Below are 144,179 nucleotides of genomic sequence, written 5' to 3'. Positions count from 1 at the left end.
GGAGGAACTTCTTCACTCAAAGGGTGGTGAATCTCTGGAATTCTCTGCCCGTTGAAGTGGTGGAGGCTGCCTCGCTAAATATAGTTAAGACGTGGGTTGATGGGTTTTTGATGAGAGAGGGGATTAAGGATTATGGGGAGAGGGCGGGAATGTGGAACTGAGCCACGACAGATCAGCCATGATCTTATTGAATGGCGGGGCAGGCTCGAAGGGCTAGATGGCCTACTCCTGCTCCTATTTCTTATGTTCTTATGTTCATATGTTCTAAGTCACGTCTGACATGCAGTGTGGGGCTGGGGACATCCTAACTGTGAGGTATCCAAAGATGTCCCTACAACAGGCCAGAGGTCCTTTAGTCAGGGTTGTACGACATTGCCCGAGAAGTTCAATTCTGAGGGTTCTCACCACCTTTCCTGTGATAATACTGACACTCCCTCTGGTAGATCTGTTCTCTCACGGGACAGACATTGAGTGATTCCATTCCAAAAAATGGAACCAGCAGACAAAGCTAATTACCAAGTATTGAGGCTAATTAGCTGCTATATTCCTGATCACATCTCAGGCTGTGAACAAAACATAGCGCAGATAACCAACTGGAGACTAGTCTGAGACATTCTCCTCATTAATCTACTGATGCTGGGAGAATTATCGATGATGGAAAACACACAAGTTCAGGGCAGTAGAATAGAATAGAAGCCTGGGTACCGAGATTAATGCATCAACAATATCAATAAATTACATTTACACAGATAGAATTGTAGCAAAATAAAGTGAAATTCTAGTGATTGAAAATGAAGATATTTTAACGGTAAATCTCAGTGTTTCCTATCCTCTGGTGTCTGAACCCAATAAAGCAACAATGTTTGAGTTTTGAACTTTGCTATGTTTGAAAGCTGATATTCCAATAATAAAGACATTATACAATACGTAATACAAAGAGAAAAAAAAACATCACAGCCAGTAAATGGAGACTGTTTTTCTGTGTTTCTAAAAGAGCAGGGGGAAATGTAATCACTATCAACAGGCAACAAAATGAACATCCTTGTCAAAATTGGTCAGCAACTAATCAGAACAATTCAATTAAAATTATATGTCGTTTAATCCGGATGCAGCTCTAAATAAAAGTACAATGTGTTAATGGTTTGTGCTGATCAGGGTGAAGGTCTTGTTTATGACCCTGATGTGTAGTTATTCTTTACCCAGGGTGTGTTCGATAATCTGCTGTAAGCTCTACACTAATTTATCAGGACTCTCTGGAACCAGAATCAAGAACCACAGCACAAGGTAAGAACCGAGAATATACTAACAACTATTCCAGTGATTTAAGAAAGGAAACATGAGCCTTTGTTGCATTTTACAGGGTGGCCCAGTAGATTTATTGAATGGTTAACAGCACTGAGGAACGTCAGCGAGTCTGTGCCAGACATTGCAAGGTCAATCCTTCTAGCCCAAATATCCCACCTCCCTTATCACCCTGTTTCCTTCAAATCGATTGGTTTTCTTTGGAAGAGATCGGTGAAATTGAGACAAATATATTCAATTTTTCCAGCAATAGTTACAGTTTCTCTGCACTTCGTCTAAACCGCTCAGAACTTTAAACATCTATTGAAAATACTTCTCAATGCTGTTCTCCATGTTGCTAATGTATCTGAATGTTATCAGTGTAACTGAACGTAATGTTACCAATGTCATTTCTGGCACCATTTTTATCAACATTTTCTTCACCTCTCTGAACAGGTTATGTTCTTGTTTAAGTACATGTCCAATGTTCAACTCATTATTCCTGCTTAAGGCTGAACTAATGTTTTAGGTTATATTCAATTTGGGCTCATACTTTTCACACTCTGAGACATCCTAATTGGGCATACCCAAAAAAGATGCTGGGGACACCCACACCACACCCCAGAATCCCCCGGTAAATCTTGTGTGACAATTACCCGAGAAGTTCAATCTTTAACTGAGCCCATCGTCCTGTAATGGATCCACCAGATATTGTGATGTAAATTACAAACTTCCGATTGTTCAGACTGACTGACAATAGTCATCACTTAGACCAATTTAGAAGAATTAAATCTACTTCAAATTTAGATCTCACTAGATTACTGAGGTATCTGTTGATAATATGGTGATCGATAGATCTTTAGATCCATAGACCACCCACCAGTGGCTAATAATCCAATAAGAACAATAGACTGCCATGACACTCCATGTTATTCCACATTTAACTTTCTAACATCCTGACCGTCCCCTCGATCCCCTCTGGCCAAATCCATAGAACATCTGTTCCCCTCCCCGTGTCCCGACTTCACCACCTCCACATTCCACTGGATCCCACGGAAAACCACCTGATCTACAGAACACTTCTGTCTGTGTCTTCCGTGTGAACCCACCAGACCATGCCTGCCTACCAGACACTGCCACGTGAGTTATTATGAGCCCCTTGGGGAAACCCCACCTCCCTTCCTCAGGACTACAAATTTAATTACCCCCCAGTCAACTCGTCGCTGACTAAATGCCACTGAGCACCATTCACTACTGACCCCTATACCCACTGATCATCCAGACCATCTGAACATCCCCCTGCAGCCCACCCTCCCCACTGAGCACCATTCACTACTGACCCCTATACCCACTGATCATCCAGACCATCTGAACATCCCCCTGCAGCCCACCCTCCCCACTGAGCACCATTCACTACTGACCCCTATACCCACTGATCATCCAGACCATCTGAACATCCCCCTGCAGCCCACCCTCCCCACTGAGCACCATTCACTACTGACCCCTATACCCACTGATCATCCAGACCATCTGAACATCCCCCTGCAGCCCACCCTCCCCACTGAGCACCATCCAAAGACTTGACCATTCATGGAGTTGGGGGTAGGGTGTTAGCGTGGATAGAGGATTGGTTGTCAAATAGGAGGCAGAGAGTGGGGGTTAATGGGTGCTATTCGGATTGGCGGTTGGTGACTAGTGGAGTGCCCCAGGGGTCGGTGCTAGGGCCTCAGCTATTTACCATTTATATAGATGATCTGGAGGAGGGAACCGAGTGTAGGGTGTCGAAATTTGCTGATGACACCAAGATTGGGGGAAAGGCAAATTGTGCGGAGGGTGTGGAGAGTCTGCAGAAGGATCTAGATAGGCTGGGCGAATGGGCCAGGAAATGGCAAATGGAATTTAATGTTGGCAAGTGTGAGGTGGTCCACTTTGGTAGGAAGAATGGTAGGAAGGACTATTACTTACGTGGCGAAAAACTGCAGCAGGTGACGGTGCAGAGGGACCTCGGGGTCCTTGTGCATGAGTCGCAAAAACCCAGCCTGCAGGTGCAGCAGGTGGTCAGGAAGGCGAATGGGATGCTGGCCTTCATAGCGAGGGGGATTGAATATAAAAGTAGGGAGGTCTTGCTGCAGCTGTATAGGGCATTGGTGAGGCCGCAGCTGGAGTACTGTGTGCAGTTTTGGGCGCCGCACCTGCGCAAGGATATTTTGGCCTTGGAGGGAGTGCAGAGGAGGTTTACTAGGCTGATACCGGAGTTGAGGGGGTTGAGCTACGAGGAGAGGCTGAATAAACTAGGCTTGTACTCGTTAGAGTTTAGAAGAATGAGGGGAGATCTCATTGAGACGTATAAGATGATGAATGGGATGGATAGGATAGAGGTGGAAAGACTCTTCCCGCTCAAAAAAGACAGTAGGACTAGGGGGCACAGCCTCAAGATAAAAGGGGGGCAGTTCAGAACGGAGTTGAGGAGGAACTTCTTCACTCAAAGGGTGGTGAATCTCTGGAATTCTCTGCCCGTTGAAGTGGTGGAGGCTGCCTCGCTAAATATTTTTAAGAAGCGGGTTGATGGGTTTTTGATAAGAGAGGGGATTAAGGGTTATGGGGAGAGGGCGGGAAAGTGGAACTGAGCCACGACAGATCAGCCATGATCTTATTGAATGGCGGGGCAGGCTCGAAGGGCCAGATGGCCTACTCCTGCTCCTATTTCTTATGTTCTTATGTTCTTAATGACTGACCCGGCTGACAATCTGACCGATCTCCACCAAGTAACGACGTCATTGAAAATATGACACCCCAGAGGAACTTCATTCACCGTTTGCCAACACCACACTGAACATGTCCTGTCCAAGCCTTTCACTGATCATCCCCCTGGCCACCTGTCCCTCTGGCAACTTCCTTGACCACCCAAAGGCCTAACATTGCCCACAGGTCCCACACTACATCCAAAACCCACTGCCATCACGTGACCTGCCTACAAACCTCCCAGAGATCCATGGGACAAAATGGTTTCACTTCACCACAAGATTAGCCCCTCCATCCTGAATAGGGCAACATAACTGTCCCCCCACCAGCTGATGGATACAACACTGCCTCACTTGCAGCTCAGTGCACCCATCGAGAACCACCCAACATAGCACAGAATTCCAGCCCATCTTCCACAGCCAGGCCAACACCCCACTGACTAATCTGATAATGATTTTCCAATCATCACTAGATATAGAGGAGATAACTGAGGGCTGCAGAAAGGCAAACTTTCTTCAATTGTTTTAAAAAAAGGTGTCAAGGGAAATGCCAAACAATTATAGGCCAGTTAGCCTTAAATTGGTGGTGGGCAAATGAATGGAAATAATCCTGAGTGAGTGGATTAATTGTCAAGTAGAAAGGCACAGATTTATCAGGAATGGTCAATGTGTATTTGTTAAAGGAAGATCTTGCCTCACAAATTTGATTGAATTCTTTGAGGATGTGATGAGAAAGGATGCTGGAGGTAGTGCTGTGTATGTTGTGTACATGGAACTTAGCCAGGTCTTTGGCAAGGTCCCATATGGCAGATTGGTGAAAAGTGTAAAAACCCACGGGGTAGAGTGTAATGTGGCAAACTGGATAAAATGTTCCACAGTGCTCGCTTTTGCAGCTCCTTACACTTTGTGTTACAGATTAACATTGTGGAAATGAATGGGGCAGCACGATTTGGAAATTACAGAATCCCAGCCATAGAGATTTACAGCATGGAAACAGGCCCTTCGGCCCAACTTGTCCATGCTGCCCTTATTTTTTTAAACCCCTAAGCTAATCCCAATTGCCCGCATTTGGCCCTTATCCCTCTACACCCATCCTACCCATGTAACTATCTAAATGTTTTTTTAAAGATAAAATTGTACCCGCCTCTACTGCTACCTCTGGCAGCTTGTTCCAGACACTCACCACCCTCTGTATGAAAAAAGATGCCCCTCTGGACACTTTTGTATCTCTCCCCTCTCACCTTAAACCTCCAGTTTTAGACTCATCCACCTTTGGGTCGGGGAGTCTAAAATTTGCAGATGGAAAAACATTGGCCGAGTAGTGAACAGTGTAGAGGGTAGCTATAATTTTGAAATAATATAAATGGGTTGGTGGAGTAGGTGATGAAGAGGCAGATGCATTTTAACACAGAAGAGTGTGAAGTCATGTCATTAGGGAGGTAAAGCAGTTATAGAGATTACACGATAAATGGAAATATATTAAGAGGAATAGATAAGGTGAATGATCATGGTGTACAACTACACTGGTGCCTAAATGCAGCAGTTCAAGTAGATAAGGTTGTAATGAAGGCACAGGGAATGTTCTCCTTCACTGCCAGAGGTATAGAATATAAAACTAGGGATGTAGTGTTGGAATTGGACAAAATACTGATGAGGCCACAGCTGAAATGTAGTGTGCAGTTCTTGTCCCCATATTACAGTAAGAATGGAATTGTTCTGGAATGAATGTAGAGGAGGTTTACAAGAATGGTGCCAGGGCTAGAATACTGTTGCTATGAGGAGAGATTAAATAGGTTGTGGTTATTTTCCTTGGAAAATAGTTAACTTAACCCAAAAATTACTTGAGCCCGGGCACATTATTGGAATCTGGAGCTTTTTCCTTCACAAGTGATGAACACTGCACTATGGTTTTGTGACCGAGATATCCCACACTTTGTGCCTAGAAAATGCATTTGGTACAGTTCTGATGCAATGCTGTTTCTGAAGACTCTAACACTTGATTCAGGGTTGCTGAGGTGCTCCTCCTCAGTTTTCCCTGTAATTAGATGTAATAAAAATGAACTCCTCCAGGAGGAAAACCTTGTCACAGATTATCCATTGTTCCCAGCACGGTTTGAAAACAGAAACTCCAGGTAATCACATACACACAGTATCATCATTTTTAATAACAGGGATATTTGATGCTCGCCAACTGAATGGACTCATCGAGTGGCTGCAAAGAATCAAACTCCTCCTCCTCCACTTTACCTTTCATGGTGAAGGACACTGTCCAGTACTTGAAAAAGTGAGGAGGATAATCTGTGGATCAACAAACAACTTCACTATGGTGCCACGCAATGTGTCCAGTTCACCTGAATATTTCTGACTGGAATCCTCTGTCACCTTTGTGTGCTTTATTTCATCCCAGTTCTACAGAACTTCACTGAGCAGCCGTGTCCTATGGATAAGGCTCCTTTCCTTTTACCACAAGGACACATAGAACATAGAACATAGAACATTACAGTGCGGAACAGGCCCTTCGGCCCACAATGTTGCGCCTTTGTTCTCTTTTTGTCCTCCCTTTGTGTGCAATGTCCATTTCTAACACTGGAAGCAATGGTCTGGGCTTTCTGGTGTACATCTGAAGTTTGATCCCTGTCTGAGTAAGGGCTGGTGCCTGGTTAGAGTCCCAAGTTGTCTTGCTGGTCCTTTCACTGATTACAGAGGCAGAGACTCCCGTGTCCACCACCACCTTGGTTTGTTTTCCACCGACCTTCACTGTTTCATAGATAGGTTTCACACACCCTGACTCACATTAAACATGTTGTAAGAGTGCTCCTAGAGCAAAGAAAAGTACAACACAAGAACACAACCTTCGGCCCTCCAAACCTGTGCTGATTATGATGTGCTAACTGAAATAAAAAGCCCTTCTGCCCTTACTCGGCCTGTATCCCTCTATTCCTTATTCATATACCCATCTAGGGTGGCACAGTAACACAGTGGTTAGCACTGCTGCTTCACAGCTCCAGGGACCTGGGTTTGATTCCCAGCTCGGGTCACTGTCTGTGTGGAGTTTGCACATTCTCCTCGTGTCTGTGTGGGTTTCCTCCAGGTGCTCCAGTTTCCTCCCACAGATGTGCGGTTTAGTTGATTGGCCACGCTAAAATTGCCCCTTAGTGTTCTGAGATGTGTAGTTTAGAGGGATTAGTGGGTAAATATGATGGGTTGTGAGGATAGGGAATGGGTGGGATTGTGGTCGGTGCAGACTCAATGGGCCAAATGGCCTCATTCTGCACTATAGGGTTTCTATGATTCTATGATGGCCTTAAATGTTGCGAATGTGCCTGTGTCAACCACCACCTCTGGCAGCATGTTCCAGGCTCCAACCATTCTCTGTGTGAAAAACATCCCCTGCACATCTGTCTCAAACTTGCCCCCTCTTTCACCTTGAACCCTTTTACTGACACTTACACCCTGGGGAAAAAGCTTCTGAATCTGCACCATGTCTATGCATCTCATAAGTTTCTAAACCTCTATCAGGTCTCCACTCAGCCTCTGGCTGTCCAGTGAAAACAATCCTTGTTTATTCAACCTCTCACCATAGCCAACACCCTTCAGACCAGGCAACACCCTGGTGAACCTTATTTGTGTTCTGCAAAGCTTCCACATCCTTCTGGTAGTGTGGTGACCAGAACTGCAGGCAATACTCCAAATGTGGCCGAACCAACGTTATATATAGGTGCAACATGATTTACCAAAGCTTGTAATCAATACCCTGGCCATATGTCTTCTCAATAACTATGGCCACCTATGTTGCCATGTTTAGGGAACTGTGGACCTGCACACCCAGATCCCTCTGTGTCTTAATGTTCCAAAGGTTTCTGCCGTTTACTGTACAATTCACACATAAACTTGATCCTCCAAAATGCAGCACCTCACATTTATCCAGATTACATTTCATTTGCCATTTCTGTGCCCAAGTTTCCAATCTATCTACATCCTGTTGTAAACTGAACACTATTGCCCTCTCCACCAATCTTCGTGTCACCCGTAAACTTACTAATCAGCCCATCCAGTTTTCTCCTAATGAAATAGGTCCCAGCACTGGTCTCTGCAGAACATTACTAACTATAGATCACCATTCTGAAAAAAAAAACCCTTGCCCTGCTGCTTTCTGGGGCGAATTTTCCTCTTCTGCCCACCATGGGAATCGGAAAGCCGAGGTAAGGTTTGTTGACCTCGGGTTGGCTTTTACGGTTTTGGGACGAGCACAGCCGTAACATCCTGCCCTCTGTCTTCTATCATCGAGCCAGTTCTGTTTCCGTCTAGCCAGCCCATCCGATTCCTTGTGATTTCAGTTGTTGTGCAAGTCTGCCAGGTGGGATCCTGTCAAACGCCTTAGTACAGTCCATATAAACTACATCCACAGACCTTCCCTCATCAGATATCTTTATCACCTCTTCGAAAACCTCAATCAAGTTGGTGAGACATGAATTTCCCTTATAAAAACCACGCTGCCTGACACAAGCTTGTCAGTTTCTTCCAAATGTGCACATATCCTCACCAGAAGCTTCTCCACCACAGACGTTAGGCTCACTAACCCTTGATTTCCTGGATTATGCCTGCTTTCTTTCTGAATCAAGGGATCGCCAATGGTTATTCTCCAGTCACCTGGAACCTCACCTGTGGTTAAAGAGGATGTGAAGATATCTTTTTTATTCCCCTATTTCTTTTCTCCCACAGTAAACTGGGGTCAATCCCATCTGGCCCCAAGGACTTGTCTACCTTCATTTAATTTAGACACCTATCACTTTCTCCTTCGATGTATTGACATTCTCTCGAGTGTTCACACACCTATCCTTGGCCTCAACATCCTTCACACCCATCTCCTTGATGAATACAGATACAAACGACTCATTAAGGATCTCACCACCTTCCTGTGACTCCACACGTAACTTCCCTCCATTGGCCGTGAGTGGGCCTACTCTTTCTCGAGCTACCCTCTTGCTCAGAATACAGGCATAAAAGACCTGGGATTCTCCTTCGCCCTGTTTGCTGAAAACATTTCAGCCTTCGTAATTTGACGATGAAATTCCTTCCTATTTTCTCTCTACTCCTCAGGGGCTTTGTCAGTTTTTTAGTAGCCGAGACCTATTTTATGTTTCCTTTTTGACTAAGCTTACAATTTTCCTGGTCATCCATGGTTTCCGAATTCTGGTATTTCTGTCCTTCATTTTTCCGGGTCAGGCATTTCCTGCATTTCAATCAATTGGCCTTTAAAAGCTTCCCACATGCCAGGCATAGATCTGTCCTCAAAGAGCCGCTCCCAATCCACATTCCCCTGTTTCCTGTCTAATTTGGATGTATTTGGCCCTTGTCCAATTGAACCGAGAGTCACTCTTGTCCTTATCCATTACTATCCAAAGTCTTTTGGAATGATATGGATTCCTTTGCTCCGGTATCTGCTCTGAGCTTTCCAGGTGGTGTGTAGCTGACTGAATCTTTTTCAGATTTGAATTCCCATGCTCCACCATAGAATAGTGGAACTATAGAACACTACAGCACAGAAACAGGCCTTTTGGCCCTTCTTGGCTTTGCTGATCCATTGTTCTGCCTAGTCCCACTCACCTGCACTTGGACCATATCACTCCACTCCCATCTCATCTATGTACCTGAAGAAGGTTTTCTTAAATGTTGAAAGTGAGCCCACTCTCACCACTTCATCTGGCAGCTCATTCCACACTCCCACCACTCAATATTTTCCTGAACTTCTTCACTCAAAGGGTGGTGAATCTCTGGAATTCTCTGCCCGTTGAGGTGGTGGAGGCTGCCTCGCTAAATATATTTAAGACGCGGGTTGATGGGTTTTTGATAAGAGAGGGGATTAAGGGTTATGGGGAGGGGGCGGGAAAGTGGAACTGAGACACGACAGATCAGCCATGATCTTATTGAATGGCGGGGCAGGCTCGAAGGGCTAGATGGCCTACTCCTGCTCCTATTTCTTATGTTCTTATGGTAACCTCCTCGAAAAACTTTAACAGGTCGCTTAAACATGATCTACCACGCACATAGCCATGTTGACTCTCTCTAATAAGTCCCTGTCCATCCAAGTATTTGGAGATCCTATCCCTTAGTACTCCTTCCAGTAACTTACCTACTACTCTATTCCCTTTAAACTTTTCCCCCTTCAGAGTCGGATAGGATAGTATTTGTGATTTTTAACAGCAGTGACAGGGCACAAACTTGACTGTATGGAACTTCTGCAAAAATGGTCCTGGATCTGGGAGGTAACAACACGTTCAGTGACTTTGGAGAGGGAAATGGAAACTGGGAATGGGACAGAGGATCGCAAGGGTGAAGGGTGGATTTTTCAGGGGACCTGATGAGGGTGACTGGTATTTTGTGAAACAGCTGCCACTAATATCGCGGTAACATGTGTAATTGTAATATTCTGAAATATCTCTTACATCACAGTGAAGATCTTAATGCTCTGCTTCTGATTTTCATATTTACATCTGACCCTGACCCTGATATTATCCTTATTACAGAGTCTCAGAATCAGGGAACGTCTGTCAATATCATGGCTGAAGGTTCAAACAGGGGAGAATGTTCAACATCTCGAAAAAGAATGAGTTTGGACACAGGTAGGATCACAAAAAATACAGATATAATTTCTGTCTTGTCTGCTGCTCTCACAGGAAGAGGGAACAGGACAGGGACTGAGTAGAAATTGGGAGTGAGGCACCATCTAGAGCGGGTTTATCCAAAGTTCAGCCCAGGGGCCGGGTGTGATTTGTGAATCTCCTCTGTGTCCCCGGAGGCAGTTTTCAAATTGTTGTCAAACAGCTGAGTTCACATTCAAATTTGGGCATTGTAAGGTTGACAAAGGGTGACTCAAACAGAGTGTTCCTGAGTAACAGTGAGAGACGTGGGCCACAGAAATAGGAGTGATAGTGGCTGGAGATTCTGTTGTCAGGGGAATAGACAGATTCTTCTACAGCCCTGGCACATCACACATGGTAAGTTACCCCCTCGTACCAGAGGAAAGAATATCCTGGAACTGGTGGGATCGTCTTTGAGAAGGAGGAAAGACCAAAAAGATCCATGTTTTGAAGTAGTGACACAGATGGAAAGATGTTCATAGAGGAGCTGTTAAAACTGAAGCACTGGAATGAAAAACAAAGCATGAGTTAGTGATATCGGGATCATTCTGTGCTGGGTCAGGTCAGGAGGGAAATAAGAGGCTGGGTCAATGTGAAACTGCAAGGCTGGAACAGGAGTGGGGTTTCTCATTCTCGGTTTCAGAAGGAAGGGCCCCAGCGTCTGGACCATGAACCCATCAAGGACAATGGAAAGATAAGTGGAAAAGGGAGAACAAACAATTCATACAAACATCTGAAATAGGAGCAGAAGGAGGCCGTTCAGCCCCTTCATCACTTCTGCTGTTCAACGGGATCATCGCTGATCTGTTTGTGTTTCAAAATCAACAGCCTCTGAAAGAGGGAAACTCATCATCTCTGACCTAAAAAGACAACTTTGTTTTAAATAGTGTCCTGGACGTACCCACAAGGGGAAACATCCTTTCCATGTCCTCAGTGTCAATGCTGGATTTTAGAGGCTTCAGTCAAGTCACTGCTCACTTTTCTGGAATCTGAAGGAAACCAGCCCAGTCTGTCTCGTGTTTCCTCATAAGATAACCCGCTTCTTCTGGGATATCAATCCAGTTAACTTCCTTTCAGTAGCATCTAATGCACGAATTGTTAAATAATGAGCTCGTTAACTAGGCACAATATTCATAAAGTCATTTAGTCAGAGGTTTACAGCAGGGAAACAGGCCCTTCGGCCCAGCTTCTCCATGCCAGCCTTTTTTTTAACCAGTAAGCTGGTCCCAGTTGTCTGTGTTTACCCCATATCCCAATACCCATCTTACCCATGTAACTTCTAAATGCTTTTTAAAAGACAACATTGTATCTGACTCTATTAACACCTCTGGCAGCTTGTTCCAGACACTCACCACCCCCTGTGGAAAATACTGCCCCTCTGGTCTGTTTTGTATCTCTCCCCTCTCACCCTAAGCCCTATGCCCTCTAGTTTTAGACTCCCCCACCCCCTACATTTGGGAAATGTTGTTGACTGTCTACCTTACCTATGCCTCTCATTAATTTACACTCTGTATAATATGTCCCCTCAGCCTCCTACACTCCAGGGGAAAAAGTCCCAGCTTATCCAGCCTCTCCTTATAACTCAAACCATCAAGTCCCAGGAGCATCCTAGTAAATCTTTTCTGCACCCTTTCTTGTTTAACACTGTCATTTCTAGAATAGAGTGACCAGAACTGTACACAGTATTCCAAGTGTGGCCTCAACAATGTCTTGTACAACTTCAACAAGACGTCCCAACTCCTGTATTCAGTGTTCTGACCAATGAAACCAAACATGTGGAATGCCTTCTTCATCACTCTGTGACTTCACTTCTGAGGAGCTGTGAGCCTGTTCCCCAAGATCTCTTTGTTCTGTAACTCTCCCCAACACCCTACCATTAACTGAGTAAGTCCTGCCCTAGTTCAGTCTATCAAAACACATCAACTCGCATTTATCTAAATTAAACTCCATCTGCTGTTCATCAGCCGTTTGAGATGTGGCCTTCCCAATTCCCTGTAAAACTGAAGCATAATATCCTTTAATCTTCAAGTCCCCTCAAAATAAAGGACGATATTCCATTAACCTTCTTAATTACTTGCTGTACCTGGAAATTATTATTTTCTGACTCATGCACTAGAACACCCAAATCCAAATGCATCAGGATTCTGCAGCCATTTTCCTGTTTTGTAATTCTGCTTATTTTATTCTCCCTGCTAAAGCAAACAGATTCACATTCTCCCACAGAATACTCCATCTGTCAGTTTTACTCACCCATGCACAACCTCCTTGTATCCCCTTCACAAGAACTTTTTCTACCGATGTTTGTATCATCTGTAAATTTAACCTTGGTGCCATTGCTTCTCTCAACTATTTCATTCATTTAAAAAAAAATAACAAGTTGGTGTCACAGCATAGATGCTTGCAGCATTCCACTTGTCCCAGCCTGCCAATCAGATAAAGCACCCATTCATAATTACTGTTTTCTCCCAGCCAGCCAATCTTCAATCAATACTATTATGTTAATCCCTGCACTGTCATCTTTCATTTCCCACAAAACTTGTCCCTGGAATCCATGTGCAGCATGTCTACAGACTCCTCTTTATCCTTCAAAGAACAGCAAGAAGTCTCACAACACCAGGTTAAAGTCCAACAGATTTATTTGGTAGCAAAATCCACTAACTTTCAGAGCACCGCTCCCTCATCAGGCAACTGGGATTTCAGTTCACAAACAGGGCATCTAAAGACACAAACTCAATTTACAAAATAATGGCTGGAATGTGAGTCCCCACAGGCAATCAAGTCTCAAAGGTACAGACAGTGTGAGTGGAGAGAGGGTTAAGCACGGATTAAAGAGAAATGTATTGTCTCCAGACAGGACAGTTAGTGAGATTTTGCAAGTCCAGGCAAGTCATGGGGTTACAGAGAGTGCGACATGGACCCAGTATCCTGGTTGAGGCCATTCTCGTGTGTGGAACTTGGCTATCAGTCTCTGCCCAGTGACTCTGCGTTGTTGTGTGTCATGAAGGCCGCCTTGGAGAACACTTATCCGAAGATCAGAGACTGAATGCCCGTGACCGCTGAAGTGCTCACCAACAGGAAGAGAACAGTCTCGCCTGGTGATTGTTGAGAGATGTTTATTCATCCTTTATTGTAGCATCTGCATGGTCTCCCCAGTGTACCATGCCTCGGGACATCCTTTCCTACAGCGTATCAGGTAGACAATGTTGGCCGAGTTACAGGAGTATGTACCGTGTATCTGGTGGATGGTATTCTCACGTGTGATGATGGTATCCGTGTCAGTGATCCGGCATGTCTTACAGAGGTTGCTGTGGCAGGGTTGTGTGGTATTGTGGTCACTGTTCTCCTGAAGGCTGGGTAGTTTGCTGAGGACAGTGGTTTGTTTGAAGGCAGGAAGTGGGGGTGTGGCTACTTTCAAAGAAGACCAATGAATTAATTAAGCACGATTTCCCTTTCCATGCTGACTCTCCCAGATTTCCTTGAGTTTCTCTGTGTCCAGGTATAACCTTCTTAATGATCGATTTGAGTGCTTTATCTGTGACAGAACTCAAAGTAACTGGCCGAGAGTATCTTTTTTTAACCTCCATCCCTATTGAATACACGGGTTAAATTTATCAGGTTTTCAGCCTGATGGAACCATTTCACAAACTAGGGAATTTTAGAAAATTAACACCAATGTATCCAGTACCTCATTACCCATCTCTTTGTGATCCAAGGATGAATGCCATCTCAATCTGGAGATCTGTCAGCCTCAGCTCTAGCAGTTTGCTCAGTACCATCCTTCTCGTGATTGCAATTTCATCAAATTTCTTTCCTAATCACTGTCCTACAGATATTACTGAATGTTTCTGTATCCTCTAGAGTGTAGACAGCAACAAATTGTGTTTTCATTTCATCCACCAGTTCATTATTATCTGCTAGTCTGTCCCCATTGTCACTCTCCACAGGGCCAGCACCAACTGTACTGACTCCCTCTTCCTGTTTGAATACTTGTAAAAACTCCTACTATCAACTTTCACCATTTTTACCTGCTACCTGTTTATTTAAGTGGAGAACACAAGTCTTAGACCCACTCTTCAGCCTCAACCTGGTTCTTGTCAGGCAACATTTTTTACACTCTTGCTGTTTACTGCAGTGAACAGTGTCATTCCCCCTCACTAAATTCTTTTGGAACAAAGTGTCCGGCTATTTCTCTCCCTGCCTGATATTACACAGTGTCTTCAGTTCAGCTTCCAGATCAGTAATCCTGATACAAATTTCCTCCAGCTGCTTATACTTTTCCTGACAAATACATCAGCAAATCGCCTTCTAATCCAAAAGCTCCCACATTTCCACAGCTGCAACATAGCACCAGTGGTGCCTTTGCTATTTATGTTATTTACTTAAATTGATTGCTCATTTAATTAACTTAGAATAATTCCTATATCTCCCACACCTCTCTCCCATGCACTGAAATCCCACTTGAAGCTAATTTGCTGCTCTCGGTCACCGTCTTACTCCGGTGTAGTTATGTATCCCTTACACCCCTTTTACACAATACAAAATTAATATAGATACTGTTACCTGGAAAGAACAGCAACGAGTGAAAAAAACATATTTCGAGAGCATGAATTGAAACTTGCAGTGGTATTAAATCAACACTTATTTTTGGTTACATTTGGGAACAGACGGTGGTCAGTAATAATGTAGACCCTGTGAAAACTGATAATAATGATATTGTCGGTGAAAATATGGAAATGGCGATATGTCAAATGTCAAATTTGCATCAGAATTTACAGTGAATTAGGGAATAACATGCCAGACATCTCCAGGAATCTAATGATGAATCAGAGATAAGGTTCATTCCAGTGTTTTAAACAAAGTCGGTGAGGCATTTTTCTCAGATTCATTATAGAGGTTTGAGCCTTGTTGGTGAAGCCAGTATTTATTACCCATCTTATCTTCCCTTGAAAGGTGGTGATGAGCTGCTGCTGACTTGAACCTTTGCAGTCCATGTGGTGCAGGTAGACCCACAGTATATTAGGAAGGGAGTCCGGGATTTTGAAACAAGTGGGATATCAGTCCAAGTCAGGAACTTTCATGTGGTCATGTTCCCATACATATGCCACCCTGCTGGGGGTAAAGGTCATGGGCTTGGAAGTTGCAATAGTTTGCCAATCAAGCATGTTGTTTTGTCGTGAATAATGTTGAGCTTATTGCATGTGAATGGAGCTGGTTTCTTCTGGGCAAGAGATGAATATTCCATCACTTTACTGATTGTGCATTTTAAACAGTGAACGGGCTTTGGGAAATTGGGAAATGAGAAATATCTGCTGCAGAATTCCCAGCCTCTTACCTGCCCTTATAGCCACAGAATTTATATTGTTTGTCAAGTTCAGTTTTGTCTCAATGGTAACCCAGGGAATATGGTCAGTGGAAGATTCAGTGATGGTAATTCTGTTGAATGCCATGGGGAGATGATTAGAGTCTCTGCTGTTGGCAATGCTCATTGTGTGGCAGTTGTCTGATGTTAATGTTACCTGCTATTTATCTGCCCATGCCTGGTTACAGTCTGGTTCGTGTTGTGTAGGAACATGGACTGCTTCAGTATTTAAACAGTCATGAATAGAACTGAACATCGTGCAATCATCAGCCCAAATCCTCCCTTCTGACCTTATGATGGAAAGGAGATCATTGATGAAGCAAATGAAGATGATTGGGCCTAGCCCCTATCTACAGAACTCTGGCAAAGACCTGGAGTGAAGATGATTCCCCTCCAACCTTCACAACAACCTTCCTATTTGTTCGGTTTGACTCCAGCCAATGGAAAGATTTCACCAGTGCAATGATTCTCATTAGTTTGAATTCTATCAGGACATCCGAATGCCACAAGCAGTCAAATATTCCCTTGATGTCAAAGGCAACTACCCTGTCCCCTCCCTTACAGCTCTCATCATTTACAGATGAGAGTCCTTGTGTACAAAGCTTTCTTCTGATTTCACTCCTGAAAGGTGGAATTCTGAATTTTTAATTAAGCCACCTCATCCTAGAGGTGATGCAGTGGCCCACAGTCCCCCACTCAGGCTGAAAATTTACGTGTCTAATTTCACGTGACAAGGAATGTTCTGAACAAAATAAGGGCCATAGGCACATTCCACAAGGAGGTGTGCAACTGTCTCATCAGCCCCGCAGCCGCTTCGAGGGCAGCGTGTTGTGATGCTGAGACTTCGAGTGTGCACAAAGGATCTGACGGGGAATGCCCTTCTCACCACCAGCCAAGCCAGGTCTTGAGTTCTGGTGATGAGGCGTTCTGCCAGATGATACTGACAGTCTGCTGAGGGAACCATCCGACAGGATCCGCCATCTCCTTTTCTCTCAGGGCCCCAAGGACGTTACGTGCTGACCACTGCTTAATCGCCATGTGGTCAAAGGTGTGTTTGCGGAGAAATTCCTCCACGAAGGACAGGTGCTGCGGTACGGTCCAACTACTCGGAGCGTTCCACGGCAGTGTGGCCAGACCCATCCTTCACAACACTGGGGACAGGTAGAACCTCAAAACAAAGTGGCACTTGCTGTTGGTGTACCGAGGGTCTACGCACAGCTTGATGCAGCTGCACACAAAGGTAGCCATCAGGATGAGGGCGGCGTTGGGAACGTTTTTCCCTCCGTTCTCTGGAGATTTGTACATCGCTTCCCTCCGGACGCGATTCATCTTTGATCTCCAGATGAACTTGAAGATGGCCCGTGTCACTGCTGCAGCACAGGATTTGGGGATGGGCCACACCTGCGCCACGTACAATAACCTGGACAGCATCTCACACCGGATCACCAGGTTTTTCCCTATCATGGAGAGCGAGCGTTGCTCCCACAAGCCCAGTTTCTGCCTGGCTTTGGTGATGCGCTCATCCCAGTTTTTGATGCAAGCCCCTGCCGCTCCGAACCATATCCCCAGCACCTTCAGGTAATCTGCTTGTGGAATGTGCCTTTGCAAAGAAGGTCTGGAGTGAGATGCAGTGGTATTTGTCGAGGTTCGTCCCGAGCAGCTCGGTGACGCAGGACTCTGTGTTCTACGGGCTGTTTCCGGGGACGCACACCGAGACAAATATCAACTGCTGCTGGAAGGTCATCAACTCGGTGAAGGACACACTTTGGTCCGCCCGAAACTTGCTGATCTTCCAGCTGAAAGAACTGTCCTCGACCGAGTGTTGCAGACTGGCACATTCCAAGGTCCAGGTCTACGTGCTGAGGGACGGGCTGAAGCTTGGGGCAGCTGCCGCAAAGGCACAATGGGGAAAGGCCACACTGTAAGGCCTTTTAACGGAGGCAGACCGAGGGCCCGGGAACTGCAGAATACCCTCGACCTGCGGAGCTGTGTGCCAATCTGAGCAATAACGGCAGTAATTTATTGAGACATGGATATAGTCTTAAGTTTTGAAATGCCTATAACTTTGTGTAAATAAGACTGTATAGGTCTGTAAAAATGACTTTTTTTTGCACTGTTTGTAATTTTTAGATGTTGGTTTGCAATGTTTTGAGGTTTTTTTATGAATAAAGTATATTTTTGGAAAAAAAACAAGGGCCATATGACAGAACAGCAAGACTTAAACTGCCATCAGGAAGGACCTCCTGCCTCTGCCAGGCCAGCTGACCAAATGGCAAGGAATGATGATCTCAAAGAATGAGGCTCTGACTTGTCTCCTGCTGGGACGCATGTTGTCCTGCAATTTTGTGTTTCAAATTTTGCATATGCCCTGTGTGTATTATCTGGAAGCGACCCTCCCCACACTCTCTCCCAGCCCTCTACCCCTGTCCCAGCACTTAGAGGATTGGCAGCCCCTCCCCAACCCATTCTGATACCAAATGTATGTCATTGCCTTACCTTATAGATAGTAACAGTGACTTTAACCAGAAACAGACCTCGATCAGCCATATACACACAGCAGCAACAACAACAGGTCAGATATGGGGCATTCTGTGGAGAGTAAGTCACCACCTGTCTCCCCAAAGCCCATAATCTGCAAGGCACAACTGGAAAATTTGCAACTTGCTCCATGAACACTCGAAGCTCTGTACTACCCAGGAGAAGACTGAAGGGGCCAGACAGGGTAGAGGTAGAGAGATTCTTTCCATTTAGAAAGGAAAACAGAACTGGAGGGCACAGCCTCAAAATAAGGAAGGGGGGGTGCAGTTTAGAACAGAGTTGAGGAGGAACTTCTTCACTCAAGAGTGGTGAATCTCTGGAATTCTCTGCCCATTGGAGGCTACCTCGTTCAATATATTTAAGTCACGGGTAGATAGGTTTCTGATAGACAGGGGTATTAAGGGTTATGGGGAGAGGGCGGGAAAGTGGAACTGATCCACTTCAGATCAGCCATGATCTTATTCAATGGCGGGGCAGGCTCGAAGGGCTAGATGGCCTACTCCTGCTCCTATTTCTTATGTCCTTAAGACAACCAAGTTGAGCAGCACCTCACTCCCTTAGCCACCAATGCACAGTGATAGTAATATGTATCATTTACAGGAACTGCAGCAACCCACCAAAGCTCCTTCAACGTTTCTCAATCCACAACCTCTCGCCCTTGAGGGACAAGGGCAGCAGATATATGGGAAGACCACTATCTGCAAGTTTCCTTCCAACAGTAAATTAAGAAAAGAAAACAAATTCAGGCCTTACCAACAACCCCCACATCCAGTGAACAATTAAAAAAATGTTGGTTTTATTTGAAATTCGTAGCCTCTTTTAACAATGGATGTTCATGGATTTGGGACTAAGTTCATTACAGGGGTACGGTCAAATATGCTTTCACCGAATGTTTCTCTGTTAAACACAGTAAGAAGTCTCAACATCAGGTTAGAGTTTGACTTTAACCTGGTGTTGTAAGACTTCTTACTGTGTTTCCCCCAGTCCAACACTGGCATCTCCACATGTTTCTGTGTTCCCAGAAGGTGTTGTAAAGTGTAACAACATGGATAGAAACTCATTGAAATGTTTAATTTTCTCCATTTGTGTTCACAGATCCAAACTCCACAATCCCTGAGTTCCTGACAAACTGTGATGAATACCAACTGTTCAAATTGACAAAATTCTACCGGGACAGACTCCTGCAGGCGATGGAAGGAGGAGTGGATGGAATCAGCTCATCGTTAAAAGACAAGGGGATTTTCACTGAACAAGAACATCGGGTAACTGAGAGGAACACAGTGAATTATTTCAGTCAGTGCAAATCTTTCAGGATATATTGACAAATGATGGTAAAAGAACAGGTTCTGTTCAAATGATCTTCTGGCATACACGGAATCACAAGCTGCACTGATAATGAAGTTATTGACTAATAATATTCCTGTTTGTAAGTCTACACCAGACCCAGGTATGAGGAGAGGGAAACCTCTGAGATTGGGAATTTTGGGATCTGGAGATCCTTTTGGATACTCAGTAGCTCGGCTGAGCTCGCCCCGCCCGGGGACAGCGGCTCAGCTCTGCTCGCCCCGTAACTTATTGCGATATAACTGGATACGCAAATTGGAGATCTGGTCTCAAAATCCCGAAATCCACTCGTGTGCTTGTTGTTGTGCCTGCCCCACAGTCTGTTTTAATCTTTATACGGGGGATAGAGAACTGTGAGTAGACGTCTTGTTAGTAGAACCAATATTTATTAAACCCCTGTAATCAATAAGTATTTTCTTGTAGGAAAATACTAAAGCTCAAGTCCAATACGAGACCTTGACTGAGCTTTGCGTAACTGGCAAGTACCCAGGCAGATATTGGCCTTGATCTGTGCACTGGTCTCGGTCATCGTCTGCGTAGTCTGGTCTTTTGGCCTGGTTTGGCACTCTGGCTCTGGTCTTCCTTCCTTCTCGGGTGTGGTGGCTCTCCTCCTGCTGGTTGTCACTGGCGATATCCACCACTGTTCATAGAATCCTACAGTGCAGAAAGAGACCTCTTCGGCCCATCGAGTCTGTACCAAACACAATCCCACCCAGGCCCTACCCTCATATCCCTACATATTATACCCACTAATCCCTCTAACCTACACATCCCTGGACACTAAGGGGCAATTTCTTAGCACGGCCAATCAACCTAACCCACACATCTTTGGACTGTGGGAGGAAACTGGAGCACCCGGAGGAAACCCACGCAGACACAAGGAGAATGTGCAAACTCCACACAGACAGTGACCCAAGCCAGGAATCAAACCCTGGAGCTGTGAAGCAGCAGTGCTCAGCACTGTGCTACTGTGCTGTGTTGTAGCCCGTTTGTGGGGTCAGAGAGAGAGATATTCCTGATTGCGCAGCACCCTTTATACCCCGTTGGGTTTCGCGTCCCTTTTGGCCATTGCCAATCAATTGATCAGAACTTGATCACCCTGATCGATAACAGTGCAGTCACTCGCTTCCACACCGGTCTCTGGGTGTGTTCCCAATGGCCATGCCTGTAGGTGCTGGAGGCACATAGAGTTCACACATTCTCCCCAAACAAGGGGCTACAGCGTCCTCATGTCTGGTAAACAATCCAGTGTGACCAGAAAATCTCTCTCACCCTGGAGATGACCGATATCCTGTTTATTCACTCGTCAGGGTTGCAGCCTGTTTGTCTCTGTCTTTTAAACTGCAGCCTGTCGGTTTAGTTCTTGCCCAGTTGTCCCAGAATGTTTTACAAATCACCATTTTAGATGGCCTGTTTGGCCACATTGTGTAAACCAGTGTTAAAGGAGCCCTTGCGAGATCGGAGCTTTAAAACACCATGAAACGTGCTTTGATCTCACTGCGGCAGTTTGTATATTTTGTCAAAACCAATTTGTTTTGCGAAGTCCCTTTATAGAGTCATAGAGATTTACAGTGTGCAAACAGGCCCTTCGGCCCAACTTGGCCATGCAGCCCCATTTTTTTTAACCCCCTAAGCTAGTCTCAGTTGCGCCCTTTTGTCCCATATCCCTCTATACACATCTCATGTAACTCTCTAAATGCTTTTTAAAACACAAGATTTCTACCCTCCTCTACTACTATACCTGGCAGCTTGTTCCAGGCATGCACCATCCTCTGTGTGAAAAAAAATGACCCCTCTGGACCCTTTTGTATCTTTCCTGTCTCACCTTAAACCTATGCGCTCTAGTTTAGCCTCCTCTACCTTTGAGAAAAGATATTGATTATCTAAATGATCTGTGCACCTCTATTTTATAGACCTTCATAAGATCACCCCTCAGGCTTCTACGCTCCAGAGAAAAAAAGTTCCAGTCTATCCACCCTCTCCTTACAACTCAAACCATCATGTCCCGGTAACATCCTAGTAAATCTTTTCTGCATTCTTTCTAGTTTTAATATACTTTCTATAATAGGGTGACTAGATCTGGACACAATATTCCAAATGTGGCCTTACCAATGTCTTGTACAACTTGAAGACATCCGAACTCCTGTATTCAATGTTCTGACTAATGAAACCAAGCATGCCAAGTCTTCTTCACCACCACTCTGTCCACTTTCAAGGAGCTATGAACACATGCCCCTAGATCTCTTTGTTCTGTAACTCTCACCAACACCCGACCATTAACTGACTAAGTCCTGCCCTGGTTCGATCTACCAGAACGCGTCACCTTGCATTTACTTAAATTAAACTCCATCTGCTATTCGTCAGCCTACTGAGCCAATTGATCAAGATCCTGTTGCAATGCTAGGTAACTGTCTTCACTATCCGTTATGTCACCAATCTTGGTGTCATCTGCAAACTTACTAACCGTGCCTACTAAATTCTCATCCAAATCATTAATATGAATGACAAAGCACCGATCCCTGAGGCACATCACTAGTCACAGGCTTCCAGTTTGTAAAACAACACTATCCTAACCCTAACCCTCTGTCTTCTGTTATCAAGCCAGTTGTGTCTCCATTTGGATACCTCATCAGATCCCGTGAGATTTAACCTTATGCAGCAACCTACCATGTGGTACCTTGTCAAAGACCTTGCTAAAGTCCATATTGACAACATCAACTGCACTCCCCTCATCTACCCTCCCCTTCGAAAAACTCAATCAACTTTGAGAGACATGATTTTCCACTCTCAAAACCATGCTGACTGTCCCCTATCAGTCATTGTGTCTCTAAATGCCTGTAGATCCTGTCTCTCAAAATACCTTCTAATAACTTATTCACTGCAGATGTGAGGCTCACCGGCCTCTAGTTCCCAGGCTTTTCCCTGCAACCCTTCTTAAACAAATGCACATTTGCCATCCTTCAATCTTTAGACATCTTACCTGTGAGTTTAGCTGAGGAAACCTGGTGTCCTGACTCAAGCTGGCCTGTATGTGGATCCAGACACGCAGAAATATGGTTGACTACTCACTGCCCTTTGAAATGGTCGAGAAAAAGAGGTTTGCCTAATTTCTCCAATCAAGGATGTCTTGGCAGCACGATTACTGACTGAACTATCCAGGCTGAACTTGTGGCAGATTCACTTGTTCACAACTCAGCGCACAGTCTGTGTTGGAGATGAAGCACCTTCTTTAAACTGAGGAGTGGGTGTGGTGTTGTGCGATGCTATGTCCCTGTGAAATGTGATAGATTATCAGGTGCAGCATTGCTGATCACCTCAATCTATTCAAAAATAGCATCACACATCCATCACTCCACCATTATAATCAAACCAGAGGCCTGTTCCTGGTTCAGTGAGTTGTGTAGATGAGTGTTATGATGGCCAGAAAGGACACGGGAGATGGTCATTAAATCTCCTGTCAGCTTTTTGAAATACCGAATCCCTCTGTTATACTCCAGGGGTACCACTTCAACGTGGCTGAGAAACCTGTCGGGAACCTGTCACCCAATTCCTGTCTGGATGATGAAAATTAGCAGAACATTTGTGAGATCTTGCTGCCTGGAGATGAATTGTGGTGATATAGATTGGTCTGCAGCATCAATAATCTAACTAGACAAAAAGAAGCTGTTGGTATAACTCAGTCTGGATTTACAACAAATAATTCCAATAACCTAATGTGAGAATAAAGCAGACGAGGTGCTCAGGAACTACAAGGGGCATCAGGCAGCAAAGTCATCCAACTGGGGAGATTGTCATTGTGTAAACAGTCTTTAATAGAGAGGGCTTGTGTAAACCAGGTGTTAAAGGACCCTTTGTGAGATCGGAACTTTAAAAGACCATCAACGAAAGGCAGTGATGACCCGAAGAGTGTTAGAGAATATATGCCAGAGATTTTTGGACACCAGACAAATTATTGTACTGCCAAAGGGCACAGCCAAGGTGAAATTACAGGAATCGGTAAAACGTGTGCTGCCTAGTGAAGAAACCATGGCCAATACCTGACCGTACCATGCTGCTATTCCTTCTTCCAGAGTCAGAGATATACAAGGGAATCACATCACCACAACAAAGGCTGCCCTCATCATTACAGATTGCCAATACACTGAGTCGCCTGTCTCCTTTACCAGCATTGCATCAGATCGTGTTGCAATCATTTGGAGAGTTTACCAGTCTCCGCAAGACGGATCAGGGCCTGGACATAGAAAGATCAATCTACAGTATTTGATCCTACATGGAGGATTCCAATGATGACCCTGTGAAGAAATGTAACCTTACCTAGCTAAGAGAGACTAGCAGTGTTGGGGATGGGATCACTGAGGGTCTCGAGTGTTGTTCCGCCCCCCACGGTGACATCCAATATTAATGGAACTACATAATGGCCACCTTGGAGTATCAGAGATGAAAATGTTGGCCAGGAGCTACGTCTGCTGGCCTGGCTTGGACTCAGTCATTACAGACTTGGAGAAGCAGTGTGACCTGTGCTGAGAAAATCAAAAGCCGCCACCACCACCAGCCGCACCCCCCTTACCCTCACCCTCACTCTTAGCCTCTCTATACCCATGGGAATGGTCTGGCAGGCCATGAGTACATGTACATGTGGACTTTGCAGGACCCTTTATGTGTTCCACGTTTTTAATCATGGTACACACACTTCAAATGGTAACCTCTCCAAAGCCTCCACGTCCTCCTGGTAGTGTGATGACCAGAATTGAACACTATATTCCAAGTGCAGCCTAACTAGTGTTGCTGGGAGCTTGCTAAGTGATTTGGTTTGGTTAGTAAGTTTGCGGATGACACAAAGGTTTGCAGATAGCGATGAGAACAATTAGAGGACACAGCAGGATATAGATCGGTTGGAGACTTGAGTGGAGAGGTGGCAGAGTTTAATCGGGACAAATGTGAGGTAATTCATTTTGGAGGTCTAATACAGAAAGGAAATATACAGTAAATGGCAGAACCCTTAACAGTATTAATAGGCAAAGGGATCTGGGTGTACAGGTATACAGGTCACTGAAAGTGACAATGCAGGTGGAGAAGGGAGTAAAGAAGGCATACGGCATGCTTGCCTTCATCGGCTGGGGCACTGAATTTAAAACTGAGAGAGCCGACATTCTGAAAATCACTGCTGGTAATGGCCATACCATTATTAGAAACCAGGGCTTCTGCTGTCCCATGCATACAACAGCTTTATCACAATTTATTGACCATAGCCACAACTGACACAACATAAAGCTTTTCTACCCTGCCATGCCAGGCATATGGTTTTGGATAATTAAACAGCAAACGTGTGGAGGGGATTTCTGAAAGTTTCACATCCAGCTCATGAGTACAAAAGACCATTCAGTCAGACATGTTACTGAGTTATTTATTTCAGCCTCTTCATGGGATCTCCATCATCACAGAAAAAACAATTCAATTCCCCCCACATGATCTAAAAGGAATAACTTAGTGCTTGGTGCGCAGGAACACTGACAACATCCCGGCTTGAATACTGAAGTTTTGTGCTTCAGCATTCCCATTCCCAGCCGCTGACTGAGACCTGGACAGATTATCTGTGACTTCAGTATTCAGAATCAAGCTGAACTCCATTTCCCGATTAATTGTCAGTGCAGGAATATCCTTATTCCCTGAATGTAACACTACACATTTCTCCTCCCACCTCAGCACAGCTCCTGCTGAACCCAAATCTATATTTTTGTTACCCCAGATTTGTCTGTTCCAGTGTTCTCCTGTTGGGCCTCCCACATTGTCCTTTATCTTCAGCTACTCAGATTCTGCTCCAGATATCACTTTGTACTCAGGATGGTCCCCCAGTCCTCTGATGTCTTTGATTTAACATTCCCATTTTTCTAGTTTGAGTCAATGAGTTTCAACCATTCCTGTAAACTCCAGTCTGAAATTCTCCATTAAATGTCTCTGACATCTTGCCCAGCCCCTCCTTCACAGCCCACTTGTACCTGTGTTACTATCTCTCAAATCCTATCTAACTCACCTCTCCTCTTTACTGAGATTTCATACCAGTAATTTGAAAATGAAACATGTTTTGTTTCTGTAATTTGAGTTACTGAGCGGTAAAGATTACATTAGATTTTTCACCATTGTCAATGGCTCATTCTCCTGTCCTAAATTAGCAGTCGGTATTTGGATTAGTCAGTGCCAATTTGTCAGTCAAATTTCATTTTAACATTGCTTCCATTTCAATAACTGAAGGATCAGACTCATTATTTCCCTCCGTCTGAGTTCTGATTTGCTGCTGTTTAGTTTACTTACACATGGAGAACAGGAATCCCTACAGTCCATAAGGAGGCCCATCATTCTGCACCAACTCTTTGAAAGAGCAGCTTACCCAGGCCCAGCTTTAGACAATGGAAACAGGAGCAGCTGCAGGAAACCCACACAGACATGGGAAGAATGTGCAAACTCCACACAGCCAGTCACGCAAGGCTGGGATCAAACCTGTGAGTCAGCAATGGTAACCACTGTGTGGCTAGGAGTAGGCCGTTCAGCCCCTCGAGTCTGTCCCACTCTTTAATAGCATCATGTCTGATTTGATTGTAGCCTCCAATCTGCAGACTGTCTATCCAACGATACCCATAACTCCTTGCTTACCAAGACGCCATCCACCTCCCCGTTCCTACCACCATTTCAGGAAGAGTGTTTCAAAGACGCACTGCCATTTTGGAAAAAAAAACATAGTCACATCACATCAGGATTTCCTGGTAAATCACAACATGATTTAAGTGATTGGAGTGGATCATGTTGTCAATCAGTAATCAAATGTCTTAGAATCATAGAAACCCTACAGGGCAGAAAGAGGCCATCTGGCCCATTGAGTCTGCATTGACCACAATCCCACCAAGGCCCCACTGCCCTATCCCGACACATTTACCCTATAATCCCTCGAATCTATGCATCTCAGGGCACTAGGGCAATTTTAGCATGGCCAATTAATTGAACCCATTCATCTTTAGACTGTGGGAGGAAACCGGAACACGAGGAGGAAACCCGTTCAGACACAAGGAGAATGTACAGACTCCACACACAGAGTGACCCAAGCTGAGAATCAAACCCAGGCTCCTGGAGCTGTGAGGCAGCAGTACCAACCACTGTGCCAATGTGCCGCCCCATGATGTTGGACACTGAAGGACAGACAACTAATCACATGAAAATATTGCAGATTCTTATTGATTCCTCACACTAGCTGAAATGTGTTTTTGATTTCTAGTTTAGTTTATTCACATTTGTTTATTGTTAATAATTGCAATGAGATTTCAGGAGAATTTTCAGCCCATGTTTATTATGAATCAGGACTTGGCCCAGTGACTGATTTCTGAGCTGAAAACAACTGGGAAATCCCATCACTGAGCAGATCCTTTCCTTCTCATTCTCAGTGTTTATCTTTCACTCTGTGTCTCATTATTCTTCATTATTATTCTTCATAGAAAGTCACTGATCTCGTGGATAAGGGAAACCAGGCAGACAGTTCCAAACTTCTCCTCAGTCTGGTGATGGGAAAAGGATCTCAGGCTCGAAGGGTGATGTGGGAATCCTTTGTGAGAATGCGTCACGGAGTCCCAAAGCTGGATAAAATACTGAAAGAAATACAGGAACCTGGTACGGTAAAATCACAGTGAATTCAATTTCCCATTTAAACACTGCCGATATCACTGTAATATTACACAGAGCTGTTTTCATGGAAGTTCATTTATTTAAACAGGTGCTGATTCGTTTGATTATATGGACATCGCACATGGTTTATCTGAATTACCCAGTAACCTGAAAGGTAAGAGAGGAAATGGAGATTATAAACCATTTCACTTCTGAGAATCTGATTGGAGCCTTTTTTAAGAGATTGTGAAAATCTGTGATAGTGAAAATTAAAGACTGTGGAAATTGGGTAGAGCATGATTCAGTTTTATCATTAATACTCAACCATACACAGTTTCAAATTACAATTCATATCATCTCTCGTTTTTTTTTCCCAAACATGTGTGACCATTGCATCTTTTGACTGAACCCAGCTGTTAATTGCTATTAATTCTGAAGTCTTGTACACACCTGGTTGAAACCCGGTACTGTGTGAATCTCAGTACAGAGTTCCTGTGTGTCTGGATGTTCTAACTAACAGAAAGCAAAGAGTGGGGTAAATGGGTGTTTATCTGGTTGGCGATCAGTGACTAGCGGTATGACTCAGGGGTCAGTGTTGGAACCACAATTGGTTACGATTTACATCGATGATTTTGGAGTTGGGGACCAAGTGTAGTGTGTCAAAATTGGCAGATGACACTAAGATGAGTGGCAGAGCAAAGTGAGCAGAGGATGCTGAAAGTCTGCAAAGGGATATAGACAGTCTAAGTGACTGGGCGAGGCTCTGGTAGATGGAGTACAATGTTGGTAAATGTGAGGTCATCCATTTTGGAATGAGTAACAGCAAAATGGACTATTATTCAAATGGTAAAAAATTGCAGCATGCTGCTGTGCAGAGGGACCTGGGTGTCCTTGTGCAGGAATCTCAAGGAGTTGGTTTGCAGGTGCAGCAGGGAATTAAGGCAGCAAATGGAATTTTGTCTTTCATTGCTAGACGGATGGAGTTTAAAAACAGTGAGGTTATGTTACAGCTGTATAAGGTGCTGGTGAGGCCACACCTGGAGTACTGTGTACAGTTTCGGTCTCCTTACTTGAGAAAGGATATACTGGCACTGGAGGGGGTGCAGAGGAGATTCACTAGGCTGATTCCAGAGTTGAGAAACCGAGTGGACTGGGGCTATAGTCATTGGCATTCAGAAGAAATAGGAGAGGTCTAATAGAAACATATAAGATTATGAAGGGAATACATAAGATAGAAGCAGGAAAGTTGGTTCCACTGGCAGGTGAAACTAGAACTAGGGGCATAGCCTCAAAATAAGAGGGATCAGATTTAGGACTAAGTTGAGGAGGAACTTCTTCACCCAAAGGGTTGTGAATCTGTTGAATTCCCTGCCCAGTGAAGCAGTTGAGGATAGCACATTAAATGTTTTTTTAAGGCAAGGACAGATACATTTTTGAACAGTAAAGGAATTAAGTGTTAAGGCGAGCAGGCAGGTAAGTCGAGCTGAGTCCACAAAAAGATCAGCCGTGATCTTATTAAATGACGGAGCAGGTTTGAGCAGCCAATTGGCCTATTTCTGCCCCGAGTTCTTATATTCTGGACTCACAGTAGAGTCGGGCCTTGAGTCAGATGTAAAGGATTTGTTGCACCTGAGAAATCATTCCCACTGTAACCATATCAAATTAGTGAGTAGCAAAATCCCAGATGGCCCATTAAGCCAAACCCAGAGCACCAGGGCTCAGTGTTCATAAACAGAGATGTCGACTGATGACTGTACAATGTTCTGTAACATTGATAACTCCTCAGATACTGAAGCAATTCATGTCCAAATGCAGCAAGTTCTGGACAAAATCTAGGTCTGACAAGGTTGCACGTAAATCTCACGTCACGCATTAAGCTCCCGCAGTCCAAAGATATGTGGGTTAGGTTGGTTGGCCATGCTAAAAATTGCCCCTTAGAGAGCTGAGATGTGTAGGTTAGGGGTATTAGTGGGTAAATATGTAGGGATATGGGGGTAGGGCCAGTGTGGGATTGTGAGTGCAGGCTCAATGGTCTCCTTTTGCACTGTAAGGTTGGAGATAGTTATCATAGAAATCATAGAAACAAGAGTGGATTTAACCATTGCCCCTTGACAATCGATGACATTACTGTTTGCTGTATCCCCCACTATCAACAACCTGAGGGTTACCATTAACCAGAAACTGAACTGGATTAGATATATAAATAGTGTGACTACAAGAACAGATCAGCTGCTAAAGATTTCTACACCGTGAAAATCACCTCTTACTCCCCGTAAACTTTCCACCATCCACAAGGTACAAGTCAGAAGTGTGATGGGATTCTCTGCCCTCTCCCTGGGTAAGTGCAGCTCAACGACACACATGGAATTCCTCACATACCAGTTTAAAGTAGACTGTTTGATTAATACCCACCCACAAAAATTATCCCCCCACCACCGACAAAAATGGCAGCAGGTTTTACCATCTATAAGATGCACTGCCGAACACAGCAAGGCTGCTGAGATAGCACTTTCCAAACTCATGGCTGCTGCCATCCAGAAGATCAGGGACAGCAGTCACAGGGGGACACCAGTATGTTTTCCTGCAAGTCACTCACCACCCTGACTTGGAAATATCTCTGTCCATTCAAAATCCAGCACAGGAACAGGCCCTATAGCACTCACAGCCTGCGCCGATCATGATGCCTGTCTAAACTAAAACCGTATGCACATAGGGAGTCCGTATCCTCCATTCCCATCCTATTCATGTATTTGTCTAGTTACCTCTTAAATGCTGCTGTCGTATCTGTTCCCACCACCTCCCCAGACAGCACGTCCCAGACATTCAACATCCTCTGTGTAAAAAAACTTAGCTCACACATCTGTTCTAAACTTCTCCCCACACACCTTAAAACTGTGTCCCCTCGTATGTGACTTTTCTCCCTAGGAAAAAGCTTCTGACCGTGCACTCTGTCCATGCCACTCATTATCTTGTCGACCTCTATCAGGCCACTGCTCAACCTCTGTCGTTCCACTGAGAACAAATCGAGTTTATCCGACCTCTGCTCATAACTAATACCCTCCTGACCAGTGGACATCCTGGTCAACCTCTTCTGTTCCCTCTCCAAAGCATCCACATGCTTCTGGTAGTGTGGTGACAAGATTGTAAATGAGGCCTAAGTTGCTGTACAGCTGCAGCATAACCTGCCAATTTGTATACTCAATGTCTCGATAAATAAAGACAAACATGCCGTATGCTTTATTGACTATCTTATCCCTCTGCTTTGCCACTTTCAGTGATTGGTGGACATCTACACTTAGACCTCTCTGCCTGTCAGTATTCCAAAGGTTCTACCATTTTCTGTATAATTCTGACATGCATTGGACTTTCCAAAATGCATTATCTATTATTTATCCAGATTAAACTCCATCTGCCATTTCTCCACCCAAGTCTTCAATAGGACTATGTTTTGCTGTATCGTCTGAAAATCCTCTTCACTCTCCACAACTCCACCAATTTTTGTGTCATCTGTGAACTTACTAATCAGGCAAGTTACATTTTCTTCCAAATCATTAATATATACTATGAATAACAAAGGTCCCAGATCTGATCCCTGTGGAATATTGCTAGTCCCAGACTTCCATTCAGAAAAGCACTTCTGGACTGCTATTGTCTGTCTTCTATGGCAAAGCCAGTTCTGTACCCATGTAGCCAGCTCTCCTCTGATCCCATACCTTGTCACTGGATCAAAATCCTGGAACACTATCAGTATTGTGGGTGTAACTACACCACGTGGACTGCAGCGGGTCCAGAAGGCAGCTGACGAGCGCATTTTCAGGGGAATTAGGGATGGACAATAAATGCTGGCTGAATGGAATGACTCAGGAAGCCAGATCGGAAAGGAACTTACTTTATTACAGAATGCAAAGTAAAACAACTGCCCGATGTGTGCAAACATTAGTCCATGGCCAATCAACCATCTTTAGACTGTGGGGGGAAACCAAAGTACCCTGAGGAAGCCCACGCAGACATGGGGAGAATGTGCAGTCTCCACAAAGAGTCACCCGAGCACCAGAATTGAACCCAGGTCCCTGGCGCTGTGAGACAGAATTGCTAATCACTGTGCTGCCCCCAGTAACACCAAGCTCTTTTCTCTCACTTTGTCTCTGTATTATTCCTGATAAATGATGACCCTATTCAACATTGCCTCAACAACTACATTTGAGACACATTTATCTTAATGGAACACTGTTTGCCCATGTGTTCTCACTGCACTCACTCATATACATATTTTTATATGATTGTTTCAGTGTTAATCATCCTATTAATATTTTCATTGGCAAACTTACTGTACACCTAATACTCTATTACTGCTCCGAGCTTGTTCAATCTTGTTCACCTCATGAATGTGGACTGTTAAGAGTAATGTGTGTTGGACTAATTCTCAGGGAAGCTCGTTTGTAACATGTCTTCAAACTGAACCACATTTTTTAATCAGTTAAGTTTTAATCATGACATTGAAGACCATTCCAAATCCAGACTTTCTCATTTCCACTGAAACAATAACACTGTCTCACAGTGACCTTGTGTGAGGGATCTTATCAGCCTAGAATGACAATGTCCACCGGATTCCCAAATCCACTGGTAGACTCAATTTCTCAATAAATCCCAGTACAATCTATTTATTGTAAAATGTGATTTGTGAATGTCTACTTGTCTCTCCCTTTTCCCAATGATCATAAAGAATATCTTATATTTTCCCTTGTGTCATCCAGTGGACAATATACACCAGGCTGATAAGTGTGTAGGTTGCTGGCTCCGATTTACCCCATCTCATTTCATGGAACAGAATTTGCCGTCAGAAAATATTTAATAAATAAGACTGACTGCTGATGTTCACACAATTGGACATTGATCTGAAGCAGAAATCTGAGGAACAGGGAATACCTGAGGAACAGGGAATACCTGAGGAACAGGGAATATCTGAGGAACAGGGAATATCTGAGGAACAGGGAATATCTGGGCTTGATGCAGAATTACTGGTTGTTTCTGAATAGCAGTGAAAGAGAGCACACTGGTCTACTCAGCAATCCTTTAATTCAGAGGTTATGTTTGAAGTCAGTGTAAGAACAAAGAAAGTGACATTTTTGCATTACAAAGAAACAAGAGACAGAATTAGTCAAAACATTATCAATATTGGTAAATAGTTCAAATAAACTTTGAATGTTTAGTGCTTTCATATTACACTTCGTAAAGTGGCTTGTTGTTCTATTTCTTGTTACTGTCATGGCACAACTGTTATCAAAAGTAGAATTGTTAAATCTGTGTGTACAATCCCTGAAATATAATTAGTGATTACTGACACACTATAAAACGGGAAGGTTTTTTTGAGTTCTCTGTCTAAAGGCAGGTTATATCTCCACCATGGGCAGGGCAACGAACGAGGTTCTGAATTCACCTTAGAAAGAACAGGGATCGGTCGCCAGGCTGTTGTTCGAACAGAAACCACATCAAGTGTCCACCCAACTGAGCCAAACGACTCCCCAATAACTCACTTAATGCGGTAACAGCCTGATAGAATAGCAGAACTTCACATGTTCAAAACTGTTGCTTTTCCAACACACACAATATGACAGGGAACCTATTGAAGTTTAAATACAGTAACAGTGAGACTCCTGAACAGTTACACTCTCTCCCGCTCCCACACAGTCTCTAATATCCCACTTACCATTTCTGCAGCAGGTTGGGAGCTCTGACTAGTTCACAAACTATGTTGACTGTTATATAAAGATCTACCAATGAGATGTCTATAATAAGGGCAGGGAGGAAAGTATTAACCATCAGAGTTAAAACATCACCTTTGTAAAATCAATGGGGGTGATTCTCCCAGCTCGCTGTGCTGGTTTTATAGGGCAGGAGACCGGTGCAGAGCCGTTTCACAGGCTCCCCACTGGAGGCCATCGCCTGCATGTGTCTCCGGCAGCTGGATTTCGGGCACAGTCAGCTCTGTGCCAGAGAGATCGGTGTGGAGCTGTATAAATTATTACAATGTACATTTGGATCTGCTTAAGAGTCCTTAGCGGGAGCAGGACTGAAATTTCCAGGCCCTCGAGCCTCTCGCCCCACCACTTCCTCACATCAGGAGGGGTTTTGTATAACTTCCTATTTGCAGGGAGCTGGCGACCAGACCCCGCTGGAGTGAAGGGGATGACATTGAGGTCTCCAGAGGGTTGGAGGTGGCTGGAGTACGGTGGGCATTGCCAGCCTGGTCCCCTGGCCGTTCCAAATGGGCAATTTGCTAATGTCCAGGGCACCTTGGCACTGCCAACCGGGCAGTGAGCAATGTCAAGGGTTCAGGCCTAATGGGGATTGGGCCTGTGGGATTGAGGGTGGGGTGTCCGATTTCCACTCTGCATTCAGGCTGAGTGATGGAGGGAGGGAGGGACAGTGATTGGGGCTGGCCATCAGGGTGGGGAGAGGGGACCAGCCTGTGGGGGGTGCTGAGATTACGGTGGGGTCAGTCTGCTGGGTTGAGGGGGGAAGAGGGTGTTGGGATTGTGTAGGAAATGCCGGCATTGTGAAGCCAGTAGGTATGTGCCAATCTCTGCGCTGACTGATCATCGCACGCACAGTGGCCACTCAGCGTGATGCTGCCGGTCTCTCAGCCGGAATAGGGTCCGTCCACTGAGTTTCCATCTGATTCACACTCGTCCACTCTGCTGTGCACAGATTGTGGGAGATTCATTCTGAAACTCCCGCTGAAAAGTCCAGCATGATTTACTCCAGTTTTTACACACATTCGACATTTAGATTCCTGTTTGGGAGAATCACCCCCGGCATGTTAGAGAAATATTGGAATTAAATGATGATGTGAAACTTTGTGGAAATTAATCATTGTCAAATGAGATCTTCAACAACTCAATTTTATATCCTACTCAAACCTTGACTGACAGTGTAAAATAAATCCCTCAAATCAGCAAAGACAGTGTCTTAATGTAACTAACATTTTCTCTCTGTTCTGATTGAAGATCTCCAACAGAAACACAAGGAGACACTCCGGGTACAAACTGAAACTCTGAGAGTGAACACTATCCTCATAAAGGAGAAGGTTAAGATTTTCCAGCTGGTTGATCGATACGCTGAGCTAACGGTTATTTCCAATGTTCGAGATCGGACACTTGTCGAACATGAACTGCTGGCAAGAGGCCGAGACCATGAAGAATGGAGAGAGAAACATCTCCGGAAAGAACTGGAAAAAATACGAACTGATCAATTGTTCCAGAGCAGCTTTTCCCAGGGAAAATCCAAATCTGGGAATTCAGCAGCAGTGAGCGGAGTCCCGGGAATCGGAAAAACAACAATGGTACAAAAGATTGTTTATGACTGGGCCACTGGGAAAATATACCCACACTTTCAATTTGTCTTCAGTTTTAAATTCCGGGATTTGAACACTATTAACTGTCGAATAAACCTGAGGAATCTGATACTGTTTTTCTATCCTTACTTTGGGAATATTCTGGGAGAGCTCTGGAAGAACCCAAAGGGATTGCTGTTTATATTCGATGGTTTGGATGAATTCAAGGACAGGATTGATTTTGCCGACAATCGGAGAAATACAGAACCTCAGTCCATGTGCATAGATCCTGAATGCTGGTGTGAAGTGTCTGACATTGTGTACAGTTTAATACAGCACAAGCTGCTCCCAGGATGTTCAGTGCTAGTGACCAGCCGCCCCACTGCATTACATTTATTAGAAAAGGCTGAGATCAGTGTCTGGGCTGAAATCCTGGGATTTGTTGGTGATGAACGGAAGGAATACTTCAACAAGTTTTTTGAAGATCAGACGGTGGCAGCAGCTGTTTTCAAACACGTGGAGGAGAACGAGATCCTGTACACCATGTGTTACAACCCTTCCTACTGCTGGATCCTCGCTCTGTCACTGGGTCCCTTCTTTACACAAAGAGACAGGGAACGGCAGCAAGTTCCCAAGACCATCACCCAACTATATTCCTACTATATTTACAACATTCTGAAAAACCATGGCCGAGAGATTGAAAACCCCCGTGATGTGTTACTGAAGCTTGGTGAGATGGCCTACACAGGAGTCTCCAAGAAGAAGATTGTGTTTAGAAATGGAGATTTGATTGAGTACAGTCTACAACCTTCCCAGTTCCTGTCTGGGTTCCTGATGGAACTTTTAGAGAGAGATGATTCTGTCCAGAGTGTGGTTTACACATTCCCACATCTCACCATCCAAGAGTTTGTAGCTGCACTCACACAATTCCTGACTCCAGATCCCGGGGAGATCGGGAAACTCCTCAGTGAAGCTCACAGCGAGGAAGATGGGCGATTTGAGATATTTCTCCGTTTTGTTGCTGGTCTCTCCTCCCCACAGTCAGCTCGACCCCTGGAGGAGTTTCTGGGTAAATTTCCTCATCAAACAACCTGCCGAGTGATTGACTGGGTGAAGGAGAAGGTTGAAGGGCAGATTGGAGACACACAGACTGAAACTGGGAAAAGGAAGCTCCTGAACACATTCCACTACCTGTTTGAGTCTCAGAATAAAGCACTGGCTGAGAACACAGTGGGATCTGTGAAAACACTTTCATTTAGGGGATTGCGACTGACCCCGATTGACTGTGCAGTCCTGTCTCATGTCATTGGACTCTGTGATACAATAAAACACCTCGATCTACAGCAATGCCACATTCAGTGTGAAGGGATCCAGCGGCTGGGACCCGTTCTGCACAAGTGTCAGGAGTTGAGGTAACTGTTTGTTTGGTCTCATAGCAAATATTTTCATTGTTGAAAAACCATTTCCTTTGTTCTAATAAAACAGAGGCATGTTCAGTTAAGGAAGTCGAGAGAGAAACAATGTCCAGTGGTCACAGAGAAAGTGTGGGAGAATGGTGTAAAGTAATAATGTTCATTTCAGAGCAGCTGCAGATATGATGGGCCGATTGGCCTCATTCTGAACCTGTAATAAATCGATGATTCTCTGATAAAACTACATCGTTTCCAGAATGCGGATTCTCGTGGATAAATAGGCATGGGCAGTAAATGTTGGCAAAACCAGTGATGATCACATTCCTTGAGTGAATGAAAGCATTATTGGGATACATTTTAAATAATTAGAGGTGTAAAGGCCTCACTACAAAATTTAAAAATAAATATTTCACTCTCCCAACAAAAACCATCTGATTCTGTATGATGCTAGAAAAATAATTGTTTCTGTGTTCAGTACAGCTTACAGTTTGTGGCTAATAATAATCAGGATTATTTTCCTGTACTCTGCCTCTCATATATTATAGAACATAGAACATAGAACATAGAACACTACAGCACAAACAGGCCCTTCGGCCCACAAGTTGCGCCGATCACATCACCTACCAACCTACAGACCTATCTATAACCCTCAATCTCATAAAACCCCATATACTCATCCAGAAGTCTTTTAAAAGACCCCAGCGAGTTCGCCTCCACCACCACTGACGGCAGCCGATTCCATTCACTCACCACCCTCTGAGTGAAAAACTTACCCCTAACATCACTTCTGAACCTCCCTCCCCGCACCTTAAATCTGTGTCCTCTCGTAGCGACCATTTCAAACCGGGGAAATAGCCTCTGAGAGTCCACCCTATCTATTCCTCTCAACATTTTGTAAACTTCTATCAGGTCGCCTCTCAACCTTCGTCTCTCCAGGGAAAAGAGTCCCAGCTCCCTCAACCTAACTTCATAAGGCATGCCTCCCAGTCCCGGCAACATCCTTGTAAATCTCCTCTGCACCCTTTCAATAGCTTCTACATCTTTCCTATAGTGAGGCGACCAGAACTGCGCACAATACTCCAAATGAGGCCTGACAAGGGTCTTATAAAGTTCCAGCATTACCTCCCGACTCCTAAACTCAATCCCTCGATTAATGAAGGCCAGTACACCATACGCCTTCTTGACCACCTCCTCCACCTGCGAGGCCGATTTAAGAGTCCTGTGGACCCGGACCCCAAGATCCTTCTGCTCCTCAACACTACTCAGACTTCTGCCCTTAATAGTGTACTCGTTCATCCCGTTGGTTCTGCCAAAATGGACGACAACACATTTATCCGCGTTGAAGTCCATCTGCCACTTCTCCGCCCAGTCCTGCATCCTATCTATGTCCTGCTGCAACTTTTGCCATCCTTCCAGATCATCCACAACACCACCGACCTTCGTGTCATCAGCGAACTTACTTACCCATCCCTCCACTTCCTCATCCAGGTCATTTATGAAAATGACAAACAACAAGGGTCCCAGAACAGATCCTTGAGGCACTCCGCTGGTGACTGACCTCCATTCAGAAAAAGCCCCATCCACAACCACTCTCTGCCTTCTGCAGGCAAGCCAGTTCTGGATCCACAAGGCCAAAGGCCCTTGGATCCCATGCCCTCTCACCTTCTCAAGAAGTCTTGCATGGGGGACCTTATCAAACGCCTTGCTGAAGTCCATGTACACTACGTCCACGGCACTTCCTTCGTCAATGTGTTCAGTCACATTATCGAAGAACTCAACTAGGCTTGTAAGGCACGACCTGCCCTTGACAAATCCATGCTGACTATTCCTGATCATGTCAAACCTCTCCAAATGTTCGTAAATCTTGTCCCTCAGAAGCCTCTCCATCAGCTTACCAACCACTGAGGTCAGACTCACCGGTCGGTAATTTCCCGGGCTATCTCTGTTCCCTTTCTTAAAAATAGGAACTACATCCGCAATCCTCCAATCCTCTGGAACCTCTCCCGTCTCCATTGACGACGCAAAGATCATCGCCAGGGGCTCTGCGATCTCTTCCCTCGCCTCCCACAGTATCCTGGGGTACATCCCATCTGGTCCCGGCGACTTATCTACCTTGATAGAATTCAAAAGTTCCAACACATCCTCCTCCTTAATATTCACGTACTCAATCCTTTCCATCTGCTGCAAATCCATAACAAAATCTCCCAGATCGGCTTCCACCATGAATACTGAGGCGAAGTACTCGTTAAGCACCTCCGCCATTTCTTCTGGTTCCACACAAACCTTTCCCCCCTCACCTTTTATCGGTCCTATCCCTTCTCTTCTTATCCTTTTACCTTTCACATATTTATAGAAGGCCTTGGGATTCTCCTTAATCTTACTCGCCAAGGTCTTCTCATGACCCCTTCTGGCTCTCCTAATTTCCCTTTTAAGTTCCCTCCTACAGTCCTTATACTCCTCAAGATCTTTAACATCTCCTAATTCCCTGAACCTCTTGTACACCTTCCTTTTCTTCCTGACTAGGTTCAACACATCCTTTGTGCACCACGGTTCCCTCGACCCACCAAAACCCCCTTGTCTCATCGGAACGTTGTCATTCAGAGCTCCAGACACACATTCCTTGAATATCTGCCACCTTCCTTCGGTACTTTTCCCTAAGAACGCCTCCTTCCAGTTTATTTGTCCAAGTAACTTCCTGACTTCTTCGTATCTCCCCTTACCCCAGACAAACACCTTCCTAGCCTGCCTGATCCTATCTCGTTCCAACGCAATTGTGAAGGAGATAGAATTATGGTCACCATATCCAAGATGCTCTCCTACCGAAAGATCCATCACCTGCCCTGGTTCATTCGCCAGTACCAGGTCAAGTACAGCCTCTCCCCTCGTAGGCTTGTCCACATACTGCGTCAGGAAACCCTCCTGAACACACCTAACAAACTCCTCCCCATCCAAACCCCTTACCCTAGGGATATTCCAGTCGATGTTTGGGAAATTGAAGTCTCCCATCACGACAACTCTGTTATTAAAACATCTCTCCAGAATCTGTTTCCCTATTTGCACTTCAACTTCCCTGTCACTATTGGGCGGCCTATAGAATACACCCAGTAAAGTTTTTGACCCTTTGCTGTTCCTAACTTCCACCCACAGAGATTCTGTAGACAATCCCTCCACGACATCCTCTTTCTCTGTAGCCATGACACTGTCCCTGATCAACAGTGCCACGCCACCACCCCTTCTGCCACCCTCCCTGTCCTTCCTGAAGCACCTGAAGCCTGGCACCTGAAGTACCCAGTCCTGTCCCTGAGACATCCAAGTCTCCGTAATGGCCACCACATCACAATCCCAAACAGCTATCCACGCCCTAAGCTCATCTACCTTATTCACTATACTCCTTGCATTAAAATATATACACTTCAGCCCCTCAGTCTGGGCATTTCCCATCTCCACCACCTGTCTAACCTCCCTCGCATACTGCCTGCGGTCCTCCCCTACCTGGGAGCGAACCTCCTCCGTCCCAGTTTCCCCAACACAGTTCCCTCCCCCCATCCTTTCTAGTTTAAAGTCCCCCCGGTAGCCTTAGCCAGTCTTCCCGCCAAGATACTAGTCCCCCTGGTATTTAAGTGCCACCCGTCCCTACTATAGAGGTCCCACCTACCCCTAAAGAGGTCCCAGTGATCTAGGAACCGAAATCCCTGCCCTCTACACCAGTCCCTCAGCCACGCATTCACCCTCCACCTCATTTCATTTCTTCCCTCATTCTCCCTTGGCACAGGCAGCAATCCTGAGATTACTACCTTTGCTTTTCTCTTCCTCAGCTGCCTACCCAGTTCCCTATAGTCCTTTTTCACAAGTGCCTCCCTCTTCTTACCTACATCAGTAGTACCTATATGTACTACTACCTCTGGTTCCTCACCCTCCCCTTTCAGGATGTCTGGGACCCGCCCAGAGACATCCTGGATCCCAGCCCCAGGGAGACAAACCACCATCCGCGACTCCCTTCTACGTCCACAAAAACGCCTGTCTGCGCCCCTCACTGTGGAGTCCCCTATTAATACTACCTTTCTGCTTCCCTTTTTGATTTTTTGGCTCACTGGCTCAGCTCCAGAGAGCTGGCCACCGCTTCCTCCCTCAGATGAGCTGTCCCCCCCAGTAGTACTCAGGCCGGAGTACTTATTTTGAAGGGGGACATCCACCGGAGTGCTCCCCATCACCCGCGTTTTCCCCTTCCTAATAGTAACCCAAGTGCCCTCATCCCGTTGCCCTGGTGTGACTACCTGCTGGTAGCTCCTTTCTATAACCTCCTCACTCTCCCTAACTAGCCGAAGGTCCTCGAGCTGCATTTGCAGCTCCTTAACCTGGTTTCGTAGGGCCTGCAACTCCACACACCGAGCACAGGTGTGGATGTCTGGCAGGCCAGGAGCCTCCAAGACTTCCCACATGTTGCATTGGCAACAACATACAGGTCTCACACTCATATTTACCCCTTATAGCAACCCAAAGGAAAAAAGGAAAAAAAAACTTACAACTTACCTTATCTCTTTGGCCCTGTGAGCCAAAGCACTTACAGCACACACAAATACAAAAGCAGTCTTACCAGCTCTCAGACAGAGCCCCTCTCTCTCTCTCTCTTTTTTTAGGTTAGAGGAGGGGGGAGGGCTGGGATACTCTACCCGTGTAGAGTATCGGGAATCCCCTCCGGTCTAATTTATAGTCGGGTAAAAAAAAAACGCGACCCGAGTGCCCTCGCAACTACTTCCGGGGTCAAACCGGGGTCAAACTTAAAAAAAAACAATCAAAAAAAAAACCCACTAAAAAATAAAGTTAGTTTCTAAAAGAAAAAGTCGCTTTTACTCACCCACAGCTCTCCACTCTCAAATCGCAGCCTCTCTTCAATGCTCCCATGGAACAATGAGGCTGGACCCCCAAGGTGAGTAAACTTTTAAAGGTGAAAAAAAAAATAGTTGGTGTGTATTATATCGGACAGTGTCCCTTTATAATTCATGTGATCACCGGTGACATCAGTCAGGGTTGAAGTGGAAGTTCAGTCTTGTATTAAACTTTACAGTGGGCAGTTATGTAAAAACCTCCCTGTTCGGTTACAGCAGCCCACCAGTTTTCTCTCTCACTGCAGCCTCATAAAACCTGAACCACTCACTCTGTTTAAAAATAGTTCTTTTCACACTGTATTTGCATCTTTTGCAAATCAATTTAAATCGTGTTTTTGATCCTTGTCCAAACAGCAAATGTTGATTTGCTACCTGCTCTGTCCAGCACCATCACTATTTTGAACATTTTAAATCTCCTCTTAGCATTCTTCCTTCCAAGGAGAACAACCTCTCCAATCGATCCTCGTGACTTAAGTTTCACATCCTTGTAGCCAATCTTGTAAACATCTTCAGCACTCTCTCCAATGTGTTCTAAGCCTTCCTAAAGTATGACACTGTGCAGTGAGATCTTTTTTCAGATTTGGCACAGCCTCCTTGCTCTTGTACTCGATGCCCCTATTGACAATGTTATGATCCCAGCTGATGTCTGGACAGTCAGGTCTAAGAGCAGAACACCGGCTTAGTAAATCGTGACTTTTATTTACTATTTAGAAATGTAGATGAACAGAATAACAAGGCAGTTGATTAACTTTTAACAAAAGACTAAAACCTTTGTTAAGAAAAAACTACAGTGCCCCACTACTTCACCCATCTCACTTCACAGATGTCTGCAGATCTGTAGGGATGACACGATTTATAGAATAGATCTTATGCTTTAATGCTCTCAGTAAGTACACAGTCAGTGTAAACCAACAAGCCACCCGTGGTCAGATACACCATCTCTGAAACCAAGTGACAGATGCCGCCCAAAGTAACTGCAGTGGATTCTTCTTCAAATCCCCCCAAATGTTTGTAACAATGTGAGAAAACTCATCTCACTGGGACTCTTCCCTCCGCTCTAGAAACTCCACTCCAGGGGAAAAACAGCCTTTGGAATCCTTTCCCAATCAACACTTCCTCTCAGATGCCTTCACCAAGGACCCCCCTCCAATATTTCAATGTTTCCTTTCAGTATTCCTCCATACTCAGCCAGGCCAACAGTACACAGCTCCTCTTGGCTGTATGAAGGTGTCACCAACTTTAGGATGATATCAGATGTCTGGATACTCGTGAGCAAACTTTACCATGTCCGCATTTAGCAGCTCTGTCTGTAACTGGGAGCCTCTCTCTGCTCCTCTCTTTAACTTTGGGAGCAGTAGCTTGTTCAGATTCAGGTTTTATTGTCACTTTGACTTCTATCTTCCTGACACTCCTCTTTCCCTTCTTGGTTTCTGATGGTGATTTATCTTTTGGGTTCTGCTTTCTGAATCCCTGCGTTGCCCTGCCTCTCCTGGCAGCCTCTGTGAACACCGTCTTGCTTCTTGGGTTAACTGGCTACAAATGAAACTCAGTGTTTCTATCATTCACTGTGGGTCTCTGAATATAAGCAACCATTTTCTTAACCTCTATAACTCTTATAGTATTGTAACCCTTAAATTAAAATGCAGGAACAGTTTAAAGTGAAACCAGGCAGGCAGCTTTGTTTAACATGAAGTGAAATTAAAGTTTTGGCCCTTTCTGAGCTCACAAGCACAGAAACACAAATTATACTTAAACTCAGGGATTATTATCTGATACCCACAAACATAAACTATTTCATAACAGTAAAACCCAAGATGCTGTATTCTTTATTAACTGCTATCTACACTTACCCTGCTAACATCAATGATCGATGTACATATACGTCCAGTCCCTCTGATCCTGCAATCCGTTAACAATTCTACCGATTATTTTATATTGCTTCCTCATGTACATGTTTCCTGAAAGTCTCACCTCACACGTGTCTGCATTGAACTTAATCTGCCACCTATCTGTACACTCCACCATGGTCTGTTTTTCAGTCCCAAGCTCCCCTCCTCACAGTTTCCGATGCCTCAAAGATTTCTGTGACTAACAAACTTTGAAATTTTCCTCAAGACTGTAAACACCGAGATGATTCATATATATCAGGGAAAAGCAGGAATCCCAATACTGACCGCTAGGGTTCTCCACTACAGACATCCTCCAGCCTGGAAAATATCCATTACTCTTCATTCACCCAATTTTGTATCCACATTAATACTTTCCCATTTATTTAATGAGCTTATGTCACAAGTCTGTTGTGTCACTGCATCAGATGATTTTTGAATATCCGTGTACACCACATCAACAGCAGAACCATCATTGACCCTTTCTGTTGTTTCCTCCAATTCACAGCAATATAAAGCCAGTGGCAAACAGCATTTTTTGTTTACCGACCAATGGATTTAGTTTTCCTCTATGTCACTATTTGATTCACCATTTCCCTTTTGAACTCAGTGTGGGCCGCCTCAGAGTAGTTAAATGATTAACTGACCCTCCGACAATCAGCTAAGTTTAACAGCACTGCTCTAGGCTGGAGCCACAGACTTGACTAAATTAGATAGACCCACTCTTTTCGGTTGTGGTTATTGGCTCCTGGCCCTCCCTTCATCCACTCCAACAAACTGAGATAGATGATACAATGTCAGTAGTTAAGAGGCACTAAGAGGGATCCACTCTCACAGCTTTACCATTTAACTCTCAGTAAAATCTACAATTCTCATAAAATCCTGGATTTCTGTAACAGCAGAAATGATTTGAATTTCCAGAAATGTAGCAGGGTCAGTGAGATTCAGGAGGGTAATTCTGATGATCAGGAAATGAGACCAGAATGTGGGACATGTTTAAAATTACTTTCTTGTTCACAGGATATGGGCAGCTCCTCCTGTAGGGGCCATTAGCAGTGGGAAATAAATGCTGGTCTAGCCATCGACACCCATATCCCATGGACAATTAAACAAAATATATATTTTGAGAGATGTAGAAGTGGATTCCCCCAGTAGGCAAACCAGTGAGAGTGAATTGTTCATCATTTTTCAATGCTGACTGTTGCCTTTTCCATTCAACAGAAAGGGTTTGATATTATTTATTTATTGTCACATTTATTAGTGCCCAAGCTTACCGTACAAAGAGAAGGAAAGGAAAGAGTCCAGAATGTAGTGTTACAGTCATAGCTAGGGTGTAGAGAAAGATCAACTTGGGTGAGGTATCGTAACTTAAATCAGTTCACCATTGGTGCTAAGTTTCTGACACAAAAATAGACCCAGCTATTTCTCCTGCCGAATATTAATCTGAATTTAATGTGTTTCTCACTTTCTCCATTCAGTCTGGGTGCCAATAAAGTGGGAGATTCAGGAGTGAAACTATTGTCTGCGGCTCTGAGGAATCCAGAATGTAAAATACAGAAACTGCAGTAAGTATCAGACTGTGTGAGATTGTGTTAATAATCAGTGGATGTCTAACACTGTAAATTATTATCAGTGTCAGTAATAGTGTCATTAATAAGCATTCCACATCATTCCTGTCAGTATTTGTGTTAAACATCACGGATTCACTCTGATTCCTGAAATCTTTCTCTCTCTGATCTCCAGTTTGGAGAGTAACAGCCTCAGATATTCTCACCTCTGCTCTCAGTACAAACCAGTCAGTGATGTGTCTGAACCTGAGTTACAATAAACTGTGAGATTCAGGAGTGAAAGATTTAACTAATCATTTATAATTATTCTCAAAACCATTCATGAGAATAAAAAAGATGGACAAAACAATTAAATGTTTATAGAATTACCAGATATGGCTGGTCACATGTTTAATTTAGTTTAATTTGTCATTCAGATTATAGATGTTTCTGTCTGTCAGCTTCTCAGTTTAATTAAACAAAGAAAACTGCTGTATATTGGTAAGGCAGATTACAAACTACATGGAATTCTGATGAAGTTTATCGCGAGGGATCCACTCTCAAATTTATATTAAACGGAGCTTAAGGAGCATCTTAAAAGAGAGTGCAGAGATGGGGGTGGGGAGGGTTATGAAGAGAATTCCAGAGCTTACCGCCCAGCAGTTCAAGGCACAGCTCAGCTGGAAATGGCAATAATCACAGTGCAGAATAGTCTGAATCATGTCCCTATTAATAATGGACATTGTTTTTAATAACATAAATAGCGATACTAAATATACCATTACTATCAGTATTCCTGTTATTAAAAACACTGTCCACTATTAGTAAACACATAATAAGCTTGGGAGCAAAGTTGGAGACCCTGAAATAAAAGAGACAAAGGCAGCCTGGATATGAAGTTATCTGAGTGACAGGAAACAGGCAGGAGAGGTGAACTGTACCTTTTCATTGATAGGAAGCTGACAGTGACTTTCCCCAGCAACCAGTACTGTGTTACTACGACTAATTTTCTTGACATCTCTCAACAAATGATGCTTGGGTTTATCTAAAAATGAGATGTGAACCTGGTGAAGTTCCAGCTCTCAGCCACCAGACCACAGAGTGGATACAGCATATAGAACATTCCACCGCAGTACAGACCCTTCGGCCCTCGATGTTGCACCGACCAGTGGAACCAATCTAATGACCCTCTAACCTAAACTATTCCAATGTTATCCATATGCCTATCCACTGACCGTTTGAACACCCTTAAAGTTGGCGAGTCCACAACTGCTGCAGGCAGGGCATTCCACGCCCTTACTACCCTCTGAGTAAAGAACCTACCTCTGACATCCGTCCTATAATTACCACCCCTCAATTTAAAGCTATGTCCCCTCGTGTTAGCCATCACCATCCGAGGAAAAAGGCTCTCACTGTCCACCCTATCTAACCCTCTGATCATCTTGTTTGCCTCAATCAGGTCACCTCGTAGCGTCCTTCTCTCGAATGAAAATAACCTCAAGTCCCTCAGCCTTTCCTCATAAGACAAAAGAACAAAGTCAGCCCAGAAACAGGCCCTTCGGCCCAACGAGCCCGCGCCGCTATCCCAACACCACCAGTCCACCTCTCCACCCATGACCCCTGTCCAATGTTTTATGGCCATCCACATTGAGGGAAACTGATTTAGGGACAATTTATTCCTGCCAATCACCCTAACAGCACATCTTTGGGGTGTGGGAGGAAACCGGAGCACCCGGAGAAAACCCACGCAAGCACGGGGAGAATGCGCAAACTCCCACAGACACCGGCCCAAATCCATGTGTCTGCACAGCAATCAGCGATAGTCACTGAGCTGTCGTCTTGCCCAGTATCTTGTCCAGTTTAGGCACACACTAACGACATGAAGCACTAGGCCAATCTCGAACAACCAAGAGCAGCCCCAGTACGACCCATCGCGTGTATGCCCCTCGTTGGACACGAGGCGGACCGACTTAAAACCTGTGAATGAAAAGGAAAAAAAAACATTATTATCATACCACATCCATTTACATTACCAGGGATGCCCCAATGTTAATGACCCTTATTTAAAACAATCTCCTATATCCACCCATCTCCAACCCACTCACGTGCCTGTCTAAGTTACTCTTAAATGACTCTAGCGTTTTTGCCTCCACCACCTTACTTGGCAGAGCATTCCATACCCCCACTACCCTCTGTGTGAAAAACCTCCCTCTAATATCTGTGTTGTACCTCTCCCCCCTCACCTTAAGCCCATGGCCCCTTGTCCTATGTGTCTCTATTATAGGAAATAGCTTACCTCTGTTTATCTATACCCTTCATAATCTTATATACCTCTATTAGATCCCCCCTCAGTCGCCGTCTTTCAAGGGAAAAGAGCCCCAATTTCTTCAATCTTTCCTCATACCCCAGTCCTTCCATACCAGGCAACATCCTGGTAAACCTCCTCTGCACTCTCTCCAGGGTCTCCATGTCCTTCCGGTAGTAAGGCGGCCAGAACTGGACGCAGTACTCCAAATGCGGCCCAACCAACGTTCTGTACAACTGCAACATTAGACTCCAGCTCTTATATTCTATACCCCTTCCTATAAAGGCTAACATACCATAGGCTTTCTTCACCACACTCTGCACTTGCACTGCCACCTTCAAAGACTTGTGCACTTGCACCCCCAGGTCCCTCTGCGACTCTATACTCCTTACGGGCTTACCCTTTATCATATAACTTCCCCCTACATTATTCCGGTCAAAATGCATCACCTCACATTAATCCGGATTAAACTCCATTTGCCACGTATCTGCCCAGTATACCAGCCTATCAATGTCCCGCTGTATTGCCAGACACTGCTCCTCACTGCCCGCCAATCCAGACATCTTGGTGTCATCAGCAAACTTGCTGATCACACCACCTACTCCCTCTTCCAAATCATTTATATACACTACAAAGAGAAGAGGTCCCAGTACTGAGCCCTGCGGCACACCACTAGTGACAGACCTCCAGCTAGAAAAAGACCCCATCCACTACTACTCTCTGACTCCTCTTTGCAAGCCAGTTCTCTACCCATCTAGATACCTGACCACATATCCCATGAGCTTTAATCTTCTGTACCAACCTACCATGAGGGACCTTGTCAAATGCCTTACTGAAATCCATATAGACGACATCAATGGCTCGTCCTTCATTGACCGTTTTTGTCACCTCCTCAAAGAATTCTACCAGATTCGTAAGGCAAGACTTCCCCTTTACAAAGCCATGCTGCGTATCCTTAATCAGATCGCAACGCTCCAAGTGCTCATACATCCTATCCCTAAGAATCCTCTCCATCAACTTAACTACCACTGACGTTAAACTCACCGGCCTATAGTTACCCGGGCTATCCCTCCTACCCTTTTTAAACAACGGTACCACATTCGCTATCCTCCAGTCCTCTGGGACCTCACCTGTGTCCAAAGAAGAGACAAAGATTCGCGTCAGAGGCCCAGCAATCTCATCCCTCGCCTCTCTAAGCAGCCTCGGGTAAATGCCATCGGGCCCCAGAGATTTATCAGTTTTAATGCCAGCTAAAAACCCTAACACTTCTTCCCTCGTAATCGATAGATCTTTCAATTGGTCTACCGCTCCCTCAATGACCCTACTAGACATCAAGCCCCTCTCCTTTGTGAATACCAACGCAAAGTATTCATTCAGGATTTCCCCCATTCCCTCTGCCTCTAAGCACAATTCCCCTCGTCTGTCCCTGAGGGGACCGATTTTACCCCTAGCCACCCTTTTGTTCCTGACATAGGAGTAAAACGCCTTTGGATTCTCCTTAATCCTACCTGCCAAAGCCATCTCATGCCCACTCTTTTCTCTCCTAACTCCCTGTTTGAGATCCCTCCTACTCTCTCTGTATTCCTCCAACACTCTCTCCGTTCCCAGCTGCTTAGACCTGACATACGCCTCTCGTTTCTTCCTAACCAGGTCTTCTATATCTCTGGTAATCCACGGCTCTCTAATCCTACCTTTCCCATCCTTTCTCCTAACCAGCACATGCCTTTCCTGCACCCATTGCAGTTTTCCCTTAAACCTTCCCACCATACCAGGCAACATCCTGGTGAACCTCCTCTGCACCCTTTCCAATGCCTCCACATCTTTCTTATAATGTGGCGACCAGAACTGTACGCAATACTCCAAGTGCGGCCGCACCAGAGTTTTGTACAGTTGTAACATGACCTCACGGCTCCGAAATTCAATCCCTCTACCAATAAAACTAACACACCGTACACCTTCTTAACAACCTTATCAGCCTGGGTGCCAACTTTCAGGGATCTATGCACATGTACCCCGAGATGTCTCTGCTCGTCAACACTACTAAGAGTCCTTCCATTAGCCCTATATTCTGTACTCCTGTTATTCTTACCAAAGTGAATCACCTCACACTTTTCTGTATTAAACTCCATCTGCCACCTCTCGGCCCAGCTCTGCAGCTTATCTATGTCCCTCTGCAAACTGTAACATCCATCCTCACTGTCTACAACTCCTCCGACTTTGGTGTCATCAGCAAATTTACTAATCCATCCTTCTACACCCTCATCTAGGTCATTTATAAAAATGACAAACAGCAGTGGCCCCAAAACAGATCCCTGCGGCACACCACTTGTAACTGAACTCCAGGTTGAATATTTCCCATTAACCACCACCCTCTGTCTTCTATCAGCTAGCCAATTCCTGATCCAAACTGCTAAATCACCCTCAATCCCATGCATCTGCATTTTCTGCAGTAGCCAACCATGGGGAAACTTATCAAACGCTTTGCTAAAATCCATATACACCACGTCAACTGCCTTACCCTTATCCACCTCTTTGGTCACCTTTTCAAAAAACTCGATAAGGTTTGTGAGGCACGACCTACCCTTCACAAAACCGTGTTGACTATCCCTAATCAATTTATCCCTAATCAATATGATAGACTGAGCTCAATCACACCAAAACCAATGGATCAGATCAGAGATCTGCTGTCTTGCCAAATCCACTCATAGATAGTGTTAGACATGGAACACATGTTGGACATGCCGGTTACATTAGGCGACACAGTGGTCAGCACTGCTGCCTCACAGCGCCAGGGACCAGGGTTCAATTCCAGCCTTGGGTGACTGTACGTGTCGAGTTTGCATATTTTCCCCGTGTCTGTGTGGGTTACCTTCCACAGTCCAAAGGTGTACAGTTTCACCTGATTGGCTATGCTACGTTGTCCCTCAGTGTCTCAGGGTGTGTAGATTAGGGGGATTAATGGGCCATATATGTGGAGTTCCAGAGATAGGGGCCTGGATATGATATTCTTTCAAAGAATTGGTGAAGACTCGATGAGCCAAAGGGCCTCCTACACTCTGGGAATTGTATGATTCTATAAACATGCCACAAGAATTCCATCATTACTGATGAGGGAACCCAGAGCATCAGTGCCACCTTCAGCCAGAAGTGCTGAGTAGAATGATTAATCTCAGCCTCCTCCTGAGGTCCCCAGCATTACAGATATCAATTTGATTCGCTGTATGTGAGGTAAAGAAATGACTGAAGGCACTGTGTACTGTAAAATCTGCCAGCCTGGCAGTACCCCAGCAATGGTACTGAAGAATTGTGTTCCATAACTAACCATTCCCCGAGCCAAGCTGTTCCAGTACAGTTACAACACTGGATCTACCAGACAATGGGGAAAAAAGCAGGACAAATCCAATCTGGTGAATTACTACTCCATCAGTCTGCTCTTGATCAACAGAAAATGTGGAATCCTTCCAATGCCTCATGATCATCACTGCAGGAGTTAGAACATAGAACATAGAACATTACAGTGCAGAACAGTCCCTTCGGCCCACGATGTTGCGCCGACCAGTTAAAAAACAATGACCCTCTAACCTAAACCAAACCCTTTTTGTCCATAAACATATCCACGGATCTCTTAAATGCCCCCAAACTAGGCGCATTTACAGCGTTCCTCAGGGTGATGTCCGAAGCCCAACCACCTTCAATTGCTTTATCAATGACCTTCCTTCCATTATAAGGTCAGAGTGAGGATGCTCACTAATGATTGTACAATGCTCAGTACTGTTCACAATTCCTCAGATACTGAAGCAGTCCATGTCCATAAACAGCAAGACCTGAACAAAACAGAAAATGCTGGAAAATCCCAGCATCCTGACAGCTTCTGTGGAGAGAGAACAGTGAACCCTTCGAGTCTGGATGACTCTTCAACAGATCTAATGTCTAAAGGTCTGAAGAACATTCAGGCTTAATCTGATAAATGGCAAGTAATGTTTCACTACACAAATGCCAGGGAAGGACCATCTCCAACAGAAGACAATCTAACCACATTCCCTTTACATTGAATGGCAGCATCATCACTGAATCCTCGACCAGCAACATCCTGAGTGGTGGGGGCCGCACTGGGACCATTGAACAGACACTGAACTGTAAACACTGTGGCTCCAAGGGTAGATCACAGCCTGGGAATTCAGAGATGAGGAACTCGCCTCCTTGTCTCCCAAATTGTTGCCCAAGGCACAAGTCAGCAGTGTGATGGAATCCGCTCATCTTGCTGGATTGATGCAGCTTCAGAAACACTGAAGAATCTCATCCAGGGAAAAGGAGCCACTGGATCAGCTGGCCATTCACCAAATTAAACATTGACTGTCTCTACCACTGACACACAGTGGCAGGATTTTACCACATACAAGGTGGAATGGAGCAGCTCACCAAGGTTCCTGAGACAGCATCATCCAAACAGGCACTATCCATCACTGAGATGGGCAAGGATATCAGAAGGATGGAACACCAACCAGCTTCAGATTTCTTTCCAAACCACACACCATTCTGACTTGGAAAATATTGCTTTTCCATCACTGATGTGGGATCAGAATCCCAGATGTCCCTTCCTAACGGTTTTACAAAGAACAACACAGCACGGGAAACAGGCCCTTCGGCCCAACGAGCCCGCACTGCCACCTTAACGATGTATTTTTCCTACACCATCCTTGACCCGTGTCTATGCTTATGGTACCCCCATTGGAAACCAGATTCAGGGGAGAATAGTGTAGGGACAATTTGTTACACCAATCAGCCTAATAGCACATCTTTGGGGTGTGGGAGGAAACCGGAGCGCCCGGAGGAAACCCACGCAACCACAGGGAGAATGCGCAAACTCCCACAGACACCGGCCCAAATCCATGTATCTGCACAGCTAGCAGTGATAGTCACTGAGCTGTCATGGTGCCCATCTGCTGGTCCAGTTTGAAGCATACACAAACGATGTGAAGTACTAGGCCACTCTCGAAACATCCAAGAGCAGCCCACGCATGACCCACCGTGTGCATGCCCCTCGGTAGACAACAAGGTGGACCGACACACCTGTGGAGTAAAAGAGACAAAACATCAACACACGTAGCATTAGATTTCCAGGAACGTCCCGAGGCTCTGATCCTTATGTAAAACCATCTCCTATAACCCTCCATCCCTGTTTCACTCATGTGCCTATCTAAGTAAACCTTAAACAAGTCCAGCGTGCCTGCCTCCACCACCTTACTTGGCAGTGCATTCCATACCCCCACGACCCTCTGTGTGAAAAACCTCCCTCTAGCACCCAAATTATACTTCTCCCCCGTCACCCTAAGCTTGTGGCCCCTCGTGATATTGTCTCCAATCTGGGAAAAAGCCTGCCAGATTTTGTACCAGATGCTGTGCAGAATTTAAGAAGATGGCTCACCACCTCCTTCTCAAGGGCAATTGGGGATGGGCTGCAAGTGTTTGCATTGCCCGTGATACCATCATCCCCTGAAATCATTAATAAAGACCAGCGCTACCCACTGAAGGGATGGGTGATTGTGCCTGTGTGTAACCCAAACACCGTCACAGAGGAGAGAAAACAGCAGCTACAGGACAAATTGTGTGACCATTGCACAGGCCAGAGGAATTCTAAAGATAGATCTGGTGGAACTATTCAATATACCCAGCGAGGGTCTCAATGTCCTGGTGTTGTGCTGTGTTCTCTACAACCTGGAGTTAGAGTGGAGAAGCTTTGAACAAAGTGTGATGCAATACAATATTGACCAGATGCTTCATGATGAGGAACCCCATGGACCACAGGCCAGGGACATGGGATATGTGTCAGGGAGGATGGAGATTCAGTAATACAGACATGTTTTCCATGGACCTTAACTCACACAGCCATTCAGTGTAATAAATCTTCCACCATCTCCAGCACTGTTACTGTTTCTGTGAATGTTTTATAATTTCCCTGGAGCCGTCACTACATGAAACAAAGACATTGGAATTGTATTGAGCTCATTCAGTACTGTATTTCCCATCTCACATTCCCAGTGAACTGTTAAAGACCCAGTAATATGGTGAAGGATTTATTTAGTGGTGTTCCATCTCTGAATTTACTGAAAATACAAACATAACAAAGTGACCGGTAACAACAAAGTACAACCCTGTGAAACCCAAGGAAGCAACCCCACCATGACAACCACCCCCATCCCCACACTTTCCACTGAGCTACAGGCAGGATCTTTATCTCTCTCCTCTGGGAATTTCAATGACAGTGGCCTTTGTCCTCAGATTTCCTGAATCCTGGAAGGATCTGACCGACTGTGAATCCTCTGCACAGATACTGGAGTTGTCTCTGTCATCATAGTTTTGTAAGGTGCTTGTGTCACAGTCGGAGCAGAAGAGGACCCACTGCCCACACCCGGGGCATCCTGAGAGGAGCTCCCAAATGCTGCAGGCAGCCGCTCCTCTGTCCATTCAGGTCAAACTGGACCCTCCCTGTTCAGCTGGGAAGTCCTGACAGTGACTCCAGGTACATTTTCCCATCCCTCCCACAGCCCGTGTTCCACAGAGCTCCTGGAGGTGGTGAGAACATGCAGCTCATGTGTATTTCCTGTGGGTGATAGGCTGGATGTGACTCTCCATGAAGGTCACCAATCTCTCTGTGGAGGATGTTATTTGTGCTCATACCTGAGACATGGTAACACTGCTGGTCTGGATTGACTCCTCCATCCTTTGTGTATGGATACACACAGCCTTTGGAAACTCCACTGGATGTTAAAATACCTTACACTGCAGCTCCAGTATCTGCTGCATTGTTAAAGACTCCAGTCACATTTCACCTTCCACAAGCTGGCTCTGCCCTCTCCCCTCAAGAGTGTGAGTGAACTCAGCTATTGCTGCCCCCATCAGCTGCTCGGGTTTGTGTGTGCTGTCCTGTGCTGCCAGATTGTAACCCCTTTGCTACTCGTGTGAGACAGTATCTGCTCTGGCGGATGTTATGGGGAATAATATGACAGTCCATCCTCTGACAATCCCTCCTCATCTTCAGAGGTGCACACCCGTCTCCCGCTCACCACAGCTGTTGATTTGTGAGAGAGTGAAGATTGTTAGAGGGTAATGCACATCCCAACATGTCCTGGAGACTGTTCCTAACCCAGAGCTCCATCTGACCAATGGTGAACACACAAGCACCAGGTTTTGGACTCAGCAGCAGAGCCTCTCCTGTGCCCATCACTCACTCACTCACTCTCTCTGGATCCACAACCCATCTCACCATCAGTGATTGCCCACCCAGCCTCCAGGTCTCCCAGCTCCAGCACTTCATCTTCCATTGGCATAAGGATAACACAATCCAGACACTGTCACTCTTGGCTCCTTCTCTGACTCTCTGTGTCCTCTTCTACAAGCACATAAATTTCCATTGTTACTCACCCATCAAAGACACACACAAGCCTATGGTGCTGCCAGACTGCCCATCATGGGCCCACCAGGATGGTCACTCAGTGAGGGCAGTACAGCAGTCATCTCTGACTGACCGGAACCCTTCACAGAGAGGCTGACATGTTCCTGAAGATTGATGCTGCTGTTTGGACATTGCCAGTGTCTGGGTGGAGATGTTCTTTCCACAATTTCTCTTCCATCCTTATTCACATATCAGCCTGTAAGTTTAACGCTCACCTTGTCAGAACATATCAGGTTATTGATCCTTTTGCCTCACTGCAGCCACGTGCTGCCTGCTCTGGCCCTCGGCAGTTTCTATCCAGACTTGCTTGTGTTGATGTGACAGGTCTCCTCCTCCAGTCCTGAGGGAACAGAACCTCCCTCCAAACCGATATAGCCTTGAGAATTTCCAGGGAAGTGTCAGTGAATTGGGTTTAATCTGCCTTCTGCCATTTCAGCCCTTTGTTCATTAACCAGGGCTCCCTCACTGCTCCCTTCAGAGCCTTTAAAAGTGCTGCTGGCTGCCTTTAAATCTGGTGCCAGCTTTACCTGAATGGGATCTTCCCCTGCAGCCAGTGGTTAAGCTCTGGAATACACAGGGTTTTGGGGGAAGGTGGGGGAATAACACTTAGTGATTTGCTCATTCGGAGAGTCAGTACAGACACAATGGGCCGAATGGCCTCCTTCTGCTCTGTAACAATTCTGTGATTCTGCCTGTGTTGCCTGAGTGGACGGATTCCCCTAACCTGTCAGATATTAATGTGTCCGTTCTGGTTCTGTGTGGGGTTGGTTAGTTCAGTTGGTTTGGTGTCTGGAGTGTGATGTGGAATGATGCTAATGTTGACGGTTTGGTCCTCGTACCGGCTGTGGGATTCATGGAGTCCCAACTCCTCCCAGTGTCCCACGTTTATTAAGTTTTGTCCCTGAAGCTCCATGTAACAAATTGTCTCTCTCTCTATTGGAGAGAAATACAGATATTTCACTGAGGACTGTGGCTACGAACACTGTCCACTCAGGTTCGTTCTTACTCACATCTGAACATCACACCCCAGGCATCTTTCTCCACACCCATTTCAACATCCTGATCTTCACGTGGGGGGGGGCTACTCCTCTTACCGGTCTAAGGCTGGGTCTGTAAAGACAAATGCCTCCTTGTCCGTATATGTTCAGTTCAGACCTCTTACACACTCTCACACTCTTTCATCACAGATGAACATCTACTGCACCTACTGTACTTTGACCCATTCTTTTAAGTTTGGTGATCTATTCCGGGGCTCTGGTCGTTCCAGAGTTTAACCACTGGCTGCAGGGGAAGATCCCATTCAGGCAAAGCTGGCACCAGATTTAAAGGCAGCCAGCAGCACTTTTAAAGGCTCTGAAGGGAGCAGTGAGGGAGCCCTGGTTAATGAACAAAGGCAGAAGGCAGATTAAACCCAATTCACTGACACTTGCCTGGAAATTCTCAAGGCTATATCGGTTTGGAGGGAGGTTCTGTTCCCTCAGGACTGGAGGAGGAGACCTGTCACCCTGAAGCTCCATGTAACAAATTGTCTCTCTCTCTATTGGAGAGAAATATTAATATTTTATTGGGGACTGTGGCTACTAACACTGTCCACACGGCAACATCACCAACTCCCAGCTGAAATATCGATACATTTCCAACCATTATCTTCACAGAATTGTTACGGTTCACAATGAGGCCATTTGGCCCATTGTGTCTGTACTAGCTCACCAAATTAGCATTAGGAATGTGTGTCATTCTCCAGCCTTTTTCTCGTATCCTCGTTCAATGTTTCTATTCAAATAATTATCTAATTTCTTCGATTCAGCCTCCCTCCACCACACTTCCTGGCTGTAATTCCAGACCTGAACCACTGGCAGTGTGAAAAAGGTTTCTCTCTCATCATCTTCAACCCCACCACACACTCCATTCCTGAGCCACTGACCTTATCTCAGGATGAGGACATGGGAATCCTGGACTTTATGGTACAGGATCTGTAGTCAGAGACTCTTTTCCTCGTGTGGATGTAGCTGTTACTCAGGGGCATAACTATAAGGTTCATGGTGGGAGATACAGGAGGAATGTCTGAGGTAGATTCTTCACTCGGAGAGTGTTTGGGGTGTGGAATAGACTGCCTGCTGTGATAGTGGAGTCGGACACTTTAGGAACTTTCAAGCAGTTATTGGATAGACACACGGAGCACACCAGAATGATAGGGAGTGGGTTAGCTTGACCTTGGTCTGGACATAGTTCGGAACAACATCGGGGGCCGAAGGGCCTGTACTGTGCTGTACTATTCTCTGCTTTCTGTTTCACCATCGTCCTTTTTATCATTTAATCACTCCGACACTTCCATTTTGTTCTTTCCTTGTCACCCGCCCATCCCCAGCTCCCTGTCACTTCAAACAATTTAATTCACTGATACTTCCAAGTTCTAATTTTAACTAATTAAACTGAAACTAAATCTGTTTCTCTCTTCACAGATATTGCCTGACCTGATGAGAGTTTCCAACATATTGATTCATATTTCAGATTTACAGCATTAATATAATTTTGCCTTCTGTATGAACTGAAGTTGTGTTTCTTGAATGTCCCGCGCTGTACATTATTATTGTTAATGATCTTATTCTTAAAAACACTGTGGATTTACCCTGATTCCTGTTATTTTTCTCTCTCTGATCTCCAGTCTCTGGGGTAATGCTCTCACCGATTCTTGTGCCGAGGACCTGGTCTCTGCTCTCAGTACAAACCGCTCACTGATAGATCTGAATCTGGATCACAATAAACTGGGAGATTCAGGAGTGAAACGGCTGTCTGTGGCTCTGAGGAATCCGGACTGTAAAATACAGACACTGGGGTAAGTAGCAGACTGTGTGAGATTGTGTTTATAATAACTGAATATTCAACAATATAATTTCATCACTGGTATTTGTATAAAAACACTGCCCATTACTATTGGTGTCAGTTATGAATAAGGAAAATTGTTTTTCCTCTGACTCCTGTTGCTTCTCTCTCTGATCCCTGAGCAATGGGATGTCAGTCCCACAGATCCTTATGTTGAGGGTGTGGGGGAATAATGTTATGGTTCACCCTCTGAGGTTCTCTCCTCCTCCTCAGATGTGTACAGCTCTCCCCGGACACAGCATCCATTGATTTGTGAAAGGCGGGAGAGTGAATAGATGACAGTAAATGGAGGACAGGACATGGTGGTGGAGTCTCACTGTTAGTAACAGATGACAGTACAGCAGCGAGAGGTGAACTTAGTTCCAATGATCAAGATACAGAATCAGTTTGGGTAGAGATAAGAATTAACAACGTTAAAAGATCACTTGTGGAAATCATTTATAGACCCCTAACAATATTGAGAATCTCTGACACAGTTTACAGGAAAAATAATGGGGTCTTGTAAAAACAAACTGCAATAATCACGGGTGATTTTAATCTCCATATACAAAGAAGAATAAAGAACCACACAACACAGTAACAGGCCCTTCGGCCCACCAAGCCTGCGGTGACTCTTAATCCTTATGTAAACCCAGTATTTACTGCCCAATTTATATTCCTCTGTTTATCTCCTGTTCGTGTATCTATAAAGATGCATGTTGGACATTGGTAACATGCCTGCTTCCATCACCTCCATTGTCAGTGCATTCAAGGCACCCACCACCCTCTGTGTGAAAAGTTTTCCATAATTGTGTTCACCTCCATCAGGTCACCCCTCAGCCTCCCTTTTTGTAATGAAAACAATCCATGTTTATCCAACCTCTCCTCAAAACTTAACCCCCCCTTGACCAGGCAACATTCTGGTGAACCTTCTTTACACCCTCTCCAAAGCATCCCCATCCTTCTGGTATTGTGGCAAACAGAACTGTAAACAATATTCACATGTGGCCAACTAAAGTTTCATACAGCTGTAACATAACTTGTTAACTTTTATACTCAATGTCCCAGTCAATGCTGTCTGCCTTCTTCACCACCTCATCCACCTGTGTTACCATTTTAGGGATCTGTAGACTTGTACACACAGATCCCTCTGTAGGTCAATGTTCCTATGGGTTCTTCCACTTACTGTATAAACCGCTCAGATTGTCAGGAGTTGAATAGAAGATTAGTTCACAGAATGTATTCAAGTAATTTCTTGGAGAAGTACATTCCAGTGTCAATCACAAAACAAGCTGTTTTAGACATGGTGATGTGTAAATGTGTGGTGTTTCCAACAAAAATAGATTCCTTTCATTTGAAATATCAGCAGCAGAAGTGTTCCAACTGTTACTAATTCAAGGAGTGTATTAGATTAAGTGAAGACATGGCACTGGGATTGGCACTGCTGCCTCACAGTGTCAGGGACCCGGATTCATTCCAGTCTGTGGAGTTTTCACATTCTCCCTGTGTCTGTGTGGGTTCCACCGGCTGCTCCCACAGTCCAAAAAATGTGTAGGTTTGGTGGATTGGCCATGCTAAATTGCCTGTTAGTGTCCAAGATGTGTAGGTGGGGGGATTAGCAGCGTAAATATGCGGAGTTACAGGAAACCGGGCAACTGCAGATCTATTAGTCTGACAGTGAGAGTATGGAAGATCCTATAATAATCTATAATAAAGGAAGTGATAACAGAACACTTCAAAATTAATTTCAGGATTAGACAGGACCAACATGGATTTATGAAAGGCTGGCACGGTGACACAGTGGTTAACATTATTGTATCACAGCCACGGGCCCGGGTTCAATTCCAGCCTTGGGTGACTGTGTGGAGTTTCTACATTCTCCCAGTGTCTGTGTGTGTTTCCTCTGGGTGCTCCGGTTTCCTCCCACACTCCAAAGATATGCATGGTAGATGGATTCACCATGATAAAATTGCCCTTACTGTCCCAAGATGTGTAGGTTTGGTGGATTAGCCCCAGTAAATTGTGATGTTGTGGGGAGTGGATCTTGGTAAAATACTCCTTCCGAGTGTATCCTACACTCGGGATTCTACAGTTGGATGATTCACACATAAGAGGTTATTAAAGAAAATTGGAGCACTTGGGATTGGGAGCAATATACCAGCATGGATTGAGAACTGGTTAGTGGACAGAAACAAGGAGTTGGAATAAATGGGTTATTTTTGGGTTGACAGCCTCTAACTAGTGGAGTACGGCAGGGATCAGTGTTTGGGTCTCAGCTATTCAGAATCTATATCAATGATATGGATGTGGGGATCAAATATAATATTTCCAAATTTGTGATGAATAGAAAACCATGTGGAAATCTGAATTGTGAGGAGGATGCAGTGATGTTTGAAGGGGATGTGGAGAGGCTCAGGGAGTGGCCAAAAGTTTACCAGCTGGATGACAAGGTGGAAAAATATGAGGTTATCTAATTTTGTTAGAAAATAAAACTGACATTGAGACAACTCCAAAGATATACATGGTAGATGGATTCACCATGATAAAGATATTTTGATGTCTTTGTCCATGAGGCACTGAAAGTGAAGATGAGAGAAGTTAAGATAACAAATGGTATGTTAGACATTATTCTAAGAGGATTTGAGTTGAGGAAAAAGATGTCTTCCTGTAATTATCTGCAGCCTTGCTGAGACCAACCTGGAGTATTGTGGACAGTTTTGGTCTCCTGACTGAAGCAAAGATGTACTTGGCATGTAAAGAAGGTTCATTAAAATAGGTCCAGGGACAGATGGATTGTCCTCTGAGGAACAAAAACACTTTATTCTCAGGCCTTTAGAAGAATGATAGCTGAACTTATTCAAACCTACACTATTTTACAAAGTTCAATAGGCCAGATGCAGAAAGGATGTTTCCCCTTGCTGGAGGGTCTGAAACCTGGGACACAGTCTGAGAATAAGGGACAGTTATTTAGGCTGAGATGAGGGGTATTTGTTTCCCATTAGAATGCTGGTGAATCAAGGAATGCAGGGATAATGTTGGAAATGGTGTTGAAGCAGAGGATCAGCCATGGTCACATTGAATGATGGAGTGGATTTGAAGGACAGAATGGATGATTCCTGCTCCTGTTTCTTAACATTCTTATTGCAATAGGAATGGAAGGTAAGAGTAAGAAGGTTTTGCTGCAGTTTTACACGTCCTTCATTAGAACACAACTGGAGTAATGTGTATAGTGTTGAGCTCTTTACATAAAGGATAGAATTGTATTTGAACCAGTTCAGAGAAAGTTCACTTGGATGATTCCTGGGATGGAGAGGTTTATTTTGTGAGGAAAATTTGAGCAGATTGGAACAAAATCTGTGAAAGTTCAGAAGATTAAAAGGTGATTGTATTGAGGGGATGTGACAGGGTGGTTACTGAGAGGCTGTTTCCTCTTGTAAGAGAGACCAGAACAAGGGGACAGATTTTCAAATGTAATTGTCAGTCCCTTAAGACTGAGAGGAGGAGAATTTATTTTTTAGATGGTCACTGGTCAGTGGAATTCTGTTCCCTGGAGACTAGTGGAGGCAGAGTCATTGAATATATTCAAGGCTGAGTTAAGAATGATTTTGGGTTGAGAAGTGAATCAAGGGTTACAGAGGAGCGAGCGGGAAAATAATTGTGACGACAATGAGATCAGCCGTGATGGAGTCTGCTCTAGGGGCTGAATGGCCTTCTGCTGCTCCTAGTTATTTTGTTCTGACCCCAATACATCCTTCAGACTGCTCTCTGTGACCAGTGATGGATACACAAGCTCTATGTTTTGTCCTCACCAGACACTCTCCTGTGTCCATTCATTAGGCCACCCACTCAACCCATCTCACCAGCAGTAATGACCCACTCTGTCCCCAGGCCTTCCTGATCCAGCACTTCATCTTCCATTGGTGTAAGGATGGTAAGACCTGGATGTCTCCACTCTTCTTCACTCATTCCCTGATGATGTTTGCTCTCTTTCCAAACACACAAATTGTTCCTCACTCATCAAACACATGCACTAGCCCAGGGGTGTCCAACGTGTGGACCAAGGGGTGAATGTGACCCTCGAAGCCCCTCAATGCGACCCCCCGGAGCGAGTTTCCAGAATCTCAGTCACACAGTTCAGTTTGAATGGAAGAATCTGTATGGAGCTCCTCCAATCACAGGCCCTTTCTTTCCCATGTTTGCTGCTGATGGGTTTTTGAGCCAATCTGCAGCAAATGTGGGAGAGAAACAATTTGTGATTGATGAGGATTAAACTCTAATCATCATCTTTATTTATTCCTCATTATTGTGCTCAGCAAGTTGTTTCTTTTCATATCTCAGTTTAGTTTTTAATTGAAATTTCTGCTGTGCCAAACTTGATCATTCTGAAATTTACTCATCGGCCCCTTGAGTGAGAAAAACATTGCCATGTGTTTGCCCAGTGAATATGTTGGTGAACCCTGCTCTAGCCTATGTTGGTGCCAGCCTAACGGACATGTCTCTGACAGTCAATGCTGCTGCCTTTGCATTGCCGGTGTCTGGGTGGAGATGTTCTTTCTACAATTTCCCTCTCATCCTTATTCACATATCAGGCTGTGCTGCACTCACCGTGTCAGAACACATCAGGACATTGATCCTTTTCCACACTGTAACCACGTGTCTGAAACCTGCTCACCTCCCAGCAATCTCCATCCAGACTGGCTTGTAATGATGGGATAACCTCCTCCCATCCTGAGGGAACAGGACCTCCCTCCGAGCCTGAGCAGCCAGGAGGAGTCCCTCCAGAGAGGAATTAGTGATTGGGGGTAACCCTTGCTCTGCTTTCTGACATTTCAGCCCCTCATTCAGTAAGCAGAGCTCCCTCACTGCTCCCTCCAGAGCTGCTGTGTTTGAAAGTCCTGCTGGCTGCCTTTGGAGATGGTGCCAGTATTGCCTGAACCGGGACTGCCCCCTGCCCAGGCTGCCTCAGTGGGCAGCTCCCCCTGCCTGCCAGCCGTTAATTGTCCCCCTCTGACAATATCACCTTCATAACTCTGCCTATCCTGCCCACACAGACACACCACCCATTTCCAATCCCCATGTTGGGAATTCACAGCTTCTGGTAAAATCACAGCCATTATCTTCACCCTCACCACAAACTGCATTCCCAAACCACTGACCATCCCATGTCCCTCCCGAGCCACTCCGAGTAAGGACATGGGGATCCTGTGATTATGGTCCTGTCCCATCATCACTTTTACCATTTAATCACTCCTGTAATTCCAGTTTGTCCTTTCTTTGTTTCATCCCCAGCCACCCACCGCTGTCCCTTCAAACCTGTCAATTCACTGCCAGTTCCCAGTTCCAATGGAAGCTCAAACTTTACCCCTGTTTCTCTCTTCACAAATATTTCCCTAACCTGCTGAACATTTCCAGTTTATTTATATTTCATTTTCAGCATTGAGTATTTCCTCATTCTACAGAAATGCAAGTTGTGTTTTTGGAATGTCTCCTACAATACATTATTATTGTTATTAACAGTATTATATAAAACACTGGGGATTGAGCCTGATTCCTGTTATTTCTCTCTCTGATCTCCAGTCTGTATAAGAACGCTCTCACAGATTCTTGTGCTGAGGATCTCGTCTCCGCTCTCTGTACAAACCAGTCACTGAGGTTTCTGTACCTGGGATCAAACTCCTTCACAGATCAATCTGTCCCTGCTCTCCGCCACCTCATACTGACCTGCAGGAGTCTGGAATGGATAGAGTGAGTGTTTGTGTTAATGTTTAGTGTAATAATTAAAATATAAATGAATTTAAAATATAAATGGGCCTGAATCTTCCAAGCAGCAGCAATGGTAAGCAGATTGCCGGAATGTGTGAAAATTCCCCCAACCTGAAACTGATGCATATTTCTCCCAGAATCTTCAGCACAGTGACCCCGGGGAGATCCATCAGAGCAGAGTCGGGGAAGAGAGAGCACACACCCTATTTACAGCACAGTGACCCCGGGGAACTCCGTCAGAGCAGAGTCGGGGAAGAGAGAGCACACACCCTATTTACAGCACAGTGACCCCGGGGAGATCCATCAGAGCAGAGTCGGGGAAGAGAGAGCACACACCCTATTTACAGCACAGTGACCCCGGGGAGCTCCGTCAGAGCAGAGTCGGGGAAGAGAGAGCACACACCCTATTTACAGCACAGTGACCCCGGGGAGCTCCGTCAGAGCAGAGTCGGGGAAGAGAGAGCGCACACCCTATTTACAGCACAGTGACCCCGGGGAGCTCCGTGTTAGTTGATTGGGGGAGTGAATGGGTTGGTGTGTAGATGGATGAATGGTTAGTCAGGCAGCTGGGGAGAGGTTGGAGGATTAGTTCTGGGTGTCGGGGGAGTGGATGAGTTGTATTGTGTTGTGTTGGAGGGTTAATCGGGAGTTTGGATGGTGTCTGGGAGTTGGTCATGTTGTTGGGGTCTAAACAGATGTGGTTGTGTGGTGGGGGGTTGGGATTGGTTAATAGCTTTGAAGAAGGTAGTGGGGTGGGGTTGGTTCTGGGGGAATGAGTTTAAATCAGAGGTTTAGTCAAGAATGTATTGAAGAGGCAGCTGGATAGAGCACTTGGGGTGAACGGGATCAAAGGTTATGGGGAGAAAGCAGGATGAGGCTATTGAGTTGGACGATCAGACATGATGGTGATGGATGGTGGAGCAGGTTCGAAGGGCCAAATGGCCTCCTCCTGCTCCGATCTTCTATGTTTCTGTGTCAGGTGAGGAGAGGTTGGGTCAGGATGAGGCCAAGTTGGGAGAGTTAGTCTGATTAGTTTAAGGGCTCATGGGAGGTCACCAGGCTGGAGGGGAGGTAGGGATGAGTGGGTCTAGTCAGATTGTGGGAGGTGTAGTATGGGGGATCAGTGGGAAGTGATTGGGGGACTCGGTTGTGCTATTCAGGTATTAGCCCAGGTGGTGAGCTGTCTAACATTACCTGAGTAACTATCCAGGTCAATTTTGTGGATCTGTCCCAAGTCTCTGACTCTAACTGCAGCAGTGGACTTCCCCAATAGTAGTTACTACCTCTGGGACAATTCCCAGGTAGATCAGTGTGTCAGGACATCCACAGGGTCCCGATGCTCATCTTCAGTTGTGTGTCTGGGTCTCTGGTGATCCAGAAACCAGAAGATTTGTCCCATTAACTCCAGTCTCCTGTTATTTACCCTATTGTTCAATCTGTTTATTTCCTGTTTCATCTTTAATCTGTTTCAGGCTGGAGGGAAATCAGTTCAGTTCAAATGGAAGGAGACAGCTGGAGTCACTGCAGGGATTCAGATTGGGACTGAGAGTGACAGTGTGAACATTTCAATCTCTGAACATTGCGGCTCCACCGGTTACAGTGAAATCCTGAATTGTGAAGATCTTCGACAGCTCCTTCCAAACCCTTCATTCCTGCCCCTCTCCCTCCCTATTCCATCAGCCCCTCCAGCCTGGCAGTGATTTCCCTGCTTACCTGGTTTCCCAGCTGGAAAACTGTTGTAGTTTTAGTCTCCACATTGAAGGAAAGATTGCTGCAAACCATTGTTTAAGCAGCAATGTGTTGTCAGTGTTCTCAGCAACAGAGTCTTCACCCTCCTTTCAAAATGGAGCAGCAGAGATCATTCTCCAGAGAGAGGGAAGAGTGTGTGTGATTCTGACAGTACCCAGCAGAGGACAGATTGGTCAATCTTGTCAGAGTTTCCTCTCTGTCTCTGTGAATGAATTAAAGGCTCCACCAGCCTCTCCTCAAAACCTCTTTCACTATCTGGGGATTAAAGTCACACAATGCCACCATCTGCTGGTGGCTCACACCTACTGCAGGCGCTGCTCTTTGTGAGCCTCAGACAAGTTCAGTCAGTCCCATGTCTGCATCTGGGAACCGGTTACTGCAGTGTGAATATTGAACAATATTGACAGGGATTGGAGTTTACAGCAGGAACCTCGGCTGGTGAATTAACCCTTTTATCACCAGACACTGTACATGAACTCTGTTCCCTCATTCCCTATGGGAGATATTGTCTGGAGATTGTGGTTGGGGATGATCTCAGACTGTAATGTGTACATTTGGTGCAGTTATTAGACACTAATCCCATTCAGAATGAAAGTGGGTAAACTGTGCTGCACTCTGTAATTCCTGTTTCCAAGATAACACATCTGCACCTATTTCCAGACACACAGGCCCAAACTGACACCCACATACTCACAAACACACACAGATACTCTCAGGCACAGAGAAACACACTCTCACAAACACACACACCCAGACACTTGCACATTCTTACCCACGTACTGATACAGAGAGACTTAGAATCTATCTTAAATACACACAACACGCAGCCATACACCCCCAGAAACACACATCACAAACCCACGTGGTTAATGATTTCTCAGCACCCCATAACCAAGTAAAATTTAATATGGACAACAGTGATAACATTTCCTCTGAAACCGATATCCCTAGAACGAAAGCAACAAATGAACACTGGTGCAGGATTACACAGGATCAGAGCCTCGGAAATGCAGTTTCCTCTTTCCTTGTTCCTTATATCTCACTGAGCAGATGCAGAGCTATCGCACAGAAAGCTAGAATTCACAATTTCACTCTGTCCCTGCACACTCACCCCAGCTTTATTTAATTTCTGAATGTATGATTTATTTTGGATTGTCTCAAAGATCTCAGGACAGATGCATGATGTCAGATATGACCATTATTTATCAAACTGTTTATTTGACCATGACAGATATTACCTGGGGTTTGTCAGATTGTTGTTTTTCATCCATCTGCAGTTGCAGATGTCAGCGTTGAAAAGTGGAGAGATATTCTATACCATTAAAAACATCACATTGAATCAGGGAAATTCTTCAAAGACTATGAATTAATCACTTTCAAATTAGTATCATTTCTTCAGAACAAACTATTCACATCATCTATTATTACAATTTAAACTCACTTTATTGTGTTGTCTGGTCTGTGCTAGTTTTAACTGAATACTGCTCAGTCTGTGACATGATCTATGTTATTGAGTTTTGAAAGAGAAAGGGTTAATGCTGTTGCTCTGTAATTGTAATGGATATTCCTAATATTATCATCTGTATCACTGTAGGAATTTGAAATCAAATGCTAGTTGGTTAATTTGTCAAATTCTAATTGGGAACCATTGGAATGCTGAAACTAATACGGACACAAGCTAATAAAGAGCGGGGGACTAGTATAAATACTGTAACTAACAGTGAGAGTGAAACTAAAAAGACCGTAAGATACAGGAACAGAATTCAGCTATTCTGCTCTTGCTGATCTTCCAGCTGAAAGAACTGTCCTCGGCTGAGTGTTACACACTGGCACATTCCAAGGTCCAGGACTACGTGCTGAGGGACGGGCTGAAGCTTGGGGCAGCTGCCGCAAAGGCACAGTGGGGAAAGGCCAGACTGTAAGGCCTTTTAACGGAGGCAGACCGAGGGCCCAGGAACTGCAGAACACCCTCGACCTGCGGAGCTGTGTGCCAATCTGAGCAATAACGGCACACAGTCATTTATTGAGGCAGGGATATGACTGTAATTTGTATAGAACTGTAAAAAGGTTTTATTCTGCACTGTTTGCAATTCATAGACATAGAACATTCCAGCGTAGACAGGCCCTTCGGCCCACGATGTTGCACCGACCAGTTGAAAAACAATGACCCTCTAACCTAAACCAATCCCTTGTATGTAGATTTGCAATGGTTTGAGATTTTTATGAATAAAGTATATTTTTGAAATTAAAAGAATTCTGCTCATTGAGTCCACTCCACCATTTAATCAGGGCTGATAAGTTTCCAACCCCATTCTCCTGTCTTTTCTCCATAACATTTGATCCCCCTTCCCAATCAAGAACCTATTGATCTCAGTCTTAAATACACTCAATGAACTGGCCATGCATAGCCTTCTGTGGGAATGAATTCCACAGATTCACGACCCTCTGGCTGAAGAAAGTCCTCCTCATCTCAGTGCAAAACAGTTGTCGTTTTATTGAGGCTGTGCCCTTGGATCATAGTCTCTCCTACAAATGGAAGCATCTTCCTCATGTCCACTCTATCCAGGCCTTTCAGTATTCTGTAAGTTTCAATGAGGATCCCCTCATCTTTCTAAACTCCGAGTACAGACCCAGAGTCCTCAAACACTCCTCCAATCTCCAGCTTTTCATTTCTGGGATTATTCTTGTGACTCTCTTCTGGACCTTCTCCAGGACCAACACATTCTTTCTTTAATACAGGCCCAAATGTGCTCTCAATACTCCAAAGGTAGTCTGACCAGAGCCTTATAAAGCCTCAGCAGTGCAACCCTGGTTTTGGTGGCACAAATTATTTTAATTTCTAAATGTGGCAAAGAATTTGAGGTTAACAAATAAAACTCAGCTGATAAGGTCATTTATTACATGTCAATGTCCTAGATTGGTCTGTCATGGTTAACCTAACAACAGGAGATTCAGATACAGATTCCAGTCGTTTTCTCATCTGGGATTTTAATTGATGATTTATCTTTTGATTTGAATTATTTGTCATGTGTATTAAGATACAGTGTAAAGTATTATTTGTTGTGCACTAGACAAGCAAAGCATGCCGTTCATAAAGAAGGAAGAGAGTGCAAAATGTAGTGTTACAGTCATAGCTCGGGTGTAGCAATGCACTACGGTGTTCTAATGCAAGATCGGTTCATTCAAAACTCTGACAGCAGCTGAAAAGAAGCTGTTCCTGAATCGCGACCTCAGACGTAGAGCAGGAGCCAGACCAAACCGTGAGACAACCAGAAAGAATGTTTTCTGTGGTGAGAGTCATAGTGGGAACGCCAAATTTCCTTAGTCTGTCTGTGATCGCCTTGGATAAATCTGAAATTGGAGAGATGATAATGTTTGACTTGAATATCTGATGGTGTAAAGTATCTGGGAGCAGAGTGGATTCAATAAAGGCTGGAATACAGACTGGGGGAATGAGTGGGAAGATGTTGTGCTGAATGAATGGTTCTTGTAGGAGAGGGATGGATGGAGGGAAGGAGGGTGAGATGGACGGAGGATGAAATGGATGCAGGGAGGGTGAGGTGGACTAATGGAGAATTTGAGAAGCTGCAGTTTCCATTTGAAGAGGGTCCCAGAGCCTCTGAGCAGCTGAACTGGGGAAGCCTTTGGGCAGAGACGGCGCTGCTGCTGTTTCCCCTCCCGGCCACCAGGGGCCGCTGTAACCCTCCCGGCTGGTGCTGCAGCTGCTGCTCCTCCCAGTGTCACCTCCTGCCGCCTCCGGTCCAGCCGCTGCTCGTTGGTGGAACATCCGGGGCCTGTGGAGGGGCGGGGCCTCCGCCATGTTGCCGTGACGTCACGGTGAGGCCCCTCCCCCTCCCCCGCCGTTTGTTTTTAAATAAAAAGGAAGAAGTGAGTGTTGAGCAATGGGGAAAGTGAGAGAAATTCCGAGCCGGAAACCCCGCCAGGAACCCAATCAAAATTAAATCAAATCCATATTTATATCCAGAGGCCAGGGCGGGACCGCGCCTGCGCGCTGTGTTCTCCCAGACTGCACCGCGCGGATCAGGATTAAAAAAATCACAACTTAAAAAAAACAGTATCGATATCCCCGAACCGAGAAGGAACGACAAATTGTTCCTCTGGACACTTTTGTATCTCTCCCCTCTCACCTTAAACCTGTGCCCTCTAGTTTTAGACTCCTGTACCTTTGGGAAATAAAAAGATATTGACTATCCACTTTGTCTGTGCCCCTCATTATTTTATAGACCTCTACAAGATCGTGCCTCAGCCTCCTACACTGCAGAGAAAGAAATCCCAGTCCATGCACCTTCTCCTTATAACTCAGTCAAAGTTCAATTGGAAAATGATGTTGCTGAATCTTTTTATGATATTTGCGGGTGTATCTCGCACAGTTGACTGTGGAGAACCATGGGAAGAGTATCATTTAAACTTTTGGAAGACTTTCAACAAGGTCTCACATCGCAGACGAGTATGATCACTAATGTTGTTCAGGGAAGGAAACCTGCCATCCTGACCTGGTGTGGTCTACATGTGACTCCAGAGACACAGTCATGTGATTGACTTTCAAATGTCCTCTGAAATGGCCCAGCAAGCCACCCAGTCGTAACAATCGCTACAAAGTCTCAACAAAGAAAGAAAACTGGACAGACCAACTGGCTTTGACCTAGGCACTGGGAAAGATAACAGCAAAACAAAAAGCCCTGTCGACATTGCAAATACACCTTACGCACAAGTGGGGGCTAATGCCAAAATTGGGAGAGCTGTCTCACAGCCCAGTCAAGCAATGCCTGACATAGCCAAACTCCCGGAATCATGCCTCACCCCAGATTCCAACAGTGCCATCCCTGGATATGTCCTCTCCCAGCGGCAGGACAGACCCAGCAGACTCCTGTATACATCGGGAGGGGGTTGCCCTTAATAGTGACTCCTGGCCCCATGAATTCTCATGGCTTCATGTTAAATATGGGCAAGAAAACATCTTACTGGTTAGCTGTCCTTCTTCCATCGGTGAATCATTTATCTCTGCATTGAACAACACTTGGAGAACGTATTGAGTGAGGCAAGTGTGCAAAATATACTTTGGGTGGGGCTTTTCAATATACAGAACCAAAAGTGGCCTGGCAGCGGCACTGCTGATGGAGCTGGCTGTCTCCAGAGGATATTACTGGGAGACTGGGTCTGCTGCAGCTGGGGAAGGCACCAGTCTTCATTTCAAAGACATAAGAACATAAGAAATAGGAGCAGGAGTAGGCCATCTAGCCCCTCGAGCCTGCCCCGCCATTCAATAAGATCATGGCTGATCTGTCGTGGCTCAGTTCCACTTTCCCGCCCTCTCCCCATAACCCTTAATCCCCTCTCTTATCAAAAACCCATCAACCCGCGTCTTAAAAATATTTAGCGAGGCAGCCTCCACCACTTCAACGGGCAGAGAATTCCAGAGATTCACCACCCTTTGAGTGAAGAAGTTCCTCCTCAACTCCGTTCTAAACCGCCCCCCCTTTATCTTGAGGCTGTGCCCTCTAGTCCTACTGTCCTTTCTGAGCGGGAAGAGTCTCTCCACCTCTATCCTATCCATCCCATTCATCATCTTATACGTCTCAATGAGATCTCCCCTCATTCTTCTAAACTCTAACGAGTACAAGCCTAGTTTATTCAGCCTCTCCTCATAGCTCAACCCCCTCAACTCGGGTATCAGCCTAGTAAACCTCCTCTGCACTCCCTCCAAGGCCAAAATATCTTTGCGTAAGTGCGGCGCCCAAAACTGCACACAGTACTCCAGCTGCGGCCTCACCAATGCCCTATACAGCTGCAGCAAGACCTCCCTACTTTTATATTCAATCCCCCTCGCTATGAAGGCCAGCATCCCATTCGCCTTCCTGACCACCTGCTGCACCTGCAAGCTGGATGGGTGAATAAATATGCAGTTTGATGTTAATTACATGAGACTGTCGGCTTTGAAGATTCCCCAGTTCCATGTGCTGAGAGACAGGAATGATTAAACAATGTCTACAATTCAAAGCCTTCAGGCAAGTGAAAAAGCAGGAGAACAACTGAATCCACAAACGCTGCCACAGACAGTATTCCAAGCTTCAACTTCATGTTTGAATGTGAAATAAACCCCAGGCCACACTGGGATGCTGAACTATTTGATTCCTGTTTTTTTCCTCCCAAACTTCAAAATAAAAATCTGTGCTGAAACATTCCTTGGACAGAGCAGAGGGAATTTGACTCTGGATTTAGCCCATTCCAGGATTTGTGTTGGGAACATTTGAGGAAGGGTGCAGATTAAACATTATTCCTAACTGCTGGAATTGAAGTTGGGGGCTGATTGAATCAAACATTGAAAACAATGAGGGAAAGGGAGAGGCTGATAAAGAACAAGTTTTTTCCTGCTGGTTGGGGATTCCAGGATTTGGGAATATTTGGGGGTTAGCCTCAGTTTGGAATTTGAGAATTGTAGGAATGAAAACATTGCCAGATGTGGTGTGGGGTTAGTTTGAAACAATCTTCTGCAAATGGCTATTGATGCTCAGACACTTGTTATTATTTTCAATCTGGGGTTTGATAGATTTCCCTTAGTCCAAAGGGGTAAAGAGAAAGAGAGTTCGATCACAGATCAGCCAGGATCTTATTGAATATTGGAACAGGCTTTCAGGAAGATTGTTCCAGATTCCAAACACCCTCTCGGTGAAGTGATTTTCCACATTTCACTTCCCCATCATTTCCAATCTGGGCCCTCTAGTTCATCACCATCTCTTGAGAGGGAAGAGTTTCTCACTCTTTAACCTGTCCATAACCCTGAGGATCTTCAATCTCTCTCTCAAGCCTCACCTCGGCCTTCTTTTCCCCAAGGAAAACAGTCCCAACCTCTCCACTCTACCCTCAGAGCTACGGATCTTAATCCCTGGAATCATTCTTGTGAACCTGCTCCGCACTCTCTCCAATCTCTTCACATCCCTCCAGAACTGGTCGCAGGCTCCAGATGAGGCCTAATGAGTGTCTACCCTGATAATTGGGAAGTGATTCATTTTGGTAGGACAAACTTGAATGCAGATTACAGGGTCAGCGGGAGGGTTCTGAGGAATGTGGAGGAAAAGAAAGATCTTGGGGTTCATATCCACAGATCTCTGAAGGTTGCCACTCAAGTACATAGAGCTGTGAAGAAGCTTATAGTGTGTTAGCACTATAATGTCATTTACTGTTATTAACAGGGGGTTTGAGTTTAAGAGCCGTGGGGTTACGCTACAACTGTGCGACCACATTTGGAATATTGTGTTCAGTTCTGGTCACCTCACTATAAGAAGGATATGGAAGCATTGCAGAGAGTGCAGAGGAGATTTACCAGGATGGTTTGGAGGGTAGGTCTTATGAGGAAAGGTTGAGGGAGCTGGGGCTTTTCTCTTTAGAGCGGAGGGAGATGAGAGGCGACTTAATAGAAGTTTATAAGATGATGAGGGGGGATAGATAGAGTGGATGTTCAGAAACTATTTCCTCATGTGGATGTAGCATAACTATTCGGTTCATGGTGGGAGATATAGGAGGAATGTCCGAGGTAGATTCTTCACTCAGAGAGAGGTTGGGGTGTGGAATGCACTGCCTGCTGTGATAGTGGAGTCGGACACTTTAGGAACTTCCAAGAGGTTATTGGATAGGCACAAGGAGCACTCCAGAATGATCGGGAGTGGGATAGCTTGGTCTTGGGTTTGGACACAGCTCAGCACAACATTGAGGGCCGAAGGGCCTGTACTGTACTGTTCTATGTTCTATTTTACAAGTTCAATATGAGCTCCTTCCTCTTGTACTCAGTTCCTCCATCAATAAAAACTGGGATACCACATCCTTCGTTTACTGCTCTCTCAAAGTTCCCTCCCCACTCCCTGAATGGATGGAGATATTCCAATCCTAGAACCCCTACAGTGCAGAAGGAGGCCACTCGGCCTATCCAGTCTGTACTATCAACTATCCCACCCAGGCCCTACCACTGTAATATCACAGATTGACCCTGCTAATCCCCCTGACACTAAGGGGCAATTTGAATGGCCAATCCACCTAACCCACACTTCTTTGAACTGTGGGAGGAAACCAGAATTTCTTTAATCTGTCCTTAAAGGATTATTGACTCATCTTTAAACGTCCACATGAGCCCTGACAGAACAAGGCCAACATGGGGGAATCTAGTGTCAGGTTTGAAAATGGATTCATTAGTGTCACAAGTAGAGTTGTATTAACACTGCAATGAAGTTACTGTGAAAAGCCTGTAGTCACCAAGCTCTGGGACCTGATTGGGTTACACTGAGGGAGAATTTAGCACGGCTGATACACCGTGGGGGTAAACCAGAGGAAACCCACGCAGACACGGGGAGAATGTGCGAGCTTCACACAGACAGTGACCCCAGCACTGTCTCAGAGTAAGGGGAGGGGGTAGGATGTTTAGGACTGAGATGAGGAGGAATTTCTTCCCTCGGAGTCCTAGAGTCACACAGTGAAGAACAGGCCCTTCGGCCCATCGAGTCTGCACCAACAGGAGCTCCCACTAAAGCTGTGCTAGCCCAGTTTTCCATCTCTTGTACCATATCTTGGAATGTTGTGATGTTTTGAGTGCTCATCCAAATGTTTTTGAAAGATTGTAAGGTTTAGGAGAGAGGTTTAGGACAGAGATTACTGATACAAGGCCCAGATTGTAATAACAGAGAGTCTATTAATTGTAGTTAATAGTTTTCTTGTAATTTAAATTTCATGTATAAATAAATAACTTTTCTCGTTCCTTATTCACAATTGTTCATTGTGTCTCTTTCTGTCTCCTTGTCTGTATCTGTGTATCTCTCTGTGTCTCTGTATTTCTCTGTATCTGTGTCTCTTTCTGTCTCTTTGTCTGTACCTGTGTATCTCTCTGTGTCTCTGTATTTCTCTGTCTCTGTGTCTCTTTCTGTCTCTTTGTCTGTATCTGTGTGTCTCTCTGTGTCTCTGTATTTCTCTGTATCTGTGTCTCTTTCTGTCTCCTTGTCTGTATCTGTGTATCTCTCTGTGTCTCTGTATTTCTCTGTATCTGTGTCTCTTTCTGTCTCTTTGTCTGTATCTGTGTGTCTCTCTGTGTCTCTGTATTTCTCTGTATCTGTGTCTCTTTCTGTCTCCTTGTCTGTATCTATGTGTCTCTCTGTGTCTCTGTATTTCTCTGTATCTGTGTCTCTTTCTGTCTCTTTGTCTGTATCTGTGTCTCTCTCTGTGTCTCTGTATTTCTCTGTATCTGTGTCTCTTGTCTTCGTGTTTCTCTGTGTCTGTGTCTCTCTGTGTTTTTCTCTCTGTGTGTCTGTGTGTCTCTTGTCTCTGTGTTTCTCTGTGTCTCTGTCTCTCTGTGTTTTTCTCTCTGTGTGTCTGTGTGTCTCTTGTCTCTGTGTCTCTGTCTCTCTGTGTTTTTCTCTCTGTGTGTCTGTGTGTCTGTGTGTCTGTGTGTCTCTGTGTTTCTCTGTGTCTCTGTCTCTCTGTGTTTCTCTCTGTGTGTCTGTGTGTCTCTTGTCTCTGTGTTTCTCTGTGTCTCTGTCTCTCTGTGTTTCTCTCTGTGTGTCTGTGTGTCTCTTGTCTCTGTGTTTCTCTGTGTCTCTGTCTCTGTGTTTCTCTCTGTGTGTCTGTGTGTCTCTGTGTTTCTCTGTGTCTCTGTCTCTCTGTGTTTCTCTCTGTGTGTCTGTGTGTTTTGAAGCTAAGGGCCTAGTATTTCCAGCTCTGAGCTGAACCCACAATCTCCGGAGCGAAGATCGCTGTATTGAAGGCAGGAGGCCCAATCACTCTCTGTCTGGTTTAGTTTTGTAATGTTTAAGTTTTTAAACGTCTGTTAGCCTTGTTGGGGATCTCACTGCAGTTTGAGAAAAGCAAACACTGATCCCACACTAAAACCCCCCCAACACAGGACTGATCAGAGAGTGTGAAATGGAACTGCTGTCAGACTGGGTTATTAAACTGACTTAAGGGATTTGAAAAATCTCTCAATGTTTCACTGATTAAAATCTCTAATGTCCCACGTCATAAATATCTGATCATTGGTGTATCTCTCTTTTACAGATCAAGTGATGGGTTGAATTTTGGCCGCTGTAGATTTCCCTCAGCTGATTATGAAGATCTCTGAGTGACACAAACACAATATCTGCTCTCGGTGACTGTAACAGTCAAATTGTCTCTGTTTATCATTCTGAATCTGGAACTGAGACAATCGTGGACAGGATTGCAGTTTTCAGTGTGAAATGTATAAGGGGATTTTTGTTGTAATGTAATTGTAGTTAATAGTTTTCTTGTAGTTTAAATTTCATGTATAAATAAAGAACTTTTCTTGTTCCTTATTCACAATTGTTCATTTCCCGTGATGTTGAGCTCTGTTTTTTCTCTTTCTGGTCTCTGTTACAGTTGTACAGATACCGGGCAGCTCAGATCACATGGGTTCTGATCTCAGTGTGAAGATCAAAAGGATATATGTACTTTTGTTAACTTTAAAATCAATTTTCCTGTAAAATACTCTCTGAATTTTTTAATAAACATTGGATGCAAAATTAGATCTGACTTTGCCTAATTCTGTCTCTCTTGTATTTCTTGATTAGTGTATTTATGTGTGTGTCTCTCTATCTCTATCTTTCTGTGTATTTGTACATCTCTCTGTCTCTATTTATCTGTATCTCTCTCTCTCCCCCTCTCTGTCTCTCTGTTTATCTGTGTGTCTCTCTCTGTCTCTGTATTTCTCACTATTTGTGTCTCTCTGTATCTCTGTGTATATCTCTCTGTGTATCTGTATATGTCACTCTTTATTTGTGTCTCTCTCTGTCTCTTTGTTTCTCTCTATCTTTATTTCTCTGCGTATCTGTGTGTCTCTCTGCCTCTATATTTCTCTCTGTCTCCATCTCTCTTTAATAGAACATAGAACATTCCAGCGCAGTACAGGCCATTCGGCCCTCTGTGCATGAGTCGCAAAAACCCAGCTTGCAGGTGCAGCAGGTGGTCAGGAAGGCGAATGGGATGCTGGCCTTCATAGCGAGGGGGATTGAATATAAAAGTAGGGAGGTCTTGCTGCAGCTGTATAGGGCATTGGTGAGGCCGCAGCTGGAGTACTGTGTGCAGTTTTGGGCGCCGCACCTGCGCAAGGATATTTTGGCCCTGGAGGTAGTGCAGAGGAGGTTTACTTGGCTGATACCGGAGTTGAGGGGATTGAGCTATGAGGAGAGGCTGAATAAACTAGGCTTGTACTCGTTAGAGTTTAGAAGAATGAGGGGAGATCTCATTGAGACGTATAAGATGATGAATGGGATGGATAGGATAGAGGTGGAGAGACTCGTCCCGCTCAAAAAAGACAGTAGGACTAGGGGGCACAGCCTCAAGATAAAGGGGGGGCAGTTTAGAACGGAGTTGAGGAGGAACTTCTTCACTCAAAGGGTGGTGAATCTCTGGAATTCTCTGCCCGTTGAAGTGGTGGAGGCTGCCTCGCTAAATATATTTAAGACGCGGGTTGATGGGTTTTTGATGAGAGAGGGGATTAAGGGTTATGGGGAGAGGGCGGGAAAGTGGAACTGAGCCACGACAGATCAGCCATGATCTTATTGAATGGCGGGGCAGGCTCGAAGGGCTGGATGGCCTACTCCTGCTCCTATTTCTTATGTTCTTATGTTCTTATGTTGCGCCGACCAGTGGAACCAATCTAATGACCCTCTAACCTAAACTATTCCAGTGTTATCCATATGTGTATCCAACGACCATTTGAATGCTCTTAAAGTTGGCGAGTCCACTACTGCAGCAGGCAGGGCATTCCACGCCCTTACTATCCTCTGAGTAAAGAGCTTTGTCTCTGTGTTTCTCTGGATCTGTGTCTCTCTCTCACTCTGTTGTGTGTGTGTGTCTCTCTCTGTCTCTGTGTGTGTGTGTGTCTCTCTGTCAAGCTGTATCTGTGTCTCTCTGTATCTGTGTGTTTCTTTATATATGTGTCCCTCTCTGTATTTTTTCTCTGTCTCTATTTGTCTCTGTCTCTGTATCGCTGTGTCTCTGTATCGGTGTGTCCCTCTCTGTATTTCTCTCTGTGTCTCTCTGTTTCCACGTCTGTGTGTCTGTCACTGTATTTCTCCCTGTGTTTCTCTCTTTCTGTCTGTATATGTGTGTCACTCTGTATCTGTGTGTCTCTCTCTGTATCTTTGTGTGTGTGTGTGTCTCTCTCTGTATCTGTGTCTCTCTGTCTCTCTCTCTGTATCTTTGTGTGTGTGTCTCTCTCTGTATCTGTGTCTCTCTGTCTCTCTCTCTCTGTATCTTTGTGTGTGTTTCTCTCTCTCTCTCTATCTGCGTGTCTCTCTCTCTGTACCTGTGTGTCTCTGTATTCCGAAATTGCCCCTTAGTGTCCCAAGTGTGTTTCTGTGTGTGTGTGTGTGTGTGTGTGTGTGTGTGTGTGTGTATGTGTTTCTCTTTGTGTGTGTGTGTGTGTGTTTCTCTCTTTGTGTGTGTGTGTGTTTCGCTCTTTGTGTGTGTGTGTGTGTTTTTCTCTTTATGTGGTTGTGTGTTTCTGTGTGTGTGTTTTTCTCTCTTTGTGTGTGTGTGTTTCTGTGTGGGGGTGTGTGTGTGTTTCTCTCTGTGTGTGTGGTTTTTTCTCTGTATATGTGTGTGTTATTTTCTCTTTATATGTGTGTGTGTGTTTCTCTGTGTGCGTGTGTTTCTCTCTTTGTGTGTTTGTGTGTTTCTCACTGTGTGTGTTTCCCGTTTTGTGTGTGTGTTTCTCTCTGTGTCTTTCTGTGTGTGTGTGTGTGTGTTTCTCTCTTTATGTGTGTGTGTGTGTGTTTCTCTCTTTGTGTGTGGGTGTTTTTTTCCTCTGTGTGTTTGTGTTTCTCTTTGTGTGTGTGTGTGTATCTGTGTTTCTCTCTTTGTGTACGTGTCTGTTTCTATCTTTGTGTGTGTGTGTGCTCCTCTCTTTGTCTGTGTGTGTGTTTTTCTCACTTTGTGTGTGTGTAATTCTCTCTTTGGGTGTGTGTGTGTTTCTTCCCTTAATATGTCTGTGTTCCTCTCTTTGTGTGTGTGTGCATCTGCATTTCTCTCTTTGTGTGTGTGTCTGTTTCTATCTTTGTGTGTTTGTGTTTCTCTCTTTGTGTGTGGGTGTTTCTCTCTTTGTGTGTGGGTGTTTTTTTTTCTCTCTGTGTTTGTGTTTCTCTTTGTGTGTGTGTGTATCTGTGTTTCTCTCTTTGTGTATGTGTCTGTTTCTATCTTTGTGTGTGTGTGTGCTCCTCTCTTTGTGTATCTGTGTTTCTATCCTTGTGTGTGTGTTTCTTTCTCTTTCTGTGTGTGTGTGTGTGTTTCTTTCTCTTTGTATGTGTACATGTGTTTCTCTGTGTGTGCGTGTGTTTCTCACCGTGTGTGTGTCTCCCGCTTTGTGTGTGTGTGTTTCTCTCTGCGTTTCAGTGTGTGTGTGTCTCTCTCTTTATGGGCGTGTGTGTGTGTGGTTCTCTGTATGTGTGTGTTTCTATCTTTGTGTGTGTGTGCTTCTCTCTTTGTATGTGTGTGTGTGTTTCTCACTTTGTGTGTGTGTGTGTTTCTCGCTTTGTGTGTGTGTGTGGTTCTCTCTTAGTGCATTTGTGTTTCTCTCTTTGTGAGTGTGTGTGTTTCTCTCTTTGTGTGTTTCTCTGTGTGTGTTTCTGTGTGTGTGTATTTCTCTCTGTGTGTTTTTGTCTGTGTGTGTGTGGTTCTGTTTGTGGGTGTGTAGTTTTCTCTCTTTGTGTGCATGTGTTTCTCTGTGTGTATGTGCTTTTTTCTCTTTGTGTGTGTGTTTGTCTCTTTGTGTGTTTCTTTGTATGTTTGTGTGTGTGTGTGTTTCTACGTGTGTCTGTGTTTCTCTCTGTGTGTGTCTGTGTTTCTGTATGTGTGTTTCTGTGTGTGTGTATTTCTCTCTTTGTGTGTGTGTGTGTGTGTGTGTTTCTCTCTTTGTGTGTGTTTCTCTGTGTGTGTTTCTGTGTGTGTGTGTATTTCTCTCTGTGTGTTTTTGTCTGTGTGTGTTTCTGTGTGTGTGGTTCTGTTTGTGGGTGTGTAGTTTTCTCTCTTTGTGTGCATGTGTTTCTCTGTGTGTATGTGCTTTTTTCTCTTTATGTGTCTGTGTTTTTCTCTTTGTGTGTGTGTGCTTCTCTCTTTGTGTGTTTCTTTGTATGTGTGTGTGTGTGTGTTTCTGCATGTGTGTGTGTGTTTCTCTGTGTGTGTGTCTGTGTTTCTGTATGTGTGTGTGTCTGTGTGTGTGTGTGTTTCTCTCTTTGTGTGTGTTTCTGTCTCTGTGTGTTTCTCTCTTTGTATGTGTGTGTGTTTCTCTCTTGGTATATGCGTCTCTCTCTGTACGTGTGTGTGTGTGTGTCTCTCTCTCTGTGCGTGTGTATCTGTGTGTGTGTGTGTGTGTGTGTTACTCTCTCTCTGCGTCTCTCTCTCTGTGTGCATGTGTGTCTCTCTCTCTCTCTGTCCCTCTCTGTGCGTGTGTGTGTGTCTGTCTTTCTGCGTGTCTCTCTCTCTTTGCGTCTGTGTGTGTGTGTGTCTCTCTCTCTCTTTGTGTGTGTGTGTCTCTCTCTCTGTGCGTGTGTGTCTCTGTCTGTGTGTGTCTCTCTCTCTGTGTCTCTCTTTGTGCGTTTGTTTGTTTCTCTCTCTCTCTCTCTCTGCAACTGTGTGTGTGTCTCTCTCTCTGTCTGTGCACGTGTGTGTGTGACTCTCTCTCTGCATGTGTGTGTCTCTGTGTGCATGTGTGTGTGTGTCTCTCTCTGCGTTATCTCTCTCTCTCTCTCTGCATGTGTGTCTCTGTTTGTGTGTCTGTGTGTATCTGTCTGTGCATATGTGTATGTCTCTCTCTCTCTCTGTGTGTCTCTGTCTCTCTGCATCTGTGTGTGTGCATGTCTGTCTCTGTGCGTGTGGTGTGTGTCTCTGTGTTCTGTCTCTGTCTCTTTCTGTCTCTGTGAGTCTCTCTTTCTCTGTCTCTCTCACTTTCTCTCTGTGTGTTCTCTCTCTCTCTCTGCGTGTGTGTGTGTCTCTCTGTATACAGGTGTGTGTGTGTGTGTGTCTCTCTCTCTCTCTCTCTTTTGCCTGTGTGTGCGTCTGTCTCTGTGTGTGTGTCTCTCTCACTCTTCTTGTCTCTGTCTTTCTCTTTCTCTCTCTCTGTGCGCATCTCTCTTTCTTTCTCTGTTTGTGTGTGTCTCTCTCTCTCACTCTGTGCGTCTCTCTCTCTCTCTCTCTCTGCGTGTGTGTGTCTCTCCCTGTATACATGTCTGTGTATGTCTCTCTTTTGCCTGTGTGTCTGTCTCTCACTCACTCTGTGCGTGTCTGTCTCTCTCTGCATGTGTGTGTGTTTCTCTCTCTCTCTCACACACTCTGTTACACACACTCTGTCTCATACACATACACTCACACTCTCTCTCACACACTCTCTCCCTCACACACACTGTCTCTCTCTCTCACGGACACACTCTCTCCCTCACACACTCTCTCTCACGTACACTCTCTCTCTCTCACACACACACTCTCTCTCTCTCACGGACACTCTCTCTCTCACGTACACACGCTCTCTCTCACACACATACACACACATGCATACACATACACTCTGTCCCCCTCTCACACACACTCCCTCTCTCTATTTCTCTATCTCTCACACACACATGCACACTCTCCCTCAAACGCACACACTCTCTCACACATACTCTCAAACATAAACTCTCTCTCTCACACACACATATACTCTCTCTCACACACACATATACTCTCTCTCTCACACACACATATACTCTCTCTCTCACGTACACTCTCTCTCTCTCACACACACTCTCTCTCTCTCACACACACTCTCTCTCTCACACACACACTCTCTCTCTCTCACACACACTCTCTCTCTCACACACACACTCTCTCTCTCACACACACACTCTCTCTCTCACACACACACTCTCTCTCTCACACACACACTCTCTCTCTCACACACACACTCTCTCTCTCACACACACTCTCTCTCACACACACTCTCTCTCTCTCACACACTCTCTCTCTCTCACACTCTCTCATACACTCTCTCTCTGACGGACACACTATCTCTCACGTACACTCTCTATCTCTCACACACACACTCTCTCCCTCACACACACTCTCTCCCTCACACACACTCTCTCTCTCACACACACTCTCTCTCTCTCACACACACTCTCTCTCTCTCACACACACTCTCTCTCTCTCACACACACTCTCTCTCTCTCACACACACTCTCTCTCTCTCACACACACTCTCTCTCTCTCACACACACTCTCTCTCTCTCACACACACTCTCTCTCTCTCACACACACTCTCTCTCTCTCACACACACTCTCTCTCTCACACACACACTCTCTCTCTCACACACACACTCTCTCTCTCACACACACACTCTCACTCACACACACTCTCTCTCTCTCATACACTCTCTCTCTGACGGACACACTATCTCTCACGTACACTCTCTATCTCTCACACACACACTCTCTCCCTCACACACACACTCTCTCCCTCACACACACTCTCTCCCTCACACACACTCTCTCCCTCACACACACTCTCTCCCTCACACACACTCTCTCTCTCACACACACTCTCTCTCTCACACACACTCTCTCTCTCACACACACACACTCTCTCTCACGTACACTCTCTCTCACACACACTCTCTCTCACGGACACACTCTCTCTCTCACACGCACACACACTCTCTCTCACGTGCACTCTCTTTCTCACGGACACTCTCTCTCTCACGTACACACGCTCTCTCTCACACACATACACACACATGCAAACACATACACTCTGTCCCCCTCTCACACACACTCCCTCTCTCTATTTCTCTATCTCTCACACACACATGCACACTCTCCCTCAAACGCACACACTCTCTCACACATACTCTCAAACATAAACTCTCTCTCAAACACATTCTCTCTCTCACACACACACTCCCTCACACACACACACTCTCACATACTTTGTTACACACATCCTCCCTCTCACACACATACGTTTTGTCTCACATACTCACTCTCTCACGTATACACACTCTCTCACGTACGCACTCTCTCTATGTACGCACTCTCTCATGTACACACTCTCTCTCTCTCACGTACACACTCTCTCTCAAACACTCTCTCTGTCATGTACACACTCTCACACACATACACATACATGCATACACATACACTCTCTCCCCCTCTCACACACACTCCCTCTCTCTATTTCTCTATCTCTCACACATACATGCACACTCTCCCTCAAACACACACTCTCTCACACATACTCCCAAACATAAACACTCTCTCTCAAACACACACTCACACACACACTCTCTTACACACACACTCTGTTTCACACACACTCTCTCTCACATACTCTGTTACACACATTCTGTCTTTCACACACGTATATTCTGTCTCACATACACACTCTCCCTCTCATGTACGCACTCTCTCTCTCACGTACACACTTTCTCTCTCACATACACACTTTCTCTCTTACGTATGCGCTCTCTCTCACGTACGCACTCTCTCACGTACGCACTCTCTCTCACGTACACAATCTCTCTCTCACGTACACACTCCCTCTCTCTCACATACGCACTCTCTCACATACCACTCTCTCCTTCTCACAGACTCTCTCTCACATACTCTGTTACACACACTCTCTCTCTCTCACACACATACATTCTGTCTCACATACACACTCTCTCACGTACACACTCTCTCTCTCACGTACTCACTCTCTCAAACACACTCCCTCTCTCACACATGCATACACATATACTCTCTCCCCCCTCACACGCACTCCATCTCGTTATCTCTCTCTCACACACTCTCACTCTCTCACACACTCTCTCACACACTCACTCTCTCAGACACTCACTCTCTCTCACAAACTCACTCTGTCTCCATGTCTGTCTCTATCTGTCTCTCTCTATCTTTGTCTCTGTATGGTTATGTGTCTGTGTCTCTCTCTCTCTAGGGGTGTGTGTGTGTTTATGTCTGTGTGTGTCTCTCTCTCTCTCTGTGCCTTTCTATTTCTCTCTCTTTTTCTCTCTCTCTCTGTGCCTCTCGCGCACTCTCTCTTTCTCTCTGTGTCTCTCACTTTATTTCTCTATTTCTGTGTGTGTGTTGCTCTCGATCTGTCTTTCTCTCTCTCTATATCTGTGTGTGTCTCTCTCTCTCTTTCTCTCTCTGTATCTGTGTCTCTCTCTCTGTATCTGTGTGTCTCTCTCTGTCTCTTTCTCTCTCTCTGTATTTTTCTCTCTCTCTGTATCTGTGTGTGTCTCTCTCTATCTTCCTGTAACTGTGTGTTTCTCTCTCTCTGTATGTGTGTGCGCCTCTCTCTCTTTCTCTCTCTGTATCTGTGTCTCTCTCTCGGTATCTTTGTGTGTGTCTCTCTAACTTTCTGTCTCTGTGTGTTTCTACCTCTCTGTATCAATTTCTCTGTGACTCTGTGTTTCTGTGTGTCTCTCTGAATCGGAGTGTCTGTACCTGTGTGTCTCTGTATTGAGTCTCTCTGTATCTGTGTGTCTCTGTACCTGTGTGTCTCTGTACCTGTGTGTCTCTGTACCTGTGTGTCTCTGTATTGAGTCTCTCTGTATCTGTGTGTCTCTGTACCTGTGTGTCTCTGTATTGAGTCTCTCTGTATCTGTGTGTCTCTGTACATGTGTGTCTCTGTACCTCTGTCTCTCTCTGTATCTGTGAGTCTCTTTGTATCTGTGTGTCTCTTTGTATCTGTGTGTCTCTTTGTATCTGTGTGTCTCTGTACCTCTGTGTCTCTCTGTATCTGTGAGTATCTGTACCTGTGTCTCTCTCTATCTGTGTGTCTCTCTCTGTCTGTGTGTCTCTTTGTGTCTGTGTCTCTGTACCTGTGTCTCTCGGTACCTGTGTGTCTCTGTACCTGTGTGTCTCTCTGTACCTGTGTCTCTCTGTACCTGTGTTCCTCTGTACCTGTGTCTCTCTGTGTACCTGTGTCTCTGTGTACCTGTGTCTCTCTGTACCTGTGTCTCTCTCTGTACCTGTGTCTCTCTCTGTACCTGTGTCTCTCTCTGTACCTGTGTCTCTCTGTACCTGTGTCTCTCTGTACCTGTGTGTCTCTGTACCTGTGTGTCTCTCTGTACCTGTGTGTCTCTGTATTTCTAAATTGCTGCTTAGATGTGAAGATTGGGGGGATTGGCCATGTTAACTTGCCCCAGAGATGGAGAGACAGGGACACAGGGGAGCCCGAAACGCTACAGAAACAGGAGAAAGGTTTGAAAATGGAGGAATGTTTCTTATCCATCTATAAAAATAACCCACTCTGACAGCAGTTCCATTTCACACTCTCTGCTCAGTCCTGTGTTGGGGTGGGTTTAGTGTGGGATCAGTGTTTGCTTTTCCCAAACCGCAGTGAGATTCCCAACAAGGGCAAGAGCTTTCAGTGTTTAAAAATGTAAAGATTACAAAACCAAAGCAGACAGAGAGTGATGAGGCCTCACACCTTCAATGTAGTGATTCCCCCAATCTTTCCTTTTGTATATTGCTTCCTTCCCCTGTTTGAAGTATTGGAGACGTAGACATTACTGAAACAATTCAATCTCTCGGGACAATCCCTGTAAACAGCTTCTGGAAACAAATTGACACTTTGATCACCCAAAAAGCTGAATCTCCCTTCAAACATCTCCCTCCCCATATCCTTGTAAATGTAAAGAGAACTCCCATTTCCCCAAAGCAGGAAGATATGAAATAGAATCATCATAGCCTCTCTATCAAAGATATAAGGTTTCTTTTCCATAAAGTTTATTTATTAGTCTCACAAGTAGGCTGACATTAACACTGCAATGAAGTTACTGTGAAAATCCCCTAGTCTCCCACACTCCGGTGCCTGTTTGGGTTACACTGAGGGAGAATTTAGTAGGGCCAATGCACCCTAACCAGCATGTCTTTTAGACTATGTGAGGAAAGTGGGGGACTCAGAGGAAACCCACGCAGACACGGGGAGAATGTACAGACTCCACGCGGACAGTGATCCAAGCCGGGAATCGAACCCGGGTCCCTGGTGCTGTGTAGCAGCAGTGCTAACCCACTGTACCAGCATCCACACACACAGACACATAGATATATACAGACACACACACACACACACACACACACACACACACACACACACACACACAGATATGCTGCGTTATATACAGAGGCAGATATTCTAAGATACTCAAAAATATATAGTAGGACACACAGACAGGCACACACAAATATACAGGGAGAGACCCGGGGGACACGGTGGCACAGTGGGTTAGATTATGTGTTTATACGTGGGGATGTCAGTGCCTGTGTGAGATTGAGATTATAAAACAGAAACACAACCCATCTTTGGAATGGAATCACTTTAACCCACCTGTGCATCTGAGATGTTAACAGTTCCAGAAATAATTGAAGTAATGTTTACCGTGTGAATGGGTGTTATGAGTTAAGGAATGGTCACCCTGCTTCAACACAAACTTTCCCTAATAAATATGTGGGAACTTTTGTTGTGGTTGATAATTGGCAGGGTAAACAGGACCGGGCGAGAGTGGAAAGAGAACATTTGGATTCCAGCTGAGCTGCTCTCTATCACCGAAACCTGTGCAATTGTAAAAGCAAGAACTGCAAAAGGGGAAGAGTTTGTTTAGAAATTATTTTCTGTTCAAACACGGACAAAATGTGATTAAAGGTAGCAATTGTGTCTTAAAATGTTTGTGTTTCCAACTTTCAAAGAATCAGTTTGGAAACATTAAAAGAACCATTAGCAAGATATACTGGAAGATTAAACACTGAATGTCTGACACAGGAATTACAGAGTTCAGCACAGTTTACCCACTCCCATTCTGAATGGGATTAGTGTCTAATAACTGCACCAAATGTACACATTACAGTCTGAGATCATCCCCAATGACAATCTCCAGACAATATCTCCCATAGGGAATGAGGGAACAGAGTTCATGTACAGTGTCTGGTGATAAAAGGGTTAATTCACCAGCTGAGGTTCCTGCTGTAAACTCCAATCCCTGTCAATATTGATCAATATTCACACTGCAGTAACCGGTTCCCAGATGCAGACATGGGACTGACTGAACTTGTCTGAGGCTCACGAAGAGCAGCGCCTGCAGTAGGTGTGAGCCACCAGCAGATGGTGGCATTGTGTGACTTTAATCCCCAGATAGTGAAAGAGGTTTTGAGGAGAGGCTGGTGGAGCCTTTAATTCATTCACAGAGACAGAGAGGAAACTCTGACAAGATTGACCAATCTGTCCTCTGCTGGGTACTGTCAGAATCACACACACTGTTCCCTCTCTCTGGAGAATGATCTCTGCTGCTCCATTTTGAAAGGAGGGTGAAGACTCTGTTGCTGAGAACACTGACAACACATTGCTGCTTAAACAATGGTTTGCAGCAATCTTTCCTTCAATGTGGAGACTAAAACTACAACAGTTTTCCAGCTGGGAAACCAGGTAAGCAGGGAAATCACTGCCAGGCCGGAGGGGCTGATGGAATAGGGAGGGAGAGGGGCAGGAATGAAGGGTTTGGAAGGAGCTGTCGAAGATCTTCACAATTCAGGATTTCACTGTAACCGGTGGAGCAGCAATGTTCAGAGATTGAAATGTTCACAGTTTCACTGTCAGTCCCGATCTGACTCCCCGCAGTGACTCCAGCTGTCTCTTTCCATTTGAACTGAACCGATTTCCCCACAGCCTGAAACAGATTAAAGATGAAACAGGAAATAAACAGATTGAACAACAGGGTAAATAACAGGAGACTGGAGTTAATGGGACAAATCTTCTGGTTTCTGGATCACCAGAGACCCAGACACACAACTGAAGATGAGCATCGGGACCCTGTGGATGTCCTGACACACTGATCTACCTGGGAATTGTCCCAGAGGTAGTAACTACTATTGGGGAAGTCCCCTGCTGCAGTTAGAGTCAGAGACTTGGGACAGATCCACAAAATTTACCTGGATAGTTACTCAGGTAACGTTAGACAGCTCACCACCTGGGCTAATACCTGAATAGCACAACCGAGTCCCCCAATCACTTCCCACTGATCCCCCATACTACACCTCCCACAATCTGACTAGACCCACTCATCCCTACCTCCCCTCCAGCCTGGCCACCTCCCATAAGCCCTTAAACTAATCAGACTAACCCTCCCAACTTGGCCTCATCCTGAGCCAACCTCTCCTCACCTGACATAGAAACATAGAAGATCGGAGCAGGAGGAGGCCATTTGGCCCTTCGAACCTGCTCCACCATCCATCACCATCATGTCTGATCGTCCAACTCAATAGCCTCATCCTGCTTTCTCCCCATAACCTTTGATCCCCTTCACCCCAAGTGCTCTATCCAGCTGCCTCCTGAATACATTCTTAACTAAACCACTGATTTAAACTCATTGCCCCAGAACCAACCCCACCCCACTACCCTCTTCAAAGCTATTAACCAATCCCAACCCCCCACCACACAACCACATCTGTTTAGACCCCAACAACATGACCAACTCCCAGTCACCATCCAAACTCCCGATTAACCCTCCAACCCAACACAATACAACTCATCCACTCCCCCGACACCCAGAACTAATCCTCCAACCTCTCCCCAGCTCCCTGACTAACCATTCATCCATCTACACACCAACCCATTCACTCCCCCAATCAACTAACACGGAGCTCCCCGGGGTCACTGTGCTGTAAATAGGGTGTGTGCTCTCTCTTCCCCGACTCTGCTCTGACGGAGCTCCCCGGGGTCACTGTGCTGTAAATAGGGTGTGTGCTCTCTCTTCCCCGACTCTGCTCTGACGGAGCTCCCCGGGGTCACTGTGCTGTAAATAGGGTGTGTGCTCTCTCTTCCCCGACTCTGCTCTGACGGAGCTCCCCGGGGTCACTGTGCTGTAAATAGGGTGTGTGCTCTCTCTTCCCTGACTCTGCTCTGACGGAGCTCCCCGGGGTCACTGTGCTGTAAATAGGGTGTGTGCTCTCTCTTCCCCGACTCTGCTCTGATGGAGCTCCCCGGGGTCACTGTGCTGTAAATAGGGTGTGTGCTCTCTCTTCCCCGACTCTGACGGAGCTCCCCGGGGTCACTGTGCTGTAAATAGGGTGTGTGCTCTCTCTTCCCCGACTCTGCTCTGACGGAGCTCCCCGGGGTCACTGTGCTGTAAATAGGGTGTGTGCTCTCTCTTCCCCGACTCTGCTCTGATGGATCTCCCCGGGGTCACTGTGCTGTAAATAGGGTGTGTGCTCTCTCTTCCCCGACTCTGCTCTGACGGAGCTCCCCGGGGTCACTGTGCTGTAAATAGGGTGTGTGCTCTCTCTTCCCCGACTCTGCTCTGACGGAGCTCCCCCGGGGTCACTGTGCTGTAAATAGGGTGTGTGCTCTCTCTTCCCCGACTCTGCTCTGACGGAGCTCCCCGGGGTCACTGTGCTGTAAATAGGGTGTGTGCTCTCTCTTCCCCGACTCTGCTCTGATGGAGCTCCCCGGGGTCACTGTGCTGAAGATTCTGGGAGAAATATGCAGCAGTTTCAGGTTGGGGGAATTTTCACACATTCCGGCAATCTGCTTACCATTGCTGCTGCTTGGAAGATTCAGGCCCATTTATATTTTAAATCCATTTATATTTTAATTGTTACACTAAACATTAACACAAACACTCACTCTATCCATTCCAGACTCCTGCAGGTCAGTATGAGGCAGCGGAGAGCAGGGACAGATTGATCTGTGAAGGAGTTTAATCCCAGGTACAGAACCCTCAGTGACTGTTTTGTACAGAGAGCGGAGACGAGATCCTCAGCACAAGAATCTGTGAGAGCGTTTCTATACAGACTGGAGATCAGAGAGAGAAATAACAGGAATCAGGCTCATTCCCCAGTGTTTTATATAATACTGTTAATAACAATAATAATGTATTGTAGGAGACATTCCAAAAACACAACTTGCATTTCTGTAGAATGAGGAAATACTCAATGCTGAAAATGAAATATAAATAAACTGGAAATGTTCAGCAGGTTAGGGAAATATTTGTGAAGAGAGAAACAGGGGTAAAGTTTGAGCTTCCATTGGAACTGGGAACTGGCAGTGAATTGACAGGTTTGAAGGGACAGCGGTGGGTGGCTGGGGATGAAACAAAGAAAGGACAAACTGGAATGACAGGAGTGATTAAATGGTAAAAGTGATGATGGGACAGGACCATAATCACAGGATCCCCATGTCCTTACTCAGAGTGGCTCGGGAGGGACATGGGATGGTCAGTGGTTTGGGAATGCAGTTTGTGGTGAGGGTGAAGATAATGGCTGTGATTTTCCCAGAAGCTGTGAATTCCCAACATGGGGATTGGAAATGGGTGGTGTGTCTGTGTGGGCAGGATAGGCAGAGTTATGAAGGTGATATTGTCAGAGGCAGACAATTAACGGCTGGCAGGCAGGGGGAGCTGCCCACTGAGGCAGCCTGGGCAGGGGGCAGTCCCGGTTCAGGCAATGCTGGCACCATCTCCAAAGGCAGCCAGCAGGACTTTCAAACACAGCAGCTCTGGAGGGAGCAGTGAGGGAGCTCTGCTTACTGAATGAGGGGCTGAAATGTCAGAAAGCAGAGCAAGGGTTACCCCCCAATCACTAATTCCTCCCTGGAGGGGCTCCTCCTGGCTGCTCAGGCTCGGAGGGAGGTCCTGTTCCCTCAGGATGGGAGGAGGTTATCCCATCATTACAAGCCAGTCTGGATGGAGATTGCTGGGAGGTGAGCAGGTTTCAGACACGTGGTTACAGTGTGGAAAAGGATCAATGTCCTGATGTGTTCTGACACGGTGAGTGTAGCACAGCCTGATATGTGAATAAGGATGAGAGTGAAATTGTAGAAAGAACATCTCCACCCAGACACCGGCAATGCAAAGGCAGCAGCATTGACTGTCAGAGACATGTCCGTTAGGCTGGCACCAGCATAGGCTAGAGCAGGGTTCACCAACATGTTCACTGGGCAAACACATGGCAATGTTTTTCTCACTCAAGGGGCCAATGAGTAAATTTCAGAATGATCAAGTTTGGCACAGCAGAAATTTCAATTAAAAACTAAACTGAGATATGAAAAGAAACAACTTGCTGAGCTCAATAATGAGGAATAAATAAAGATGATGATTAGAGTTTAATCCTCATCAATCACAAATTGTTTCTCTCCCACATTTGCTGCAGATTGGCTCAAAAACCCATCAGCAGCAAACATGGGAAAGAAACGGCCTGTGATTGGAGGAGCTCCATACAGATTCTTCCATTCAAACTGAACTGTGTGACTGAGATTCTGGAAACTCACTCCGGGGGGTCGCATTGAGGGGCTTCGAGGGTCACATTCACCCCTTGGTCCACACGTTGGACAGCCCTGGGCTACAGCATGTGTTTGATGGTGATGAACAATTTATGTGTTTGGAAAGAGAGCAAACACCATCAGGGAATGAGTGAAGAAGAGTGGAGACATCCAGGTCTTACCATCCTTACACCAATGGAAGATGAAGTGCTGGATCAGGAAGGCCTGGGGACAGAGTGGGTCATTACTGCTGGTGAGATGGGTTGAGTGGGAGGCCTAATGAATGGACACAGGAGAGTGTCTGGTGAGGATAAAACATAGAGCTTGTGTATCCATCACTGGTCACAGAGAGCAGTCTGAAGGACGTATTGGGATAAGAACAAAATAACTAGGAGCAGCAGAAGGCCATTCAGCCCCTCGAGCAGACTCCATCATGGCTGATCGAATTGTAGTCACAATTATTTACCCGCTCACTCCTCTGTAACCCTTGATTCACTTCTGAATCCAAAATCATTCTTAACTCAGCCTTGAATATATTCAATGACTCTGCCTCCACTAGTCTCCAGGGAACAGAATTCCACTGACCAGTGACCATCTAAAAAATAAATTCTCCTCCTCTCAGTCTTAAGGGACTGATAATTACATTTGAAAACTGTCCCCTAGTTCTGGTCTCTCTTACAAGAGAAAACAGCCTCTCAGTAACCACCCTGTCACATCCCCTCAATACGATCACCTTTTAATCTTCTGAACTTTCACAGATTGTGCTCCAATCTGCTCAAATTTTCCTCACAAAATAAACCTCTCCATCCCAGGAATCAGCCGTGTGAACTTTCTCTGAACTGGTTCAAATACAATTCTATCCTTTAGGTAAATAGCTCAACACTATACACATTACTCCAGTTGTGTTCTAATGAAGGTCGTGTAAAACTGCAGCAAAACCTTCTTACTCTTACCTTCCATTCCTATTGCAATAAGAACGTTAAGAAACAGGAGCAGGAATCATCCATTCTGTCCTTCAAATCCACTCCATCATTCAATGTGACCATGGCTGATCCTCTGCTTCAACACCATTTCCAACATTATCCCTGCATTCCTTGATTCACCAGCATTCTAATGGGAAACAAATACCCCTCATCTCAGCCTAAATAACTGCCCCTTATTCTCAGACTGTGTCCCAGGTTTCAGACCCTCCAGCAAGGGGAAACATCCTTTCTGCATCTGGCCTATTGAACGCTATAAAATAGTGTAGGTTTGAATAAGTTCAGCTATCATTCTTCTAAAGGTCTGAGAATAAAGTGTTTTTGTTCCTCAGAGGACAATCCATCTGTCCCTGGACCTATTTTAGTGACCCTTCTTTACATGCCAAGTACATCTTTGCTTCGGTCAGGAGACTGAAACTGTCCACAATACTCCAGGTTGGTCTCAGCAAGGCTGCAGATAATTACAGGAAGACATCTTTTTCCTCAACTCAAATCCTCTTAGAATAATGACTTAACATACCATTTGTTATCTTTGCTGCTCTCATCTTCACTTTCAGTTCCTCATGAACAAGGATATCAACTATCTTTATCATGGTGAATCCACCTACCATGTATATCTTTGGAGTTGTCTCAATGTCAGTTTTATTTTCTAACAAAATTAGATAACCTCATATTTTCCCACCTTGTCATCCAGCTGGCAAACATTTGTCCACTCCCTGAGCCTCTCCACATCCCCTTCAAACATCACTGCATCCTCCTCACAATTCAGATTTCCACATGGTTTTCTATTCATCACAAATTTGGAAATATTATATTTGATCCCCACATCCATATCATTGATATAGATTCTGAATAGCTGAGACCCAAACACTGATCCCTGCCGTACTCCACTAGTTAGAGGCTGTCAATCCAAAAATAACCCATTTATTCCAACTCCTTGTTTCTGTCCACTAACCAGCTCTCAATCCATGCTGGGATATTTCACCCAATCCCATGTGCTCCAATTTTCTTTAATAACCTCTTATGTGTGAATCATCCCACTGTAGAATCCCGAGTGTAGGATACACTCGCATGGAGTATTTTACAAAGATCCACTCCCCACAACATCACAATTTACTGGGGCTTATCCACCTAACCTACACATCTTGGGACAGTAAGGGCAATTTTATCATGGTGAATCCATCTACCATGCATATCTTTGGAGTGTGGGAGGAAACCGGAGCACCCAGAGGAAACACACACAGACACTGGGAGAATGGAGAAACTCCACACAGTCACCCAAGGCTGGAACTGAACCCGGGCCTGTGGCTGTGATACAATAATGTTAACCACTGTGTCACCGTGCCAGCCTTTCATAAATCCATGTTGGCCCTGTATAATCCTGCCATAAATTTTGAAATGTTCTGTTATCACTTCCTTTATTATAGATTATTATAGGATCTTCCATACTCTCACTGTCAGACTAATAGACCTGCAGTTGCCCGGTTTCCTGTAACCTCACATATTTACGCTGCTAATCCCCCCACCTGCACATCTTGGACACTAACAGGCAATTTATCACGGCCAATCCACCAAACCTACACATTTTTTGGACTGTGGGAGCAGCCGGTGGAACCCACACAGACACGGGGAGAATGTGAAAACTCCACAGACTGGAATGAATCTGGGTCCCTGACGCTGTGAGGCAGCAGTGCCAATCCCAGTGCCACATCTTCACTTAATCTAATACAATCCTTGAATTAGTAACAGTTGGAAAACTTCTGCTGCTGTTTTTTCAAATGAAAGGGATCTATTTTTGTTGGAAACGCCACACATTTACACATCACCATGTCTAAAACAGCTTGTTTTGTGATTGGCTCTGGAACGTGTTTCTCCAGGAAATTACTTGAATTCTGTGAACTAATCTTCTTTTCAACTTTTGACAATCTGAGTGATTTATACAGTAAATGGAAGAACCCATAGGAACATTGACCTACAGAGGGATCTGTGTGTACAAGTCTACAGATCCCTAAAATGGTAACACAGGTGGATGAGGTGGTGAAGAAGGCAGACAGCATTGACTGGGGCATCGAGTATAAAAGTTAACAAGTTATGTTACAGCTGGATGAAACTTTAGTTGGCCACATGTGAATATTGTTTACAGTTCTGTTTGCCACAATACCAGAAGGATGGGGATGCTTTGGAGAGGGTGTAAAGAAGATTCACCAGAATGTTGCCTGTTCAAGTGGGGGTTAAGTTTTGAGGAGAGGTTGGATAAACACGGATTGTTTTCATTACAAAAAAGGAGGCTGAGGGATGACCTGATGGAGGTGAACACAATTATGGAAAACTTTTCACACAGAGGGTGGTGGGTGCCTTGAATGCACTGTCAATGGAGGTGATGGAAGCAGGCATGTTACCAATGTCCAACATACATCTTTATAGATACACGAACAGGAGATAAACAGAGGAATATAAATTGGGCAGTAAATACTGGGTTTGCATAAGGATTAAGAGTCACCGCAGGCTTGGTGGGCCGAAGGGCCTGTTACTGTGTTGTGTGGTTCTTTGTTTTTCTTTGTATATGGAGATTAAAATCGCCCGTGATTATTGCAGTTTGTTTTTACAAGACCCCAGTATTTTTCCTCTGGACTGTGTCAGAGATTCTGAATATTGTTCGGGGCCTATAAATGCTTCCCACAAGTGACCTTTTAACTTTGTTAATTCTTATCTCTACCCAAACTGATTCTGCATCTTGATCATTGGAACTAAGTTCACCTCTCGCTGCTGTACTGTCATCTGTTACTAACAGTGAGACTCCACCACCATGTCCTGTCCTCCATTTACTGTCATCTATTCACTCTCCCCCCTTTCACAAATCAATGGATGCTGTGTCCGGGGAGAGCTGTACACATCTGAGGAGGAGGAGAGAACCTCAGAGGGTGAACCATAACATTATTCCCCCACACCCTCAACATAAGGATCTGTGGGACTGACATCCCATTGCTCAGGGATCAGAGAGAGAAGCAACAGGAGTCAGAGGAAAAACAATTTTCCTTATTCATAACTGACACCAATAGTAATGGGCAGTGTTTTTATACAAATACCAGTGGTGAAATTATATTGTTGAATATTCAGTTATTATAAACAATCTCACACAGTCTGCTACTTACTGCAGTTCCTGTATTTTACAGTCCGGATTCCTCAGAGCCACAGACAGCCGTTTCACTCCTGAATCTCCCAGTTTATTGTAACCCAGATTCAGATCTATCAGTGAGTGGTTTGTACTGAGAGCAGAGACCAGGTCCTCGGCACAAGAATCGGTGAGAGCATTACCATTCAGACTGGAGATCAGAGAGAGAAAAATAACAGGAATCAGGGTAAATCCACAGTGTTTTTAAGAATAAGATCATTAACAATAATAATGTACAGTGCGGGACATTCAAGAAACACAACTTCAGTTCATACAGAAGGCAAAATTATATTAATGCTGTAAATCTGAAATATGAATAAATATGTTGGAAACTCTCATCAGGTCAGGCAATATCTGTGAAGAGAGAAACAGATTTAGTTTCAGTTCAATCAGCTTAAATTAGAACTTGGAAGTGTCAGTGAATTAAATTGTTTGAAGTGACAGGGAGCTGGGGATGGGCGGGTGACAAGGAAAGAATAAAATGGAAGTGTCGGAGTGATTAAATGATAAAAAGGATGATGGTGAAAGGGAAGAACACAGGATTCCCATGTCCTTACCCTGAGTCACAGGGAGGGACATGGGATGGTCAGTGGCTCAGGAATGGAGTGTGTGGTGGGGTTGAAGATGATGAGAGAGAAACCTTTTTCACACTGCCAGTGGTTCGGGTCTGGAATTACAGCCGGGAAGTGTGGTGGAGGGAGGCTGATTTGAGGCATCACAGAGGGCAGTCGATGAACATTCGAATGAAACAATGTGTAAAGATACGAGGAGAAGGCAGGAGAATGAGACAAATTCCTAATACTAGTTTGGTGAGCCGGGGCAGACACGTTTCACCTCGTGGTGCTCGGTAATAATTCTGTGAAGATAATGTTTGGAAATGTATCGATATTTTAACTGGAAGCTGGTGATGTTGCAGTGTTAACAGGGTTAGATAATTTAACCAGTGTCCACTAAGGGCCATTGGTATCTCTCTCAGGTAGAATCTCAGAATTGTTACAGAGCAGAAGGAGACCATTCGGCCCACACTGTCTGTACTGACTCTCTGAATCAGCAATTTACTGAGCCGTTGATGTCGTCTATATGGATTTCAGTAAAGCGTTTGACAAAGTCCCTCATGGTAGGTTGGTTGAAAAGTTTGAGGCTCATGGGATACAAGGCCAGATATCTAGATGGGTCGAGAACTGGCTTGCAAAGAGGAGACAGAGAGTAGTAATGGAAGGGTCCTTTTCTAGCTGGAGGTCTGTCACTAGTGGTGTGCCGCAGGGCTCAGTACTGGGACCTCTTCTCTTTGTAGTGTATATAAATGATTTGGAAGAGGGAGTAGGTGGTGTGATCAGCAAATTTGTTGATGACACCAAGATGTCTGGATTGGTGGGCAGTGAGGAGCAGTGTCTGGCAATACAGCGGGATATTGATAGGCTGGTATATTGGGCAGATACGTGGCAAATGGAGTTTAATCCGGATAAATGTGAGGTGATGCATTTTGGCCGGAATAATGTAGTGGGGAGTTATATGATAAAGGGTAAGCCCGTAAGGAGTATAGAGTCACAGCGAGAACTGGGGGTGCAAGTGCACAAGTCTTTGAAGGTGGCAGTACAAGTGGAGAGTGTGGTGAAGAAAGCCTATGGTATGTTAGACTTTATAGGAAGGGGTATAGAATATAAGAGCTGGAGTCTAATGTTGCAGTTGTACAGAACGTTGGTTAGGCTGCATTTTGAGGACTGCGTCCAGTTCTGGTCGCCTTACTACCGGAAGGACGTGGAGACTCTGGAGAGAGTGCAGAGGAGGTTTACCAGGACGTTGCCTGGTATGGAAGGACTGGGGTATGAGGAAAGATTGAAGAAATTGGGGCTCATTTCCCTTGAAAGACGCCGACTGAGGGGGGATCTAATAGAGGTATATAAGATTATGAAGGGTATAGATAGAGTAAACAGAGGTAAGCTATTTCCTATGTTAGAGACACACAGTACGAGGGGCCATGGGCTTAAGGTGAGGGGGGAGAGGTACAACACAGATATTAGAGGGAGGTTTTTCACACAGAGGGTAGTGGGGGTATGGAATGCTCTGCCAAGTAAGGTGGTGGAGGCAGGCACGCTGGAGTTGTTTAAGAGTAACTTAGACAGGCACATGAGTGGGTTGAAGATGGGAGGATATAGGAGATTGTTTTAAATAAGGTTCATTAGCATTGGGACGTCCCTGGTAATGTGTAAGGATGTGGAATGATAATAATGTTTTTCTCTTTTAATTCACAGGTTTTAAGTCGGTCCACCTCGTGTCCAACGAGGGGCATACACGCGATGGGTCGTACTGGGGCTGCTCTTGGTTGTTTGAGATTGGCCTAGTGCTTCATGTCGTTAGTGTGTGCCTAAACTGGACCAGATACTGGGCAAGACGACAGCTCAGTGACTATCACTGATTGCTGTGCAGACACATGGATTTGGGCCGGTGTCTGTGGGAGTTTGCGCATTCTCCCCGTGCTTGCGTGGGTTTTCTCCGGGTGCTCCGGTTTCCTCCCACACCCCAAAGATGTGCTACTAGGCTGATTGGAGGTAATAAATTGTCCCTAAATTAGTTTCCCTCAGTGTGGAATGCCATAAACAACAGGGGGGGGGGACTGGTAATGTTAAAATGGCAGCGCGGGCTTGTTGGGCCGAAGAGCCTGTTTCCCGGGCTGTTTTTGTTCTTTGTCATTCCCCCACATTCTCCCCGTATCCCTGCACATTCTTCCTTTTCAGATAATAATCCAATTCCCGGTGGAAATTTTCAACTGAACGTGTCTCCACCACACTCTCGGACAGTGAATTCCAGCCGTTAACCACTCGCTGCAGGGGATGTCCCGGTTCAGGCAATGCTGGCACCAGCAGCAATTTCATAGGCAGCAGCTCTGGAGAGAGCAGTGAGGAAGGCCTGGTTACTGAACACAGGGCTGAAATAGGAGGAGGAAGGTTAAACTCAATTCAATGATGTACTTGGCAACACTTGGTCGTGTTCCCCAAGGCTACGTGAGTTTGGAGCAAATTTCTGTTCTCTCAGGACTGGAGAGTATCTGTCACATCAATCCAAGTATAACGGGATGGAGATTGCTGGAGACCTGAGCAGGTGTGGGTTATACGGTTGCAGTGAGGCAAAAGGATGAAGAACCTGCTATGTTCTGACAAGGTGGTGAAGCATCCTATAACATGTAAGCAGAGGGATATGGGGTCAAATGAGGATGAAAGTGAAATGGTAGAAAGGTCATCTCCACACAGACACAGGAAATGCCCGGACAGCAGCATCGACTGTCAGAGACATGTCAGTCTCTCTCTGCAGCGTTCTGGTTAGTCAGATAACTCTTACACTGTGAGATGGTCACAGGCTTTCCCTGTGTAGACACGATGGTCGGTCAGGTTGTCACCAGCACAGACTTGTGTCTTTGATGGGATAATGTGATAGGGTACAAATGAAGCAGTGGCCTGATGAGAAAAATGGTCAAGTATTTAAAATGATAGAGTAAGGACCAACTCAACATGCCAGACCCCTGTAAAACTGACTGACTCTGAACAAAGAAATGACTACAGCCAGTGAAGGCCAAATGCTTGGCCTCAGTCGGCCTTTACACAGTTGACTCCAGATACCTTGAGATAACATACGAGACATTAGATAAGGTCGGGAAGGAGGGAATCACAGAACCTGTTTATTACAGAAAACAAGGCATGAAGGAGTCACTGAACCAAGGTCGGGGATGAGTGAGTCACAGAATTTGTTTTGTTCAATGTCCCACTGCTTGTATTACTAACATGTACGCTGATAAGAAAATGTATAATTATTGAATTGACCCTTGTAGTGGGTACAGTCTTGGGATAGAATCAGCAGTTTGTGCGGACTGTTCTCTGTTTCCAAGATTCAGCCATAAACTGCATGCAGTTTTGTGATAATAAAAACTAGTTGATTTTTAGAAAAGCAAACTTTGTTAAGTTTAATTATCACAGCTCGGGAAATGAGAAATTCTCCACTACAATAAGAGTAACAGTGGACCTTCACGTGCCTGTAGAAGAGAGCACGAGAGGACAGGAAATGAGTTAAAAATGCTGACAACGTCCAGATCTTGTAATCCTTACACCTAGAATTCACAGTGCTGGAGGTGGGAGAATAGCAGATTGCGTGGGAAATCACTGACTGTGATATTTGTTGTGAAGCTCAGAGTGAGCAGTTGAATGAGTGGGTACAGGAGACTCTCTGGCACACAGAGCTCGTTCACCCATCACTGGTAACATGGAACCAGCTGAAGCATGTGTTGGAATGTACATTTTGCTACAAACTAAACCCTTAAGAAATATACTGAATATTGAAGGATATTGAATTCGATGACCATCCATGAACAAAATGAATGGAGGAGCAGGCTCGAAGGGCCGAATGGCCGACTCCTGCTTCTAGTTTCTATTTTAATCATGTTTCTGTGCAGGTTATACTGTCCGCACCGTGCTATCTGTAACCGGTTTCCTTTATTGTTACTGAAGCAGTATAATTGACATCATGTTGATTTTTAATCTGAACTAATGCAGTGTTGTGTTGTTTCAGTGTTCCCCTGGGATGGCAGAGTAGAGCTTGATTGTGGGTGATTGACAGGTTATGTCATGTGACTGAGGGACAGCTATTTTTCACAGAACATTCTAGTTTTTATTCTGCTTTCAGAAGCTGCTTGAAGTTAAGACAAACAGCAGTGTTGTTTCCCTCTCTGAAGTTGGAGTTTTTGCTGTTGAAGTGTTGCTGTGTTGGAAGCTGTCAGAGACTGGGGTTACCTCTCTGCGATTAGGCTGCTCGGAGGCTAAATCCTTCTCTGAAAACAATTGTCGATTGGCTGTCTGGAAGTGTTAAAAAGCTGGAAAATCGGCAACACGTGAGCATGCCTGTTTTTGTGCTAACTAATGTTGGAGAAGGGTGTATGTCTGTGGGTATTGCTTTATATTGGAACAACAGAGATAGCTAGCTGTTATGAGTTATACTGTGTCATCTTTATGTCTTGCAATTGGTAAAGGTTATGCTAATTTTTGTTGTTACATTCTAACTGCATTCTTAAATAAACTGTGTTTGATAAAAGCATCCTAGTGGGTCACTTGATTCATACCTGGAGTGAAACACCTCATGCTCATCAATACCAAAATCAAATGTAAAACCAAGGTCCAGGCTAACTTCACAAAACACCTTGGAGTTTCTGGCCTGCGTCCAACAATTGCCTCCATTCACTCTTTCCCCTTTCTCACAAACCAAGGGTTGTGAGACTGGGTGACACCTGTCCCCCTGTAAACATGTGAACGGGTCCTCAGAGCCACCGTTACATTATTCCCCCACACCCAGGGCACAAAAATCAATGTGACTGATATTCCATTACATTGGGATCAGAGAGAGAGAAATAACAGGGATCAGTGAAGATTCAGGTTCTGCTTCATAACTTCCAATCCCTGGGCCTTTATAGAGGTTTTCAGCACAGAAAGAGACCCTTCGGCCCACCGTGTCTGTGTCAGCCATCAAGCACCAATCTATTCTAATCCATTACCAGCACATGCTCCATAGCCTTGTACCCTGCGGCATTTCAACTGCTTGTCTGAATGCTTCTTAAATGTTGAGAGTGTTCCTGACTCCACCACCCTTTCAGACAGTGAGATCCAGATTCCCACTACCCTCTGGGTGAAAAAACATTTCCACAGAACCAGAGAATCCCCACTGTGCAGAAGGGGCCCAATCGCCCCATCCACTCTACACTGACTCTCCGAAGATGCATCTTAACCAGGCCCACACAACTGCTTATCACTGGACATTTACCATGGCAAATCCACCAAAACTACACATCTTAGGACACTAAGGGATAATTTAGCATGGTCGATCCACCTAACCTACACTAGTTTGGACTGTGGGAGAAACCAGAGTACCTGACAGAAACCCGCACACACGGGGAGATCGTGCAAACTCCACAGGCAGTCACCAGAGGCTGGAATTAAACAAAGGTCCCTGATGTTGAGAGGCAGCAATGCTAACCTGAGCCATCTTCAATTCTCCTCTGGAACTCCTGTTCAATGCCTTAAATCAATACAACTGGTTATTGACCCTGAGAAAGAAAACTTTCTCCTTCGTTTTATAATTTGATAGAACTCCACATGGTTGTCCCCCAGCCTTCCCTGTCTGAGTAAAACACCAGGAGCATTGACACACAGAGGGATCTGTGCGTACTTGTCCACTGATCCCTGAAAGTGGTAACACAGGTGGATAACTTGGTCAACAAGGCATGCAGCATGCTCGCTTCACTGGCCAGGGCATCGAGTATAAAAGTTGGCAACTTATGTTCCAGCTGTATTAAACTTTAGTTCGGCCCAATATGGAATATTGAGTGCAGTGCTGATCGCCAGACAACCAGAAGGATGTGGATGCTTTGGAGAAGGGGAGAGTGAATAGATGACAGTAAATGGAGGACAGGACATGGTGGTGGAGTCTCGCTGTTAGTAACAGATGATGTCAGTAGAGAGAGTTGAACTTAGTTCCAATGATCAAGATGCAGAATCAGCTTGGGTACAGATAAGAATTAACAAAGTTAAAAGATCACTTGTGGGAATCATTTATAGACCCCAAACAATATTCAGAACCAAAGAAGGTTTACAAGGATGTTGCCTGCTCTGGTTAAGGTATGAAGAGAAGTTGAATAAACTCGGATTATTTTCACTGGAAAGACAGAGGCTGAGGGGTGACCTGATAGAGGCAGATATATGGTTGATAGTTGGAGTCTTTTCCCCAGGGTGGAAAGGTCAACTACAGGACGGGACAGTTTGAAGGCAAGAGGGGGAAAGTTTAGAGGAGATGTGCGGGGAAAGTTTTCACAGAGGGTGGTGGGTGCCTCGAACGCACAGCCAGTGAAGTTGACAGAAGCAGGCACGTTCCCAATGTTCAAGGTTTATCTCAATAGAAACATGAACGGGAGACGAACAGAGGAATAGAAACTGCGAATGAGCAACAAGTACTGGGTCTGAATAAGAATGAGTCGCTGCCACAGGGTTGATGGGCCGAAGGGCCTGTGTCCGGGGAGAGCTGTACACATCTGAGGAGGAGGAGAGAACCTCAGAGGGTGAACCATAACATTATTCCCCCATACTCTCAACATAAGGATCTGTGGGACTGACATCCCATTGCTCAGGGATCAGAGAGAGAAGCAACAGGAGTCAGAGGAAAAGCAATTTTCCTTATTCATAACTGACACCAATAGTAATGGGCAGTGTTTTTATACAAATACCAGTGGTGAAATTATATTGTTGAATATTCAGTTATTATAAACACAATCTCACACAGTCTGCTACTTACTCCAGTTTCTGTATTTTACAGTCCGGATTCCTCAGAGCCACAGACAGCCGTTTCACTCCTGAATCTCCCAGTTTATTGTAACCCAGATTCAGATCTATCAGTGAGCGGTTTGTACTGAGAGCAGAGACCAGGTCCTCGGCACAAGAATCGGTGAGAGCATTAACCCGGAGACTGGAGATCAGAGAGAGAAAAATAACAGGAATCAGGGTAAATCCCCAGTGTTTTTAAGAATAAGATCATTAACAATAATAATGTACAGCGCGGGACATTCAAGAAACACAACTTCAGTTCATACAGAAGGCAAAATTATATTAATGCTGTAAATCTGAAATATGAATAAATATGTTGTAAACTCTCATCAGGTCAGACAATATCTGTGAAGACAGAAACAGATTTAGTTTCAGTTTAATTAGTTACAATTCGAACTTGGAAGTATCAGTGAATTAAATTGTTTGAAGTGACAGGGAGCTGGGGATGGGTGGGTGACAAGGAAAGAACAAAATGGAAGTGTCGGAGTGATTAAATGATAAAAAGGATGATGGAGAAAGGGAAGAGCTCAGGATTCCCATGTCCGTACCCTGAGTCACAGGGAGGGACATGGGATGGTCAGTGGCTCAGGAATGGAGTGTGTGGTGGGGTTGAAGATGATGAGAGAGAAACCTTTTTCACACTGCCAGTGGTTCGGGTCTGGAATTACAGCCGGGAAGTGTGGTGGAGGGAGGCTGATTCGAAACAGTCAGAAAGGAATTAGATGATTATTTGAATACAAACAATGAGCGAGGATACGAGAAAAAGGCTGGAGAATGACACACATTCCTAATACTAATTTGGTGAGCTAGTACAGACACGATGGGCCAAATGGCCTCATTGTGAACCGTAACAATTCTGTGAAGATAATGGTTGGAAATGTATCGATATTTCTGCTGTGAGTTGGTGATGTTGCCGTGTGGACAGTGTTAGTAGCCACAGTCCCCAATGAAATATTAATATTTCTCTCCAATAGAGACAGACAATTTGTTACATGGAGCTTCAGGGTGACAGGTCTCCCCCTCCACTCCTGAGGGAACAGAACCTCCCTCCAAACCGATATAGCCTTGAGAATTTCCAGGGAAGTGTCAGTGAATTGGGTTTAATCTGCCTTCTGCCTTTGTTCATTAACCAGGGCTCCCTCACTGCTCCCTTCAGAGCCTTTAAAAGTGCTGCTGGCTGCCTTTAAATCTGGTGCCAGCTTTGCCTGAATGGGATCTTCCCCTGCAGCCAGTGGTTAAACTCTGGAATGACCAGAGCCCCGGAATAGATCACCAAACTTAAAAGAATGGGTCAAAGTACAGTAGGTGCAGTAGATGTTCATCTGTGATGAAAGAGTGTGAGAGTGTGTAAGAGGTCTGAACTGAACATATACGGACAAGGAGGCATTTGTCTTTACAGACCCAGCCTTAGACCGGTAAGAGGAGTAGCCCCCCCCCACGTGAAGATCAGGATGTTGAAATGGGTGTGGAGAAAGATGCCTGGGGTGTGATGTTCAGATGTGAGTAAGAACGAACCTGTGTGGACAGTGTTAGTATCCACAGTCCTCAATGAAATATCTGTATTTCTCTCCAATAGAGAGAGAGACAATTTGTCACATGGAGCTTCAGGGACAAAACTTAGTAAACGTGGGGCACTGGGAGGAGTTGGGACTCCATGAACCCCACAGCCGGTACGAGGACCAAACCCTCAACATTAGCATCATTCCACATCACACTCCAGACACCAAACCAACTGAACTAACCAACTCCACACAGAACCAGAACGGACACATTAATATCTGACAGGTTAGGGGAATCCGTCCACTCAGGCAGCACAGGCAGAATCACAGAATTGTTACAGAGCAGAAGGAGGCCATTCGGCCCATTGTGTCTGCACTGACTCTCCGAATGAGCAACTCACTAAGTGTCATTCCCTCACCTTCCCCCAAAACCCTGTGTATTCCAGAGCTTAACCACTGGCTGCAGGGGAAGATCCCATTCAGGCAAAGCTGGCACCAGATTTAAAGGCAGCCAGCAGCACTTTTAAAGGCTCTGAAGGGAGCAGTGAGGGAGCCCTGGTTAATGAACAAAGGGCTGAAATGGCAGAAGGCAGATTAAACCCAATTCACTGACACTTCCCTGGAAATTCTCAAGGCTATATCGGTTTGGAGGGAGGTTCTGTTCCCTCAGGACTGGAGGAGGAGACCTGTCACATCAACACAAGCAAGTCTGGATAGAAACTGCCGAGGGCCAGAGCAGGCAGCACGTGGCTGCAGTGAGGCAAAAGGATCAATAACCTGATATGTTCTGACAAGGTGAGCGTTAAACTTACAGGCTGATATGTGAATAAGGATGGAAGAGAAATTGTGGAAAGAACATCTCCACCCAGACACTGGCAATGTCCAAACAGCAGCATCAATCTTCAGGAACATGTCAGCCTCTCTGTGAAGGGTTCCGGTCAGTCAGAGATGACTGCTGTACTGCCCACACTGAGTGACCATCCTGGTGGGCCCATGATGGGCAGTCTGGCAGCACCATAGGCTTGTGTGTGTCTTTGATGGGTGAGTAACAATGGAAATTTATGTGTTTGTAGAAGAGGGCACAGAGAGTCAGAGAAGGAGCCAAGAGTGACAGTGTCTGGATTGTGTTATCCTTATGCCAATGGAAGATGAAGTGCTGGAGCTGGGAGACCTGGAGGCTGGGTGGGCAATCACTGATGGTGAGATGGGTTGTGGATCCAGAGAGAGTGAGTGAGTGAGTGATGGGCACAGGAGAGACTCTGCTGCTGAGTCCAAAACCTGGTGCTTGTGTGTTCACCATTGGTCAGATGGAGCTCTGGGTTAGGAACAGTCTCCAGGACATGTTGGAATGTGCATTACCCTCTAACAATCTTCACTCTCTCACAGATCAACAGCTGTGGTGAGCGGGAGACGGGTGCGCACCTCTGAAGATGAGGAGGGATTGTCAGAGGATGGATTGTCATATTATTCCCCATAACATCCACCAGAGCAGATACTGTCTCACACGAGTAGCAAAGGGGTTACAATCTGGCAGCACAGGACAGCACACACAAACCCGAGCAGCTGATGGAGGCAGCAATAGCTGAGTTCACTCACACTCTTGAGGGGAGAGGGCAGAGCCAGCTTGTGGAGGGTGAAATGTGACTGGAGTCTTTAACAATGCAGCAGATACTGGAGTTGCAGTGTAAGGTATTTTAACATCCGGTGGAGTTTCCAAAGGCTGTGTGTATCCATACACAAAGGATGGAGGAGTCAATCCAGACCAGCAGTGTTACCATGTCTCAGGTATGAGCACAAATAACATCCTCCACGGAGAGATTGGTGACCTTCATGGAGAGTCACATCCAGCCTATCACCCACAGCAAATACACATGAGCTGCATGTTCTCACCACCTCCAGGAGCTCTGTGGAACACGGGCTGTGGGAGGGATTGGAAAATGTGCCTGGAGTCACTGTCAGGACTTCCCAGCTGAACAGGGAGGGTCCAGTTTGTCCTGAATGGATAGAGGAGCGGCTGCCTGCAGCATTTGGGAGCTCCTCTCAGGATGCCCCTGGTGTGGGCAGTGGGTCCTCTTCTGCTCCGACTGTAACACAAACACCTCATGAAGCTGTGATCACGGAGACAACTCCAGTATCTGTGCAGAGGATTCACAGTCGGCTGGATCCTTCCAGGACTCAGGAAATCCGAGGACAAAGGCCACTGTCATCGAAATTCCCAGAGGAGAGAGATAAAGATCCTGCCTGTAGCTCAGGGGAAAGTGCAGGGATGGGGGTGGTTGTCATGGTGGGGTTGCTGCCTTGGGTTTCACAGGGTTATACTTTGTTGTTACCGGTCACTTTGTTATGTTTGTATTTCCAGTAAATTCAGAGATGGAACACCACTAAATAAATCCTTCACCATATTACTGGGTCTTTAACAGTTCACTGGGAATGTGAGATGGGAAATACAGCACTGAATGAGCTCAATACAATTCCAATGTCTTTGTTTCATGTAGTGACGGCTCCAGGGAAATTATAAAACATTCACAGAAACAGTAACAGTGCTGGAGATGGTGGAAGATTTATTACACTGAATGGCTGTGTGAGTTAAGGTCCATGGAAAACATATCTGTATTACTGAATCTCCATCCTCCCTGACACATATCCCATGTCCCTGGCCTGTGGTCCATGGGGTTCCTCATCATGAAGCATCTGGTCAACATTGTATTGCATCACACTCTGTTCAAAGCTTCTCCACTCTAACTCCAGGTTGTATAGCACACAGAACAACACCAGGACATTGAGACCCTCGCTGGGTATATTGAATAGTTCCACCAGATCTATCTTTAGAATTCCTCTGGCCTGAACAATGGTCACACAATTTGTCCTGTAGCTGTTTTCTCTCTCCTCTGTGACGGTGTTTGGGTTACACACAGGCACAATTCCCCATCCCTTCAGTGGGTAGCGCTGGTCTTTATTAATTATTTCAGGGGATGATGGTATCACGGGCAATGCAAACACTTACAGCCCATCCCCAATTGCCCTTGAGAAGGAGGTGGTGAGCCATCTTCTTAAATTCTGCACAGCATCTGGTACAAAATCTAACAGGCTTTTTCCCAGATTGGAGACAAATATCACGAGGGGCCATGAGCTTAGGGTGACGGGGGGAGAAGTATAATTTGGGTGCTCGAGGGAGGTTTTTCACACAGAGGGTCGTGGGGGTATGGAATGCACTACCAAGTAAGGTGGTGGAGGCAGGCACGCTGGACTTGTTTAAGGTTTACTCAGATAGACACATGAGTGAAACAGGGATGGAGGGTTATAGGAGACGGTTTTAAAGAAGGGTCAGAGACTCAGGACGTTACTGGAAATCTAATGCTCCGTGTTGATGTTTTGTCTCTTTTACTCCACAGGTGTGTCGGTCCACCTTGTTGTCTAACGGGGGGCATGCACACGGTGGGTCATGCGTGGGCTGCTCTTGGATGTTTCGAGAGTGGCCTAGTACTTCACGCCGTTTGTGTGTGCTTCAAACTGGACCAGCAGATGGGCACCACGACAGCTCAGTGACTATCACTGTTTGCTGTGCAGATACATGGATTTGGGTCGGTGTCTGTGGGAGTTTGCGCATTCTCCCCGTGCCTGCGTGGGTTTCCTCCAGGTGCTCCGGTTTCCTCCCACACCCCAAAGATGTGCTCTTAGGCTGATTGGTGTAATAAATTGTCCCTAAATTATTCTCCCCTGAATCTGGATTCTAATGGGGGTACCATAAGCACAGACACGGGTCAAGGGAGGTGTAGGAAAAATACATTGTTAAGATGGCAGTGCGGGCTCGTTGGGCCGAAGGGCCTGTTTCCCGTGTTGTGTTGTTCTTTGTAAAACCGTTAGGAAGGGATATCCGGGATTCTGATCCCACATCAGTGATGGAAAAGCAATATTTTCCAAGTCAGAATGGTGTGTGGTTTGGAAAGAAATCTGAAGCTGGTTGGTGTTCCATCCTTCTGATATCCTTGCCCATCTCAGTGATGGATAGTGCCTGTTTGGATGATGCTGTCTCAGGAACCTTGGTGAGCTGCTCCATTCCACCTTGTATGTGGTAAAATCCTGCCACTGTGTGTCAGTGGTAGAGACAGTCAATGTTTAATTTGGTGAATGGCCAGCTGATCCAGTGGCTCCTTTTCCCTGGATGAGATTCTTCAGTGTTTCTGAAGCTGCATCAATCCAGCAAGATGAGCGGATTCCATCACACTGCTGACTTGTGCCTTGGGCAAAAATTTGGGAGACAGGAGGTGAGTTCCTCATCTCTGAATTCCCAGGCTGTGATCTACCCTTGGAGCCACAGTGTTTACAGTTCAGTGTCTGTTCAATGGTCCCAGTGCGGCCCCCACCACTCAGGATGTTGATGGTCGAGGATTCAGGGATGGTGTTGCCATTCAATGTAAAGGGAATATGATTAGATTCCCTTCTGTTGGAGATGGTCCTTCCCTGGCATTTGTGTAGTGAAACATTACTTGCCATTTATCAGATTAAGCCTGAATGTTCTTCAGACCTTTAGACTTTAGATCTGTTGAAGAGTCATCCAGACTCGAAGGGTTCGCTGTTCTCTCTCCACAGAAGCTGTCAGGATGCTGGGATTTTCCAGCATTTTCTGTTTTGTTCAGGTCTTGCTGATTGTGGACATGGACTGGTTCAGTATCTGAGGAATTGTGAACAGTACTGAACATTGTAAAATCATTAGTGAGCATCCTCACTCTGACCTTATAATGGAAGGAAGGTCATTGATAAAGCAATTGAAGGTGGTTGGGCTTTGGACATCACCCTGAGGAACGCTGTAAATGCGCCTAGTTTGGGGGCATTTAAGAGATCCGTGGATATGTTTATGGACGAAAAGGGATTGGTTTAGCTTAGAGGGTCATTGTTTTTTAACTGGTCGGCGCAACATCGTGGGCCGAAGGGACTGTTCTGCACTGTAATGTTCTATGTTCTAACTCCTGCAGTGATGATCATGAGGCATTGGAAGGATTCCACATTTTCTGTTGATCAAGAGCAGACTGATGGAGTAGTAATTCACCAGATTGGATTTGTCCTGCTTTTTTCCCCATTGTCCAGTAGATCCAGTGTTGTAGCTGTACTGGAACAGCTTGGCTCGGGGAATGGTTAGTTATGGAACACAATTCTTCAGTACCATTGCTGGGGTACTGCCAGGCTGACAGATTTTACAGTACACAGTGCCTTCAGTCATTTCTTTACCTCACATACAGTGAATCAAATTGATATCTGTAATGCTGGGGACCTCAGGAGGAGGCTGAGATTAATCATTCTACTCAGCACTTCTGGCTGAAGGTGGCACTGATGCTCTGGGTTCCCTCATCAGTAATGATGGAATTCTTGTGGTATGTTTATAGAATCATACAATTCCCACAGTGTAGGAGGCCCTTTGGCCCATCGAGTCTTCACCAATTCTTTGAAAGAATATCATACCCAGGCCCTGTCTCTGGAACTCCACATATATGGCCCATTAATCCCCCTAATCTACACACCCTGAGACACTTAGGGACAACTTAGCATAGCCAATCAACCGAACTTGCAGATCTCTGGACAGTGGGAGAAAATTGGAGCACCCAGAGGAAACCCGCACAGACACTGGGAGTACGTGCAAACTCTACACATGATGTCACCCAAGGCTGGAATTGAACCCTGGTCCCTGGCGTTGTGAGGCAGCAGCATTAACCACTGTGCCACCGGGTCGCCTAATGTAAACGGCATGTCCAACATTTGTGGCATGTCTAACTCTATTTCTGACTGGATACGGTAAGACAGGAAATCTCTAATCTGATCCATTGGTTTTGGTGTGATGGAGCTCGGTCTATCATATGCTACATCCGCTCTGTGGTCTGGTGGCCATGTGCTGGAGCTTCACCAGGTTCACATCTCATTTTTAGATAAAGCCAATTCTCATTTGGTGATATATGTAAAGAAAATGAATCATAGTAACACAGTACTGGTTGCTGGGGAAAGCCCACTGTCAGCTTCCTATAAATGAAAAGGTACAGTTCACCTCTCCTGCCTGCTTCCTGTCAGGATGTGGAGATGCTGGTGTTGGACTGGGGTAAACACAGTAAGAAGTCTGACAACACCAGGTTTTAGTCCAACTGATTTATTTGATAGTAAACTCACAAGCTTTCGAGGTTTCCCTGTACGTCAGGCGAATGGAGAGTTCTGGCCTCAGACAGAGCGTATAACAGCACAGACAGTTTACAGAATACTGATCAGAATGCAAATCTTTACACCTAACCTGCTGTTCAAGTCCTAAAGTGGCTGACAATGTGAGTGGAAGGAGCATTGAGCACAGGTTAAAGAGATGTGTATTGTCTCCAGACAGGACAGTAAGTGAGGTTCTGCAAACCCAGGCAAGTCACGGGGGTTACAGATAGTGCGACATGAACCCAAGATCCCTGTTGAGACCGTCCTCATGTGTGTGGAACTTGGCTATCAGTCTCTGTTCAGCGACACTCAGATAACTTCATATCCAGCCTGCCTTTGTCTCTTTTATTTCATGGTCTCCAACTTTGCTCCTAAGCTTATTATACATCTACTAATAGCGGACAGTGTTTTTAATAACAGGAATACTGATAGCAATGGTATATTTAGTATCGCTATTTATGTTATTAAAAACAATGTCCATTATTAATAGGGACATGATTCAGACTATTCTGCACTGGGATTATTGCCATTGCCAGCTGAGCTGTGCCTTGAACTGCTGGGCTGTGAGCTCTGGAATTCTCTTCATAACCCTCCCCACCTCCATCTCTGCATTCTCTTTTAAGATGCTCCTTAAGCTCCGTTTAATATAAATTTGAGAGTGGATCCCTCGGGATAAAACTCATCAGAATTCCATGTAGTTTGTAATCTGCCTTACCAATATCCAGCAGTTTTCTTTGTTTAATCAAACTGAGAAGCTGACAGACATAAACATCTATAATCTGAATGACAAATTAAACTAAATTGAACATGTGACCAGCCATATCTGGTAATTCTATAAACATTTAATTGTTTTGTCCATCTTTTTTATTCTCATGAATGGTTTTGAGAATAATTATAAATGATTAGTTAAATCTTTCACTCCTGAATCTCGCAGTTTATTGTAACTCAGGTTCAGACACATCACTGACTGGTTTGTACTGAGAGCAGAGGTGAGAATATCTGAGGCTGTTACTCTCCAAACTGGAGATCAGAGAGAGAAAGATTTCAGGAATCAGAGTGAATCCGTGATGTTTAACATGAATACTGACAGGAATGATGTGGAATGGTTATTAATGACACTATTACTGACACTGATAATAATTTACAGTGTTAGACATTCACTGATTATTAACACAATCTCACACAGTCTGATACTTACCCCAGTTTCTGTATTTCACATTCTGGATTCCTCAGAGCCGCAGACAATAGTTTCACTCCTGAATCTCCCACTTCATTGGCACCCAGACTGAATGGAGAAAGTGAGAAACACATTAAATTCAGATTAATGTTCAGCAGGAGAAATAGCTGGGTCTATTTTTGTGTCAGAAACTTAGCACCAGTGGTGAACTGATTTAAGTTACAATACCTTACCCAAGTTGATCTTTCTCTACACCCTAGCTATGACTGTAACACTACATTCTGGACTCTTTCCTTTCCTTCTCTTTGTACGGTAAGCTTGGGCACTAATAAATGTGACAATAATAAATCAAATCATATCAAACCCTTTCTGTTGAATGGAAAAGGCAACAGTCAGCATTGAAAAATGATGAACAATTCACTCTCACTGGTTTGCCTACTGGGGGAATCCACTTTTACACCTCTCAAAATATATATTTTGTTTAATTGTCCATGGGATATGGGTGTCGATGGCGAGACCAGCATTTATTTCCCACTGCTAATGGCCCCTACAGGAGGAGATGCCCATATCCTGTGAACAAGAAAGTAATTTTAAACATGTCCCACATTCTGGTCTCATTTTCTGATCATCAGAATTACCCTCCTGAATCTCACTGACCCTGCTACGTTTCCGGAAATTCAAATCATTTCTGCTGTTACAGAAATCCAGGATTTTATGAGAATTGTAGATTTTACGGAGAGTTAAATGGTAAAGGTGTGAGAGTGGATCCCTCTTAGTGCCTCTTAACTATTGACATTGTATCATCTATCTCAGTTTGTTGGAGTGGATGAAGGGAGGGCCAGGAGCCAATAACCACAACCTAAAAGAGTGGGTCTATCTAATTTAGTCAAGTCTGTGGCTCCAGCCTGGAGCAGTCCTGTTAAACTTAGCTGATTGTCAGAGGGTCAGTTAATCATTTAACTACTCTGAGGCGGCCCACACTGAGTTCAAAAGGGAAATGGTGAATCTAATAGTGACATAGAGGAAAACTAAATCCATTGGTTGGTAAACAAAACATGCTGTTTGCCACTGGCTTTATATTGCTGTGAATTGGAGGAAGCAACAGAAAGGGTCAGTGACGGTTCTGCTGTTGATGTGGTGTACACGGATATTCAAAAATCATCTGATGCAGTGACACAACAGACTTGTGGCATAAGCTCATTAAATAAATGGGAAAGTATTAATGTGGATACAAAATTGGATGAATAAAGAGTAATGGATATTTTCCAGGCTGGAGGATGTCTGTAGTGGAGAACCCTAGCGGTCAGTATTGGGATTCCTGCTTTTCCCTGATATATATGAATGATCTCGGTGTTTACAGTCTTGAGGAAAATTTCAAAATTTGTTGATTACAGAAATTTTTTGAGGCATCAGAAACTGTGAGGAGGGGAGCTTGGGACTGAAAAACAGACCATGGTGGAGTGTACAGATAGGTGGCAGATTAAGTTCAATGCAGAAACGTGAGAGGTGAGACTTTCAGGAAACATGCGCATGAGGAAGCAATATAAGATAATCGGTAGAATTGTTAACGGATTGCAGGATCAGAGGGACTGGACGTATATGTACATCGATCATTGCTGTTAGCAGGGTAAGTGTAGGTAGCAGTTAATAAAGAATACAGCATCTTGGGCTTTACTGTTATGAAATAGTTTATGTTTGTGGGTATCAGATAATAATCCCTGAGTTTAAGTTTAATTTGTGTTTCTGTGCTTGTGAGCTCAGAAAGGACCAAAACTTTAATTTCACTTCATGTTTAACAAAGCTGCCTGCCTGGTTTCACTTTAAACTGTCCCTGCATTTTAATTTAAGGGTTACAATACTGTAAGAGTTATAGAGGTTAAGAAAATGGTTGTTTATATTCAGAGACCCACAGTGAATGATAGAAACACTGAGTTTCATTTGTAACCAGTTAACCCAGTAAACAAGAGGGTGTTCACAGAGGCTGCCAGTAGAGGCAGGGCAATGCAGGGATTCAGAAAGCAGAACCCAAAAGATAAATCACCATCAGAAACCAAGAAGGAAAAGAGGAGTGTCAGGAAGATAGAAGTCAAAGTGACAATAAAACCTGAATCTGAACAAGCTACTGCTCCCAAAGTTAAAGAGAGGAGCAGAGAGAGGCTCCCAGTTACAGACAGAGCTGCTAAATGTGGACATGGTAAAGTTTGCTCACGAGTATCCAAACACCCGATATCATCCTAAAGTTGGTGACACCTTCATACAGCCAAGAGGAGCTGTGTACTGCTGGCCTGGCTGAGTATGGAGGAATACTGAAAGGAAACATTGAAATATTGGAGGGGGATCCTTGGTGAAGGCATCTGAGAGGAAGTGTTGATTGGGGAAGGATTCCAAAGGCTGTTTTTCCCCTGGAGTGGAGTTTCTAGAGCAGAAGGAAGAGTCCCAGTGAGATGAGTTTTCTCACATTGTCACAAACATCTGGGGGGGATTTGAAGAAGAATCCACTGCAGTTACTTTGGGCGGCATCTGTCACTTGGTTTCAGAGATGGGGTAGCTGACCACGGGTGGCTTGTTGGTTTACACTGACTGTGTACTTACTGAGAACATTAAAGCATAAGATCTATTCTGTAACTCGTGTCATCCTTACAGATCTGCAGACATCTGTGAAGTTAGATGGGTGAAGTAGTGGGGCACTGTAGTTTTTTCTTAACAAAGGTTTTAGTCTTTTGTTAAAAGTTAATCAACTGCCTTGTTATTCTGTTCATCTCCATTTCTAAATAATAAATAAAAGTCACGATTTACTAAGCCGGAGTTCTGCTCTTAGACCTGACTGTCCAGAAATCAGCTGGGATCATAACATTGTCAATAGGGGCATCGAGTACAAGAGCAAGGAGGCTGTACCAAATCTGAAAAAAGATCTCACTGCACAGTGTCATACTTTAGGAAGGCTTAGAACACATTGGAGAGAGTGCTGAAGATGTTTACAAGATTGGCTACAAGGATGTGAAACTTAAGTCACGAGGATCGATTGGAGAGGTTGTTCTCCTCGGAAGGAAGAATGCTAAGAGGAGATTTGAAATGTTCAAAATAGTGATGGTGCTGGACAGAGCAGGTAGCAAATCAACATTTGCTGTTTGGACAAGGACCAACAACACGATTTAAATTGATTTGCAAAAGATGCAAATACAGTGTGAAAAAAACTATTTTTAAACACAGTGAGTGGTTCAGGTTTTATGAGGCTGCAGTGAAAGAGAAAAATGGTGGGCTGCTGTAACCGAACAGGGAGGTTTTTACATAACTGCCCACTGTAAAGTTTAATACAAGACTGAACTTCCACTTCAACCCTGACTGATGTCACCGGTGATCACATGAATTATAAAGGGACACTGTCCGATATAACACACACCAACTATAATACATGAGAGGCAGCGTATAGAAAAATAATCCTGATAATAATGAGCTACAAACTGTAAGCTGTACTGAACACAGAAACAATTTTTTTCTAGCATCATCTATAATCAGATGGTTTTTGTTGGGAGAGTGAAATATTTATTTTTAAATTTTGTAGGGAGGCCTTTACACCTCTAATTATTTAAAATGTATCCCAATAATGCTTTCATTCACTCAAGGAATGTGATCATCGCTGGTTTTGCCAACATTTATTGCCCATGCCTATTTGCCTACGAGAATCTGCCTTCTTGAAATGATGTAGTTTTATCAGAGAATCACAGATTTATTACAGGTTCAGAATGAGGCCAATCGGCCCATCATGTCTGCAGCTGCTCTGAAATGAACATTATTACTTTACACCATTCTCCCACACTTTCTCTGTGACCATTGGACATTGTTTCTCTCTCGACTTCCTCAACTGAACGTGCCTCTGTTTTATTAGAACAAAGGAAATGGTTTTTCAACAATGAAAATATTTGCTATGAGACCAAACAAACAGTTACCTCAACTCCTGACACTTGTGCAGAACAGGTCCCAGCCGCTGGATCCCTTCACACTGAATGAAGCATCCCTGTAGATTGAGGTGTTTTATTGTATCACAGAGTCCAATGACATGAGACAGGACTGCACAGTCAATCGGGGTCAGTCCCAATCCGTTAAATGAAAGTGTTTTCACAGATCCCACTGTGTTCTCAGCCAGTGCTTTATTCTGAGACTCAAACAGGTAGTGGAATGTGTTCAGGAGGTTCCTTTTCCCAGTTTCAGTCTGTGTGTCTCCAATCTGCCCTTCAACCTTCTCCTTCACCCAGTCAATCACTCGGCAGGTTGTTTGATGAGGAAATTTACCCAGAAACTCCTCCAGGGGTCGAGCTGACTGTGGGGAGGAGAGACCAGCAACAAAACGGAGAAATATCTCAAATCGCCCATCTGCCTCGCTGTGGGCTTCACTGAGGAGTTTCCCGATATCCCCGGGATCTGGAGTCAGGAATTGTGTGAGTGCAGATACAAACTCTTGGATGGTGAGGTGTGGGAATGTGTAAACCACACTCTGGGCAGAATCATCTCTCTCTAAAAGCTCCATCAGGAACCCAGACAGGAACTGGGAAGGTTGTAGATTGTACTCAATCAAATCTGCATTTCCAAACACAATCTTCTTCTGGGAGACTCCTGTGTAGGCCATCTCACCAAGCTTCAGTAACACATCACGGGGGTTTTCAATCTCTCGGCCATGGTTTTTCAGAATGTTGTAAATATAGTAGGAATATAGTTGGGTGATGGTCTTGGGAACTTGCTGCTGTTTCCTGTCTCTCTGTGTAAAGAAGGGACCCAGTGACAGAGCTAGGATCCAGCAGTAGGAAGGGTTGTAGCACATGGTGTACAGGATCTCGTTCTCCTCCACGTGTTTGAAAACAGCTGCTGCCACCGTCTGATCTTCAAAAAACTTGTTGAAATATTCCTTCCGTTCATCACCAACAAATCCCAGGATTTCAGCCCAGACACTGATCTCAGCCTTTTCTAATAAATGTAATGCAGTGGGGCGGCTGGTCACTAGCACTGAACATCCTGGGAGCAGCTTGTGCTGTATTAAACTGTACACAATGTCAGACACTTCACACCAGCATTCAGGATCTGTGCACACGGACTGAGGTTCTGTATTTCTCCGATTGTCAGCAAAATCAATCGTGTCCTTGAATTCATCCAAACCATCGAATATAAACAGCAATCCCTCTGGGTTCTTCCAGACCTCTCCCAGAATATTCCCAAAGTAAGGATACTGATCCAATATCAGATTCCTCAGGTTTATTCTACAGTTAATAGTGTTCAAATCCCGGAATTTAAAACTGAAGACAAATTGAAAGTGTGGGTATATTTTCCCAGTGGCCCAGTCATAAACAATCTTTTGTACCATTGTTGTTTTTCCGATTCCCGGGACTCCGCTCACTGCTGCTGAATTCCCACATTTGGATTTTCTCTGGGAAAAGCTGCTCTGAAACAATTGATCATTTCGGATTTTTTCCAGTTCTTTCCGGAGATGTTTCTCTCTCCATTCTTCATGGTCTCGGCCTCTTGCCAGCAGTTCATGTTCGACAAGTCTCCGATCTCGAACATTGGAAATAACCGTTAGCTCAGCGTATCGATCAACCAGCTGGAAAATCTTAACCTTCTCCTTTATGAGGATAGTGTTCACTCTCAGAGTTTCAGTTTGTACCCGGAGTGTCTCCTTGTGTTTCTGTTGGAGATCTTCAATCAGAACAGAGAGAAAATGTTAGTTACATTAAGACACTGTCTTTGCTGATTTGAGGGATTTATTTTACAGTCAGTCAAGGTTTGAGTAGGATATAAAATTGAGTTATTGGAAACCTCATTTGACAATGATTAATTTCTACAAAGTTTCAGATCGTCATTTAATTCCAATATTTCTATAACATGTTGGGGGTGATTCTCCCAAACAGGAATCTAAATGTCGAATGTGTGTAAAAACTGGAGTAAATCATGCTGGACTTTTCAGCGGGAGTTTCAGAATGAATCTCCCACAATCTGTGCACAGCAGAGTGGACGAGTGTGAATCAGATGGAAGATCAGTGAATGGAGCCTATTCCGGTTGGAGAGACCGGCAGCATCGCGCTGAGTGGCCACTGTGTGTGCGATGTGTCAGCACAAAGATCGGCACATGCGTAGTGACCCCACACTGCCGGCGCCCTGGTCGTTAGGCCCATGAACACACCCAGGCCATCATTACCCTCCACCCCCACACAGTCCCGGCCCATCCCCCCACCCCAACATAGGTTTCACACCCCCCAGCAGGCTGGTCCCCTCTCCCCACCCTGATGGCCAGCCCCAATCGCTGTCCCTCCCTCCCTCTGTCACTCAGACAGAATGCAGAGTGGAAGCGGGACTCCCCACCCTCACTCCCACAGGCCAGATCCCCATTAGGTCCTGAACTCTTGGCACTGCTCAATACCCAGTAGACAGTGCCAAGGTGTCCTGGACATTAGGACTCTGCCCCTTTGGCAGTGCCAGGGGCCCAGGCTGGCAATGCCCAGGGTACCCCAGCCACCTCCACCCTCCTAGGGGCTTCGATGTCATCCCCTTCACTCCAGTGGGGTCTGTTTGCCAGCTCCCTACAAAATCCCGTTGGAGTGAACAACTCCTGACGTGAGGTGGTGACAGGGCGAGAGGCTAACGGGCCTGGAAATTTCAGTGCTGGGCTTGCTAGTGACTTTTAAGCAGATTCAAATGCACATTGTAATAATTTATACAGCTCCGCACTGATCTCTGGCACAGAGCTGACGGTGCCCCCTCTCGTGTCAGTATATCTTTATCTAGGAAGGAAACCAAATCTATACACAGTACTCCAGGTGTGAACCTACCAGCACCTGGTGCAGCTGCAACATAGCCTCCCTGTTTTTAAACTCCATCCATCTATCAATGAAGGACAAAATTACATTTGAGTTCTTGCACAGTGACACCCAGGTCCCTCTGCACAGCAGCTTGCTGCAATTTTTTACCATTTAAATAATAATCCATTTTACTGTTATTCCTACCAAAATGGGTGACGTCACATTTATCAATATTGTACTCCATTTGCCAGAGCCTCGCCCACTCACTTACACTATCTATATTACATTGTAGACTTTCATCAGCCTCTGCACACTTTTCTCTGCTACTCACCCTAGTGTCATCTGCCAATTTTGACATACACGCTACATTTGGTCTCCAACTCAAAATCATCAATGTAAATCATAAACAATTGCAGTCTCAACCCTGAGGCACACTAGTCATTGATCGCCAACCAGAAAAAAACACCCATTTACCCCCAATCTTTTCTTTCTGTTAGTTAGAACACCCAGACACACAGGAACTCTGTACTGAGATTCACACAGTACCGGGTTTCGACTGGGTGTGTACAAGACTTCAGAATTAATAGCAATTAACAGCTGGATTAAGTGAAAAGATGCATTAGTCACATAATTTTGGGAAAAAAACGAGAGATGATATGAATTGTAATTTGAAACTATGTATGGTTGAGTATTAATGATAAAACCGAATCATGCTCTACCCAATTTCCAGAGTCTTTAATTTTCACTATCCCAGATTTTCACAATCTCTTAAAAAATCATTCAGATTCTCAGAAGTGAAATAGTTTATTATCTCCATTTCCTCTCTTACCTTTCAGGTTACTGGGTAATTCAGATAAACCATGTGCGATGTCCATATAATCAAACGAATCAGCACCTGTTTAAATAAATGAACTTCCATGAAAACAGCTCTGTGTAATATTACAGTGATATCGGCAGTGTTTAAATGGGAAATTGAATTCACTGTGATTTTACCGTACCAAGTTCCTGTATTTCTTTCAGTATTTTATCCAGCTTTGGGACTCCGTGACGCATTCTCACAAAGGATTCCCACATCACCCTTCGAGCCCGAGATCCTTTTCCCATCACCAGACTGAGGAGAAGTTTGGAACTGTCTCTCCGGTTTCCCTTCTCCACGAGCTCAGTGACTTTCTATGAAGAATAATAATGAAGAATAATGAGACACAGAGTGAAAGATAAACACTGAGAATGAGAAGGAAAGGATCTGCTCAGTGATGGGATTTCCCAGTTGTTTTCAGCTCAGAAATCAGTCACTGGGCCGAGGACTGATCCATAATAAACACGGACTGAAAATTCTCCTGAAATTTCCTTCCAATCATTAACAATAAACAAATGTGAATCAACTGAACTAGAAATCATGTGATTAGTTGTCTGTCCTTCAGTGACCAACGCGATGGGATGGCACATTGACACAGTGGTTAGCGCTGCTGCTTCACAGCTCCAGGGACCTGTATTCGATTCCTGGCTTAGCTCACTGTCTGTGTGGAGTTTGCACATTCTCCTCATGTCTGTGTGGGTTTCCTCCAGATGCTCCGGTTTCCTCCCACAGTCTAAAGATGTGCAGGTTAGCTTGTTTGTGTGTCTGTTCTCCTGTAATGGAGACTAGCTAAGGATGTATCAAATGCCCATTATGGCTATCCATTATGATGTCCAGCAGTGGTAGGGAAATTACTGGACAGGAATCTTCAAAACAGGATTTATTCCCACTTGGAAATAAGTGGACGTACTTGTGAAGGGCAGGCCGTGTCTCACTAACTAGATCGAGTTTTTTGAGGAAGTGACGAAGATGATTGATGAGGATAGGGCATGTTGTCTCTATGGGCTTCAGTAAGGCCTTTGACAAGGTCCCTCATGGCAGACTGGTGCAGAAGGTGAAGATGCATGGGACCAGAGGTGAGCTGGCAAGGTGGATACAAAACTGGCTCAGTCAAAGACAGAGGATTAGCAGTGGGAGGGTACCTTTCTGAAAGGAGGGCTGTGACAACTGGCGGTAGTCAGAGATCAGTGCTGGGAACTTTGCCATATATATATATATATATAAAAATGATTTGGGGGAAAATGTAACTGGTTTGATTAGTAAGTTTGCTGACGAGACAAAGGTTGATGGATTTGTGGATAGCGATGAGGAACATCAGAGAATATAGCAGGATATAGATCGGTTGGAGACTTGGGCGGAGAGGTGGCGGATGGAGTTTAAATTGGACAAGTGTGAAGTAATGCGTTTTTGATGTCTAATACAGAAAGGAAATACACAGTAAATGGCAGAACCCTTCGGAGTATTGATAGGCAAAGGGATCTGAGTGCACAGTTACACAGGTCACTGAAAGTGGCAATGCAGATGGAGAAGGTAATCAAGGCAGCATACGGCACGCTGGCCTTCATCGCCTGGGGCACTGAGTTTAAAAATTGGCAAGTCATGTTATAGAACCTTAGCTGGAATATTGTGTTAAATTCTGGTCGCCACACTACCAGAAGGATATGGACTTTTGGAGAGGGTTCAGAAAAGATTTACCAGGGTGTTGCCTGGTGTGAAGGACATTAGCTATGAGGAAAGATTGGAGAAACTTTCTTCTCACTGGAGTGATGATCTGATAGAAGTTTACAAGATTATGAGGAGCATGAACTGAGTGGATCATCAGAAGCTTTTTTCCCCAGGGTGAAGAGTCAATTACTCGGGGGCACAGGTTTACGGTGCGAGGGGCAAGGTTTAAAGGAGATGTACAAGGCAGGTTTTTTAACAGAGGGTGGTGGGTACCTGGAACTCACTGCCGGGGAAGGTAGTGGAAGCAGATACGATGGTGACTTTAAGGGACATCTTGAGAAATACATGAATAGGATGGGAACGGAGGGATATGGTTCCCTGGAACCATAGACAGATTTAGTTAAGTCAGGCAGCATGGTCGGTGCAGGCTCGGAGGGTCGAAAGGCCTGTTCCTGTTTTTGTTCTTTGGGGTTAGCCATTTCCCAGTAATTCTATAATGATGAGGGCAGCCTTTGTTGTGGTGATGTGATTCCCTTGTATATCTCTGACTCTGGAAGAAGGAATAGCAGCATGGTACGGTCAGGTATTGGCCATGGTTTCTTCACTAGGCAGCACACGTTTTACCAATTCCTGTAATTTCACCTTGGCTGTGCCCTTTGGCAGTACTTGTAACAATTTATTGTCTGGCATCCGCAACTCTCTGGCATATGTTCCCCAACACTCTTAGGGTCATCACTGCCTTTCGTTGATGGTCTTTTAAAGTTCCGATCTCACAAAGGGTCCTTTAACACCTGGTTTACACAAGCCCTCCCTATTAAAGACTGTTTACACAATGACACTCTCCCCAGTTGGATGACTTTGCTGCCTGATGCCCCTTGTAGTTCCTGAGCACCTCGTCTGCTTTATTCTCACATTAGGTTATTGGAATTATTTGTTGTAAATCCAGACTGAGTTACACCAACAGCTTCTTTTGGTCTAGTTAGATTATTGATGCTGCAGACCAATCTATATCACCACTATTCATCTCGAGGCAGCAAGATTTCACAAATGTTCTGCTAATTTTCATCATCCAGACAGGAATTGGGTGACAGGTTCCCGACAGGTTTCTCAGCCACGTTGAAGTGGTATCTCTGGAGTATAACAGAGGGATTTGGGTCATGGAGGTTTTTCCCTCGGTCTACTAGTTCATCAATCGTTTAAGTCAGGAACATGCAGCAAGGTCAAACTTTTTAAATCATACTGAATGTCAGGGCCTCGCATGCTCTCAACAATATTACATTTGTTTTTCATCTCCTTCAATGTTGCTGACATGAAATTAGTAATGCATGCTCTCTGTACACTCTTATCATAGGGCTCAGGTTTCCCAAAAACAAACATATTTCCTTCTCATTACTGAAGCTACTTGACGAATGTAGTCGTCCACAGAGGCGAGTCCTCATCGCCAATGCAGTAAGCCTCCAAATCCACTTCCCCATCACCAGAAACCATTTATTGAAAATCAAAAGGAAGAGCCACAATCACGATTTACAGCAAGTCTGTATCCCAGAACCAGCAGTCCGGCTAAAGCCTCCGCTCAAACAGGAAGTTTGTACTTCAAAAAGCCAGCAGGAGATTTAATGACCATCTCCCATGTCCTTTCTGGCCATCATAACACTCATCTACACAACTCATTGAGCCAGGGTTAGGCCTCTGGTTTGATTATAATGGTGGAGTGATGGATGTGTGATGTTATTATCGAATAGATTGAGGTGATAAGCAATGCTGCACCTGATAATCTAGCACATTTCACAGGGACATAGCATCGCACAACACCACACCCACTCCTCAGTTTGAAGAAGGTTCTTCATCTCCAACACAGACAGTACACTGAGTCTTACCAACACTGTCATAAACAAGTGAATCTGCCACAAGTTCAGCCTGGATAGTTCAGTCAGTAATCGTGCTGCCAAGACATCCTTGATTGGAGAAATTAAGCTGTTTTGCCTCTTTTTCTAGACCATTTCAGAGGACAATGAGTAGTCAAACACATTTCTGTGTGTCTGGATCCACAAACAGGCCAGCTTGAGTCAGGACAGCAGGTTTCCTCAGCTAAAATCACAGCTAAGATGCCTGAAGATTGAAGGGTGGCAAATGTTGTGCCTTTGTTTAAGAAGGGTTGCAGGGAAAGAGCCTGGGAACTACAGGCCGGTGAACCTCACATCTGTAGTGAGTAAGCTGTTGGAAGGTACTTTGAGAGACAGGATCTACATACAGACATTTAGAGACGCAATGACTGATAGGGGACAGGCAGCATGGTTTTGTGAATGGAAAATCACGTCTCTCAAATTTGATTGAGTTTTTTGAAGGGGTAACCAAGAAGGTAGATGAGGGAAGTGCAGTTGATGTTGTCTACATGGACTTTAGTAAGGTCTTTGAAAAGGTATTGCATGGTAGGTTGCTGCATAACGTTAAATCTCATGGGATCCAGGGTGAGGTATCTAAATGGATCCAAAATTGGCTTGATGACAGAAGACAGAGGGTGGTTGTATTGGGTTGTTTTTCAAACTGGAAGCCTGTGACTAGTGATGTGCCTCAGGGATCAGTGCTGGGTGTACTGTTATGTGTCATTCATATTAATGATTTGGATGAGAATTTAGTCAGCATGGTTAGTAAGTTTGCAGATAGCATCAAGATTGGAGGCATGGCAGACAGTGAAGACAGTTATCTAGCATTGTAACAGCCAGTGGGCTGACAAATGGCAGATGGAGTTTAATTTAGATAAATGCAAGGTGATGCATTTTGGTAGATTGAACCAGGACAGGACTTAATCAGTTAATGATAGGGCATTGGTGAAAGTTACAGAACAAAGAGATCTAGAAGCACAAGTTCATAGCTCCTTGAAAGTGGACAGAGTGGTGAAGAAGGCATTCAGCATGCTTGGTTTCATTAGTCAGAACATTGAATACAGGAGTTGGGATGTCTTCAAGTTGTACAAGACATTGATAAGGCCACACTTGGAATAACGTATCCAGTTCTAGTCACCCTATTATAGGAAGTATATTATTAAACTAGAAAGAATGCAGAAAATATTTACTAGGACGCTACTTGGACTTGATGGATCGGGTTGTAAGGAGCTGCTGGATAGGCTGGGAGTTTTTTTTCCTCTGGAGCATAGAAGGCTGAGAGGTGATCTTATAGAGGTCTATAAAATAATGAGGGGCACAGATCAGCGAGATAGTCAACATCATTTCCAAAAGGTAGAGGAGATTAAACTAGAGCGCATAGTTTAAGGTGAGAGGGGAGAGATACAAAGGGGTCCAGAGGATGGTGTGTGTCTGGAACAAGCTTCCAGAGGCAGTAGTAGAGGTGGGTACAACTTTGTATTTTAAAAGTCATTGGGAGTTACACGAGATGGGTATGGAGGGATATGGGACAAACAAGGGCAATTGGAACTAGCTTTGGGGTTAAAAGTGGGGCAGCATGGATAAGCTGGGCCGAAGGGCCTGTTTACATGCTGAAAATCTCTATGACTTTAGAAAGGGCCTTTGACGAAAATTGAATATTAATGTCAAAGCATGTTCCATGGTGTTTTAAAGCTCCGATCTCATAAGGGCTCCTTTAACACTGGTTTACACAAGCACCTGAGCGGATTTCTGGATTTTGAAACCAGATCTGCAGTTTGTGTATCCAGTAATATCCCAATAAGCTGCAGGGTGAGTGCAGCCGAGCTCCTGTCCCCGGGGCGAGTGCAGCCGAGCTCCTGTCCCCGGGGCGAGTGCAGCCGAGCTCCTGCCCCCGGGGCAAGTGCAGCCGAGCTCCTGTCCCCGGGGCGAGTGCAGCCGAGCTCCTGCCCCCGGGGGGGGGCGAGTGCAGCCGAGCTCCTGTCCCCGGGGCGAGTGCAGCCGAGCTCCTGTCCCCGGGGCGAGTGCAGCCGAGCTCCTGTCCCCGGGGGGGGCGAGTGCAGCCGAGCTCCTGTCCCCGGGGGGGGGCGAGTGCAGCCGAGCTCCTGTCCCCGGGGGGGGTGAGTCCAGCCGAGCTCCTGTCCCGGGGGGGGTGAGCGCAGCCGAGCTCCTGTCCCCGGGGGGGGGGCGAGTGCAGCCGAGCTCCTGTCCCCGGGGGGGGTGAGTGCAGCCGAGCTCCTGTCCCCGGGGGGGGCGAGTGCAGCCGAGCTCCTGTCCCCGGGGGGGGCGAGTGCAGCCGAGCTCCTGTCCCCGGGGGGGGCGAGTGCAGCCGAGCTCCTGTCCCCAGGCGGGGCGAGTGCAGCCGAGCTCCTGTCCCCGGGGGGGGCGAGTGCAGCCGAGCTCCTGTCCCCAGGGGGGGCGAGTCCAGCCGAGCTCCTGTCCCCGGGCGGGGTGAGTGCAGCCGAGCTCCTGTCCCCGGGGGGGGGGCGAGTCCAGCCGAGCTCCTGTCCCCGGGGGGGGCGAGTGCAGCCGAGCTCCTGTCCCCAGGGGGGGCGAGTCCAGCCGAGCTCCTGTCCCCGGGCGGGGTGAGTGCAGCCGAGCTCCTGTCCCCGGGGGGGGGCGAGTGCAGCCGAGCTCCTGTCCCCGGGGGGGGCGAGTGCAGCCGAGCTCCTGTCCCCGGGGGGGGCGAGTGCAGCCGAGCTCCTGTCCCCGGGGGGGGCGAGTGCAGCCGAGCTCCTGTCCCCGGGGGGGGGCGAGTCCAGCCGAGCTCCTGTCCCCGGGGGGGGGTGAGTCCAGCCGAGCTCCTGTCCCCGGGCGGGGCGAGTGCAGCCGAGCTCCTGTCCCCGGGGTGGGGTGAGTCCAGCCGAGCTCCTGTCCCCGGGGGGGGGTGAGTCCAGCCGAGCTCCTGTCCCCGGGGGGGGGGCGAGTGCAGCCGAGCCCCTGTCCCCGGGCGGGGTGAGTGCAGCCGAGCTCCTGTCCCCGGGGGGGGCGAGTGCAGCCGAGCTCCTGTCCCCGGGGGGGGCGAGTGCAGCCGAGCTCCTGTCCCCGGGGGGGGGTGAGTCCAGCCGAGCTCCTGTCCCCGGGGGGGGCGAGTGCAGCCGAGCTCCTGTCCCCGGGGGGGGCGAGTGCAGCCGAGCCCCTGTCCCCGGGCGGGGTGAGTGCAGCCGAGCTCCTGTCCCCGGGGGGGGCGAGTGCAGCCGAGCTCCTGTCCCCGGGGGGGGCGAGTGCAGCCGAGCTCCTGTCCCCGGGGCGAGTGCAGCCGAGCTCCTGTCCCCGGGCGGGGCGAGTGCAGCCGAGCTCCTGTCCCCGGGGTGGGGTACCTGGGTCTGGTGTAGACTTACAGACAGGAATATTATTCGTCAATAACTCCATTATCAGTGCAGTTTGTGATTCCTTGTATACTCGAAGATTATCTGGACAGAACCTGTTCTTTTACCATCATTTGTCAATATATCCTGAAAGTCCTCCACTGATTGAAATAATTCATTCTGTGTCCCTCCCACTTACCCCATGTTCTTGTCCAGTGAAAATCCTCTCGTATGTTAACGAGAAGCTGATTCCATCCACTCCTCCTTCCATCGCCTGCTCTAGTCTGTCCCGGTAGAATTTTGTCAATTTGAACAGTTGATATTCATCACAGTTTGTCAGGAACTCAGGGATTGTGGGGTTTGGATCTGTGAACACAAATGGAGAAAATTAAACTTGTCAATGAGTTTCTATCCATGTTGTTACACGTTACAAGAAGCAACTGAAGCCCCCTGTGAACCGTGTTATCAAACACCTTCTGGGAACACAGAAACATTCAGTGAAAGTATATCTGACCGTACCCCTGTAACAAACTTAGCCCCAAATCCATAAAGATCCATTGTTAAAAGGCTATCAATTCCAAATATAAAACCAACATTTTTGTTTAATTATTCACTGGATGTGGGGGTTGCTGGTAAGGTTTGAATTTGTTTTCTTTCCTGAACTGCCATTGGAGGGAAACTTGCAGTTAGTGGCCTTCCCATATATCTGCTGCCCTTGTCGCTCAAGGGTGACAGAGATCATGGATTGGGAAATGTTGAAGGAGCTTTGGTGAGTTGCCGCAGTTCCTCCTGTAAATGATACATATTACTGTCACTGTGCATATATTGGATATATTACACTGGAAAGGAATGGTTCGATCAAGCAGACACAGCACGGATTCATGAAGGGGAAGTCGTGTTTGACGAATTTACTGGATTTTTATGAGGATGTGACTAGTGCTGTAGACAGAGGGGAACAGGTGGATGTGGTGTTTTTAGATTTCCAGAAGACATTTGATAAGGTGCCTCACAAAAGGTTGCTGCAGAAGATTAAGGTGCACGGAGTTGGGGGTAAGGTATTAGCATGGATTGAGGATTGGTTGTCTAATAGGAAGCAGAGAGTTGGAATAAATGGGTGCTTTTTCTGATTGGCAGTTGGTGACTAGTGGAGTGCCACAGGGATTGGTGCTGGGACCTCAACTATCTACCATGTACATAGGCGATCTGGAGGAGGGGACTGAGTGTCGGGTAATAAAGGTTGCTGAAGACACAAAGATGAGTGGAAAAGCAAATTGTGTGGAGGACACAGAGTCTGCAGAGAGATTTGGATAGGCTAAGTGAGTGGGCCAGGGCCTGGCAGATGGAGTATAATGTTGCCAAGTGTGAGGTTATCCACTTTGGAAGAAATAGTATTAAAATGGATTATTATTTAAATGGTGAAAAATTACAACATGCTACGGTGCAGAGGGACCTGGGGGTTTGTGCATGAATCGTAAAAACCCAGTCTGCAGGTGCAGCAGGTGATCAAGAAGGCGAATGGGATGTTGGCCTTTATAGCGAGGGGGGTAGAATATAAAAGCAGGGAGGTCTTGCTGCAACTGTACAGGGTACTGGTGAAGCCGCAGCTGGAGTACTGTGTGCAGTTTTGGTCCCTTTATTTGCAAAAGGATATTTTGGCCTTGGAGGGAGTACAGAGAAGGTTCACCAGGTTGATACTGGAAATGAGGGGTTCGCTTCTGAGGAGAGATAGAGTAGATTGGGCCTGTACTCGTTGGAGTTTAGAAGGCTGAGGGGTGATCTATAGAGACATATAAGAATATGAAGGGGCTAGATAGGATAGAGGTAGAGAGATACTTTCCACTTAAAAAGGAAACCAGAACAAGAGGGCACAGCCTCAAAATAAGGAGGGGGGGGGGTGTTCAGTTTAGAACAGAGTTGAGGAGGAACTTTTTCTCTCAGAGGATGGTGAATCTCTGGAATTCTCTGCCCATTGAAGTGGTGGAGGCTACCTCATTGAATATGTTTAAGTCACGGGTAGATAGGTTTCTGATAGACAAGGGTCTTAAGGGTTATGGGGAGAGGGCGGGAAAGTGGAACTGATCCACTTCAGATCAGCCATGATCTTATTGAATGGCGGGGCAGGCTCGAAGGGCTAGATGGCCTACTCCTGCTCCTATTTCTTATGTTCTTATGCATTGGTGGCTAGGGGAGTGAGGTGCTGTTCAATTGAGCTATCTGTCCCTATACAACAGGAACAAGACTGTATCCAGGCATGGACAGATAAGTGGCAGGTAACACCAACACCAGACAACTGCCACACAATGAGCACTGCCAACAGAGAATCTAATCATCTCCCCATGGCATTCAACAGAATTACCATCACTGAATCTTCCACTGACCATATTCCCTGGGTTACCATTGAGACAAAACTGAACTTGACAAACAATATAAATTCTGTGGCTATAAGGGCAGGTAAGAGGCTGGGAATTCTGCAGCAGATATTTCTCATTTCCCGATTTTCCCAAAGCCTGTTCACTGTTTAAAATGCACAAGTCAGTAAAGTGATGGAATATTCATCTCTTGCCCAGAAGAAACCAGCTCCATTCACATGCAATAAACTCAATACTATTAACGACAAAACAACATGCTTGATTGGCAAACTATTGCAACTTCCAAGCCCATGACCTTTACCCCCAGCAGGGTGGCATATGTATGGGAACATGACCACATCAAAGTTCCTGACTTGGACTGATATCCCACTTCTTTCAAAATCCCAGGACACCCTTCCTAATATACTGTGGGTCTACCTGCACCACATGGACTGCAAAGGTTCAAGTCAGCAGCAGCTCATCACCACCTTTCAAGGGAAGATAAGATGGGTAATAAATACTGGCTTCACCAACAAGGCTCAAACCTCTATAATGAATCTGAGAAAAATGCCTCACCGACTTTGTTTCAAACACTGGAATGAACCTCATCTCTGATTCATCATTAGATTCCTGGAGATGTCTGGCATGTTATTCCCTAATTCACTGTAAATTCTGATGCAAATTTGACATTTGACATATCCCCATTTCCATATTTTCACCGACAATATCACTATTATCAGTTTTCACAGGGTCTACATTATTACTGACCACCGTCTGTTCCCAAATATAACCAAAAAAAAACTGTTGATTTAATACCACTGCAAGTTTCATTTCATGCTCTCGAAATATGTTTGTTTCACTCATTGCTGTTCTTTCCAGGTAACAGTATCTATATTAATTTTGTATTGTGTAAAAGGGGTGTAAGGGATACATAACTACACCAGAGTAAGACGGTGACCGAGAGCAGCAAATTAGCTTCAAGTGGGACTTCAGTGCATGGGAGAGAGGTGTGGTATACATAGGAATTACTCTAAGTTAATTAAATGAGCAATCAATTTAAGTAAATAACATAAGTAGCAAAGGCACCACTGGTGCTACGTTGCAGCTGTGGAAATGTGGGAGCTTTTGGATTAGAAGGCGATTTGCTGATGTATTTGTCAGGAAAAGTATAAGCAGCTGGAGGAAATTCGTATCAGGATTACTGATCTGGAAGCTGAACTGAAGACACTGTGTAATATCAGGCAGGGAGAGAAATAGCCGGACACTTTGTTCCAAAAGAATTTAGTGAGGGGGAATGACACTGTTCACTGCAGTAAACAGCAAGAGTGTAAAAAATGTTGCCTGACAAGAACCAGGTTGAGGCTGAAGAATGGGTCTAAGACTTGTGTTCTCCACTGAAATAAACAGGTAGCAGGTAAAAATGGTGAAAGTTGATAGTAGGAGTTTTTACAAGTATTCAAACAGGAAAAGAGTCAGTACAGTTGGTGCTGGCCCTGTGGAGAGTGACAATGGGGACAGACTAGCAGATAATAATGAACTAGCAGATGAAGTGAACACAATTTGTTGCTGTCTACACTCTAGAGGATACAGAAACATTCAGTAATATCTGTAGGACAGTGATTAGGAAAGAAATTTGATGAAATTGCAATCACGAGAAGGATGGTACTGAGCAAACTGCTCGAGCTGAGGCTGACAGATCTCCGGATCGAGATGGCATTCATCGTGGGATCACAAAGAGATGGGTAATGAGGTACTGGATACATCAGTGTTAATTTTCTAAAATTCCCTAGTTTGTGAAATGGTTCCATCAGGCTGAAAACCTGATAAATTTAACCCGTGTATTCAATGAGGGATGGAGGTTAAAAAAAGATACTCTAGGCCAGTTACTTTGACTTCTGTCACAGATAAAGCACTCAAATCGATCATTAAGAAGGTTATACCTGGACACAGAGAAACTCAAGGAAATCTGGGAGAGTCAGCATGGAAAGGGAAATCGTGCTTAATTAATTCATTGGTCTTCTTTGAAAGTAGCCACACCCCCACTTCCTGCCTTCAAACAAACCACTGTCCTCAGCAAACTACCCAGCCTTCAGGGGAACAGTGACCACAATACCACACAACCCTGTCACAGCAACCTCTGCAAGACATGCCGGATCACTGACACGGATACCATCATCACACGTGAGAATACCATCCACCAGATACACGGTACATACTCCTGTAACTCGGCCAACATTGTCTACCTGATACGCTGCAGGAAAGGATGTCCCGAGGCATGGTACACTGGGGAGACCATGCAGATGCTACAATAAAGGATGAATAAACATCTCTCAACGATCACCAGGCGAGACTGTTCTCTTCCTGTTGGTGAACACTTCAGCGGTCACGGGCATTCAGTCTCTGATCTTCGGATAAGTGTTCTCCAAGGCGGCCTTCATGACACACAACAACGCAGAGTCACTGGGCAGAGACTGATAGCCAATTTCCACACACGAGAATGGCCTCAACCAGGATACTGGGTCCATGTCGCACTCTCTGTAACCCCATGACTTGCCTGGACTTGCAAAATCTCACTAACTGTCCTGTCTGGAGACAATACACATCTCTTTAATCCGTGCTTAACCCTCTCTCCACTCACACTGTCTGTACCTTTGAGACTTGACTGCCTGTGGGGACTCACATTCCAGCCATTATTTTGTAAATTGATTTTGTGTCTTTAGATGCCCTGTTTGTGAACTGAAATCCCAGTTGCCTGATGAAGGAGCGGTGCTCTGAAAGTTAGTGGATTTTGCTACCAAATAAATCTGTTGGACTTTAACCTGGTGTTGTGAGACTTCTTACTGTTCTATGAAGGATAAAGAGGAGTCTGTAGACATGCTGCACGTGGATTCCAGGGACAAGTTTTGTGGAAAATGAAAGATGACAGTGCAGGGATTAACATAATAGTATTGATTGAAGATTGGCTGGCTGGTAGAAAACAGTAATTATGAATGGGTGCTTTATCTGATTGGCAGGCTGGGACAAGTGGAATGCTGCAAGCATCTATGATGTGACATCAACTTGTTATCTTTTAATGAATGAAATATTTGAGAGAAGCAATGGCATCAAGGTTAAATTTACAGATGATACAAACATTGGTAGAAAAAGTTCTTGTGAAGGGGATACAAGGAAGTTGTGCATTGGTGAGTAAAACTGACAGATGGAGTATTCTGTGGGAGAATGTGAATCTGTTTGCTTTGGCAGGGAGAATAAAATAAGCAGAATTACAAAACAGGAGAATGGCTGCAGAATTCTGATGCATTTGGATTTGGGTGTTCTAGTGCATGAATCAGAAAATAATAATTTCCAGGTACAGCAAGTAATTAAGGTTAATGGAATATCGTCCTTTATTTTGAGGGGACTTGAAGATAAAAGGATATTATGCTTCAGTTTTACAGGGAATTGGGAAGGCCACATCTCAAACGGCTGATGAAAAGCAGATGGAGTTTAATTTAGATAAATGCGAGTTGATGCATTTTGATAGACTGAACTAGGGCAGGACTTACTCAGTTAATGGTGGGGTGTTAGTGAGTTACAGAACAAAGAGATCTTGGGGAACAGGCTCACAGCTCCTCAGAAGTGAAGTCACAGGGCGGTGAAGAAGACATGCCACATGTTTGGTTTCATTGGTCAGGACACTGAATACAGGAGTTGGGATGTCTTGTTGAAGTTGTACAAGACATTGTTGAGGCCACACTTGGAATACTGTGTACAGTTCTGGTCACCCTATTCTAGAAATGATAGTGTTAAACAAGAAAGGGTGCAGAAAAGATTTACTAGGATGCTCCTGGGACTTGATGGTTTGAGTTATAAGGAGAGGCTGGATAAGCTGGGACATTTTCCCCTGGAGCGTAGGAGGCTGAGGGGACATATTATACAGAGTGTAAATTAATGAGAGGCATAGGGAAGGTAGACAGTCAACATTTCCCAAATGTAGGGGGTGGGGGAGTCTAAAACTAGAGGCCATAGGCTTAGGGTGAGAGGGGAGAGATACAAAACAGACCAGAGGGACAGTATTTTCCACAGGGGGTGGTGAGTGTCTGGAACAAGCTGCCAGAGGTGTTAATAGAGTCAGATACAATGTTGTCTTTTAAAAAACATTTTGAAGTTACATGGGTAAGATGGGTATTGGGATATGGGGTAAACACAGACAACTGGGGCCAGCTTACTGGTTTAAAAAAAAGGCTGGCATGGAGAAGCTGGGCCGAAGGGCCTGTTCCCATGCTGTAAACCTCTGACTAAATGACTTGATGAATATTGTGCCTAGTTAACGAGCTCATTATTTAACAATTCGTGTATTAGATTCTACTGAAAGGAAGTTAACTGGATTAATACCCAGAAGAAGCGGGTTATCTTATGAGGAAACACGAGACAGACTGGGCTTGTTTCCTTCAGAGTCCAGAAAAGTGAGCAGTGACTTGATTGAAGCCTCTAAAATCCGGCATTGACACTGAGGACATGGAAAGTATGTTTCCCCTTGTGGGTAAGTCCAGGACACTATTTAAAACAAAGTTGTCTTTTTAGGTCAGAGATGGTGAGTTTTTTTCTTTCAGAGGCTGTTGATTTTGAAACACAAATAGATCAGTGATGATCCCATTGAACAGCAGAAGTGATGAAGGGGCCGAATGGCCTCCTTCTGCTCCTATTTCAGATGTTCGTATGAATTGTTTGTTCTCCCTTTTCCACTTATCTTTCCATTGTCCTTGATGGGTTCATGGTCCAGACGCTGGGGCCCTTCCTTCTGAAACCGAGAATGAGAAACCCCACTCCTGTTCCAGCCTCGCAGTTTCACATTGACCCAGCCTCTTATTTCCCTCCTGACCTGACCCAGCACAGAATAATCCCGATATCACTAACTCATGCTTTGTTTTTCATTCCAGTGCTTCAGTTTTAACAGCTCCTCTATGAACATCTTTCCATCTGTGTCACTACTTCAAAACATGGATCTTTTTGGTCTTTCCTCCTTCTCAAAGACGATCCCACCAGTTCCAGGATATTCTTTCCTCTGGTACGAGGGGGTAACTTACCATGTGTGATGTGCCAGGGCTGTAGAAGAATCTGTCTATTCCCCTGACAACAGAATCTCCAGCCACTATCACTCCTATTTCTGTGGCCCACGTCTCTCACTGTTACTCAGGAACACTCTGTTTGAGTCACCCTTTGTCAACCTTACAATGCCCAAATTTGAATTTGAACTCAGCTGTTTGACAACAATTTGAAAACTGCCTCCAGGGACACACAGAGGAGATTCACAAATCACACCCGGCCCCTGGGCTGAACTTTGGATCGCCCCGCTCTAGATGGTGCCTCACTCCCAATTTCTACTCAGTCCCTGTCCTGTTCCCTCTTCCTGTGTGAGCAGCAGACAAGACAGAAATTATATCTGTATTTTTTGTGATCCTACCTGTGTCCAATCTCATTCTTTTTGGAGATGTTGAACATTCTCCCCTGTTTGAACCTTCAGCCATGATATTGACAGACGTTCCCTGATTCTGAGACTCTGTAATAAGGATCATATCAATGTCAGGGTCAGATGTAAATATGAAAATCAGAACATAAGAACATAAGAAATAGGAGCAGGAGTAGGCCATCTAGCCCTTCGAGCCTGCCCCGCCATTCAATAAGATCATGGCTGATCTGTCGTGGCTCAGTTCCACTTTCCCGCTTTCTCCTCATAACCCTTAATCCCCTTGCCCACCAAAAACCTATCTACCCGCATCTTAAAAATATTGAGCGAGGCAGCCTCCACCACTTCAACGGGCAGAGAATTCCAGAGATTCACCACCCTTTGAGTGAAGAAGTTCCTCCTCAACTCCGTTCTAAACTGCCCCCCCCCCCTTATCTTGAGGCTGTGCCCTCTAGTCCTACTGTCCTTTCTGAGCAGGAAGAGTCTCTCCACTCCTATCCATCCCATTCATCATCTTATACGTCTCAATGAGATCTCCCCTCATTCTTCTAAACTCTAACGAGTACAAGCCTAGTTTATTCAGCCTCTCCTCATAGTTCAACCTCCTCAACTCCGGTATCAGCCTAGTAAACCTCCTCTGCACTCCCTCCAAGGCCAAAATATCCTTGCGTAAGTGCGGCGACCAAAACTGCACACAGTACTCCAGCTGCGGCCTCACCAATGCCCTATACAGCTGCAGCAAGACCTCCCTACTTTTCTATTCGATCCCCCTCGCTATGAAGGCCAGCATCCCATTCGCCTTCCTGACCACCTGCTGCACCTGCAAGCTGGGTTTTTGCGACTCATGCACAAGGACCCCCAGGTCCCTCTGCATCGCATGCTGCAGTTTTTTGCCATGTAAGTAAAAGTCCTTCCTACCATTATTCCTACCAAAGTGCACAACCTCACATTTGCCAACATTAAATTCCATTTGCCAGTTCCTGGCCCATTCGCCCAGCCTATCTAGATCCTTCTGCAGACTCTCCACACCCTCCACACAATTTGCCTTTCCCCCAATCTTGGTGTCATCAGCAAATTTCGACATCATACACTCGGTTCCCTCCTCCAGATCATCTATATAAATGGTAAATAGCTGAGGCCCCAGCACCGACCCCTGGGGCACTCCACTAGTCACCAACCGCCAATCCGAATAGCACCCATTGACCCCCACTCTCTGCCTCCTATTTGACAACCAATCCTCTATCCACGCTAACACCCTACCCCCAACTCCATGTCCCCTGACCTTCTGCAGTAACCTCTTGTGAGGTACCTTGTCAAACGCCTTCTGAAAATCCAGAAATACCACATCCACCGGCTCTCCTCTATCCACTGCCCTAGACACATCCTCATAGAACTCCAATAATTTCATCAGACACGACTTCCCCTTAACGAAACTGTGCTGCGTCTGCTCTATCAAACAATTCTTCTCAAGATGCCTCGCTATTTCCTCCTTGATGACGGATTCTAACATTTTACCTACAACAGACGTTAAACTAACCGGCCTATAATTCCCTGCCTTTTGCCTGCCACCCTTCTTAAACAACAGCGTTAACATTAGCCGTTTTCCAGTCTTCCGGCACTTCCCTGGAATCCAGCAACGTCTGGAAAATAACCACCAAGGCATCCACTATCACCTCCGCCATGTCTTTCAGAACCCTCGGATGCATTCCATCCGGTCCTGGGGACTTGTCCACAATCAGTCCCTCCAGTCTGTCGAGCACTGCCTCTCTAGTAACAATAATGTCATTCAGGCCCTCCACTCCTACCATCTTTCCATCGCTAACACCCGGCAAATTATTCACGTCCTCCTCCGTGAAGACAGAAGCAAAAAGGTTATTCAAGGCCTCAGCCATTTCCCCATCCCCTACCACTAGGTCCCCTCTCTCATCCTCTAGGGGTCCAATGTTCACCTTAGCCAGCCTCTTCCTTTTTATATATTTATAAAAACTCTTACTATCCTTTTATATATTAAGCGCTAGCCCAGAAGCAGAGCGTTGAGATCTTCACTGTGATGTAAGATATATTTCAGAATATTACAATTACACATGTTACCGCGATATTAGTGGCAGCTGTTTCACAAAATACCAGTCACCCTCATCAGGTCCCTCGGTAACCTGGCAGCAGGTTCAACATGCAAACTGCTGGTATCCAGCTCCATGTTCTCACCGCTCTGAAACTCTGTTTGCGAAATCCAAACCAACTCACACCATGTCTCAGTTAATTCACCTGTGTTCACCAACCCACACTGTCTCACAGTATGAGAACAGTTCAATTTTAAACAGCTCAAACTAGCTTTTCAATCTCTCCATGGCCCCTCTCTTCCTATTCATGTAGCAAACAGCAGCCCCAGAAACCAGCGACATCTCTTCCTTGCCCAATCTGACAAGCTATGTATCTTTAAGATAATTTGTCCATAATTCAGGCCAACTCCTGAGCTCTGGAATTCCCTCTCTAAACCTCTCGGCTGCTTTACTTTTTCCTTTTCTCAGATTCACCTTCAAAACATTAACAATCTGACTAAAATTAGTCACCTGCCCAGCTATTCCTTCGAATATATATATATACTACATATTTGTTTTCCTACTGAATTTTTCTCTTGCTGAGTGTCTGGGAATGTTAAAGATGCTTTACAAATGCTCCATATTCTCCACTGGTGTGGATGTGTCAGTGTCTGTGTCCCTATACCTGTACCCCCTAATCAAACTCAGCTGATATCCTCTCCCTTCTCCAATATGGAAACGGAAAAAAGTGATTCAGACATTTAATTCCTTCAACTGAGAACTCAAAGTTATTCAACAGCAATAATTTACAACCAAGGTTTAAAACCAACAATGTAAAATGCAACTACCCATTTCATTCTTAATCTCATACAACTACTCAGATTTCCAGTGTGTCTGATTGTGAAAAAAAATCCCAAAGCACAAATTCATTCTCCCTTATGGGTCTCTTCAATTTAACACTAAATTTACAATATCATTCCAGCGAGGCTCTGGTCATCTGAACAGATCCGGATTTATTCCTCATCATCCCCAATGACCCGTCCTCGTGCACACCAAGTCGGCATCAGTTATGGGGTGAAGCCACAGTGACTTTCAATGCATGGAAATGGCTGCAATGTAAAAGATATCCAGAAGACCAATGGTGGTGAGGAGGCGGCACTGCATCAAAGAAAGAAAGAGGCAGCAAGGAGAAAGGTGAAAGCAATGGAATGTGTCAGGTGTTGAGGGACACACTATGTGAATCATTGCAAATGCTTTGATGCTGTTTGTCATCACTGCAAAAAAAAGTGGGCATTTATTGAAGAACTGCAAAGATGCTAAGAGCAAGTCGAAGGTGGAGCAAGGGAATTCAAACTTGAAAAAAAGCATCAGTCAGCTGCACGTCACCTGGAAAGCTCAAAGAAGATACAGGAGCAAAGGATTCCATATAATTCCAAAAGACTTTGGATAGTAATAGATAAGGACAAGAGTGACCCTTGGTTCAACTGGACAAGGGCCAAATACATCCAAATTAGACAGGAACAGGGGAATGTGGATTGGGAGCGGCTCTTTGAAGACAAATCCACCTCTCTCATGTGGGAAGCTTTTAAAGGCCAATTGATTGAAATGCAGGGCATACCTGAACCGGAAAAATGAAGGATAGAAATGCCAGAATTCAGAAACTATGGATGACCAGGAAAATTGTAAGCTTAGTCAAAAAGAAAACATACAATAGGTCTCAGCAACTAAAAAACTGACAAAGCCCCTGAGGAGTAGAGAGAAAATAGGAAGGAACTTTAAGGCCGAATTAGGGGGGCTAAAAAGGGGCCGTAAAACGTTCTCAGCAAACAGGGTGAAGGAGAATCCCAGGTCTTTTATGCCTGTATTCGGAGCAAGAGGGTAGCCCACGAAAGAATAGGCCCACTCATGGGCAATGGAGAGAAGTTGTGTGGACCAAAGGAAGGCGGTGAGATCCTTAATGAGTACTTTGTATCCGTATTCATCAAGGAGTTGTGCATGAAGAATGGTGAGGCCACTCGAAGGAATGTCAATATATCGAAGGAGGAAGAGGCAGCTCTCCTAAATTGCACTAAGGTAGACAAATCCCCGGGGCCAGACGGGATCAACCCCAGTTTACTGTGGGAGCAAAGAAATAGGGGAATAAAAAAAATCTTCACATCCTCTCTAACCACAGGCGAGATTCCAGAGGGCTGGAGAATAGCCATTGTTGATCCCTTGTTTCAGAAAGAAAGGCATATTCCAGGAAATCAAAGGTTTGTGAGCCTAATCTCTGTGGTGGTGAAACATTTGCTGAAAATACTTAAAGACAGAATACGTGCACATTTGGAAGAAGTTGACGAGCTTGTGACAGGCAGCACGGTTTGTAAGGGGAAAGTCACTTCTCACCAAATTGATCGAGGTTTTCAAAGAAGTGACAAAGATAACTGATGAGGGAAGGGCTGTGGATGTTGTTTATATGGACTGTAAAATCCAACCCAAGGTCAACAGACCTTTCCATGATCCACCCCTCGGCTTTCCGATTCCCATGGTGGGCGGAACGGGAAAATTTGTCCCAGAAAGGAGCAGGGCAAGGGTATTTTTTCTTCAAAATGTTGATCTGCAGGTGACAATGTTCTGCAGAGGCCAGTGACGGGACCTATTTTGTTTGTAGGAAAACGTGGATGTCTTGATTAGTAAGTTTTCGGGTGACATGAAGATTGGTGGAGAGGGTGATAGTGCTGAGTTTATAACAGGATATAGATAGACTTGGGCACAGAAATGGCAAATTAAAATTAATCTGGACAATGTGAGGTGGTGCATTTTAGAGGAGCAAGTTTATGTGCGAATTGTACTGTAAATGGCAGAACCCTTTGGAGCATTAAGACACAGAAGGATCTGGGTGTACAGGTCCACAGTTCCCTAAAAGGTGGCCATTATGATTAAGCCTTATGCCCAGGGCATTGAGCACAAGCATTGGCAAATAAAACCTTGGTTAGGCTGCATTTGAAATATGGCGCGCAGTTCTGGTTGTCATAAGACCAGAAGAATGTGGAAGCTTTGGAAAGCGGAAATAAGGTTCACCAGGATGTTGCCTGGTCTCAAGGGTGTTGGCTATGGTGAGAGGTTGAATAAATGAGAATTGTTTTCACTGGCAGGCAGAGGCTGAGTAGAGACCTGATAGAGGTTTAGAAAATTATGAGATGTATAGATATGGTGCATAATTAGAAACTGTTTCCCAATGTGCAAGTGTCAAGAAAAGGGTTCAATGCGAGGGGGTAATTTTAAGAGAAATGTGCAGGGGAAGTTTTCCCACACAGAGAATGGTTGGTGCCTGGAACATGCTGCCTAAGGAGATGGTTGATGCAGGCACATTCGTAACACTTAAGGGGCATCTGGATGGGTACATGAATAGGGAATAAATAGAGGGATACAGACCGAGTGAGGCAGAAGGGCTTCTTAGTTCAGTTAGCGCATCATAATTGGCACAGGCTTGGAGGGCCGAAGGGCTTGTTCTTGTGTTGTATTTTTCTTTGCTCTTGAAGCACTCTTACAACATGTTTAATGTGAGTGAGGGGCATGTGAAACCTATCTATGGATGATATTGGAATAGGGTAGGTTAATAGGGCTTTAGATTGGTTTCACAGGTTGGTGCAATATCGAGGGCTGAAGGGCCTGTACTGCGCTGTAATGTTCTATGCAATAGTGGAGATCGGTGGAAAATAAACCAAAATTGTGGAGGACACGGGAGCGTCTGACTCTGTAATCAGTGAAAGGACCAGCAAGATAACTTGGGATCCTGACAAGGCACCAATCCTTACTCAGTCAGCGATCAAACTTCAGATGTACACCGGAGAGCCCATATCATTATGTCAGGTGTTAGAAATGGGCATTACACACAATAGAAAAGAACACATGTCCTTGTGGTAAAAGGGAAGGAGCCTTATCTATAGGACATGGCTGGCTCAGTAAAATTCTGTAGAACTGGGATGAATGGGAAAGTGGAGGAGGAGGAGTTTGATTCCAGTCTTTGCAGCCTCCCTGAGTCCATTCAGTGGGGGAGCATCAAACATCCCTGTTATTAAAAATGATGATACTGTGTGTACGTGATTACCTGGAGGCCTGGAGTTTCTGTTTTCAAATCGTGCTGGGAACAATAGATAAACTGTGACAAGGTTTTCCTCATGTAGTAGTTCATTTTTACAACATCTAATTATAGGGAAAACTGAGGAGGAGCACCTCAGCAACCCTGAATCAAGTGTTAGGGTCTTCAGAAACAGCATTGCATCTATACAGCACAACATGTGAATTAATGGTGTTGGAAAAAAAAAGTTCAAGAATGTGTCCGAGCTCAGGTCATTTTTGGGTTTGGTTCACTATTACGGGAAGTTTTTGCCAGGCCTTACAGCAGTGTTGGGACCACTGTATATGCTACTTCACAAAGAAACCAAATGAACATGGGGGGTCAGCATAAAATAAAGTTTTCAAGGATGTGAAGGCTCTGTTGCAATTAATTAATCTGCTCAATCGCTGAACGAGACAGAAACTCACACTACCCTGCAATGTCTCATCCTATGGTGTTGGGGTAACACTCCCTCATCTGATGGAGGACATTGGTTTTACATCTTATATACTGACAGAAGCTGAGAAGGTATAGTCTCAGTTAGACAAGGAAGGTGTAGCCATCGATTTCACTGTGAAATATTTCCATCAGTATCTTTATGGTCTTTCATTCACCATATGCACAGACCATAAGCCACTGATGAGTCTTTTCAGTGAATCCAAGTGCATTCCTGCCGTAGCCTCAGCGAGAATACAGCACTGGGCTCTCACACTGTCGTCTAACCAGTATAACATCGTGCACAAGGCTGGCAGGGAAAGACAATGTAAACGCAGGCACAGACACATGTACCGATGTGGCAGAATGATAGGGAGTGGGGTAGCTTGATCTTGGGTTTTGACATAGCTCGAGATAACATCGAGGGCTGACAGGCCTCTACTGTGCTGTACTGCTCTATGTTTCTATGCCAACCAAAAGAAGAAAATACTGCTGAGGCAAAGAATGCCAATGGACTCTACTTTTGGAGCGGATGAAAGACATTCCTGTTTGGATACTCAACCTACTCCTAAACCATAAATCCAGATCAACTGTATATGCTGTTTCCTCAGATCCGACACAATCCATTAGCCATTATTCGAACACATTCCTTTCTGGGAATGGCTCAGTATTCTTTCAAATAATTCATTCTCCACACATTAGTACTAATTAGGTTTCACTGAGTCTGTATGTAGATGCATTACCCTTCTTAAACACACCTCGAACTTCCTGATATACCTGAAATTCACATTCCATCTGCTGCATGGTGACCTACAAACACTTCACACCAATGGTTTTTGCCCCCGGCTGTTTCTTAGGGTCACTCAACTGATTTTATACTTTGATCTTCGAGAACTAAAGGTCATCTCTGACTACACGACTAATGCCCTCTTTAATTAACATTACTGCCTCATGTTTAGCCTTGCTGATCTGTCACTTGCCATCTCAGTTTCGAACTTCCCTGCCTGTCTGCATTAGTCTCTCTCCAGCTGTCTGCTTTTCCTTTTCTCCTTCACTCCTGTCTGTTTGCCCTGGTCTCCCTCTCCTTCTGCCTTGCATATCTGATTGCTTTTGTCTATCTCCAAAATCCCGCCTCTCACATGGTGATCCCCTCGCCTGGCCCCCACCCATCCAATTCCTCTCTACGTATGTGTCCGTACCTCTGCCTCTCATATTGAAATGTCAGATTGTTACCCTGGCAACAGAGGAAATCCATCAGCAAATATAACTGAAAACAGAAATAACAAAACCACCATCGCACACACTCAGTTAAGAGAAAAATAAACCCAAAACAGTCAAACTGTTTGTTTCAAATTAACTCTGAAGCTGCGATTTCAAAATGGTGCAACTGATATAACAAGACCAAACACTGCGGAAAAACTGCAGCAGGCGACGGTGCAGAGGGACCTCGGGGTCCTTGTGCATGAGTCGCAAAAACCCAGCTTGCAGGTGCAGCAGGTGGTCAGGAAGGCAAATGGGATGCTGGCCTTCATAGCAAGGGGGATTGAATATAAAAGTAGGGAGGTCTTGCTGCTGCTGTATAGGGCATTGGTGAGGCCGCAGCTGGAGTACTGTGTGCAGTTTTGGTCGCCGTACTTACGCAAGGATATTTTGGCCTTGGAGGGAGTGCAGAGGAGGTTTACTAGGCTGATGCCAGAGTTGAGGGGGTTGAGCTATGAGAGGCTGAATAAACTAGGCTTGTACTCGTTAGAGTTTAGAAGAATGAGGGGAGATCTCATTGAGACGTATAAGATGATGAATGGGATGGATAGCATAGAGGTGGAGCGACTCTTCCCGCTCAGAAAGGATAGTAGGACTAGGGGGCACAGCCTCAAGATAAAGGGGGGGGCAGTTTAGAACGGAGTTGAGGAGGAACTTCTTCACTCAAAGGGTGGTGAATCTCTGGAATTCTCTGCCCATTGAAGTGGTGGAGGCTGCCTCGCTAAATATTTTTAAGACGTGGGTTGATGGGTTTTTGATGAGAGAGGGGATTAAGGGTTATGGGGAGAGGGCGGGATTGAACTGAGCCACGACAGATCAGCCATGACGTTATTGAATGGCGGGGCAGGCTCGAAGGGCTAGTTGGCCTACTCCTGCTCCTATTTCTTATGTTTTATTAAATTAAAGTTTAAGGAAGCAAAAACTAATCCGCTTGACAGTAAATAACACTTTACCCTAGATAATTGGACTCAGTGCTCAGACCTTCCATACCTCTCACTCAGCATTTCTAATCTCACCTGATTATCTTTGTGTACTGTCTACAGGACCAGAATAAATGCAACTTTCTCTCACCTTCCTCTCCAGAAGATATATGGAAGTTCTTTCAATCTCAAGGTCTCTCTCTGGTTGGCACTCTCACAATCCTGTACTGGTTCACCTCTTACAGTCCCGCAGTCCACACCCCTTGCTTACTTTCAGCTGTAGATCTTCTCAACTAATCCAGCATTCATCAGAGATCTAATTAAAACAGGAGAGAAAAAAGTGACAAATAGTGCCAGGTGAACAAGAATGACAATTCTCTCACTCCCAGGTCAGCCCATAAACCAGACCCGAAAGATTGTTGGGAATGTTTCAATTAGAATGACAATTTCCTCAATCCTGGGACAGTCCATCCAGCGAAGCAAACAGGGAATTTCAATAGGAATGTTGGAAATATTTGAATCACTGTATTTTCATTGGACACATTAATAAAGGTTACAAAATGTCTCAGCAGACTATTCTAATTTTCAATCTGGGGTTTCACAGAATCCTGAGAGTGAAGAAGGTGCTCATTTGGCCCATCGAGTCTACACTGACAATCCTACCCAGACTCTATTCCGGTAACCCCACATATTTACTCTGCTAATCAATTTGGCATGACCAATCAATCTAACCCGCACACCTTTGGACTGTAGGAGGAAATCCACGCAGACATAAGAACTAGGAGCAGGAGCAGGCCATCTGGCCTCTCAAGTCTACTCCGCCTTCAATAATATCATGGGTGATCTTTTCATGGACTTGTCTCCACTTACCCACCCACTCACCATAACCCTTAATTCCTTTACAGATACAGAGAGAATGTGCAAACCTCACACAGACAGTGACCCGAGGACAGAATTGAACCCGGGACCCTGGCGTGTGAGACATCGATAGTGGTCATGATGTAAACACAGTAAAAGTCTGACACACCAGGTTAAAGTCCAACAGGTTTATTTGGTAGCAAAAACCAACAGCTTTCAGAGCGCTGCTCCTTTGTCAGGTAAGTGGGAGTTCTGTTCACAAACAGGACAGACAAAGACACAAACTCAATTTACAAAATTACGGTTGGAATGCGATACTTTACAGGTAATCAAGTCTTAAAGGTACAGGCAATGTGAGTGGAGAGAGTGTTGACCGTCTGGTTAATTCTCTCTATTCAGCCTAGAATCACCCAGATACACTCTGTTATAACGCTGTCTCTGTATTCAGTCTTGATCACCCAGATCTATGGGCGGCACGGTGGCACAATGGTTAGCACTGCTGCCTCACAGCGCCAGGGACCTGGGTTCTATTACCGGCCTTGGGTCACTGTCTGTTTCGAGTTTGTACATTCTCCCTGTGTCTGCGTGGGTTTCCTCCGGGTGCTCCGATATCCTCGCACAGTCCAAAGATGTGCGGGTTAGGTTAGTGAGCCATCCGAAATTGACCCTGTTAGGGAGATTAGCAAGGTAAATATGTGGGGTTACGGGTAATAGGGCCTGGATAGAATTGTGCTCAGTGCAGACTCAATGGGCCGAATGGCCTCCTTCTGCAATACAGGAATTCTATGATTCAACGATATGTTCTGTATTCAGACTAGAATCACCCAGATATACTCAGTGTTATAATGTTGTGTCTATTCAGACTAGAATCACCCAGATATACCCAGTGTTATAATGTTGTGTCTACTCAGTGTAGAATCACCCAGATATACTCAGTGTTATAATGTTGTGTCTATTCAGACTAGAATCACCCAGATATACTCAGTGTTATAATGTTGTGTCTACTCAGTGTAGAATCACCCAGATATACTCAGTGTTATAATGCTGGGTCTATTCAGACTAGAATCACCCAGATATACTCAGTGTTATAATGTTGTGTCGATTCAGACTAGAATCACCCAGATATACCCAGTGTTATAATGTTGTGTCTATTCAGTGTAGAATCACCCAGATATACCCAGTGTTATAATGTTGTGTCTATTCAGACTAGAATCACCCAGATATACCCAGTGTTATAATGTTGTGTCTATTCAGACTAGAATCACCCAGATATACCAAGTGTTATAATGCTGTGTGTATTCAGACTAGAATCACCCAGATATACCTAGTGTTATAATGCTGTGTCTATTCAGACTAGAACCACCCAGATATACCCAGTGTTATAATGTTGTGTCTATTCAGACTAGAATCACCCAGATATACCCAATGTTATAATGTTGTGTCTATTCAGACTAGAATCACCCAGATATACCCAGTGTAATAACGTTGTGTCTATTCAGTGTAGAATCACCCAGATATACCCAGTGTTATAATGCTGTGTCTATTCAGACTAGAATCACCCAGATATACCAAGTGTTATAATGCTGTGTGTATTCAGACTAGAATCACCCAGATATACCTAGTGTTATAATGCTGTGTCTATTCAGACTAGAACCACCCAGATATACCCAGTGTTATAATGTTGTGTCTATTCAGACTAGAATCACCCAGATATACCCAATGTTATAATGTTGTGTCTATTCAGACTAGAATCACCCAGATATACCCAGTGTTATAACGTTGTGTCTATTCAGTGTAGAATCACCCAGATATACTCAGTGTTATAATGCTGGGTCTATTCAGACTAGAATCACCCAGATATACTCAGTGT

The 144,179-nt window shown here is 45.1% G+C and overlaps 2 protein-coding genes across 3 annotated transcripts; one reads left to right on the top strand and one right to left on the bottom strand.

Moving 5' to 3' along the window:
• Positions 1 to 27,665: 27,665 nt before the first annotated feature.
• Positions 27,666 to 64,558, top strand: LOC145338883 (NACHT, LRR and PYD domains-containing protein 3-like). Its single transcript, XM_080183288.1, has 6 exons — positions 27,666 to 27,726; positions 34,559 to 36,296; positions 44,547 to 44,633; positions 57,039 to 57,209; positions 62,813 to 62,980; positions 64,471 to 64,558. The coding sequence occupies exons 1-6, from the start codon at positions 27,681 to 27,683 to the stop codon at positions 64,556 to 64,558; spliced, it is 2,298 nt and encodes a 765-aa protein (XP_080039414.1). The 5' UTR covers positions 27,666 to 27,680.
• A 20,350-nt stretch (positions 64,559 to 84,908) lies between these two features.
• LOC145338882 (NACHT, LRR and PYD domains-containing protein 3-like) lies at positions 84,909 to 141,763 on the bottom strand. Of its 2 annotated transcripts, XM_080183286.1 has the most exons (11): positions 141,603 to 141,763; positions 132,696 to 132,791; positions 125,104 to 125,270; positions 118,194 to 118,365; positions 118,025 to 118,090; positions 114,358 to 116,095; positions 110,432 to 110,518; positions 101,526 to 101,696; positions 94,183 to 94,353; positions 88,419 to 88,586; positions 84,909 to 86,463 (listed from the first exon to the last, which is right to left on the bottom strand). In XM_080183286.1, the coding sequence occupies exons 2-11, from the start codon at positions 132,757 to 132,759 to the stop codon at positions 86,376 to 86,378; spliced, it is 2,892 nt and encodes a 963-aa protein (XP_080039412.1). In that variant the 5' UTR covers positions 132,760 to 132,791; positions 141,603 to 141,763; the 3' UTR covers positions 84,909 to 86,375. The 2 variants fall into 2 exon arrangements, with proteins under 2 accessions (XP_080039412.1, XP_080039413.1); XM_080183287.1 differs by lacking the exon at positions 94,183 to 94,353 and having other exon boundaries at positions 84,910 to 86,463.
• Between the last annotated feature and the right edge of the window lie 2,416 nt (positions 141,764 to 144,179).

Source organism: Carcharhinus amblyrhynchos, unplaced genomic scaffold (assembly GCF_965287045.1).
Source record: "Carcharhinus amblyrhynchos unplaced genomic scaffold, sCarAmb.v2.hapA chromosome_216, whole genome shotgun sequence".
Lineage (NCBI taxonomy): Eukaryota > Metazoa > Chordata > Chondrichthyes > Carcharhiniformes > Carcharhinidae > Carcharhinus > Carcharhinus amblyrhynchos.
This window is presented reverse-complemented; position numbering and strand designations above follow the sequence as displayed.

Bases quoted from the DNA above. Each gene is read 5' to 3' on its own strand.
- LOC145338883 (XM_080183288.1), top strand. From the start codon at position 27,681: ATGGACATCGCACATGGTTTATCTGAATTACCCAGTAACCTGAAAG. The intron at 36,297-44,546 runs GTAACTGTTTGT...TTCTCCATTCAG, and splicing joins CACAAGTGTCAGGAGTTGAG to TCTGGGTGCCAATAAAGTGG. The intron at 57,210-62,812 runs GTAAGTAGCAGA...TCTGATCTCCAG, and splicing joins TGTAAAATACAGACACTGGG to TCTGTATAAGAACGCTCTCA.
- LOC145338882 (XM_080183286.1), bottom strand. From the start codon at position 132,759: ATGGCTGAAGGTTCAAACAGGGGAGAATGTTCAACATCTCCAAAAAGA. The intron at 88,587-94,182 runs GTAAGTAGCAGA...TCTGATCTCCAG, and splicing joins TGTAAAATACAGGAACTGCA to TCTGTATAGAAACGCTCTCA. The intron at 86,464-88,418 runs GTGAGTGTTTGT...AATCTGTTTCAG, and splicing joins AGGAGTCTGGAATGGATAGA to GCTGTGGGGAAATCGGTTCA.